General features: G+C 46.5%; 2 protein-coding genes across 5 annotated transcripts; one reads left to right on the forward strand and one right to left on the reverse strand.

The window, feature by feature from the left end:
* Positions 1 to 11,395: 11,395 nt before the first annotated feature.
* SPC25 (SPC25 component of NDC80 kinetochore complex) lies at positions 11,396 to 90,119 on the reverse strand. Of its 2 annotated transcripts, none has more exons than XM_086937710.1 (7): positions 89,995 to 90,119; positions 77,209 to 77,357; positions 77,058 to 77,123; positions 61,093 to 61,239; positions 50,427 to 50,531; positions 38,231 to 38,329; positions 11,396 to 11,776 (listed from the first exon to the last, which is right to left on the reverse strand). In XM_086937710.1, exons 2-7 carry the CDS (start codon positions 77,348 to 77,350, stop codon positions 11,649 to 11,651), a joined length of 687 nt encoding a protein of 228 aa, XP_086793836.1. In that variant the 5' UTR covers positions 77,351 to 77,357; positions 89,995 to 90,119; the 3' UTR covers positions 11,396 to 11,648. The 2 variants fall into 2 exon arrangements, with proteins under 2 accessions (XP_086793836.1, XP_086793837.1); XM_086937711.1 differs by having other exon boundaries at positions 89,991 to 90,074.
* Positions 90,120 to 90,149: 30 nt separating this feature from the next.
* Positions 90,150 to 98,086, forward strand: LOC147690110 (uncharacterized). Of its 3 annotated transcripts, XM_086937709.1 has the most exons (4): positions 90,150 to 90,255; positions 93,114 to 93,315; positions 93,807 to 94,303; positions 95,205 to 98,086. In XM_086937709.1, the coding sequence occupies exons 2-4, from the start codon at positions 93,126 to 93,128 to the stop codon at positions 95,259 to 95,261; spliced, it is 744 nt and encodes a 247-aa protein (XP_086793835.1). In that variant the 5' UTR covers positions 90,150 to 90,255; positions 93,114 to 93,125; the 3' UTR covers positions 95,262 to 98,086. The 3 variants fall into 3 exon arrangements, with proteins under 3 accessions (XP_086793835.1, XP_086793832.1, XP_086793834.1); XM_086937706.1 differs by lacking the exon at positions 95,205 to 98,086 and having other exon boundaries at positions 93,807 to 94,674; XM_086937708.1 differs by lacking the exon at positions 95,205 to 98,086 and having other exon boundaries at positions 90,158 to 90,255; positions 93,117 to 93,315; positions 93,807 to 94,674.
* Positions 98,087 to 144,179: the final 46,093 nt, after the last annotated feature.

Genomic DNA, 144,179 nt, shown 5'->3' on the forward strand with positions numbered 1-144,179 from the left:
AATTTAGCTATTTTCAAAAACATATCAATAAAAACAAGCACTGGCGTTGCCAATAGGTCTTGCAGTAGGAAAGTTGAAGCTATTACAATTGCAAATAACAATGCCTTTTATTTTTGTTTTCATTTTAAAAACATAAAGGGCTTTGTCATTTACAAAACCAATAGCTCCAACTTTCCTACTGCGAGACCTATTGTGCACTGCACAGTGTGGGTGAAAGTGGCACTGCGTGGGTGTGAGTGGCTTTGAGTGAGTGGCGTTGCGTGGGCGAGTGGCGTTGCATGTGTGATTGTTGTTGCGTGGGTGAGTGGCGTTGCGTGGGTGAGTGGTGTTGCGTGGGTGAGTGGAGTTGCGTGGGTGAGTGGCGTTGCGTGGGTGAGTTGCGTTGCGTGGGTGAGTGGCATTGCGTGGGTGAGTGTGGCGTTGCGTGTGTGAGAGTGGGCTTGCGTGGGTATGAGTGGCGTTGTGTGCCTGAAAGTGGTGCTGTGTGGGTAAAAGTGGCACTGGGTGGGTGTGAGTGGATTTGCGTGAGTGAGTGGCGTTGCGTGGGTGAGTGGCGTTGCGTGGGTGAGTGGCGTTGCGTGGGTGAGTGGCGTTGCGTGGGTGAGTGGCGTTGCGTGGGTGAGTGGCGTTGCGTGGGTGAGTGGCGTTGCGTGTGTGAGTGGCGTTGCATGTGTGAGTGGCGTTGCGTGTGTGAGTGGCGTTGCGTGGGTGAGTGGCCTTGCATGGGTGAGTGGCCTTGCATGGGTGAGTGGCCTTGCATGGGTGAGTGGCCTTGCATGGGTGAGTGGCCTTGCATGGGTGAGTGGCCTTGCATGGGTGAGTGGCCTTGCATGGGTGAGTGGCGTTGCATGGGTGAGTGGCGTTGCTTGGGTGAGTGGCGTTGCTTGGGTGAGTGGCGTTGCTTGGGTGAGTGGCGTTGCATGTGCGAGTGGCGTTGCATGTGCGAGTGGCGTTGCATGGGTGAGTGGCGTTGCATGGGTGAGTGGCGTTGCATGGGTGAGTGGCGTTGCATGGGTGAGTGGCGTTGCTTGGGTGAAAGTGGCACTGCGTGGATGTGAGTGGTTTTGCGTGAGTGAGTGGTGTTGCTTGGGTGAGTGGTGTTGCTTGGGTGAGTGGTGTTGCTTGGGTGAGTGGTGTTGCTTGGGTGAGTGGCGTTGCTTGGGTGAGTGGTGTTGCGTGTGTGTGGGGTTGCATGTGTGGGGGGGGTTGTGTGTGTTGGGGGGTGTGTGTGTGGGGAGTTGAATTATTATTTACCTTGCAACCGAGCTGCTTCTGTTCACAAGCTTGAAAGCAGCAGTTACATAACGAGAGCTGCAGCATGCCCATGGCTCGCCAGTGCATGTTGCAAATGAAACAAAGCATAATGTATTCGGATCGCATTACAAAGAAAGCACCATGTAAAATCCAGACCCTCTCTTGCCACAGTGTATTAAGGCGATCCAGAAAAGGTGGGGGTGATGGACAGAGTTTCTGAATTAAGCAGAATACTCCTACCCAGTCAACAGATCAGGGCTTGATCCATCACCGTTTTTTAGCTCACTGCACCATCCCAGCTCAGAACCTGGCTACATGCAAATTAGTCTGTCCCTGTCCCAGTGCATCATGGGAACAGGGAAAACCAAACTACCACGCCAATTCTTTCACTGGGAAGGAAACAAGCTTCCGGGGACCGGTTTCTGGCATTACAGCCGTCTTCGGCCCGGCTTGCTTGAATCCTGATGGTGCAATGAGCAAGGGACTCACATCTGAGTATACCCTTCCACGCTTATGGTGGACAAAACGATTCAGAAAAGGGGGTGGTGATGGACAGAGTTTCTGAATTAAGCAGAATACTCCTACCCAGTCAACAGATCAGGGCTTGATCCATCACCGTTTTTTAGCTCACTGCACCATCCCAGCTCAGAACCTGGCTACATGCAAATTAGTCTGTCCCTGTCCCAGTGCATCATGGGAACAGGGCAAACCAAACTACCAAGCCAATTCTTTCACTGGGAAGGAAACAAGCTTCCGGGGACCGGTTTCTGGCATTACAGCCGTCTTCGGCCCGGCTTGCTTGAATCCTGATGGTGCAATGAGCAAGGGACTCACATCTGAGTATACCCTTCCACGCTTATGGTGGACAAAACGATTCAGAAAAGGGGGTGGTGATGGACAGAGTTTCTGAATTAAGCAGAATACTCCTACCCAGTCAACAGATCAGGGCTTGATCCATCACCGTTTTTTAGCTCACTGCACCATCCCAGCTCAGAACCTGGCTACATGCAAATTAGTCTGTCCCTGTCCCAGTGCATCATGGGAACAGGGCAAACCAAACTACCAAGCCAATTCTTTCACTGGGAAGGAAACAAGCTTCCGGGGACCGGTTTCTGGCATTACAGCCGTCTTCGGCCCGGCTTGCTTGAATCCTGATGGTGCAATGAGCAAGGGACTCACATCTGAGTATACCCTTCCACGCTTATGGTGGACAAAACGATTCAGAAAAGGGGGTGGTGATGGACAGAGTTTCTGAATTAAGCAGAATACTCCTACCCAGTCAACAGATCAGGGCTTGATACATCACCGTTTTTTAGCTCACTGCACCATCCCAGCTCAGAACCTGGCTACATGCAAACTAGTCTGTCCCTGTCCCAGTGCATCATGGGAACAGGGCAAACCAAACTACCAAGCCAATTCTTTCACTGGGAAGGAAACAAGCTTCCGGGGACCGGTTTCTGGCATTACAGCCGTCTTCGGCCCGGCTTGCTTGAATCCTGATGGTGCAATGAGCAAGGGACTCACATCTGAGTATACCCTTCCACGCTTATGGTGGACAAAACGATTCAGAAAAGGGGGTGGTGATGGACAGAGTTTCTGAATTAAGCAGAATACTCCTACCCAGTCAACAGATCAGGGCTTGATCCATCACCGTTTTTTAGCTCACTGCACCATCCCAGCTCAGAACCTGGCTACATGCAAATTATTTCTGGTGAAGAATTGGCTTGGTAGTTTAGTCTGCCCTGTTCCCATGATGCACTGGGCCAGGGACAGACTGATTTGCATACAGCCAGGTTCTGAGCTGGGATGGTGCAGTGAGATAAATAACGGTGATGGATCAAGCCCTGATCTTTGGACTGGGTAAGAGTGGTCTGCTTAATTCAGACACTCTGTCCATCACCACCCCCTTTTCTGAATCGTTTTTGGCCACTATAGGTGTGGCAGGGTATACTCAGACATGAGTCCCTTTCTCACTGCACCATCAGGATTCAAGCAAGCCGGGCCGAAGAAGGCTGAAATGCCAGAAACCGGTCCCCGGTAGCTTGTCTCCCTTCTGGTGAAGAATTGGCTTGGTAGTTTAGTCTGCCCTGTTCCCATGATGCACTGGGCCAGGGACAGACTGATTTGCATATAGCCAGGTTCTGAGCTGGGATGGTGCAGTGAGATAAATAACGGTGATGGATCAAGCCCTGATCTTTGGACTGGGTAAGAGTGGTCTGCTTAATTCAGACACTCTGTATATCACCACCCCCTTTTCTGAACAGTGTATTAAGGCAGCACACAGAGAGGGAAAGGGGAATATTTTAAACTCCTCTGGGCTCATGGTAGAAAAAAAATGGGAATCAAAAGGCGCGTGTCCCATGACATACAAGCCATTTCGTGTGAAAATGCATCAGCTAAAAGGCAGGGCGCTGACAGAAACACGAACTTGCCAACAAACACGAGCCTGCCAACCAAATGTAAATATTCTGCGTGCAGTGGAGCGCGAAGAGCAGCACGAAGAGCAGCACGAGTCTCTAATGTAAAATAAATACGCTGTGAGTAGTGAAGCGTGAAGGAGACCTCGAGCCTTCAAACTGAAAGGGAAAATGCGCGAGGATCAAAAAGCGACGAATATCTCAGGCTGGAAACACATTATATGAAATGCTGCTGCTGCTAATTAAATATAAAAAGTGTTTAGGGAGTCACGGCTGCCGAGAGTAACAAGGCAGTGCGGGGAGGGGGGCTGCGCACCAACTGAAGTGCTCTGGTTGCACGGCCTGCGGCCGTGTGAAGTGATAAGCCTTTGAAGTATGTCACAGGGCCTGAGGGGAGAGCAGAGAGAAGAGAAAGCGACATGCTGTGACGGAGGTGTGAGAGGTCTGGCAGGGAACAGATGGGCTGGCCGTGAAGCAGGGGGCGGGGCAGCGCTGGGGAAGCCTGTGTGAGGGTGATTCAGGAGAAATGCTGCCGATGCGCGTGTGGCAGGGAACAGATGGCCTGGCCGTGAAGCAGGGGGCGGGGCAGCGCTGAGGAAGCCTCTGGGAGGGTGATTGATGGCTTTGATGTGGGGAGGGAGGAGAGCCTTTTGCGAGCCTTGTGCAGGAGAAATGCTGCCGATGCGCGTGCTTGTTTAATCACGTGATTCACGTGAACTTAAAGAAAACCGCGGCTGAAAGCCCGTGGTTTGACGAGGATTTTGCCGACATGAATTCTCGCTCCGCTCAATGCGCGCATTGATAGGTCGCGAGACCTAAAAATTGTCATTTACAAGACCAATAGCTCAAACTTTCCTAATGCGAGACCTATTGCATTGCAAATGCTTGTTTCATTTTAGTACCGCATGGACAAGAAGTGGAGATGTGTTTGGAGCCAAGACACCATAGATAGACATGTGTAGGTGTTTATCACTGACATCTGTCGGTTACAGTCACAGTATGTATTAAACCTGAACGTCCAATGGGGTAACACTGTCTGTACACTTCAAATAATTTCTGAGAGAAAATCTCGGTCAAGAGTGACAGGATTCAAGTAGCTCCAGATCCGCGTCAGAAGGCGCTAAAAGAAAGGAAATTACATCAGCAAATGGAGGTGGTGCTGATATAGTGATCCTGTTGTCACTTCTGATGCTGGACAAACCCGACACTGAGCCACACGATGCCACCTACCTGGGTGTGAAGGAATTGCTGGAAAGTTTCCAGATCCAGCCTGATGCCTGGGGAAAATTTCACATTTGAAATCTGCAGTCATTAGTCTCTATCCGACATGTTTGTACTCAACTTGTCATCTGAATCAGTTTAATTGCATCAAAAGAAGATGCCATGTCGATCGCACAGACTTTCCAACACTGGAAATCAAGTCCCAACTTTTACAGACTTGAATGATAAGAAAGAGTTGTGCTACCATAATCATTGTATGCGCTGAGAGAAAATAACTATAAGCCTCCCCAAGTTTGGAAATAGTTTCAATTAAATCTTTCATTAATGCAGCTTAAAGAAGCTGCTAAAGACATGGCTCTTTTCTCAACCCTGCTAAACTCCCTCACTTCTTACCTCAAGGTCAACTGTGTTCGTCTAGCGCCGGGACACCTCGTGAGGTAGCTGTTCGCGATTTACAAAATTCTGTATTATTATTATTATTATTATTATGTGTAAAGTAGTACTGATGTACATTATCAACCTTTTGCTGAGTTTGTTACCGACTAGTTTATAAAGAAAAAAAGATACTGCTACTGCTCATGTAGTGCTACTTTAATGTGCAGATCTTAAAAGGTGGCCAGGACGGTGCTGCAGGGACTAAAAACAAACGACCACCACAAACATATATATGCAAGTACAAATGGAAAATCACACACCTGCACCACCCAGTCATACTGCTACAAAGAAAACAGCATTGGTATAATGGGACACGCATACGCGGCAACAGACCTGAATCAAGTTTGGAACTCACGGTTTTTAAAGCCACAAAAGGCTTTAATTTAGTTCTCTCCCTCTATGAATTGTACCCACTTCAAAACAAGTCAATGAGCAAAAAGATACCTCCCCTGATTATTTTAAATTTCCCTCTTTCTGCTTTGCAAATGTTGGCATGCATGGATATGTGCTGTGAAAGTGACAAGAGTTCCATCGTTGCTGGGGGCCGAGCGTTCCTCCATACACTAAAAAATGAGGGCCTCATTTACAATCTTTTGACGTAGGGCAGCGCCGCAAGCCTTCCTGCTGCGCTGCCCTACATCAAAAGAAAAGAGCAGGAATGTGCAGTATTTATCAGATACTCCGTATTCCTGTCCTTTCCCCCTGCGCTGGCACACAAATGGCTGCCATGTGCCAACACAGGCACTCTCTTGGTATTGTGCAAGCGTGTCTGCATTTTAGGGGCAATTGTTTTTGTGGTGGAAGGGATACCGTCCTGCACAAAAGCAATCAATGGAGTAATAATGTTATTCATCCTCTTTTGGGCCACCATTTGGACGGCGTAGGCTTTTGGCGCATTCCCAGGTTTACGAAAAATCGGAAATCTGGTAATGTGTCAAATGCCATGGGTGTTACGTGGGAACACCCACAATAGCTCCCATGGCACACCTCCTTATCGCAGGGTGAGGTAAAACATTGACCTGGGAACAGAGCTACCAACATGACATCACAAGAATTCCACCAATAATTTATCTTGACAGACCAACAAACCCTAATTTCTTACAACAAGTCAATCAAGGTAAGGCATTGGATGAAATATCGAACTAGATAAAACATCAAGAGGATAGTTAAAAGGTCCTTAAAGTCGAAGAACTGAGGACCAACGCTCTGAATGACTAGATAAAGCTTGAGAAGCCACTCAGGGATTCAGGGATTTCCAATGAAGAAGTGGAGCCAATGGTGTTAGGTTGATACAGGATTATTGCTTGAAGCTGCTGGAACAGTGAAGAAAAAACTAGGGGGGGTTAATAAAACAGTGGTGGGATAATACTTGCCATCATGTCTTTATAAAATCTAGCCTTTCTTACACCAAGGCTAGGAATATCTTAATTTTATTACAAGACCGGAGGCCCCTGTTATGCCTGTCTAAAGCATTTAAATGACAGAGTTAAGTCAAATGAGATATAGGTTTGCAATAAAATGTCCTGAAAGTGTTAACATTTGGCTTATCTGCAGATTTAAGAACGTCGTTCCAACCCACTCCCACCAAGAAAGCCTTAGAGGCCATAGACCCCCCTGGCAGAGTGGGTGCTGAAGTAGTTAGTATTAGTAATAACTAAATACATAATCCATCTAAATTAAAGGTCTGAAGTTTGAGCGGAGAATGGTTTGTAAGGTTTCTGAAAAGAAATGAGCAATTGAGAGGCAGAGGACGTAATCAAATCTGTAATTCTTAGCACATAAGACTTTAAGCAATTTCCCACACACAACTTCGAATGAGAAGGGGGAAAAAGTGGTAATGAACTGACATCAAATTGGTCTTGGTGCGTCTGTGTATTTGAACAGTAACACCAAGAGAAGAACATTGGATCGAGGAGACATCAAGTGCTCTGACATTCGAAACACGCTTCAAACAAATCAAACACAAAAGCATGGTTAATTTTGTAGACAAATGTTTGCAAGAAAGAGCCATGTTATCCTTGCAAGAGATAAACATAGTCAACACAAGGTTAACATCCCATATGGTACTATAGTTGGGACTAGGTTTAGAAAATCATACTCCCCTAGGCAACAGACCAAAGGGTGTTCTCCTATAGGTTTCCCATTCATTCTGAAATGTTCGTCACAAATTGCTGATCAGTAAGCTTTTCCCTGCTCAGCCAATGAAGCTAGAAAATTGACCACCAGGGTTGCATTTAGCTGAAAGGGGAGCTGAACCCCACCCAAACACCAGCTATACCAGGCTGACATGTATAGTTTTGTTGTGCCAGGGCCCCAGGACTGATGGATAAAATGGACAGCTACTTCTGAAATTCCTGGGTTCTTCAGGAAGACCTGAAATCCTCCAAGTGATGAGGGATAGGGAAATATCTAAGATTAGGCTGTGACAGGTTTCCTGGGGGCTGAGGAGCAGGTCATGAAGGTGAGGAATTCTTACTGGATAGTCTGAAGATAGTTCTAGGAGAGTTGCATACCAAGGCTAAGCCTGTCAAAAGGGGGTAAAAATTACTAAAGGCTATTTTTTATCTGTAGGCCTGTGCTAGCACCCGAGAAATCATCACAGAAGAAGGGAACGCATAGGAAAGGCGTAGAGAAGTGTCCGAGGCCATGATTGAAGCTATGCATCCTGGCCAAGGCTAACCATCCGGCCTCCAGGAGGCAAGATGGGCATTGAGATGGGAAGCAAAAAGATCTGTCGACATTATGCTGACGATAGAAGAAAGTTGATTGAACATCGAAGGGTGAAGACGCCAGTCACTGGAATCCTGGAGGTGTCTGGAACACCAATATACTACAAGGTTTAAGTTGCCTGCAGGATACTTCGCCCTGAAAGAAAGATGTATTCAAAGGCAAATTTCCCAGAGACTTTTGGCTTGGACTGCTAGAGGTTTGGATTTTGTGCCCTCTAGGTGGTTTATATATCTGACCGCTGACAGATTGTCCATTATTAAAAGAATTGTACATTGTATCCTGTCTTTTGCAAAGGCCTGGATCGCAAAGGAACCTGCAAGCATCTCTAAACAATTGATGTTAATGTTCAACTCCTAAGAAGACAATATACCGCCAATCGAGAACTGACCACATCTTGTGCCCCAACCCGTCTGACTTGCAGAAGATTCTAAGACAAGATTTGGGGCAGCAGAGAAAAATGTTCTCCCATTCCAGGCATCTAAGTGGTTCAGCCATCATGGGAGTTCTTCTTTGGAAACCGGATCTAAAGTTATGGAATCTGAATCAGTGCTTAATTTGTAAAATAAGTGCTGGTGCTCCAAATGTTTCTTAAGAGGCCACCACCCACTGCCTCTGGCTCCACCATTGGCTCCAGTGATATGCACCCTATATTGTGGTCTAGATAATGATCGATGGAGCAACATTATAGGCTAGTAAATCAAAGACAAGAGAGGCTTTTGTGAAACACGTTTACACTTTGACCTTAATTCATGAAGCATGAGATTAGTGCAGGGGTGAGAGGCAGAATCCACATTATGCACAATGACCACAAGTTTCTGGAAAGCATTCTAGCAAGCACAAACTCAAATCTCAAAGACACATTGTACGTGCCAGGCACTCCATCAGTGAGTACACATAGCCAGCTTGAGCATCTTTCGCTCTGATAGGGAGTGCAGACTGCACCCAAAAGCGGCTCTGGGGCTGGGAAGAACGGCAAGCAGGTCTGAAGCGCCAGCACTAGTGAAGCCATAACAGGCTCTGCTGGTGCAGCTACCAAAGAATGTGAAGCAGCTTGATTCCAAAACCCTGAACATGTAGGGAAATGGATCCAGGGCAAAGGGCGAGCAGGTTAACACATCCATTTAAGGAGGGGCAGAACCTACCAATCAACAAAGAAACAGAATAGCAAGCGCAGATGCTTGCTATTCACTGCTTTATATAGCCGAATGTCCAAGATGGCCACAGTAACATGGAAAGCCTTCTGGAACATGTACATTTAATAATTATCGGGTCCTCCTCCCACAGGAGAAAAATTCCATAGCACTGGCCCTGTGAAATAGGTGTCGGTGCTCAGCACCGTAAACCACCGGCACAAATTAAGCACTGGTCTGACAATGCTAAATCCTTGTGGCAATGGCATATCTTTAATCTTTGCAAAGCCAGATAGTGAAGAAGACTGGGAAAAACCTTGAACAGAAGATGCTAGAAGACCCACTACGTTGAACCATACAGGAGCTCTCCCCCCCCTCCCAATACCCTCCCTGACCTATGGCCGCCCTGTATGACGGGTCTTGATGGTCGGCAAACACCCAGTCGTTCACAACCAGGAGTTGGGAGGTCCAATAATAATTTAAAACATCAGGGACCGCCAGTCCTCCATCGTATACCCCTTGCTGTAGTTTGGCCAATGGGGTCCTGGGGACTCCCCCTTTCCACAACATCTTACAGACATCCTGGTCAATTCCCCCAAATACAGTCAATGGAATCTGGTAGGGTGTATTTTGCATGATATAAATCTGTCTCGGCAGAATCCTCATCTTAAAAAGGGTTGCTCTACCCATTAGCATCAGTGGCAGGGAACTCCAGCATGTCCCATCTCCTCTATGCCTTTACAATTGTGGCTCAATGTTCTTCCTAAGGAATTCCATAGGGTCCAGAGCTACGTAAATCCCTAAAAACCAGAACCCCTCCCAGCACACCGGGGATAGACAATCCTGAGGCAGGTGGGGAGCTTCCCTGGACAGAGGGTACACCACGGGCTTGGACCAATTGATTGTATACTCGGAGTGGTCACCAAAAATACGAAACACCAGAAAAACCCTGACAATGGAAGAGTGAGCTTGTGCAATGTACAAGAGATCATCATCTGTGTAGGGGAGATCCGTTCCTCCCATCTCCCTGGTGTCTCTATACTCCAGATCAATGGGTCCTATCTAATTCATGTTGCCAGGGGTTCAATTGGCAGTGCGAACACCATGGGGGTCAACTGGCATCCCTGTTGCATGCCCTTTCGGAGTGAAAAGCTCCATGACACTGTGCCATTAAGCTTGACCCTGGCCTTGGGGGCTGATAAAGTAATCTAACCCACGCCCTAAATTTTGGGCCAAAGCTGAGCCTCTACAGCACCGTAAACATGCTTTCAAGAAAGACTCTTTTAAGAAAGTCTGATCAAACAAAAATCTTATACCAAATCAGCGATTAATAAATCTAAACTTTGAACCGCTATACAATTTGTAACCACGTTTATGAGATGTAAAATATGAAGCTACTATATTTCACATGAAACAAAGTTTGTATGACAAAAAGATAGGGCATTAGCTTCTTGAAAGATGGAACTGATAAGTGTAGAGTTTACCCGTTTGTACTATGATGTTGAATATTAAGTCACACTGCTCCATGCCATATGTTGAAGGCTAACCATATTGTCAGTATGGCTAAACTCTGTACAAATTTGTATGGAACAAAAAGGTCAAAACTAACTAACTCCTTTCCCCGCGCCAATCCAGTCGTGTTTTTTTTCTTTGTTTATGCAGTGAACATAAAAAGGAACAGGTGTGTATTGGAAGCCCTATAATTCTCTATGTGCTTTGAGGATAAGGTTCCATAAAAATAAAGAATTTAAAACTAGAAATGCAAAACTGTACTGCACTTGGACAGGGCCAAGACTTGTTTGCAAAAGGTTTTTTTTTTTATTGTGGCATAAGAGACAGAAATATGATGGAAAGGATTGTGGCACGGAGTAGTTACCAGTAGCTGTTATTTGAAGCATTCACCCAACAATTTTTGCCATTTCTTTTACTAGTGGCATTAGACTTTTGAAAGAACCACCCACTGCCCCCAAATATTTAAACTGAATTCCAAAAGGCAAACTTGTATTTTTTATAATTTGTGCAGGATGCACCAACAAGAATGACTTTCTGCAGGGTGGCCTTAATTTGAGCTCCTAGATACCGCTCATGTGTACTGGAGTATTGGATCCCATTTGAAGATTTTCTTTACTACAAAATTAAGTTACTTTTTTAAAATTATTTTTATTGAAGAAAAATGCTTGTACAATAAGAAATCACGGGCAAGCAAAGTATCAGAAAGAAAATTAAGTTTTGCAATTTATTCAGCCCATTCTCAGAATTACATGGTGACTAGTTTTCACATAAATTCAACATTACAAACATAAGTATACATGTACAAACGCTAAAAACAAAATAATAAAATGCAGAACAGTTAAAAATACAGCTGACAGAAAAATATATTTACAAAAGCAGCTTCATATATACAATATTTATATCGTCAATTTATGTCTGGCCTTTGTGATGCAGTCTGTTATCAATGTGCCTACTCCGTGCAAGCTACAGCAGTGAATGCTTTTCTGAAGTTGGCGAGCAAAGCAGAAAAGTTGTTGGTTTCTCTCACTTTCTGTTGAAATTCCGGCACAGATTCCAAAGGTGGGTCACTCTGAGACACTAGAAATAAACAGATTTGAATTATGGTTTAACTACTTCCGTTATTTTTTAAGCCTAAGCATATTTTTTTACGTTTACCGTCAAAGGTCCACAGCATCTTGAACATGATAAAGCCCAAATTTCATTCAATATCTCCTTTATTGCTCACATCTGCACTGTATAGTGTAAATTGGAGTGAATATATTGAGTAACTAAAAGACTGAAACTGCTTGTGATCAAATCGAGAATAGATAACATTTTTGAATAATTATCCATATCCTTATCGTTAGCATAAGGCCTCGCTTTCCTCCATTTTTTACCATTCTATTTGTAATGCCTTGTCTAGTAGGATAGAATCGTACCCTCCCAGCAGTTGCTCAGACTTCCTGAATAAAATCATTTATTTGGCTATCTTTTTTTCCAGATGCCATCTAATTTAGTGGTTCTTATCCATCTGACTTCTGTGGGACCTCCACTGAATCAGGACTGGTAGCATGGCGCTGCACTCAACAATTTCTATAATTTCACCTTAAAATCATACACAAAAATACTGACAAGTATACATACATTGATAAAATATGAACGTTCGCTTGTTCATGAACAAAAAACAAGCTAAAATCACATTTTTAATGGGTAGGTTGCAGCTTTTATAAATTTGGTTTATTTTTAAAAGTTGAAGAAATATGCTAGACTCCAGCTTACCACTTCGTTTTTTTAACTCTGAATACATACTCTCTTTTTGCCAACGCACACCAATGCTTTAACTGAGGACACACTAGATCGTATTTGCATTTTCTTATGCTGATCTAACGACTCATGCTAAGGATACCAACATAATGTTTACCTGCCAATGTCAAGTTACTTCACATTTATAGGATATTTTCAAATTATCTATCAGTTTTACATTTTTTTCATGTATACTTTAGTAAATCAGAAGGCCACCAGAGTAGACACCACAGGCCCAAGATTGAGAACTGGTGTTCTAATTTGCAGACCTGCATTAGCTCCTGCAGCTAGTCAATCGCCCACTTCATTTAGGTTTTTGCATTTTCGTTTAGAATCGGAGGAGTCTAATGTAGTCAGAGTGATATTAAAGTCCCCATCAAAGACAATCATTGGGCAAATGCTGCTTACGTTATCTTAATCTGTATTAATGGTTTTGAGTTAGACGTGGGGCCATAACTAGACACCAGTGTAAGCAGAATCTCATCAACAAGGGCATTTGCAGTAATTCATTTGCCTATAGTGTCAAACAAACTCTTATTTTACCAGCTGTATCCCCCCCATTATCTTTCTAAAGAAAATAACAGCTCCATGATGGGTTGCGGTTACACAACAATACAATAGGTATTTAATCCAACAGTATATCTTGATGTCCATTTAATTTTTCTCACCCTTGATTGCTGCATGTGTGCCTCTTGTAATATCATAATGTGCCATAAACACTGAAATAGAGCATCTTTTTCATACGTAGAATTCACGTGAATAAGTTAGCCGAATTCAAAATACATTTTAAACCCAGACATTGACAACTGTGTTTCTTGCTATCTCTTTGTACTTTTCACTCTTTTGTACCTACCCCAAATGGTTTTCCCCTGCCTTACATCCCTCTTCCAGGTGTTTCTTTGTACAACATGCCCATTGCTCCACTTCCTTTCAATCTGAAAGTATGATACTCTTTTCAGGCTTACTTTTCATGAGTCAGGCTTTAATACAGTGACTAATTTATGACAAGTATCCACTACAACTTAAGTTAATGGAATAACAATATTAATTCTGTGAAGTCTGAAAAATTGAATTAAACACAGTAATATTGCACTTACAGCAGTCTTTATCTTGTTTACTAAGCCAGAATAATACCTATATTTCTTCTTCAAAATGTGTGTTTTAATCCAGCTAGAAGTGAAAATTGTATTGGTTAATTCCATCAGTGCCTAAGACAACAGCTACCCGAAACTCACCCCAACCAAACCTGAACACAATTCTAGTTCCCACAAAAGAACAGTGATTCTCATATTAAACAATTAGCTTCATAGATCGGAAACTGATTTATAAAGCACAGGCTAAACTACAGCACTCTCTAATTTGGCCTTTGGCAATGCCTGGTTGACAATAATTCCCCATAAAAGCATCCTGCAAGAAGGTGCATGGCTTAACAAGTTATAAGATAAATCTGAGCACAATTACTTTGACCTAAAATGATCTTGCAAGCCCAAAAATAAGGCCGAATACATCACCCATCCACAAAGATTGCACATTCCCCTCAAATCTAACAGAGAACTGGCCGGCCAAATGCACTCACTTGGTTTCCTGTGTGTCTATTTAGATGGGGGTCCCTTCTTCCCATTGTCACTGTGCCAAAAGTATCAACTTGCGAGTGAAAGACATGGAAATGGGGAAGAAACTAATTGAGAAAGAGGGCTATACTATTAGCAACTGCAACATCATGGTTAAGCCACCCAGCATTCATAAATTTAGATTTTCTAGCCACCCTGATAATAAACTCCTCGTTTGACTCTTCAAAGTATGATGGGACATGGCAGCTTATTTAGTCTTTAGAGTATCCATGGCAGTTTTCACTCAGGGGGGAGACTTGGTTTAGAAGTATTCCAGCTCCTTTATTTCACAGACTCACACTGCTATTTTAGGGAGGTGGTTTCAGTCAAATGTATTTAATTTAGCTGCAATAAATAAGACGCCTACAAGCATTTTTCATTTAAATTATTCTTTATATAAATGTGTAAATAGGAGTTCTAGGATATTTCACTTTATGAATAACAGATGATTTAGCAGGAGGAGAATACTCAGCTAGTCTCCACTGCCAACCTCACCCCTTGACCCTACCACACAATACAATGCTACGGGGATCTGAACAGGGAAGCAGGAGGATCGCATGTGAATCAAAGAAACCAACACTGCAAAATTGTAGTTGCAGGTAACTTGTATCGTCTCATGCATGGACTCTTTCATAGATTCACATGCCTGAATCAAAGTAGCAATAATTGAGCAGCACACAGTGTACATTTGAGATTAATATAACAATTTAGAGATCAATAGTAAATGAGAAGAGGAATACTTTAATGGAAAAGATGACAAAACCACCTGACCAAAAGCTGGGTCTCTTGAAGAGCCTGCATTTAGACAATAGCGTCTTGTGAAAGTGTGGCAGCTCGCTCACGTTGTTGCTCTACAGAAGTCTGGCAGAGACACTTCGGCATAAAGAGCTGTTTTGACCTCAATATCTCTCTTGGAATGCGCTGGCATTCTGGAACATAATGGAAGACCAGTCATGAACTGGCAAAATGGATTAGCTGCGATTGTACACATTGTGATCCCTTATTCTGAAAGTGAACATTTGATTTGATAATGAATAGAGCGTGAACGAATGCTCGAAGGCGTCAAGGCACTGATGCTGTTAGTCCACTGTGGAAGGAGAAGAAATGCATAGTCCCAGACCTGGGGTGGCATTACATGCAAAAGAGCCAGGTCTTCAAAGCCTTATGAAAACGAAAGTGAGCTTTCGACTGTGTGTTTGCCCACAAGGAACCACGGAGTACGGCGGCGGCTTACTCAGGCACGCATGCTAGAGACACAAGAGACATTGCGGTGCTGCTGTGGAGCGAACTGAGGGTTAGCAGCCATTAGGGACGTGATCGAGCAGTGTCAATGTGGCGATGTTGGACAATGCGCGGGGAAGGTCGGGACGACAGTAACATCGGTCGTATCCCCCTGTGCGTGGTAGCAATATGCGACCGTGGGCTGCCATAGGAGGTGAACCAATATTGGCATAGCAACCAACGCGCATCCAGCGGGCTGCCCACGCCATCCAACAGGGTTCTGTATGTACGGCGAAAACTATGCTCGGTGGAAGTTAGCATAGAGCCTCTGCAAACAGGCAAAGCAATATTCTGGGAGACAGCCCCTACTTCTCCCCAGCCTCCTGCCTATCCTGCGGCCCTCTCTCAGGCTGTCGGGCATGCCTCCCGTCCGGCTGCCGCTTTGGGGGCCTCTGCCACTTCCGTTTTGCCCTGTGGTCCTGCAACATGCCGGATCTCCTGGATCACCAGCTGCCGTGTGTTGTGTGTAGCCCCCGATCGGCAACAATCGCCTGACTCCAATATGGCGTCCATTGTTGAAAACGGCCGACGGAGCCGATCCTGGATATCTGGGGGTGTACAGCACCATCGGGACAGAGGTGAGCAGCGGACCACGCGCTTCCAGGGACAAACCTAAAGGGATTTTCTCTCTCTGCAGCAAGGACATAATTAACACACGAGGGTAATCACCCAACCGTTGCTTTGGACTGCCTTTCTCCCCCCGGACTTGCAGCACTCTTCCTGGACTTTCAGACTTGGACCTCTGTGTTCCCCGCCATTTTCTCTCTATGACTCACTTCTTCTTCTACCTTTCTACTCCGCCTTTTTAGCGATCTCTCACCTCCCCCTCTCTGTCCTAGTGACCTCTCTATTGTCTCTCCTGATGCCTACTTGTGACTATCTGCTTCCCTCTCTGGTTTGTCTCACTTTCCTGCCCTTCTCTGTCCCTCCCTTGGTGATGTGACTTTAAAACCAGTCTTATACCCTCCCTATGTATATAGAGATAACTCTAATCACTAGTATATACAGTAGATGTGACTTTTAGAGTATATCCATGTGTATCCGTCATGACTTCAAACAAATTAGTTGTAAAGGGGCAGCTGAAATTCCAGGAGCCTAGTCCCGACAGCTCGACGACTTCGGAGGGCTGGAAGTGGTCCCCCGCTACACGGCGGAGGAGGGCACTGGACATCGAATGCTGTCTTATGTAAAGCGCTTTGATAACCTAATCGGTTCAAGATCCTGAAATGTGCAACGTAACTGATTCTATGTAAACTGCTGTGATAACATGTAACGGAACTGGTGTTATGTAAAGCGCTCTGATAACCTAATCGGTTCAAGTTCGCGCTATAGAAAACTCTAAAAATAAAAAATAAAATAAATAAATAAATAAAGGCAAGAGATGGAGTAAGGAAGAGAATTCTAGAGCTTGGTTGCAACCACAGCAGAGGCTCTCCCTCCCCATCTTACCCTTCAGAACTTGGGAATGACCAGTAGATTTTTCCCCACTGAACGCAACTGTCTAGATGGTATATATCGCTGGAACAGGTACTCAATTCCCTCAAAAGCTGTGTTGTGAAGCGCTTTGAGTACAATGCATAAGGCTTTGAAAATAATTAGTTTATTAACCGGTAACCAGTGCAATTTATGAGTTGCAGCAGAGGCTGAATGATATTTGGGAAGATCAAGAATGAGTCTTGTGCAGCATTCTGGACGAGCTGCAGCTTAGCTATAGTTAGCATATCTTATTAATGTTCAGGTAAAGCGCATTGTAGTGATAAAGCCTGGATATAGTCCATGCAGAGACCGCTTGTTTACACACAGGGAGAGAGAGAAAAAAGGAAAACCCTTCCTAAGAGTCTTAATCACCCAAAAACAGAATTAAATCATCCTGTTTGCCTGGAGATTGAAGGACAGGTTGCTGTCCACCAGAACACCAAGATTTGTTGTGGAATCAACAGGGTTGGGAAGTTGACCCAGTATTTCTGGCCACCAGGATTGGGTCCAGGTGGACAGTTGGCTACCAAACATCAAAATGTCAGTTTTATCACCATTGAGTTTGAGGTGTTTTTTTTACCATCCAGATATCCACAACCTGCATGGAGTTCTTAAAGTTGGTGGCTGATGCCTCTACGTGATGGAAATAATTATTTGTGTGTAAACAGCATAGGATAAAGCCTGTAACCTAAAAGATCTGCTCAATCTGGCCAATGGAGACACATTTAGCTTGAATAATGTGGGGCTCAAGGATGATCCCTGATGAACCCCATATGGAATAGCTATAGGTTCAGAATAGAACTGGCCCACCACCACCAACTCTGATCTATCTGTCAGGAGCTTCAGGGAAGAATCGGTAATCCCAATTTCCTGCAGACGGTCAACCATCCAGATGGGAGAGATGTCAAAGGCTGCGGAACGATCCAGCAGGATCAACAGGGCAGCCTGTCCATCATCCACCAGGAATGGATGTTATTCTCCGCAGACAACAGTGCAGTCTCAATCCCATGCTTGCTCCTGAATCTAAACTGGGAAACATCCAGCAGATGTTATTATTCCAAAAAGCCAATCAGCTGGGTATTCAGGTGTTTTTCCATGATCTTAGTGGGAACCGGCAACAGAGAAATGGACCAATAGTTTTTCGCGTCAGACGGGTTTAGGTTCAATTTTGAATAAAGCGGAGGCTTGACTATTGCGGTTTGCCAACTTTGAGGATAGCAGACGGCAGAAATAACCTTATTAAGAGTTTATGTGAGGTGAGAAATAATGATGTCCGCTCCCAGCTGCATCAATTTAGGAAAGCAGAGTTCAAGTGGGGAGTCGGAGTTCACACTTAAAAGATACTGCTCAGTCAGTATGTGGGCCAAGGGGGAAAAAGCAGACAGACAGGAGCCTGGGCTCTTGGACTGTGAAGGGTTTCAGGCAAATAGATGTGCACTTGAAGAGTTCAGACTGTCCAAAGTAGAGTAGATATCAGATTTTGGGGAGAAAGAAATTTGCCATACGATTACAGAAGGGCCTGAGAACTCTGTCCTAGAGAAAGCAATGGGTGCAGATAAACAATCAGTTTAAAAAGGTTTCTAGAGCAGCTGGCCAGTGCCATCTTATTACTGAAAATTGCCTGTATGACACACTCTGCCGTTCACCACAAGTCACCCAACTACCTCACTAACAAGCTGACTGTATCAGGAGGCTCAAGATCCAACAGAAGCCCAAAAAACCTCCTCCTGAAACCTCGTAGATTCCGGAAGGAAAAAACATACAAACGCTCCTTCTCAGGAATGGCACCTAGGATCTGGAATGCACTCCCGCCAGAAACTAGGCTTATCCCCTCCACTGTTCTCTTCAAGAAATAGGTAAAAGCCATCCTTATGGCTAAGTTTACCTGAACACTATTGTTACTGGAACATTGACATTACACGGCCCCTATATTATCGGCTACCTGAGTGTTTATCTGCGTTATACTCTTGTTTGATTGCCACTGGATCAAAGCCATTGCACGGACTCTATATTATTGGTTTCCAGTTTGATTACTAGGGTTTATACTATGACCTGATTGCTCTACCAACACCCGCTAGGGTGCTAAAATCTTATCCGATCGCCACTGGGGCAAAGACACTGCATGGCTCCTATTTTTTGTTTCCTGATTGATATTAGTGTGTATACTCTTATGCAATTGCTACCCTACCTTGCAACCCTCTCACTACCGAATATTATAATGTCTCAAAGAGTTTGTCTACCCCACCTCCTGTTTCTGTAAAGCGCTCTGATATCTGCAAGGATCTTGTTCGCGCTATATAAAACCTTAAAAATAAATAAAATAAATAAGATAGCTCTATAGCTAGCTCTTTCGAGCGGATGATAACTTTTACGCCATGCGCACTCTTTGATTATGCGTAAATTCCACAAAGAGTTTAACTGATTTTCAGAAAGACTTTGTATGGTCAATACAGAATTGTATAGAACATCTAATGAGTGCAGTGCTCTTCCGCATTTGCTGTCTGGTTCTGAAAAAGAGCTTTCAAAATAACAGGCTCACAGAGATTATAGTCGGAATGCAATTTTGCAATGAACTTTAGACTGGTGCCTAATAGTACACAGATTTTGAAGAATCCCAAAAGTGGTGGTTTGATTGTGAATTTCCCCGACTCCCCTAGCAGATGGGAGCACCAACAGTAGTTCAGTCTTCCACGAAACAAACCTGATGTCTGCTTTGTGTAGAGGGTCGGACATTTCTCTTTCTAATCTATTAAGATTGGTGTTTAACTCCCCTGAAGGTGCCTAAGTCTGACTGGTGGGGGACTCTGAACAGTCCTCTGAGAAATTGCTTCATGATTGTTGCTGAAAGGAGAGAGGATGTGCGACAGCCAGTAGGTTAACTTAGAATCGGAATAGTCAGGTGGCTGGGACGGCTGGTGGTGGCTGGGTTGACTGCCAATAATACATCATCTGTGCAGAGTGCTGTTGTAAGGAGTAATAAGACTGGAATCTGCCTTGCAATGACAGTTCTCTGCCCCTTACACCATGAAAGGATGCCTTAAAATGAGAGTCCTCTGCCCCTTGCACCATGAAACTCTTTAGGAGTGGGCTGTATGGGTGTCTAAATTGATCCGACTGTAGTGCTGCATCTCCAGGTTTGCCTAACAGGTGATCGCTGTCAAACTGCATGTTTTGGATAAAATGCTGCTTTATCAGCCAGATTTAGTCAATATACTGAATATTCTTTTGCAGCGGTATTGGAGGTAGATTTGGCTTTCACGGTAGTTAATTCTTTTACAGCTGTCATTTTCACCAGTCATTAGGACATTGGACACTATTGAGGGAACATTCCCTTATATGCAAATTGCTAAAAGGGATCAGTGTTAAACTTCTTTGATGGAATGTTTACCATTTATCAATACAAGAAAGATGAAGTCCGATACTCAAGCAATTTCCTACCCAAGTTTTGAAGGCAATCCTAAATTGTGTGTTAGGAATCTGGGCCCGGCTAACTTCAGTATTTTCGGGGATCTTAATTTACATCTTGATTCCATCCATGACAGCGAAATCGGCAGTTTTACTGCAGATCTGGCGGCTTTTCAACTGATCCAATTGGTAACAGGCGCTACTCATAGTGCAGGCCACTTATTGGATCCAATTTTCTCTAATATTCAATCTTCTAAGGTAGATACACCTGTACCTATGGGCTGGACCGACCATGCTTTGGTTGTCATGTCTGTTCCTCTAGCTGAGCCTTGTAACATCGATACCATTAAATCGGTCTTTAAACGCCCTTGGCGTAAGCTGAGGCTTGAGGAGTTTCATGACTTCCTTACCTGCCCTCCTCTGGGACTTCTGTCTGACTCAGATTCTGATTATGGTTCGTTCTGTGAGTGGATAAAATTTGGTCTTGACTCTTTGATTCCTGGTAATGGTTTAAGGGTCGCTCCTCTGCTTCAAGTCAGTGGTACAACGACTCCTTGACTGCTTTAAGGAAAACGTATAAGAAAGCTGAACGGAAATGGAGAAGGGACTATGACCCTAATGAAAAACTAGGCTATCTGGCCACCATTAAGTAGTATCTCAAAGCCATCTGTCAGGCTCGGGCTGCATATAATGCTAGTGAAATTAAGCTTAGCTCTAATCCAGCAAAATGTATCTTTAAGATTCTCAAAGACCTTAGATCTCACAAGACCATTGAATCCGTCATATCTACGGCACAACAATGCGATGATTTGGCACCTTACTTTGTAGAAAAAGTCCGTGCCATCTATCTATCCTTTCCTCCTGTCCCTTCTCATCCTATTTCTGCGCCCCCTGACTTTATACCACATCAGGTGCTGTCAGCTATTACTCTCATGTCTCCGGAGGAGCTCACCCGTTTGAGTGGGGCAATTAAATCAGGCTCCCCTGCTGACCCCTTGAGGCCTTTACAGTTCAGAGAATCTTTCTCCATTTTCAGGACCCACTTTGCCACATTATTAATACCTCCTTTTCCACCGGCACTGTACCTGCACTCTGGAAACAGGCTTGGGTCTCTCCCATTCTCAAGAAACCCACATTGGACCCGGCCAAACCGGAAAACCAGGCCTATTTCCCTGCTCCCTTGGATGGCTAAGGTGGCAGAGGTACACGTTAATAACGTGCTTACCCAATTTCTAAATTCCAATCATATCTTGGACAGCTCCCAAAATGGGTTTCAATCGAGGCATAGTACAGAAACCGCCCTCCTGGCCACCACTGAGCATCTGCGGTATATTCTTGACGCCGGTCAAAGTGCTGCACTTATTTTTGTAGACCATAGTGCAGCTTTTGACACGGTTTCGCATGATATCTTGCTACTACGGCTGGAGAAGGCAGTGGTGATAGAGTCTGCCCTGAAATGGTTCAGATCCTTTCGGTCCGAAAGATCATTCAGAGTATCCTCACCTCAGTTTCTCTCCCAGGCCCATTCTATTGATCAGAAGGGTTAGTCAGGGCTCAGCTTTGAGCCCGGCATTATTCAATCTATATGTCCAACCTTTGGCAGCGGTCGCCAGGCTATGAGACCTGGTGATGTTCTCATATGCCGACGACATGCAGCTGGTTGTTACTCTGGCCGAAGGAACCTCCCCTAATGCCTCCAGGTTTAGAGATGGGATGGTGGCTGTGGCTCAATGGATGGCTTCCAATTGTCTACAACTAAATGCCAACAAGACCAAGGTTTTGTTGGTAGGGAAGAACACCAACCTAAGGAGTCCGCAGTGGTGGCCCACTGTTCTAGGTTCACCCCCTACACCCAAGACGTTGGTAAAAAATCTTGGGGTGTTAATGGACTCATCCCTCAGTTTCTGAGATCAAAACACGTACCCGCAATTTTCCTGGTGTGGCCTGCTGCGGGGACTTAAACTCCTCTTGAAATTTTTCGATCCTACTACACATCAGCTAGTCATACAGGCCACGATCCTCTCTCGCCTTGATTATGCCAGGTCTCTTTTACTGGGGGCAACCAAGGCTGAGATCTGTTGGCTGCAGCGTGTTCAAAATGCTGCTGCCCGAGTCTTGGTAGACCGCCAACATTTTTGCTCAGCTGCCAACACCATTCGGATGCTGCATTGGATTCCCATTGAAAGACAGATTCAGTCCAAGGCCTGGTGCCTATCTTTTAAGATCCTGAAATTTGATAAACCCAACCTGTTGTGCAACTTGCTTACGGCATATGTTCCTACACGCAGGCTGCGATCTGCAGGGCAGCAGCGGGTCCCCGGGTCCCGGTCCGTGTCCCAGTGGGTCGCGGTCCCGGTCGTTAAGCGCAGTCGCGCGGGAGGCAGCTCCTTTCGCCTCTTGGCTGCGAGGCTCTGGAACTCTCTGCCGGAACAGATCCGGGGCATGGACTATTTACTTGCATTCAGGAAAGCTGTTAAAACCTTCCTTTTTCCTCCTGCTTAATTAGACATTTTTGCAAGCTTTTATGACTTGTATGTCTGTGTGTCTCTTCTCACTTCTTAGCTACAGCGCCGGGACGCCCCTTTGCTGGGGCAACTGTGAGCTATACAAGTTTTATTAACACAACATAACATAACAAAGCTGTGAAGAGAAGACTAACGTGTTTAAACTTGGAGTTAGATTCATTGCCAGCAGACACGCCAAACAACTTGGACTTTTAACGACCAAGTATTTGACCATGTTCCCCCTTGTTTGTTCCGATAGTACATGCTGGTTGTATTGTCTATTCGTAATAGAACTCTGTGCACAGCACGGGTAGGGGAGCTTTGAGGGAGAGATTGACTGCCTTGAGCTTGAGAATGTTATGTGGTAGTTGTTGTTGTTGTAGCGGTGACCACTGACACTAAATTGTCAGATCGTGCAGATGTGCTCCCCACCTCGTCAGAGGTATAAGTCATCCTGGTCTGAATAGGAAGTAATTGATGGAATGGGTCTCTTCTGAGTAGTCCGTCTATTGAGCCATCACTGAAACTACTATTTGGCTTGTTGATTCAAGCAGATTTTGTCTTCCAAGTCGCTGTGATATTGCGACCATTGGCCTTTAGAGCATTGTTGCAGTGTTCTTATGTAAAGACTGCCATTTATGCTGAGGCACAGTCAATAGGAAGGGATGATCCATATCCCCCTTGCTATTCGCGATAGCTATGGAGCCAGACTCTGCCTGGAGGGTAAGGCACTGGGAACTCCTTGGATGGTACATCCCACGTGGTATCCTTGTATGCAGAGGACCTACTTCTTTACATTTGTGACATCCTCTCAGATCTCTCCCAAATACACACTACGCTTCAGGCATTTGCACAGGCAGCCGGTTTCCAAGTCAACCGGGCTAAGTTATGTGTGTGCTAGCTACGTTGCAAGATAACTCCGCTCGAGGTGAAAATTGGGGGAACTTTATTGGACTGGGGCGAGGGGGGTGCGAGGCAGTTTGATATCTCAGAGTTCGTCTCTACCAATAACAAACCGTACAAATTTGAAGGTAACCTCGGAAGAGCCTTTTCTGTCCTAAAATTGTACATGCAGTTCTGGAAAAACCTTCCCTGCCGAAAATGATAGTTTTGCCCAGTCAGTGCGTGGGTCAAGGGGGAAAAAGCAGACAGATAGCCCTTCACAGTCCAGGAGCCAGGACTCCTAAGGGCTACATAGATGTCCACTTGAAGAGTTGACCTTAAATATGTGTGTACACGACCTGTGTGCACATCCCAGTGTTTGGGCACTCCCTCTGGTTCATCAAATATGAATAGACTCCATTAAGTTTTTCAAAATTTCTTTAATTTGAGTATGTTGTCTTTAGCCTTTCATTAGTGGATTGATTTCATCAACTTAAATGGCTTTATCGTGAATCATAGTCGCTCCAATGCATTTCGGGCCAGATGCCCTTTCTCAAGGAGCTCTGAAAACAAGAACGATCTGCGTTTGCATCAAATTACATAAAAATATATGACAATGTGCAATATGTGGGTCATAACAACACCCATTTCCCAGTGATAGTGATAGGAATTAATGAAAACACAAGCGGTGCATATGTAATAGGTGGGGTGAATATGGGTTGAAATACCGGGTTGCTTGGTAGTGCAGGTATATTGAAAAGGGCGCACCCTGGGATGGTGGGAGCGGGTCGTTTAACAAGTCAAAAGACGGGGGGTAAGAAAAGGAACAATGAGAAACGCTCACGTGTTTGTTCAGCTATCATTAGGTGCTGAAAAGAACAAGGTACGAAAAGTCAGCGTTTAAAGTAGCAGTAAACGCGGTAATTATTGACATTGAATAAATCGGCTGGCAAGGATTGATCTGCGCGCTTACCGAAAAAGGATTCAGAAATGGGACTGCCGAGGTCTCCGTGTCTGCTAGCTGCTAGGCAAAGCTGCCGAGCCGGTGGGTTTGTCAGTCACGGCGGGAACAATAAATAAACATAAACTAAGGACTCGCGCTGACAGCGTGTGGTAGTGTGGTAGTGAAAATCAACAAAGGACAAACCGTGGGTGAAATAAGTGGGCCATCTTGGAACAGGCATAGTGGGGACGGGGTGAAGGAGATCAAGGAGAGATGCAATGAATGAATTACAGAGACGTGACGTGAAAACACGAAAATAAAGGATAGTATAATGGAAGTGGTATTTATTGTTCCCGCCTGCAAAGTCACGCTCCCCTGAATCCCTTTTGGCCACTGACCTGAGGAGCTGGCATGAGAAATCCTGGATCACAGCAGGTGACATATTTGCAGATTGCCACCACCTTTCTTTCGATCAACTAATTCTGGACTGCACTCTTCCGAGTTGCAGTATCGAACACACCCGCAGCTACACAATATGTGCCATGCCCTCTGGTTCACACTGGACGAAGAACCCCAGACACTCCAGAATACAGACACTTTTACACATCGGGTCGGGACATCACCTGATAACACAGATACACAAAGCAGTAAGCGAGCACATGAGGATCTCACTGACAGCCCTACGGGGCAAAAGGAAAGATGGTATCGGATGGGCGCTTAATGACACTGAAGGGGACCAGGCCTTGGAATTTCCCAGAGTGTCTTGAAATGCTCAGTTTAAAAGCATACAAATTCACAATTTTAGACAGGACTTACCTGATGTCAGAACAACTCAACCACTCTTCCCTAATGCACACCTGAGCTGCCCCTGCTGCCACTCACCTTCTGCTGACCTGCAACATATGGAGTGGTCTTACCTTGCCCTGTGTGTATATTGGCATTCTGTACAGAACACATTAAAAGAGGTTACAGAGTTCACGGACATCATATGGGAGGCATGGGAAACGCCACGAGGTGAAACCACGCTGTGCCGGCATGGCTCTACTATTCGCTAAAGGTCCTCACCCTAAAGTGTTGAGCAGATAAATAGCCAACAGTAGTTGCTTGGCAAGAAGTGCTACTGAAATGGGTAAGGGACAAGAGTGAGGCCATGAGTTATGAAGAGGTTCAACACATTTGCAAAAGGCCAATTTCTATGGCCTTGGATGCAATCTTAGATAACTTCCTGAAACTCACTCGGAATGAGGATCTACCCCCATGAACCCTGGCACCCAAGCAGACACTACACATACCCCACCTACCATCTCTCCCGCTCTCACGACCCCCCCATCCTCTGGTAAGCCTGGCCTGCCTTTGCTAACTCTGCCCAACAGGAGTCCTCCCATACCAGGGTGCACCTCATTAGCTTCCCCTGCCACATCTCATCAGCACTTGGGGCAGCTGTAACCCTACCCTGTCAAATATTCAACCCCAATGCCAACCACTGCACATTTGAACCCTTGATCCAGTTCTACTCTATCAACCTTCATACATAATCCCCCCCAGGACGCTCACCCCCAGCCGAGTCCGCATCGCCATCCCTCCCTTCCTTAATTTGGGTGCACTCCCTCAGCTAGCCAGAATGAGTCATTACAGAGTACTTACCTGACACACCAACCATTCTCCTCCAAGATTGAACTGTCCTGATGGCTGCATAACTAAAATCCATTGCCTTGCAAATTTGTAATCATCAAGTAGCCGCATCACTGTGGCCCAGCACTGTTTTTTTTAATGCCAAGCATGACATGTGATACGCTCTTGGTTTGTATATGAAAATCCTAATAAAGGTTGTTAAAACAAAAAATGTAGAGACTAGCACTGGGCACTAAGAAAACAAAAGTGGCCACGCACCCTAGCCCTGCCTCACTATCAGTTTGCAGCATGCAACAAGCTGACATATTTTAGAGATTGTACACACACTTTTCTCTGAAGGAAAACACTTCCCTGATGGTGTTGAGGTGCTCCCAGATAGTGCAGAATTAGAACTATAATTGCTTTCTCTAGATTCACGTATATGTCTAGTCTGTCCAATAATGCAACAGTGAAGGAAAAGCCCTTTTACGCCAGAGATGCAGATATGCTTTTATTAACCAGGTGTCTAAGTGTGGGTGGATGAAGTATATGTTTTTCTTTGAGATGAACCAAAACCACTGCCATGTATTTTGAGGTGTCCATGGGGCAGACTTCAGGCAGAATGGAGAACCTTGTACTGATAATTAACTTTGCCCAAAAGGAATCTGAGAAATGTCCCGTGCTTTCCTGCATGTGGGACCTGGAAATAAGCATCCTGAAGCTCCAGAACAAATCCGGTCACTTTTGATGACCTATGGGGGGAACCGGATAAAGTACCAGCAGCCCTGTTTTTTTGCCTTTTGATGTAATTGTTGGCATGTCTTAGGTCTGTCTATATGGTCTAAAGTCAAATTTTGAGTCTTTCTTGCGTACCAAAAAACATCTGGAATGAATACCATTCCTCTTTGTAATGGAGGATCTGGTTCTCTTGCATGTTTTTTAGCAGTAATTTTACTTCCACTCACAGATGGTGTAACTGATTTGGTGTTGAGGGAGGTAAGGCCCTCTGCACCGTAGGTTGACTGGTGTCCCTGCGTCAGACTTGTCAGACAGAATACTCTTTTTTTGTTCAGCCCCAGAACTTTGAGAGTATCCGACAAATTTTTCATACTCTACATCTTTTCATCAGCATGCGTACCAAGGAGCACAAATTCTGAAAACTGAAGTTTTTTTATTTCCAATTCTGCATCCGGTTTCAATGACGAAAGGCAAAGCCATGATGCATAAGGTAGTGATATGCTGTGACAAAGTGCAGTCGCAGCTACATGAGCTGTGTCAATAGCTGCACTAATGACTTGTTTGGATAAAACCGGTCCTTCTTTTAAGACCTCTAGAAAGTATTGCCTCCTGTCTTTACGCAGAGGACCTGCAAAACGGAGCAAGGAATCCGAACGTATTTCTGAAGAGACTAGCAGATTACAGACTACTGCTGCTAAACCAGAGACCTTCATGTCCACCGCCTCCATGTTTTTGCTCTGCTTCTCAGGTGGTACCAATTTTTCTGTGGCCGATGGTGTAGTTTGCGGACAGCAGAGACTAAGAGTCAGGATTTGGTTCCTGTCGAAGAAATACAGATTTGTATTTCTTGAGGAGATATGATGTAGCAGTTTTTAAAGTGGCTAGTGTTATAAATTTCTCCTCTACAATTTCTGCGAAGTCTGGGACCAATGGCAGAGCAGGTTTCGGAGAAGCTCGATGTTGCAATGTCTCCATTATAACCGAGTCAATGGTGTGAGTAACCATTTTGTATATGGAGTTGTGATGCACTTCTGACCAGGACATAAATATCATTCACTGGAAATGAACGTCGTGGAGAGAATGGTGGCGAAATGGGTGTGTCGGATGTACCTAAAGTATGATAGCTGGATGTACTTTGAGAGGTGTAAGGTGTTCTTGTACATTTACATCGCTCAGGAGTACGCGCATGACACACAGGTGCAATAGGATAGGTCAATCATGAAACCGTTGATGGAGCAGAGTCCCTTGTAGTTAAATTAGTTCCAAGGTTGAAAAAAAAACAGTAGGCAATGAGAGGTTCTGAACCGGTGGTAGAACCAGTGGTTGCAGAGATTCTTGTAATGGATCCTCTGCTGGTATGACCAGTCTGGGTCCTGCTGCATAAATGGGCTCTTCGCCCACAGATGGCAGCATCAGAGTGGATGGAAGAGACCTTATGAAATGAGGCTAATGAGTGCATCAATATTGATCTTCGCCGTCAACCCCAGGTTTGACTCAAGAGAGAAAGACATACCCGTGGCGAGAGATGGGGACCTCTTAAGGTCAAAGCTGGTACAGTTGATTGCCATGACATCAAGTGATATTATGGAGTTGCCGCTGTTGAACGAGTCATCCACGTCATCTAGGAATGGTGCGATCAGGGTACCAAAGTGTATACAGAAGCTCGGTGTGTATTGGGATAGGGCAGGGTCTCTGAATGGTTTTAGGCTTATTAATAACCAAGAGCATGTTCCCTACAGTAATTTGCTTAATTTCCTTGACCGGGGATGTGGGTGATGAGTTAGGGAGGATACTTAATTAAAGCATTTGTATATCGCAGCCAGGTTTGACTGAGGCGGAGTATAATTCTCCAAAGTAAGCATGAAATGCATACAGCATTCCCTTATGTATTGTCTGGGTCACCCGGTCTCAATCTTTTATCTTTTCAATGTATTGCAGTACTCGTGTTGCCCGGACTTTGTATGCTACTAATATCCTGCCTGGTTACCTCTCTTATGGAATCGAACTCTGACTACATCCAGAATGTAATTTGCTTTGTGAAATTATGGGGCCCACACCTGGCCTCGAACAGAGGCCTGCTGCCTCCCAACTTCCTTGGAGGGAATCGCAGTATGCTTCTGTTCCTGGGGTATCTTGTATTGTAGTTCCTATATTGCCAATAGGCTCTGCGCATTGGAATAATACATCCCATAGATTTGACGTAGGACTACTAGGTCTCTATCGAATATATTAGACTTAATAGTGAGTGCCAGCTAGCTCAGAGGTCACTAGAAACTTTCTCGAACTTACAAGAAGGGATTAGTTTCTGACAACCACATAAACATGACAACTTTGTTTCTCCAAGAACAAAACTGATCTTCAGAGTTGTGGAAACAATAGATAAGTATTTCACTCAGTAAATCGTGCATGCTTCGTTTCACCAGAGGTGCAGAGAGACGGGCGTTTTCAATAAAAGTAATTATTGAACAGTCTTCTTTCTCATGCAAACGAAATGAACTGCTACAATCGTAATACTGGTTGCAAAGTATAATGAGTACAGTAAAAAGAGTATTATAAAATAATACTGTAAAAGCATTGTATGGCTCTGTTCTGACCGACTTTTTCGGCCCTCTTTGGAGGGAGAATGATGGAAGATGACTCCAGCCTATTACCCTTTTAGTACAGTGAATAGAACTATAAACAGGACTTATCTATAAGGCACAGTAGTGCATTTTCGTACCCTTTTCCTTAGATCAGGGCCTATAAACTTAAGTTAGGGGATAGATTCATTAGTATTAGTGATGATCCGTCCTTTTTCAAGAGTGTTAGTATACCTTCTATGGAGTTATGCTTATTTCGGGCCTTGTAGGCCTCAAACGGGAGAGACTCCATCTTGCTTTCTGCCCGGCAGCTTGAGAGGCTTTCTAGGTCAAGTGTAATGTTTTAGTTTCGAAGTGTTGTTCGCTTGGAGAGAACAGGCTCAGGCTGGCCCTTATCGAAAGACTGTATTTTTCTCCACTCCGAAGACACAACTTCAGGCCGGCCGGCTGGGAACGTGTCCTTGGTACGGGGAGGTACAAGAATTTGGTGGGCGGCAGGTTACTGGCCGTAACTTTCCATGAAGGGACAGGCTTCCATATTAGCGAAAGTGTTAGGCAGTGAGTCAGTCAGTCCGTAGGCGGCAGCTAGCCGTTAGCATCTATGCCATTAATTATTTCCAGGCAGACAGTCGCCATTTTGAAGTCTGAGAAAGATCATGAAACTGAGACGCTCTGAGAAAGACTGAAGGAGAAGGAGAAGTAGCGCAGAGCGATCAGAGACAGAGAGAGACAGCAGCTAATAACGAGAGAGGTTCCAGTGACTTGGAGGGAAGCAGAGGAGATCGAGCATAGCGGTGCAGACGTGTACTCGTGACTGCTAAGGTGTGATTCCGAGACGAGCCAAGACACAGACGAGAAGGGAACCTAGATGACTGCCGAACCCAGACTTCCCGTTAATAAGGTGACCTCTGCACTTTCCCCTATAGTGTGCACATTCTAACCTTTCACTTTTCTTTGCAGAATATATGCTATCGTATAGTATTGTGTTTATAATCATTGTAATAAAAATACCCCAGTTCTTAGTGAACAGGCATGTGCCTTGTATTCTTGTTCAATCAGGGTAACCTGGTCTTCTAGTCAGACATTGTTTGCATGAACGGATGCAAATCCCAATCAGGTAAGAAGTGACTGAACAATGAGGGAGAGAGGGAACGTTTGATGCCAAGAGCAGAAGGTACATATTTCAATTTGGAAAGCCGTACTAACTTCTATTATTGTAGTATCATCCCGAGTAGACAATGAGAGATTTATTCCACAGGTGTTCATAGGAAAGTGATCGCCGTTGGTACGCGGCGTTAATGAGAGCACCGGGGGGACACGGTGTGTAGATCCGCCGGATTGTGGATCGTGTTGTAAGTGAGTGAGAGCACCGGGGGGACACGGTGTGTAGGTCCGCCGGATTGTGGACCGGATGAGAGAGAGAGAGCACTGGGACTGCAGGCCCGTGTGTAGACACGCCGGATTGCGTGTCGAGTGAGCACTGAGGGAGATCAGTGTGTAAGGGTACATAATCAGACCTGCCCCAGGGTAGATTAGTCTGGGCCTAAGTGGCCGTGAGACTAGTTGGTATGAATAGGATATTGTAGAAAACCTATGCATGTTTATTGCTATTTTCCCCATCCTTAGGTATGAGATGTACATACATATATCTATACCCATTGTAAATATGTTCTAAGGAGGGAGGTGATTACGTTCCGACTGGGTTAGAGGGGCTCCTAGGAGCTGATTCCATCTGGTCCGAAAATCCGGTCGTTACAGGCTCCATAGGTAAATACATACATAAATAACAAAGGCTAAAAAGTACTCAACTGGTGCTTCTAAAATAGGCCTACCCCAAATGTACCTAACCTAAGTCTAGTACGAGGGAAGAAGTAAGTGAAGTGTAGCATAGGTTTAGTCTATTTTTGCAAAGAATCTAACCAAGAATTCACCCAGGGTCTAATCAGCTCCGTACCTTGGTTTTTAGAATGAAGGAGGTCTGGTATCTCTGTCTCGGGACTCGATATCCCAGCACCCCGCAAGGGGAGCTTGGAAACACTGGAGCTGGATTCTCCGCGAGAGAAAGGCAGCCTCTTTGTCAGTGCATCAGCTGTAGGGTCGGCTTCCTTCAGCACTTGCTGTAGCGAGCTGCGTCGGGCAAGTAGATAGTCAAACTGCTCCAAACCACTGTGTGTTTGCTAGGACAAGTGTAGGCATATTTATACCTTGAAGGTGACTAGTTTGACTTAAAGTCGGACATAACTACATCATCAAAGAACCCCAAGGGAATGGTAATTCTTTGAAAACGCCATGATTTCTAGGACAAATCAATATTCAAGTAAGGGGATGTCCCTGACTGCTGAAGCGGAGTTTTCAAAGAAATCGTTGTGGCTATTTGGAACTAGTGGAAGTAGCCATGCCTGTATTTGGATTGGATGGCTTATGTCTAAATATGGGCAGGATTTCTATGCCTATATAAGGGCAATGTGAATTGTACCTATATAAGGGCATGAATCGGTAAATTACGCTGGATTCTAAAATGCTTCACAACAATCTGTTCCCCCAGGAGAAGTGCCAGGACTGCCTCTCATCCACCGAAGATGGCTGGCTTCCTGTATGAATAACCATCTCAATACTGCTTTAAGAACGTCCCACACCACACCAGGCTGAGCTCACCCATATGGTTAAGCAATACATATTCTTTAATGGATTTTCATATTTCGTGTAGAACAATAGGTCACTTAAGAGAATCCTTCAGGCCCCAGGTGTCCCACTATTTAAGCACTCCTTCCAGGCAAGTACCAGTTGTATTAGCCTATGGCCTGACATGCCCCTGTTCCACCTCTCAACTTCCTGGTACCAGTATTTGGTAGAGTGAAACATAGGTGATACGTAAGCTGGTAGGCTGCTAAAAAGAGGGATAAGTCTATCTTAATTGTCTGAAACGCCTTGCATCTACTAGGCCCAGATGATTGAGAGTGGACTTACCAGAAACCAACATAGCTGGTGTCCCCACCTATTCATTGCTGTGATTTGTCCTGAGGAGGTGACCTGTCAGCTTTAAAGCGGACATCCCCAAAACATTTTGCCCTACTCTTCCATTTTTTTTGCTGATCTCTTTTTAGTTGGCCTTAGGACTCTGTGCTCTTTACCACTGCGAACCAGTGTGTGTCCCCTCTACAAAACATGGTAACATTGCCATATTTAATTTACTTGCAATTCTCTGGTAAAGTGGTACTACCTGTACACAGGGCTAGTACATTAAATGCTTCTAGTGGGCCTACATCATCGATTGTGCCACTAGACTTCTAAACATGTCTCAGGCCTGCCATTACATCCTGTGTGTATATGTAAAAAAAAGGACCCCTGACAATAATAGTCTTCTAGGACAGGGAAAAAACAATATGTGGGTATCTTCCTAGACAGTATACAGTGCGATAAACAATAGAAGAATGTGTAGATAATAGAAAATTTCAAACCAACAAAAACATGGTCACATTATCCGTATTTTAGAAGGACAGATAAGAGCCCACGGGAGCCGCCACCAGCATCGCTTGCACAGCAATCTGCTATCTTCAGACAACTATCCTTGTCTTCTAGAAGTATCGCTGCACCGTTTGAACATTTTTAACAAGTTCACGTGATATCCCTTACCACTGGCAGCTCCACAATACTATATTGAAAATCATCATCTTCTACATCCTGGCTATCCATTTGCCCATATAAATCTATCAAATGCTGCTCCCGTATTGAAGCCGTTCTACCTACACCGGCCAAGCAGCATATTAACTCATTCAGACTTAGACCATCATGATCGTACTCTCCAGCATATCATGCCTTGCTGATTAAGCATATAGGTCCTTGCAGACCCAGGAATATTGTGGCCTACATAAAAATCTCCTGACGAAGGCGTCCTCACACGCCGAAGCGCGAGTCGAAGAATGAGACACTAGCTCAGCCACAACTTTTTATTGGATTGATTGTATCTTTGTGTTTTTTAACTTATGATCATTTTTATGTATTATATGATTTGCACACTACTGTGATTAATAATCGGTTTTTATATGTATTTTTTTTATAAAGTATCTATCTCAATAATTATAATAAAAATATTTTCCTATACATGTTTTTATTTTGAAATTTTCTTTTATCTACACATTATTTTATTGTTTATCGCACTGTATACTGTCTAGGAAGATACCCACATATTACATCCTGTGAGTGCAGTTTAAACGCCATTTCGACCTGGCAAAATCAACCTTTTTTTTTTTGCAGGTATTAACCTTTCTTTATAATACTAAGTCACACCTAGGGTAGGCCCTAAATATCCCATAGGGCAGTTAGCAGTGTATTTAAAAAGAATGGATATTTGCTTTTAACTTTTACATGTCCTGGCAGTGACAAACTCTTAAACCTGTTTTTTACTTGTGCAAGGCCTGCATCTCCTATAAGATAACATTCTGTTACCTTATTAAATGTAATAAATGCACATCACAAAGGCGGTGTCACTCACAAAAGGGTTGACACTAGTCTTTTGTGTCTCCAGACAAGCTAGGGCAAGGGCAGGGAGGTAGGAAATTCCAAACTCCTCTGGGGATTGAAACCTCAAGATTCTTCTACTAGTTCAACGCTGGCAGCAACTATAAATATTGGAGCCTCGGACCCAAATCTTCAGATCTTCAGTACACCCCTGGACCTGTGGAAGACTCGGGACTGTTGTGCTGCTCTTATGTAAGAGGACTGCTACTCTGCTGCTTGAGTGAATTGGACTGGGCCTGCATCTTTAACCCAGGACAACCAGAGTGACTCCACAGACTAGTTGTCTGGCCTCCTGAGCAGAGCCTTAGGGACAAAAATGCTCCAACCACCTTGAACCACCGCACCTGGAACCCACCCCCAGTCCTTGACCATTAAAGCTCGGCCTGAAGAGGCTATAACAACCAAGCTGTGTACTTTTGGGCAGAACTGAGGCAGCATGCCGCATGGGAAATGCTGCTGTGTGACGCATCGAAATCGCTGCTGTGCGGTACATCTGCTCTCCAGTATAGCTGCTGTAGAACATATCCCTGGTGCTGCACCTCGCACCGCAGCCCATATGAACCATCGCTGCGCGAAGCAACCTCAATATGGGATCTTGCAATGCTCCTCAACCAGGATTTAAGGCATTTTGTTCAGCGCGCCAAACTTGGGTCTCTGTATCCAGCCCTCGCTCCATCGCGGCAAGCCTGACCGTGGGACTTTGGCCCGGTCTAGCGTGACCAGGTAACCAAAGTTGGTGATCTGGGCTACTCATCATTGTTTTTGACATACATTTGTTTTCTTAACTGCATAGCTCCTACTCTACAGATTGGATTTTTGGTCTCAAATAATTTATTATACTGTACTTAATTTTTCTAAATTCATATGGGATTTGGTTTCTTGTGATGTGTTTTCACTTAATTATTGTTTGAAGTGCTGCATAAATACTTTACACATTGCCTTTAAGTTAAACTTGACTGCTTTGGGCCTACCTACAAGAGGATTAGGCAAAAGTTTATTTGGTGTTTGCTTAGGACTTCACCCCGACAGGAATTGTAGTTGCTGTTTGAGCAGGGTTTCACTTCCCTCAACCAGTAACGCAATATGCTACACTAACCCTATAGAAATTAGAGGGGATTTTATACGCAGGTTAACTCTTGACTGGAGTAGTGATTAATGTATCCCATTCCGCATTTGGGGGATATATCGTGGTGACAGTAATTGGGGCGCTCTCCTACCAACTTACCATCTTCAACCACTGCCCAGATTTTACATTCTAGATCACTTCTTTGTAGTCATAAATTTATCACCAATCAGTATGGCCACCACAACCTTTTACATCGAGCAGATGCATGGTACTGAAAAGAGAAGAATTGAGAGCGGAGCCTAAACTGGCCTTTAATCAGGCTTGTCTCCTGTATGAGAAATACTGGATCCCAATCTACAGAGTTCCCTCAGTAGGCTCCAGCATTTTGTGGGTTTGTTCAGGCATCTTACATTGTACATGGGGATTGCCAGATGTGGTGGATTAGTCAGAGTGTAGATGATACAGGGGTTGGATAGATGGTGTCAGGTTGAGTGTGTGTTGTTGAACAATAGGTCTGGCTTTTAGTGTCAATTCTTGCCCTCCATCCCTCTTGCAACCCAAGAAAACTCCTTAAACTCAGAGTCGAAAACATGGAGCTGCAACTAGGTAGTATTAGCAGATGCTAATTCAGAGCACTGACCTTCCTTCCATTGTTTTTCCAAATGCACCGACCAGGGGTCAAAAAACAAGTGGAAACTCTAGGAGGTGTAAAGGGCTGGTTCATCCACCTGACACCCCTGGGCCTCTCACCCCCGCCCCCCATGCATGAAGCAAGCACTGGTGTTGAGAGTGAACAGAATTGGCTTGATGGGGCCAAATATACCCATCATTCTTTCTGAGTCTAGCTAGGGACTGGTGAGTCTGCTACACCTACCACCAAATACTGCCTCGTAGGAGTCTCGACTGTTCAGGCCTTCCCGGGCCAGTCACCCCATCTTGCTGTCACGCTAGGACCACTTTTCTATGCTTGGTTCCGCCGGTGACCACGGCTCTATATATTCTACATTCAAGCCCAGCAGAACGTATTGTCTCCAATGCAACTCTTGGCATTTGGATAACACAACTGTTGCCACATGGACCAGGCCCACACCACAGCGATCTTTAAGGCTTTCCTGGGGACAGCACCTGCCATCTCGCTTTCGTGACTGGGCCACTTAACTTCTTTTTTGTCATGTCCTGGCCAAGACTTCTTTTAAAAATGGTTTCTGTTCGGACCCCAGCACAAAGATGTCCTCTCGCCCCACTCCTGTGTCTTGTATGGTGTGACAGTCGTATGGGCCAGGGATTCTCTGTCCGGTTCAGAAGCCCTCGTCTAAATGATCGCAATCTTCAGCTCTTCACCATACTCCACAGGACTGGGTATTTATAAACTCTTGCAAAGAAGAAGTAGGAACTCAGCTAGAAACTGCACCATGAAGAACTGACAGGACCTCAATATCTGTGAATGGAATATACGGGAAGAGGTGGCTGGTTTGTGTTGCAGATCCATATAAGTCATGGGTGAGACAGTTGACAGTGAAATTATACTGAGATAACCAAAATGTAATTGTACATAAGGAAATGCAATATGAATACATGTAAGCTAACATGGTGCTTATCAGTTAATCTTTTGTTTTCTCTATGGAAGAAAAGGAATAAAAACAAAAAAGTAAACTAGGTATTTGGTTGAAAACTAATTCGAATGACTGACTGTACGGTGCAATAAGAAATCGACCCTAAGCAACAAATCGATGCTAAACTCATGTTTTCTCAAGTACATCACATGGTATGGGGACAGGGTTGAAACTGCGCCGATACTAACTTCTTGATAAGTACTATAAGCATAAAAACCTCACAAATTATTGAGGAGGGGGGGGGGGGGGTTAGATTAGCTTTTTAAAGACTTCATAAGGAAATTCAAGGGGGGTGGGGAGGAAGGTGGGGGGGGGGGGGGGGTCTTCCTACCTAAATGTAGGCTCCCTTAAAAACAAATGTATATATATACACATAAAGGGGTCTGACTATTTACCTGACCTTCGTAGTAGGAGTCGATTGATTCCACTGATACCTCTATAAAAACGCACCCATGCTCAAAATTGAACATAATGTAGTATACCACTGCGCCTGATGTTTTCAACTTTCACAATAAACCTAAGGTGGTCCATTTTACAAATATTATTAACATAAAAATGACACTATGCAAATAGGAAATCAACCTTTTGTCATTTTCCAAATTACAATCCATACATTCCTACACAACACCAACTTTTATAAATTCGTAAAACTACACCATAGTTTTTAGCAAATATAAAAATGTATTTCCTATGAAAATCTGGTCCTAACTAGAACTACCAATTTGCAACACACACGCACACACTCCCCCCCCACCCCCTTCACATCCTTCCAGAACAGCTGGATATTTTATATATGTACATTCCCATTTGAAAAAATTACAAAGACGGGCCTCAGTTTAAACATGAAGTGATTGAATGGGTGGAAGGAAACAGTGGCAACAAAAAAAACTAGGCTTTGGAGGGCTTCACATTTTGTGTCTATTGCAGCACCAACTCTTGCGATATAGATGCCTGAAAAGAACTGGACTTCGATAATGGATTATTTAGAGGTGAAGTTCACGGAACTCTCATGCTGTGCATATAGTGGTGGCCCTACACTGCAGGAAGATCAATACGATATTACGAAGGGAGAGACATCAAGGTGTTCAAAGACAGATGTATTCTGGGGAATAGACAGAGTCGGGGACATCTGAGAAAGAGCACAGGCATACTTGAGTAAGTTTGGTCTCGTCTAGTTAGAGGGTGATCGCTGTTGAGGTGGTAGTGGAGTGAGAAAAGAAATTCCCACTTGGACGTTGTTCAATATTATAGTTCTACTTGGTCAAAACGTATTAATCTATAATACGGTGATAAAACACAGATTGCCAGCACTCTACATATGGTGCTAATTTAGTGGGATCGAGTTGAACACATTCCGATTGTAGTCAGAGTCACCTTGTTTTTTCATTGAGTTGGGAGCCTAACACGCTTAACAATATATTTCTCAATTTTGCATTGTGGATTAGTAATGATTAGTGATACAAACTAAACTAGCCCATGGATCCAACTAGAAGGATTACATATTTTGCAATCCCTTTACGTACCTTCATAGTCTCCCTCTTCATTAATGTGCAAGAGAAATGTGTAAGGCTGGTCCAGATCTTTGGGATTGATGCATCTGAATACAAACTGCAATCTGTCACCTAAAAGCAAAGCAAGATAATTGTTTTCATATGCACTATGGTTTCCAGTTACCACAATTCAAATCCAATGTACCAAAGAGCATTCACTATATGCTAAAATAATTTGCATCAAGGTAAACATTTAATCACAAAATGTTGCTTTGGCGCATCTTGTATTAAATGGTTTGCCGAAAGGTAGGTTACTCACAGAAGCAAATGAAGGATTCAAATTATATAAATGAAATTTCTGTATGAATCCACCCACAGCTAAGATTCTTTTCAGAAATAACAGGCATGGTGGCAGTTCAAATGACTAAGCATACTATTATGCATTCAACTACTTTACGCAAAAAAAAATAGCCTGCTTTGATAGCAGTGTCATGGTGATTTAAATAGAATAAGAAAGCCCTTCCGTATTGATGCAGTTTATGAAATTGAACTGCATCCAAAGAATAAATGTTGAAGTAAGAACTTGACATTTGCACTGTCACATCAGAGATAGAGGTCACAAATGAACAAGTTACTTACCTTTGGTAATGCTCTTTCTGGTGGATACTCTACCTAACCGTAGATTCCTCACCTTAGAATATTACCTAGGCACCAGAGTGGATCCTGAGAAATTTGTAGCAATGCTCCTATATATCACTGGGTGTAGTTTATGGCTCCGAGTTGGTACCATATCGCCCCAGAAGTGATGCAGAAGAGCCGCATATAAGCGCCACCCCTGTGTGCTGACTTAGTTTGTACTCTCTTTCCGCGCACTTAGAAGCGAAATGTGAACACTTGTTTGTGACGGCGTGCCAAGTACTAAAGTGGGGATCTTTTTAGATGTTAAAATGAGGCCACTCAACAGAATGGAGAGGAAGGAATCCAAAGTTAGATCTAGAAAGTGTGTTCCCGTAAGTAATTAACTTGTTTTTCTGATGGATACTTTTAACTGCAGATTCTCCATCTTAGACTAAATACCAAACCAGTAGCTCCACAAGGTGAATGGTCTGTGGAGTAGACGCAGATCAAAAGGTCTTGCAGAACAAATCAGGTAAAATGTTCTTCTGGTCATCCAATCGGACCTGGCTGTCAAGACAGTAGTGCTTCGTGAACCTAAACACTGATGCCCACATCCCAGCCAGGTGGATATCAAGGACAGGCTTTCTCTTGTGCAACTGGAGTAATAGGGTCCTTGCTCCTGATGGAATGGGCCATCAGACCACTGGGTAGCTGCTTCTTTGTCAATGTAGAGGACTATCCACTTTAACAAGAGCCTCTTTGGACCAGACTTCCCTTTCTTTGCAAGGATAACCTTGAAAACAGTTGATCATAAACCGGACGATCCTTGGTAAATGCTTAATGCCCTTTTGTGGGGCAACCAATCAACATTCTACTTTTTCGGGTCTGAGATGGGGCATAGAACGCTGGTAGAGTGATGGACTACTGCCATAATCCTCAGCACCAGTTTGTCTGGAAAATGCATGGTATAGGACACCTACACTGACAGTGCCTGCAGGCCACTCACAAGGTTAAGTAATCCCAATGAGGAAGAGAGCCTTCAAGTTCAGGAGACTGTTAGTAGCTATACATAGGCTCAAAAGTAGTACACATGCAAAATGTCAAGATCAGGTTAAGGTTCAACTCTGGCATTCCAAATGGCTTGCGAGGGAACATGTGTCAAACCTTAAAAGCACCCAGCCACAACACAGTGTTATAATAATGTGTTTTCCCTTCCAGTCTCCTTTTTTTTTTAATATATGTTCAGTTGTTCACATGTATGCATCAAATATAGGTGCACGTTTATTAATGTGGTTAATCATTACAACTTGATAAGTCAGCTTGCTCGAATTTATTTGGGATTCACAGTATGGCTTTGATTGGTTCTTTCCTGAAATTGTTTTAAATAATGGATAATACTTCGTAGAAAATGTTTGCAAGGCTTCTTATACATTGCTTTCAATCAATAAGTACAGGCAGACTTCCTTAATCAACTTCCCTCACTAAGGGCTACGGTGGAAGGTGCATTCAGCCTTCACTCAGCTTTTCAACTACCTTGGAGAGTCAGCTATTGGGTCTTTTCTGACTATTGTTGCTATTGTTCAGAAAGTTGTTCAGGGGAAAACATCTAGGGCACCGGAAATAGGCTGTTTTTTTAGTGCCAAGAGAAGCATATTCACTATGCACAATATTATTTTATTTTTAGAATATTTACAATTTATACTGTCTGCAATAGGATAGGATTTGTATTTCAATAAATAAAAATTCCAGGTGTCCTAGTATTATAGAGTGAAATACCTATTTGTGATGAAAAAGTGTTTGGAGTTCCACTAGCTATCCCTCTGAAATTTCATGGAATTGATGGTTACCTAAAACGCACCTCACTCAAGTAATGTTCAGTGTATTGCATTCCATCGAGTCTTTCTGTCTAGAGTTGACATATTGGCTAACTCCTTAGTTTCAGGGAGTGTAGAAAAACCATTTCCGGGCCATGTTCTGGAAAGGAAATTTTGAAAACATTATCAGGAGATTTAAACAATTAAGTGTGGTACAGAAAACATAAAAAGGCTGAGAGGAACAACTGTGATCGGTCTGCCACCAATGCCGAACTTGAACCATCTCGAAGACCTGGATGTGTCGAAATGGCAGCCTTGATGCTTAGCTGATGGTAACTTCAGATTCCACTGGAGGGCTTGCATGTATAAATTGGCAAAGTTGAGCAGGAGTATGCAAGAAGCTGAGAGCCAGATAAGCGTCAGAGTCACCCTCACCTGGATCTAGAATCGAGCCTAAAACATTAGAATCAAAGCCCAAATGTACTGGATAGGTAGTGACCACTGCCATCACTTTTGTGAACACCTTAGGTGTGCTGGTGAGGCCAAAGTGGAAGAGGCCACTCTGAAAATGCTCATACCCCACCTTGAACCACAGGTAACACCCGTGGGACTGCAGAACAGGTATGTAAAAATAATTAACCTGCTAGTCCAAGGACACCGATCTCCCTGGTCCAGAGGTGGCAGACTCTACGACAAGGATACAATCTACTTTTTGAATAAATAAAAAAGAGGAAAGGAGCATTTATGAGGAACACCCAACCCTGAAAGCCAGAGAAAAACTGATAGATAGTAAAAGAGAAAGAGGGTCCTGTACGTTTCAACTGGGAACGCTCAATAAATCGGTTAGGTTTACTAACTTCAAAACCTAGTCATCTTGAGTTTAGTTTACAACCATACATATGAAACAAACAGAATGTGAAAAGGCCTTGGTTTAGTTTCTCCAATCACTTAAGGCTATGAAGAATAGTCTCCAAACTCCTGAGATGTGTAATCGACTCCTGTGAGGATGTCCAACTGGAAGTAGGAACAGCGTTGTGTACATGTATCCCTTACTTGTGAAGGTGCCCCACTTCTGCTACCAAGATGGACAAGTTACTTACCTTCGGTGGCAATCTCTCTGGTCGCTATTCTATCTAACTGCAGATTCCTCATCTTGTGAATATTCCCCAAGCATCAGAATGGAAACTTTAAAAGAAGTACTCCTGTGCATTGGTAGGTTGCATCGTGCGGTTGTGAACAGACATTGTTCAACTCTGCAAATGATGAGTGTAACTGCATATAAGAACTACCCATGCTCATGGACGTCAGTTGCTTACTAGGCTGTCTGCACTCTTGGATGCAGAGCCCATTAGCAGACTGGCATGACGTGTGCAGATCTCTAAAATTAGGACAGTTTTCAGTGTTAAAAAAAGAGTCAAGTTCACACAACAGGGAGGAGTGAAGGTCGGTGACTAATCTGATATAAGAAAGAGTACCAGAAAGATGGTTACAAAATGTAAGTAGCTTGTGATGGATATGGCGAACCACAAATTGCTCACCTTGTGAATGGATACAAAAGCAGCAACTCCCAATGCTGTTGGTCTGTGAACAGGTGCATACCAATATTTTTTGCAGGACCGAGCAGGCAAAATGCCCCTCCCTAAAAGATCTGACTGTAGCGACAGTAGTGCCTTGTGAACCATCACCCACGTAACCACTTGACAGATATCCAGGACAAGCACTGCGTGCCAAAGCAGTGGTAGCAGCTTTGGCCCTGGTGGAATTAGCAAACAAGCCTTCTGGGGGCAGCGTCTTCACCACTGCACAGCTGATCTTTATGCAGAGAACAATTCAACATGAGATGGTTAGCTTTTACAGCCCATCGTCCACTCAAAGTTCTTTGGTACAATCAATATAAAATCTTAGGGTCCTCATAAGGTCCAAATGATGGGGTCTCTCTTTCTCCTTAGAGGGATGAGGTGGAACTAAGAATGCCGGGCAGGCAACAGCCTGGCTGACCGGTAAAGAAATGACAACTTTCGAAAGAAAGGAAGCTCCGGTCTTCACCACCAACTTGTCTGGAAAGAAGTTTGTATAAGCAGGGGTACTGTTTGAGCGGAGGAGCATCACCACACTAAAAAACGCCCCAGGCCAGAGCTGAAAAACGAAAAAGAAAATAATGTTTTATTTATTAACATTTTATTTTTCAGCAACCTACCTGTCCCGAACGGAGTGTCAGGATGGAGTGGGGCCAGTGCTGCCAGGTGGCAGCAGAGAGCTGTGGGCTTAAGTTTAAAATGTGCATGTCCCTCCTTACGGGTCCACATGGGATACAGATATAGGGCCCATTGACTATGATGATTGGTCGAAGCACTCCAATCACCGCGAGGAGCTGCTATTCCCACCCGCCTCCATTACATACAATTTAAATACCTACACAGGGTGTACTAGACTTGACATAGATTATGGCGGGTTGGGTTGATGGCCTCTCCCCTGTCTCTTCACTGCCACATGGGTGAGGGCACTTTCCTGCACACAGTCTGGACTTGCCCCACCCTGTACAGATTTTGGCTGGGTTATACAATATTTATCAGACTTATTACACTGGGATATCCTATGATAACTCAAGCTCACACCTCTGCACTGTACAGATGAAATAGGGGGCAATATCTACATAAGACACCTATTATTTCTGGGCGTGACACTAGCCAAAAGGGACATCACACAACATTGGAAATCTGAAAATCCCCCTCGCCTATTGACTTGGAAGGGGGGCTTGGACTACGCTATGGAACTCGAACGGCCGGTGTTCACTGCCGGGGCTGTCCCCACAAACACCAAAGTCTGGAAGCCGGGGGGCGCATACAAAGATATTCCCTTCGAGGCACACACTACAGGGGATCCCTTATCACTGCCTGAAGCGGGTGCACATAGCTACTATTATCATCATTCAAGACTACTCTACACCTGCAATCGGGGCACATGTTACCATGAGACATAGGCACGAAAATATGCGCAGGTTCTTGCTTGGTACGATGCGGTTGTTGATGTTTTTGTTCAAAGTAGGTCATCCTTCGATACTGGATATGCAGTGGAATGCCACTTCTGTATTCTCACAAATGTAATTATTCGAATGTCCTTTATAGTACAGTAATCTTGTATTGATCTTCATAAAATATGGTTATAACAAGAAAAATATACATGTCCCTTTGGCCGGCTGTCTTGCGACTGTCAGCCAGACATGCACATATTAAACTTCTCTAAATTAACTGTCTTAGACAGTTGAGTTAGAGAAAGCGCCGGCCTCCGGTGCTCGAGAGCACAGAGTGAGGCCGCTCCCTCCAATCCTGGCGCTGCTCTCATGCTTGTGAGATCAGCACCAGGATTGATAAGGGGAGTTTGCTGGGTTCTGGGTTGCATGCTGGAGCCGGCCAGAAGTCCGAAGGAGGAGGACGTCACGTCGTGGAGGAAGGTAAGCCGGTTTTATTTTTTTTGTCACAACTCCCACCCCCCACTGAGTATAAGGTGGGTTGACTGAAAGAGCCTGCAGCTTGCTCACACGTCTAGCCTCTGTTATGGCAGCAAGAAAGAGTCAGAAGTCTCAAGAGATAACTGTAAAGGGGCTCAAAACCGGTGCACACCAAAAAAGTGAGGAGTAAGTTCAGGTCACAGTGGGGCATCACAAAGTGTTTTGGTAGAAATACATTTTGCAAACCTTTAAAAAATCCCATCACAACAAGTGATTTAAACAAAGATGGCTGATTCAGCCACTGAAAGAAAGCTGAACGTGCAGGAAAGTAGCGCTTTACAGTGACCAAAGCAAGTTCATGCTGGGCTAGTAAGAGAACAACAAAACTTCAGACAACTTAGGTTGTAATGGGACAATGTGTCTGGTGTACCACGAATCCACAAATTTCCAAACATCTGGCGCACACTGCTTTTGTGGAGTGATGCCTTGCTGCCACAATGTCATCAACAAACTTAGTTCAAAAGAAGTCAACTGCTGAAGCTCAATCCCCAAACATGGGAGGTGCTAACTGTGCAGACCCAGGTGTCGCACCCTGCCCCTGCAACAGAAGATCCTCCCAAAGTGGCAGCTTCAGAGGACAGATACTCGTGGCCAGGAGTTCAACGTACCACACTCTGCTAGCCCAATCCTGGACTAAGACTTGAGTTTGGTCTTTTGATGATATTCTGCAGACACTGGGGCAGGAGAGGCAGTGACGGGTAGGCATACAGGAGTCACTAGCACCACTCTAGATGGAAGGTGTCTCTGACAGAGCACCTTTGGAAACTCCAGCGCGCAAAAGTGCTGATATTGCACGTTCTCTGTGGTGGTGAAGAAATGGAGCCAAGGTTCGCCCCACTGCTGAAAGGCGCCCTGTGGCACTTCCAGATGGAACGGTTGTTTATGATCAGATAAATGCTGGTGACGGAGTTTGCATGCCCTGGCTTTTAAAGATCCCACTAGGTAGTTGACCACCAAGGCTAGTCAATTCCAGAGGTGCAAAACCTCCTGACACAGAGCCCAAGGCCATGACTCAGCTTGCTAGTTGCAGTACCATATGACGGTGGTGTTGTCTGTGAGCATCTATACCTGCCTTCCATTGATGGTGGCACGAGGGCCTTCAACGCTAAGTAAATCCCTCTCGACTCCAACAAGTTGCTGTGGTGTTGAATGTTCCGCACAGACCAGAGGCCTCAGAGAGGGAGAGGGGCCTGCCACGGACTATCACAGTCCAGTAGCCACCACCGCAGATCTTTTGCAGTCTCCTCCGAAATCTGGTTACAGTCAGACAGATTCTCCTGATTTTGTGCCCACTGGGATTTGAAATTCCACTGCAGGGTCTGCATGTGCCACCTGGTGTGTTTGGCCAACAGGATGTAGGAGCCCAACAACCCCAAGAGGTTCAGGGTTCTTAGCACAGAGATGTGCTGGACTCTGCTCTCCGACAGAAAGGTATGAAATCGTTCCATATCTAGGTTAGCTCCAATGAAGAGGAGAACTCGTGAGTAAGTCAGATGTGACTTCACCACATTGATGGTGAATCCCAACAATGTTAGGGGATTCGCAGTCAGTATGTGGTTGACGACCACACCTTCAACAGCCATTAGTTGAGACCGGGGTAGACAGGTACCTCCAAGGTTTGAAGGTGTGCTGCGAATACCAGCATTATCATCACTTTTGGGAATACCCAAGAGGCACTGGCAGGAGCAAAAGGGAGCACCGAGGACTGGAAGTGTTCCTGGCTTACTATAAACTTCAGTTAGTGTTTGTGGGCCTGCAGGACTGGGATATGAACATAGGCGATCTGTAGGTATAATGCCACCATTCATTCTCTTGGGTCAAGGGCAGACAGGGCCTGGGCCATCTTGAGCATCTTGAATTTTTTCTTCTGCAGGAAAGAGCTGAGAGGGCAAAGTTCCAAAACAGGATGAAGGTCTTCATCCTGCTTTGGCACAAAGAACTAGAGGGAGTGAAGTGGAGTTCCTACGTCCGAGGCCAGAACTTTCTATGGCCCCTTTGACAGACTGGTGGTCCTCCATCAGTAGCCTTGAAGGTGGTGGAAAGTGTGGCAGGGTGGAAAAAAAATAAGGGGGGGGGGGGTGTGGTTAGCCCTGATGGACAATTATGAGGACCCACTTTTCTGAAGTGATGGCCTGCCACCCCTTGAGAAATTACTGGATCCTTCTTCCGGCAGGGTGGCTGTGTGATGGCAAGGACACACTAGAGCGGCTTTGCAGTTATGGCTGCCGGAAGAAAACTGGGTCTGGGAAGTGGAATAAGATGGAACGTTGTGCCTGCGGTCTAGAATGTTGTTTCAGAGAATCACAGCACGGGCCTTGAACGTCCAAAAGGGCTTGCTGGACTGGTGGAGGAGTATGGCCGGGCCGAACACATGCATTTCCAGATCCACACGGACCCTAACTCCACCCTGAGAGGCACCCTCGTCTACCGTCCCCCCGGACCCCACCCCCAGTTCAGAGACTCCATCGCCGACTTTATCAGCACGCACGCCCTGACCTCCACCGACTACATCCTCCTCAGAGACCTGAACTTTTCCATTGAAGCAACAACAACTCCACAACCCTGATCGATAACCTCGCCAACCTTGGACTGAAGCAACTAGTCACAACGCCCACCCACTCCGCCGGCCACACTCTTGACCCAGTCTTCTCCTCAAGCCTGCACGTCTCCGTCAGCCACACCACCGAACTCCTCTGGACCGACCACCGCTGCATCCACTTCGCCTTCCAGAAACCCTCCACACACCACCGCACCCAACAGATCCCCCGCCGTTGCTGGAGCAAAATCACGAAGACCAACAACATGCAAACCTCGCTCGCAGACCACCCACTGAACCCTCCAACACCAATGACGCTGCCCACAGCCTCAGAAGCTGGACCGAGGACTGCGCCAAAAACAGCCGCGCCCCGCTGAAGAAACCCTCCCATTGAGACACCAGCAAGAGGGCTAGCTGGTTCACCCCAGAACTCCTAGCCTCCAAGCAAGCCTGCCGGAAACTAGAGAAGAAATGGCACAGTGAACAAACTCCGGACAGCCACGCAGCACACAAGGACGCCATCTGCAACCACCACCACCTCATCAGGGCGGCCAAGAGGACCTCCTTCAAAGACCGCCTCAACAACAACGCACACAATAGCACGGAGCTCTTCAACATTGTGAAGGAACTCTCCAACCCCAGCTCCAACACCGACATCCCGCCGTCGCAAACGTTGTGCGACTCCCTCGCCACCTTCTTCCACCGCAAGATAGCAGACATCCACTACAGCTTCAACACCCAGACAGTCCCAACAGACAGCAACACAACAGACCCTCTGCACACCATCGACCACGACCCCCTGCTAGCCCTGGCCAGCGTGAGCATCGATGACACCATCAAGACCATGCGCACAATCCACTCCGGCTCTACATCAGACCCATTCCCGCACCACGTCTTCAACAGAGCAAGCAGCTCCATCGCACCCCACCTGCACAACGTCATCAATCTCTCCCTCGAGACCTTCCCAGAGATCTGGAAACACGCCGAGATCAACGCCCTACTCAAAAAACCTAAGTCAGACCCAAGAGACCTCAAGAACTTCCGGTCCATCTCTCTGCTCCCCTTCCCGGCCAAGGGCTTCGACAGCTAACCCGATACCTCGAAGAAAACAGAATCCTGGACAGTCAGGGTTCCGCAGCAACCACAGCACCGAGACTGCCCTCATTGCCGCCACTGACGACATCAGGACCCTGCTAGACAACGGCGAGACCACAGTACTCATCCTTCTAGACCTCTCTGCTGCCTTCGACATTGTCTGCCACCGCACACGTCTCCACGCCGCAGGGATCCGAGACAAGGCTCTGGATTGGACCACCTCCTTCCTCTCCGGCAGAACCCAGAGCGTTTGCCTCCCCCCATTCCGTTCCAAAGCCCCCGAGATCATATGCGGCGTACCACAGGGATCCTCCTTCAGCCCAATGCTGTTCAACATTTATATGGCCCGCTTGCACACTTAGCCTCGGCTCCAACCCTTCAGCCTGTGATGACTCCTGGTGGCAGGCAGCACTGGGGGGAGCCCCGACACCCACCGACCACGCACACAATCTGGGAATCATCCTCGACTCAATGCTCAACGACCAAGCAAGTAAACGCCGCCTCCTCCTCCTCCTGCTTCAACACCCTCTGCATGCTCCGCAAGATCTACAGATGGATCCCGACAGATACAAGAAAGACAGTCACCCAAACCCTCTTCAGCAGCAGACTCGACTACGGAAACGTCCTCTACGCAGGAGACCCGACCAAGCTCATCAAACTACTACAACACATCCAAAACTCCTCGGCGCGACTGATCCGCGACATACCACGCCACGGCCACATCACCCCCACCTGAGAAACCTGCACTGGCTCCCCGTTAACAAGAGGATATCCTTCAAGCTCCTCACCCACACACACAAGGCACTCCACAAGACCGGCCTAGCCTACCTCAACAGAAGGTTCTCCTACTACATCCCCAACCGCCAGCTCCGCTCCGCCGACCTCTCACTCGCCACCGTCCCGCGCATCCGAAGAACAACCACCTTCTCCCATCTCGCCGCCAAGACATGGAACACCCTCCCACTGAGCCTACGACAGACCCAAGACCTGCTGACCTTCAGGAGGATACTCAAGACCTGGCTGTTCAATCAGTAGCACGCCCCCCCTGCCCCCACCAGCACCTTGAGACCCTTGCGGGTATGTCTGAAATGCCATGCAGAGAGGGCAAACATTTTGTGAAACCGCTGTAACTCTGTTTGAACAGTTTCAATGCAGAATACATTTTTTTGTCAAAAAGGCAAGAGTCGTCAAACGGTAAGGATGTCTGATATCACCCAAGATGCCTGTAGACCTCATCAAGGCATAGTATCAAAGGGCCACACCAGTACCCATTGCTCACCCTCAGTAGCCAGTCGTTCCTAATCTAGAATGAATGACAAATTTTGCAGAATAGCAAAGTCCTGAATAGACTAAGGAACGCTTCAAGGTCGTCCAACAGGCAGCAAAACCTGCACCACAGTAGTATCCCAAAAGGCATTAAAATAGCAGCCGACCAGATAGCTGGCATTCGGTGAGTTTTCCCACATGTTTCTATTTGTTTTGGTTCGCGATCAGACAGAGTAGTTGGGAAAGCAGTGGGATTAATTTTGCTGCTGGGCATTAGTTTCAGCAGGCTCTTTGACATTGGGTGTTGTGTAAGAAAAGCCGGTCCCCAGTGCCGGGCGATGGCAATGATCAACCCGTCTGTTAACAGGCAGACCAGAAATCAGTCTTTCCTATTCATGATGTTCATCTACCTCAACCCCAGACTTTGCCAACCTGGTTTCTGAGGAACTGGTATACATCTATTTCGGTCTACCTATAGGCATTTTGGAGATCTCTTATGTGGGCAGAACACACTGCACTATGTACCAGTAGCAGTGCTAAAGGCTCAGATTGTGCCACAGTTAGTTACTCTCTTGTGTCTTTTAGAGCTATGGAAAGGTTGAGATTTCATTTTTAAAAGGCATTAAATGGCATATGGTAATGGCCAAGTTGAGTTAATAAATTTTTCGGAGACACGTATATATAGATGCTATCTAGGCACACATGCTACTCCCAATATATGAACTAGAACAACTTCTTGGATAGGAGCCTCAAATCTGATGCTCATTTGGCCATGACCATTTGAAAAATATCTGTGGTTAGTCCAAGATGAATCTTCCCTACATAATAAAAATTTTAAATCTCCACATTAGCCTCGAGGAAAAGAAATTAATTTAGCTTGAAGTAGATCATATTTGCTGTAGGGGCTTTTGTACTGCCACTCCTTAGACATGCTTCTTACTACCAGCTCACCAACCCCTTCCCTTTGTGCATCTCTTGGGTGTGGGCTGAACTAAATGACTGCTGTATAGAGAAAGAGGACACTGGTGGAGGAAGCTGGCTGTCGCTCATGGACAATGGACTCGCCTTTATAACATTCAATATGCCGCGAAATACATTTTCCAGGCTCTGGGACTACCAGCCAAGACATCATAGGGGACTGGAGCAATGGCTATGAAGAGCTAGCCGCACAAGAATCACTTTGGTAAGTAATGTTCATTTTCAACTGTGTGCATGTTCATCTCGTCACCATTTAAAAAACACAATCTAAAACATCTGTCCTTCTCAAATTAACATTACGATAAGTGCTATGATAATCCTTGCTATGTGTTGCTGTTATGGTGTGTGTGATGAAATAATAAAATAAATAAATGTAAAAAAATAATAATAAAGTACATACAGAACCACACTTACCACACACTTTGCGGATTTCAAGCCCGAGACGCTCTTTGAAAATACTTGCAGATTTATGCAGCTCCTTTAAACGTTCCTTATTGGCCCTTTTGTTTGCTAATATGGCTGCAAGAAAAATAAATGAGTTAAAAAATCATAACTTCTAAATAAACAATTCCAGAATGCATCGATCAAATTGAGAGACCGGTAGCAAATTCCATAACAGAAATCTGAGATATGAGCAACACTGGGGAAGCTGAAAAAAACATACAGTTGTACTCTATTCCACACAAGTAAGATATCAAAGTATTTGGGATGGAGCATCCCTTAAAGAAAAATAATCTTAACCAAGTTTAACGCCTTCAATCCATTAGGGACATACAACTACAGCCCCAGTTTGTGTTTTGAGAGGTTTGAGCTAGGCTGCTCCAGCTGCTTTTTTAGGTCTCGCCTGTCGATGCGCATGCGCATCGAGCAAGCGAGACTATTGCGAGTTATCCACTCTTTATCCACACTGCAAGGAATCGTGGCGATTCCTTGCAGTGCCCGTGACTTTTAAGGTCAATGCGCATGCGCATTGAGCTTATGCGCATGCGCATTGACCTTAAAAGCGCGTGCGCGTGCACGTCCGTCTCCTAACAACACACACACACCCTCTCCCCCGCTCCGCCCCCTCCCGCCGTGTCGCATTTCTCTTTCTCCTCCCCCTCCCCTCTCTTCCTTCCGTCTAACGCCGTGTCGCACCTCTCCCCTCTCCGCCCCCTCCCCGCTCCGCCCCCTCCACTCCGTGTCGCATTTCTCCTCTCCCCTCTCCGCCCCCTCCCCTGCCCGCCGTCGCCGTGTCTCTGCTGCTTCCCCCTGTCCTGTCTCTCCTCCTCTCTCTCTCTATACCCTCCCCCTCCTCCCCACCAGTCCCTCTGGCCCTTCCCTCCTCCCCGGACCCCTCCTCCCCTGCCCCCTCCACCCTTTCTTGTTTAGTCTGGCGCTCGCCATTTATGCGCTTTTGTGGTCCACAAGTCTCTGGGTGTGACTTAGTGCTCATCGCTTTGTGCACTCAAGGCAGTTACACACTCTTTCTTCCAGGCCGCTGTGGATGCACCATGGGGACGCCCTTTTAGTGCCACGCAAGGTGTGAGTTCCAGTGCTGCTGCTTTAGGTGACAGCCTCTCACCCCCTAACTCTCTGTACGGCCTTGCGCTCTTTTCTGTGTGCCCCTCTGGCCGGGAGGTTCGGTGCCGTTTGTTGCCCTCGTCCTCTCGAGCCTCCTCTACGGGCCACTGCAAGCCACACCGCGCCAAGCACTTTTTTGGCGTTTTAGCACTCCATGAGCTTTTGTTAAATAAAAGGAGATCTGCTTTTAAAGCAAGACGTGTGTATGTAGGCGTGCGGCTTTACATTAGCCACATAAAGACAGCCATTCCACCCGTATATCTCATGTGCACTGGCTTTTCAGTCTGGGAAACACCGTGAGAAAACTAGGTATACCTTGGCAACAAACGTTGGCCGTGGAGCCTTTTGCCCGTAGCCCAAAGCGCCGCACCGCTTTCACTTTTGAACATCCACATGGGCGGGGTACCCTGAGGGTAGTATCAGGCGATGGTACGAGACAGCTCTTTCCGCTGTTTTATCTCTCCCTGCAATCATGTGATGAAAAAATGCCATCCGGTGGGCAGGCATGGCAGATGTTTCTACCGAGTGCAGGCATGACTACCAATCGAACAGATAACGGGCATTACTTTACTACCACCATACTGTTGGGTTCAAAACACATCTTGCAGGCGTACATTCTTACATATAATGTCACCAGATGCTTCAGCTCTCAACGTTTACGAAATTATAACGGTTCAGATCCAGTCATCCGTCCACCCGTGCATGCATGCTGTCATCCGTCCACCCGTGCATGCATGCTGTCATCCGCCCATCCGTGCATGCATGCATGCAGCTTTCCGTCCATCCGTGCATGCATGCATGCTGCCTTCCGTCCACCCGTGCATGCATGCTGTCTTCCGGCCTTCCGTCCACCCCTTCATGCATGCGGTCATCCACCCACCCTTGCAGCATGCTGTCAGCCGCCCATCCGTGCATGCATGCTGCCTTCCGTCCACTCGTGCATGCATGCTGGCATTCGTCCACCGACCGCTCTGGCACAGACAAGCCCTTTCCGTCTTTCTCTTGCCGTCTCTCACTGTGATTAACCTTTACAACAAAAAAAAGTACTCACAGGAACATATTGCCACTAGTTTGAGGACCGCAGAGAGAGAGTTTAGCATCGATACACATTTATCTGCAGGGAGGCATTATATCTTCAATCTAGTCTGCAGGAAGACTTTTTAGAGTGAGAACTTTTACATTCTGTCTAGCTCCACCCCTGGGCCTGGTGACAGCTCCCCACACAACCATCTGAAAGCTGCACAAACGAGTTTACTTGTGATCTCTCCCATTTCAAGCGAAAAATCATCTTCAATTTCAAATATAGCAGAATGCAGATGAATCATGCCTCCTCTCTGGCCACTATGCCGCATGTCATACAAGAAAGGTATAAGTGCATCCATTCCCTTGAACGTGGGATGATTCTACAGCACAAGCCTGTTGCCCAGGCATCAGGTCTGGAATCCAGCAGCCTTCTCCAGGACAGTCAATGATTAAACGGTCTCATGCGCCAGGGCACTCAGTGCTGGGGTGCTAACTGAAGCATCCAACAATGAAAGCTGTGCATATGGTAAGAACACACACAAACAAGTGCAAACCCACACAGATATGACCTCAAACACACACAGGCACATGCATACGTGCACGTGCACGCACAGATATGCACACACACAAACACACATCCACACATGCTCACACACAGATATGCACACACACACAAGCACACACACAAATACATGCACACAGATATGCACGCACATACATAGACATGTGCACACACAAGCACACATACATACATATGTGCGCGCGCACACATGTGCAGACACAAACAAATTCCTTATTGGCAATGACTTTTAAAAATTCTGATTCCACCAGAATCAGAGTCCTCCACAACACCCTGTTTTTTTGGCTGTCGGCTGTGAAAAGGAGACCAATATTGACCCCATTTTTATTATTCTGTATCCTCGGTTTAATTCTGGGGTGCTTTTTAGGTCTCACCCTCACTCTCACCCTCACTCTCACCCTCACCCTCAACCCCTCACTCACCCTCACCCTCAACCCCTCACTCACCCTCACCCTCAACCCCTCACTCACCCTCACCCTCAACCCCTCACTCACCCTCACCCTCAACCCCTCACTCACCCTCACCCTCAACCCCTCACTCACCCTCACCCTCAACCCCTCACTCACCCTCACCCTCAACCCCTCACTCTCACCCTCACTCTCACCCTCACTCTCACCCTCACTCTCACCCTCACCCTCACTCTCACCCTCACTCTCACCCTCACTCTCACCCTCACTCTCACCCTCACTCTCACCCTCACTCTCACCCTCACTCTCACCCTCACTCTCACCCTCACTCTCACCCTCACCCTCACTCTCACCCTCACCCTCACCCTCACTCTCACCCTCACTCTCACCCTCACTCTCACCCTCACTCTCACCCTCACTCTCACCCTCACTCTCACCCTCACTCTCACCCTCACTCTCACCCTCAACCCCTCACTCACCCTCAACCCCTCACTCACCCTCACTCTCACCCTCACTCTCACTCACCCTCACCCTCACTCTCACCCTCACTCTCACCCTCACTCTCACCCTCACTCTCACCCTCACTCTCACCCTCACTCTCACCCTCACTCTCACCCTCACTCTCACCCTCACTCTCACTCTCACTCTCACTCTCACTCTCACCCTCACTCTCACTCTCACTCTCACTCTCACTCTCACTCTCACCCTCACTCTCACCCTCACTCTCACCCTCACTCTCACCCTCACTCTCACCCTCACTCTCACCCTCACTCTCACCCTCACCCTCACCCTCACCCCCTCACTCTCACCCTCACCCTCAACCCCTCACTCACCCTCAACCCCTCACTCACCCTCACTCACCCTCACTCACCCTCACTCACCCTCACTCACCCTCACTCACCCTCACTCACCCTCACTCACCCTCACTCACCCTCACTCACCCTCACTCACCCTCACTCACCCTCAACCCCTCACCCTCACACAGTGCAATAGGTCTCGGAGCATTTGAGTTAGAGCTTTTAGAAATGTTTATGGCTTTTTTTTTTTAATTCTTTAGCATTGGCTACAGGAAACAAAAATGTTAAAGATTTACAAAAAAAACCATAAACAATTCTAAAAGCACTAACTCTAATGCTGCGAGACCTATTGCATTTCCAATGCTTGTTTGTACTGCGATAGGGAATAAACTCCTGAATAGAGTAGGTTAGAGGGACATTTCATGGCGCTGTTTTCTTCAACACCAGGACACTTTAAGGAGGAAGACATCAGTATATTTCCAGGATAAACTTAAGACATAAATGTAACATCACAACGACATCAGCAGCATTTCAGAGTGGCTTTATAGGGAATTCCATATTTCCCACCAAGATAATGAAGGAACAATGGAGGCTGTGCTTGACAAGGGGAGAGGCTGAAAGCTATCATCACTGCTTCCAGTCCTCACCCAAAACCTTCCTCCTTACTATTTATCTTTATAGGAGACAGACTTTATTCTCCATCATCCTTCTCCACAGGAAGACACAGCATAGCATTTCAGTATCTAACTATTCAAGAAGCGAGATCAAATCCTGCTGTCTCCTTACTTCAACCAGCTTATATATCATTACACTGGCCAAGCATCAGACTACTGCTCTGAAAAGTTCTGTTGGTACCTATAGGTATAGGAGTGGCCTAGAGCCAGAACTAATGTTCCTCTGAAACCTAAAAGGTCAGATATGATCATGCACCTCACCTTACTCCCCACATTCAGACCTAGACCACAGAAATTCTCACATAGCATCCTCACCCCACACAGACACAACCTCAAACACATTCCACTAACCATCGTGCACCATCAAACTACTGAACACACAATTCAACTTGTGTTCACTGCAAGCTCTACAGTACTTCGCAGTGTGGTGGTGAGGTTTTCCATGCATGGTTACCAAAGGCTACAGCATCCATCATGTTAACAACACAACTATAAGCTCTCCTGGACCTGCATCAGAGGTAAGCAAGTGAGACAACTCCTGTGAGCTCCACACATGATACTACTCACTCTCTTTAAGTCAGTCCGCCACATTCCATCTCATCTTCAGGCCTCTCTGGTAGCAAAAGACTTAAATGGCAAATTCGAAGATCTCATCTACACGACCTTCCTGGGTGACTTCAATCTCCTAGACAACACAAACTCAAAAAACAAGACACACCCGTCACAACCTCAGCAACACACTTCAAGTAGTACAACACATCAACTAACCAACACACTCCAAAGGACACATCCTTGATCCAGTCTTATCAACAGCACCTACAATACAAAGCAAACCACATGTACCTTGGGATGGTACCAACCACCTCGCCATTCCCATCATCTTGCTCATCGTCTAACTAACAAACAGAGGTCAACCCTAAGTTGAAACAGTAGACCCTTCACAGACTTCTCCATCAACTTCTTAAAGCATAAACTGATCTCTCGCACCGCCAACTCCACACTTCAAGTCAACATATCCCAACGCTCCAACTAAAATACAAGTCAAAACTTTGAGCACCATGGTACTCCACAGAAAGGAAAAAAAGGGAATGTAAACCAAACAACGATCACTTCACATTGTTAGGGGCAAGTCTTCTTGGCAACAGGTGCAGGGTCTTTTAAGTGCATAGGAATGGCCTACCCTCTCGAAAATCAAACCCAGATGCCAACTGGGCGTCTAGAGTAGCTGCAGAAAAATAATATCCATCAGGAAGAAAAGAACTGGGACCAGAAAAACGTTCAGGCTATCCAGGCCTAGCAGCAAGGCAAAAAACAATAAGAAAAGCAAGCAGGAACTGGAGAAGGCGGCGAATCCACTGAGTCCAGTGAGCGACCAGTCAAACAAGCACAATTGTGATGTAATAGACTCAAAACGGACTCCCGTTTTATAGTGACAAACAGGATATGACACCATTCAGGAAGGGGTTTGGCCATCTTAAGACTGGGAGATAAATTAATAAGAAATGCTCAAATCCATAGAAATAATATATTTGGAGTGAACCACTAAAGAATACCATTGTAATATTTGTAGCCGAAAGCATGATTAGAGTGCTTAAAAATGCTGTGGAATTAGATTCCTCCTTCATATGGTGTTCTAAAACCGACATGCAGTCGCCCTATAGTTCCTTGCGTGTGCTGACTAGGTTGCCACCGTGTCCTAGACTACAAGCTCGTCGAGGAACAGTAGGAAGTTTCAGAGAATGGAAGGCACATTGGATCCTACGACACACCATGGTGCATACGAGATAAGGGTAGAACCCTTACACATACTACTGAAGTCCCTCTGTATAACACACAGACAACGAATACTAATAAAAGCAGAATGGTCCTAAAGACAATCAAGCACAGCATCAAAATCCTGTCTGACCCTACTTTTCTATGGCCTAAAGACAAGTGTGGTCATTAACCTCTTCATCAGTGAAATATATTGTCAGCGAATTGGCAAACCTCTATCTCTTCTCTTACCATCCTGAAAAGGTCATCCTTCCAAACCCTATCACTTACAGAAATACTACACCCGTTCCAAGACACCTCCTATGAAGAAGTCTTAACTTTATTCATCAAAGCTCTCTCTGGCAGGCAGAGTGGCAGCCTAACAATTAAGCCATTCTTCTAACATCTCACTAGTGTGATTAAGCTTCGTTTTTCCAAAGGACACTTGGACACACCAGAAGCCAAAAGAGTGGTCAGCACCAGAACACTACAAAACAATCTGAAGGCTGAGGAATGGTGCAGTCTCAGAGTCCCACATCTGGAACAAGCATCACATCTTTCGCGCTGACCCTCCATACCATATACCTCAAGTAACTTGCCTCCTTCTCACACTCGTGTCCAGGGTATACCTGATCAAATAGTGATACATCAGCCTTAGGTATCCTATACATGTCGCCTCAGGGCAGTCACAAGTCTTCATTGAGCAGTACTGATTCACTCCCAATGCCTTGCCCCTGCCTGAGGACTAAAAGCAAAAAACACACACTTTAAAGTGTTATTCTCATTCCCTGGGTTGAATAAAGAATTTGGGTTGTTTAACACAATCTTTGGGTCCTTGTCTCACTATCTGCCACAATGTTTTTGAGTCTTTCTTAAGTGAGGCCTCGAGTCTAGACAATCCTGGATAGATTGTTCCAACGTTTCTATGGCCAATTTGATGGTCTCCCGATACGCTGCTCTAGATTCCCTGATTACAGCCCTATTAGCCGACTTTAGGGTAGTTACCAAGTTACTCCAGAGAACCACTCCTGGGATTTTGGGTTCTTGACAGCCTGTTTGAAATGATGTATTAAGTAATCTTTAAGGTTCAAAAATAGGTGTCTATGCCCCTTAAAGATGGAATCTGGGCAATCCCAGTTCTCAAGCATCTTCCCCATGTGGATAGCCACTGTATCATAGATCCGAGGGTTATGCCCTCAATGGAAGAAAATGTGTTCAATTTGACGTTCCTTTGATTATTGGCCACTGCTAAAGTATTCCCACCAGATATTGGGCCTCCACCAATGTATGAGACAGAAGGTTAAATACTGTTAATATCAAAAGGGCATGGTCGCTGTTGAGGTTATGCCGGACGCCCTTATCCACCATATTTCGCAAATGAGGAGATCCAAGATAACATTCTCCGGAGCTGGAATAGTTGCATCTATGAAATGTTGGGGAAGGTCTTAGATTTGAAACAGAACGACCATTACAAGCATATAATCCATGGGTAATAATAGCAAGAGCCGCCATTTGCAAGGCAGCCCTAGACAGATTGCTCTTGGGGGGAAAAATATTAGCTTGGGAATATTCCATGCTGCATCCTACTCTACACACAAGTCTTGTGCAATATAACTAGGCTCGAAAATTAAATTTAAATCCCCCACAATGATGACATTATGGGAGGCTTCATACAAGTATAATGCTGTGTCCAATAAGGCAATTCTCAATTCTTCCTGCCTACCTGAACTTCTATTGCAGGTGTTAATTAACAGATTGGTAATCATAGTAGATTGTGTCATGACAAGCCCCTGTCAATTTGAAGAAAGTGATAACTCTGCAATAAAACACTTAAGTGCAATGTTCACCCATGTCAATGAACCGCCTGCTACTCTCCCTGCAGACAAACTAATTGCAAGTATGAAATACCTTTTGTAAACATTCCTTTAAACATTTTTTCACTGCCATTTATCTTGAGAAACAAACCCCATGATGGTCGATAAGCTTCCCCTACTAAGTGTTCAAGTTTTGTCTTAATCCCTGCCACATTCCAATTTAGCAATATTGTTGACATTTGCCGATTAGAATAAGTTCCCAGGGGTACTAGTGTAGCAAAGGGGACAGCGAAATTAATAGATGGAATAAGACTAGGAGAAAGTCCTACAGGACTTGTGGAGTTTCTGGGAAGGGGGTATAGACCTTTCCAAGAAGACTACCAAAGTGGCTCCGACTGGTGAAACTCTAAATAACTCTAGGGCCAAATCACGCTTAGTGGAGTTAAGAATATTGGACACTCCTTCACTAGGTGCCAATCCCCTGTCACGTGTTCGCATTCGCAGCCAATATACATTGTGCGCAGTGCTGACGAGCTGCAGGGCCTGATCCCTAAAGCCAAATCTGGTCTCCTGGAACCTGGTGGTCTTTACTCGGGCACTAAGATACTTGAATACACTCTTGGAGGATGATGATGTGTCTAAAGTCTCCAAATTGTACAGGGAAGAGATTCAATATAGTGAAGAAGGTGGGCCAAGGAAGGAAGAACCAGAATAATTGCTGTTAGGAACCTCCATTCAGATAGTAGTACAATCACATCGTGGTTCCCCTTCCCAGGCAAGCACTCATTGAAAGAATCTGTTGTTTTGGTGTCTGAATCAAATGACCTATCTTACCCGAGCAAGAAACCATCCATCAGGTTCTCATTCCCTACTCTGGGCCAGGACACCGTTTTCCCTTATTTATCGCAGTTACCCAACCCAGGATTGCGAAAAGAAATATTAAGTGTTTGGTTGTTAGATGGGGCCCTTTTAATGATTTTGTCAATTGAGTTTTAGAATGTTTTATGGACAAATAAACTTGTTTTTCTACCTTTACCTAAAGCGCCAAATAATATCTGTGACCCAGTTGTTATATTCTAGTAAGGAAGGAACTAGTTTTGCTTTATTTATAACAGAGGGGTGATGGATTTGAACCCTTTGGTTTAGCCAGACCCTGAAGGAGTAAATCCCTGGGCAGTCAATCATTCTCATTCAGGCATGCAAGGAGTGTAAACTGACTGGCAGTAAAAATTTGTAACTGGGTTGGGATAGAGTCCTTACTATGAAAGTTATTCCTAGATGTGTACTGAAGATGGCGGTAGTACTAGCCAAAGGCTAAAAGCTTAATGCCACACTTCTGCTTATTAATTTGACAGGGTTTTTAAAAAACAACCTCAACTAGATTTGGATACCTATAGTTTTTTTCATGCAGTCACCCTCTAGGTTTTTCTCTAGCGGGCCCATCCAACGTGCCCTACAAACCATTAAAATGTTGTGGGCATTTGAAAAGGAATTGCCCAATTTAGAGAATAACCAATGCAAAACCTTGTTCCTAAGCTGTTGAAATGACTCTTCTGCATGCTGTGGGGTGGCGGGGGAATGAGACATTACTGCTACGTGAATCATTGACCAGCATGGGGGTTTGCAAACACTCTCCAATGGGGACAGAAGTGATTTTAAAGTGGCAGTGAGCAGTTTGCTCAGCAGTAGCTGTTCAACAACAGGGACGAACACTAGTAGCTTTGGATTTGGGTTCTCGTCAGAGAAAACTCTTAACTCCTGGCTCTGGTTTAGAGCAATAATGGTAGGAGGTGGATTTACCACGGTTTAATTTGTAGACTAAAGTCTTTCACTTGTATAATTAAGCCAGCGGGATATGAGGCAACCCAGAAGGTTAGAACAGAGGTTTAAGTGTCTTTCCTTACTTGAAAGAACCAGCAAAAAAGGAGCGCCTGATCTAAGAGCCTCTTGGTCCCCGATCGAAGTGCCTCTGTGCTCAGACGGTCGTGGATTGACCCCGGCAAGGCCTGCGTGCATCCTTCACAGACAGCTGGGTGTGAAATGCTCTTATATAGCGTGAGAGTCACTCCGCCCCTCCTCAGGGTGCTGGTAAGACTCGGACATCCAGTACCCAAAGAGTCCACAAAAGAAAAGAGTCCTGACATTCTTAATGCAAACCTCTTTACCTTAGTGTACAACTGCATATGTGAAAAGAAGTTCACGTGAGTATAGAGATTTTTCTTCTTTTTCCCAGATGGGAAACAGAACGCATTAACTAAACATTTACAATTACATGTTTAAATAAACAGTAGATTGATACCTTATTTTAAGATTAAGGATTGGAATCCCATATCAAATTCCTTATATTTGACAACTTTGTTGGCTGTTTTTGGTAGTCTACCTTTTTTCACCTGTAATTGCGTTAATCTGAGAGTGTAAACACTTCACATTTTAAGACACTGATTTGCTGCCAGTCATAGAAAGGCATTACCTTCCTTCTTGTCTCGAAAGTCTTCCTTCACATCCTGAATTTCTTTTCCCAGCCGCTCTCGATACTGCTCATCCTCCTTTAGTTTTGATATTGTGACCAATAAAGCAGCCTGCTTTTCTTCAATTCGTTTGTTCAGTAGAATGATCTCTGTGATAAAAGCACAAGTCATGCAAACTAAAAATGTAGCCAAAGAATTAAAAATTAAACACCAGGATCATACAATCCATGCAACCATGCAAAGCTGCTGGCTTTCCAACAGGTCTCTAACACTGTAGTAAGACTTGGGGGTGGGGGGTGGGGGGGGGGGGCATAGAGGGGGAGGGACGACTTCTGACACCAAACCTGCAGCACACTTTCCATGGGCACACTATCAGGGCCATTCCAGTGTTCCTTTGCCTCTACGCAAAGCCTGGGCCCCCAAACCAGAGAAATTGTGTGGGTGTAAGGAAGTGGGTATACTGGATGGGGGTTGGTGCCCTAGATGAACAATCTTATCTGGGTGGTGGTGTGTGTGTGGGGGGGGGGGGGGGGGATAAGGGGGTAGATGGGGCATTTAGCTCCAAAATAATTCCCATGCTGAAGATACTTTTTATTCTGAGGTTCAATAGAGCAGCTGATTAAATTAATTCAGGATGGCAACTCTGATGGTCTTAATGCTTGAAAAACATTCTTCATTGCATCTCAATTTATGGTCTGTCTGCATGGGAGGTCCACCCTCAGCCAGCATCGGCAACATTTAAAGCCTAGGCTACAGTCTAGATAAGGACCTTTCATTCTAATCCCATAGATTTACTCAGTGATATCATCCTGTTCGTTGCAGAAGGGGATACTAAAAAGTGTCCCCATGCCCAGCTCACATCATGTGTTAATACCTTAATTATATCTGGGGGAAAAGATGCCAACGCCTGTTATGTGGGCTTTCTGCTTCCACTAAGTGTCAACTAAACTCAATTTAGAACATGGCAATTTGGCTAATCCCTGGAACGTTTCATAGGGTCTCAAAGGCCGTTCGTAAACTCCACTAGATGGTAGTACCTGGCCCCTCTGTTTGGCATATAAGCATTACTATAGTTACTCATCCACCTCCCTTCAGAAATAAGTTCAGCCGAGAACTTCAGTCATCTTCATTGCCTCTGCTCCAAGTTCCTCGCTTCAAAAAGCCCACAAGGGCCAGTCTGACTTTCCTGTGATTAACTCCTCTGTTTGGAACAATTTCCCCCTGGCTCATTCACTGAGCCATGTGACCGACAGTTTCAGTTCTTAACAACATGATTTTCAAGTGTATGCATGCACTTCATAAATCTTACTGCCAGCTTCATGAAGAACACATTTTGCGATTCCTTCATAGCGAAATTTACCGATTCGCTATTAAGGAATAGCAAAATGCTATTCATCAAGAAATTACTGAAGAAATGGCGATTTCGAATTATTCCTCGATTGCGAATCTCAAATTGCGAGTCGCAATTAAGGAATATCTCCCCATTCATTCCTATGGGCCTAGAGGCCCATAGGATTGAATGGGAAGACAGTCGCAACTAGCTAAATCGCAAATAGCGATTTGCAAAATGAAATTGCGATTTCAAGGGTGCAGGGGTGTCCAAAGGACACCCTGTAGCACCCCATAAATGTGAATTTACACTGATGTTGTGCACACACATGTCCAAAGGACATGTGTGTGTGTGTAACATGCAACTTAGAAAAACGCTTTTAAATGCATTTTTCTAAGTTTTCACTATTTACCACGAGGTTTGACTTCGTGGTAAATAGCGGTCCTAAATTGCGAATTCGCAATTTTTAAATGTTTCATGAATAGCATTTAAGGAATCTCTAATAGAGATTCCTTAAATGCTAATCCTCGCAAATTTGCGAATTCTTTATTAGCGATTTTTGCATTTGGGATGATGAATCCCAAATGCAAAAATTGCACTCGCAAAGGGCCAGATTCTTAGAATCTGGCCCTTTTGCGAGCACATTTCGCTTGATGAATCTACCTGTTATTTCTTCGATTCACGGTTACCCATCACCATTTTTATAAAGACGCGGCATAGTACAATGTCAGAACCATGTACTTGCGGTCACTGACGTTATCCATCCACAGCGCCAGAACTGCTCCAAGAAGCATGCTGAATGAGGAAAGTGCAGTAAACACCAGCGTGCTAAGCCCAGGACTAGAGTAGAAGCAGTTAACTACAAGTGAGCTTATGAGGGGAAAGGGACTTATGAAGGCAATGGAGAAGCATAATTTACCTCTAAACAAGAGCATGACAAAGTTGGACTGTAGATGTAGCTGGAGGAGCAGCAAGAGAAGCAGATAAGAATGGATTACTTATAGTCATTGGTCTACAATCGTAGTGATCTTCACTCAAGTCAAACATTAGAACAATTCCCAACTGTGTAGGGACCAAGAACACTTTTTCCACAAATATTTCTAAAGAGGGTGTGAATTTAACATGTCCAATTTAAAAACGCATCCTGTAAATAATTTATATAGCAGTTTTTTCAAATTTACAGTGCTGTATTAACAAACGTTGATCCTAGACTTTTGCTAAAAAAAAGTACGCAAAATGATGGTAAAAGGAGCACCAATAGGCATCACATTCACCATGCAAGCAAAGGTTTCCTGTGCTTTTAAGAAGCCATGTTTTCAATCCCAGAATGCACTGTACTGGTAGTTATCTCTCAGTGCCAGTTCTTTTTGATGGATAAGAAGAGTAAGCTCAATAACCCATTGTCGAGAGGTTTTGATCCACATGGACGAGAAAAAAAGTCACGGAAATGGGAGGATTGTTTAGGACTTCAGTAGTCCAGGCCTTAATCCTCTCTAGAGTGGACTACTCCAACATTCTGTACCTAGGAGTGCCCAACTACCTAATCCAACGAATGCAAATGGTACAGAATATGGCAATCAGCCTTTTGTTTAAACTTCCCAAGCATGCCTCCATCTCTCATTACCGTAACCAACTGCACTGGCTATCGGTAAAAAAAAAACATTATGTATAAAGCGCTGGCAGTGGCACATGCCTCTTTCTATAAAAGACTGGTCCTAAATACTTGTGCAAAAGGATAGTAGAAACCTATCTTAATGTGTTTGTTTGCACGGTCTGCCTGGTTGCTAGTCATTCCCTACACCAAATGGAAGAAGTGGAGTAGCTCAGCCTGCTCTGTGCTGGTAGCCAAGTACTGGAACAATCTCCCTCTTCCTTTCAGATGTATCCCAAAAATTAATGTATTTCCCAAACAATTGAAAACACACCTATTCAAAGTGTAGGGTGGGTGCTACTCCCCTTTGGCATCTGCCCTAGTGCCAGGACACTATCGTAGTAGCTGCACGAAATTCAGCACATTCATTCATTGAATGAGAATCATTATGATCAGAACCAAGACTACAAATAACCTCTTCTGCATTGTGGGATCTTCATGGATAGTCATAAATGTAACAATACAGTAGCAAGCACATCCCACTAAGGTCTTTCTACATCAGAGGTTGAATAAGAGATTCACAGAAGCATACCAGGCTTAAGTAAACACATTTTTGCGAGTATCTTGAATTACTATAGTCAGCCCTCACGTCAGAATCAAGTAAAGTAATGTATTAACCTATGGACTGATTTACAGGACGCGGCCTTACAAATCTCAGCCAATGTGATTTTTTTAACACTGCTGGTGTCTTCCTTGACTTGCATGTAATATGCTTACATGAAGAGGTTTATTCACCAACTACAAAATATAAAAAACAATCAACTTGGAAATGGATTGTTTTGAAACAGTCAAATCTGTTTATTGAACTGTATTTAAGGGAATACCTAGTTTAGCTTTGTCTAAATAAAATCCTAAAACACCCCAAACACCTAAAGTGTGTCAGCAATCTGGTGAGGTAGACAGTTCATTTGAGAAGAAGTAAGTAGGGTTTGAAATCTTGAAAATACCTTGGAAACAAGAGAGGCGTAAGCAGCTGGAATCGAAGAAACTGGATAGGGCCCAACAGCTGAGGGAAGCTTTAATTCCCTGACCGTAACTAGATCAAGAAATGGCAACCAAGAAGGTTGTCTTCTAAGATCGAGGTTGCAATGAAGCCTCATTAAAGTTCTTCAACTGAGGGCACATTAATTTAGAGAGAAGTACATTTAAATTCCATGGAGGAGAAGGTGTTCTTACAGGAGGGTAGACTTAAAGCATTTGAGAAAGGCTTTTCCTAAGAATATGGCTGTTGTGAGAAAGTGGCTCTATGTACACTGGACTAGAATGAAGTACAGTGTGTATAGAGTCAACCAACCCCAGAGGTATAACAGAGGTTAAAGCCAGAACTGACCGTACTCTCCAAAGTGTAAGCTTGGTCGAGCAGTAAGGAAGTACCAGAGGACAGTGTAAAGCATCTGTTGTACACACTCAGTCAGCAAAAGGTTTCACACATTCAAGGACTGAACTCCAGGCCAATTGTTTTTATATTCACAGATATAGGCGTTTTATTTTTTAAACCAACAGTTATAAAAAAATACTTTTCTTGTTATGAGTTCTCTCATGCAATTACTTTGCAAAGGAGCAATAAAGTTTGTGCACACAATTAATACAGTATTGACAGTAAGCAACACAATCCTAAAACACACTATAGCATTGAGCTCAATAGGTTTTACACATGTAAGTACAGTTGAATTCTATATAGATGACTTTAGTAGTCCCAGGACTAGATCTTAGATTCAGTCCTGGGGTCTAAGCTGAAACCATATTAGCAAAAACGTTTTAGTTACTGTAGTGAATTTCGTCAATATAAAGTGGTTTTAAAAGTTTACACTTAGAAACTTTTCAATGGAAAATCTGACAATGTTATTCAATGGGAGAAAATTCAGGTTGCAGGTAAAGTACGATTGTGTTACTTTTGTAATCCAGTACTGGTCTCTTAGGGCCAGCACTGGGGTCTTAACTCAAAACAGGTAGGTAATTGAGTTTCAGTATTTTGTGTGATTTTTAAAGAATATTTCAAGTTTTCAAAAGTAGACAGAACAAGCATTTGCAATGCAATAGGTCTCGCCTTAGGAAAGTTGGAGCTATTGGTATGGTAAATGACAAATTTTTTATTTATGTGTTTTTTTTTAAATAACGTAATAATAGCTTTGTCATTTACAATGCCAATAGTTATAACTTTCACAAATGTGACACCTATAGCATTGGTAATGCAACATGTTTTGTATTTACGTGACTTACATGTGTTGATATTACAAATAAAAATGGCTTTTATTTCTTTTGAATAATTAATACTTAAAAGTGATTCCAATTTATAATGGCAATAGCTTAAACTTTTGTAAATAACCTTTGTGAACATTATGTTTAGTGTATTTTATTGTGACGAAAATCCAAGAACAGAAGTGAAATATTAACATCTTTTTGTGACATTTGTAATAAAGCTTGAAACATTGAGAGAACATATTTGAACCAGTGCTGCTGTGGTGGTGCTGAGTGATGCAGTGCTTGCGCTGAGTGATGCAGTGGTTGCGAGTGATTTGACAGCTGGTGGTGTGTGCCTGGCTGATGATGTGGTGGTGTCCCCGAGTGCTGTGGTGGTGTCCCGAGTGCAGTGGTGGTGTCCCCGAGTGCAGTGGTGGTGCCCCCAAGTAAAGTGGTGGTGCACCTGAGTGGTGTCCCAGAGTGATGTGGTGGTGTCCCAGAGTGATGTGTTGGTGGTGTCCCAGAGTGATGTGTTGGTGGTGTCCCAGAGTGATGTGTTGGTGGTGTCCCAGAGTGATGTGTTGGAGGTGTCCCAGAGTGATGTGTTGGAGGTGTCCCAGAGTGATGTGTTGGAGGTGTCCCAGAGTGATGTGTTGGAGGTGTCCCAGAGTGATGTGTTGGAGGTGTCCCGGAGTGATGTGTTGGCGGTGTCCCGGAGTGATGTGTTGGCGGTGTCCCGGAGTGATGTGTTGGTGGTGTCTCAGAGTGATGTGATGGCGGTGTCCCAGAGTGATGTGTTGGTGGTGCCCCAGAGTGATGTGTTGGTGGTGTCCCAGAGTGATGTGTTGGTGGTGTCCCAGCGTGATGTGGTGGTGCCCCTGAGTGCTGTGGTGGTGTCCCCGAGTGCAGTGGTGGTGTCCCCGAGTGCAGTGGTGGTGCCCCCAAGTAAAGTGGTGGTGCACCTGAGTGGTGTCCCAGAGTGATGTGGTAGTGTCCCAGAGTGATGTGTTGGTGGTGTCCCAGAGTGATGTGTTGGTGGTGTCCCAGAGTGATGTGTTGGTGGTGTCCCAGAGTGATGTGTTGGTGGTGTCCCAGAGTGATGTGTTGGAGGTGTCCCAGAGTGATGTGTTGGAGGTGTCCCAGAGTGATGTGTTGGAGGTGTCCCAGAGTGATGTGTTGGAGGTGTCCCAGAGTGATGTGTTGGAGGTGTCCCAGAGTGATGTGTTGGAGGTGTCCCAGAGTGATGTGTTGGAGGTGTCCCAGAGTGATGTGTTGGAGGTGTCCCAGAGTGATGTGTTGGAGGTGTCCCGGAGTGATGTGTTGGTGGTGTCCCGGAGTGATGTGTTGGTGGTGCCCCTGAGTGATGTGGTGGTGCCCCTGAGTGATGTGGTGGTGTCCCTGAGTGATGTGTTGGAGGTGTCCCAGAGTGATGTGTTGGTGGTGCCCCAGAGTGATATGTTGGTGGTGTCCCAGAGTGATGTGTTGGTGGTGTCCCAGCGTGATGTGGTGGTGCCCCTGAGTGATGTGGTGGTGCCCCTGAGTGATGTGGTGGTGCCCCCGAGTGATGTGGTAATGTCCCCGAGTGATGTGGTAATGTCCCTGAGTGATGTGGTAATGTCCCTGAGTGATGTGGTGGTGCCCCTGAGTGATGTGGTAATGTCCCTGAGTTATGTGGTAATGTCCCTGAGTGATGTGGTAATGTCCCTGAGTGATGTGGTAGTGTCCCTGAGTTATGTGGTAATGTCCCTGAGTGATGTGGCGGTGCCCCAGAGTGATGTGGCGGTGCCCCAGAGTGATGTGGCGGTGTCCCAGAGTGATGTGGCGGTGTCCCAGAGTGATGTGGCGGTGTCCCTGAGTGATGTGGTGGTGTCCCTGAGTGATGTGGTGGTGTCCCTGAGTGATGTGGTGGTGTCCCTGAGTGATGTGGTGGTGTCCCTGAGTGATGTGGTGGTGTCCCTGAGTGATGTGGTGGTGTCCCTGAGTGATGTGGTGGTGTCCCCGAGTGATGTGGTGGTGTCCCCGAGTGATGTGGTGGTGTCCCCGAGTGATGTGGTGGTGTCCCCGAGTGATGTGGTGGTGCCCCCAAGTGATGTGGTGGTGCCCCCAAGTGATGTGGTGGTGCCCCCGAGTGAAGTGAATATATATGAGTGTTTAATAGTCTGTGTATGTCAATGCATGCCACGGCCTGCTAGTGCGTGTATACCCGCACGTCAGAAGGGGACTATACACGGATGGCTAATTGTACAGCCCTGGGCGTGTGTGGATGGACAATCATCACAGTGAAGATGTTTGTATGCAATCTAGGTGAGTAAGTCACTGCCCCCTTTCCTGGCAGTGCTTCCTGCTGACGGACCACTGGTCCTACTCTTACCTTGCCCGGGCTCCGACTCTTTGCCACGGTACCGGCCCTCGTACCTGGAGTCCACCACCTACCTGGAAGCTTTTGGTCCGCAGGTTCTCCAGCATCTCCTCGAAGCTCTTTACCAGCCGACCGTCCAGCGTGGCCTTGAACTGGGCTTGCTCGGGCCTGCTGGCCTCCGCAGTCACAGGGCTGGCCTCCGCAGTCACGGGGCGGCCCTCCAGCATCCAGTTCCGGAAGCCGCCGTTGAGCACCGACACCCGAAGGCCCGGAACATCCACCAGGCCCGCGGGGCGTAGAAGGAGCCCAAATGGTCGCCGTCGTAGACCATCACATGCGTGCTGTTGCCCCCGCCCAGGCTGCCCACGTAGTCGCCGAACAGCTGCTCGCCGGGCAGCATCACCTCGTAGATGTATTAAAGGCATGACAAAGTGGTTTGCTGACAGAAGCTGAGTCACTATAGTTGACCAAGGCCAAATTAAGAAACCTGCTCACTACTTTGCCAAACTTGGAACACCTATACACACTTAATATGCAGCACTCCAGGCTGACCACCGCAGCCCAGGAGTTTCTTCAAGTTCCCGCCGGGCCGCCGCGCTGCCTGCGACGACCCGGAAGCGGTTGGGCAGCCGGAAGTCCCGCCCCCATCGCAGCGCGAGAGAGAAGCCACTGTTCGAGGAGCCCCGAGGGCTCCTGATCGAGTCCCGGTCCCGAGATGGGGGACCGGGTGAAGAGCGGCCGGGCGCATGGGGAAGGCGGAGCTCTCATGTGGTGAGAGAGCCCCGCAAAGCGCTACCGCCGCCCGAGAGGCAGAACCGCCGCTGAGCACCGCCAGAACAGGTGAGTGTGTTGAGGGAGAGGAGGGGTGAGTGGGGGTGGGGTGTGCGCGTGTGTCTGTTGTAGTGTGTCTGTGCGTGCGTGTGTCTGTCTGCACTTGTGTCTGTTTAAGGGGGGTGCGTGTGTGTGTGTATGCAGTGTGTGTATGTGCGCATGCGCGCGTGAGCCTTTCTTTAAGGGGGGGGTGCGTGTGTGTGTATGCAGTGTGTGTATGTGCGCATGCGTGCGGGAGCCTTTCTGTGCATGGGAATATCAGGCACGGCGACGTGCGTGCTCACGAGCTACAATCTCCGGCAGGAGAAGCTCGTGACAGTCTGCTGTCCACATTCCCCTGAAAGTGATTGCATAAGTTGTCTCGCCCTAAACGCAAAAGCTTCGCTTTTGCTTCGTCTAGGCGAGACCTAAAAACCGGCCCAGAGAGGGCACTGAGACACCGGCCCTTCAGCCGATGCCCAAATGCCCGCCTTGCCAATCCGCCCCTGCAAATAACAAATGCCTACCGCCCATGCCATTCTGATAGCCTGAGGCGTGGAATAGTCTGAATTGTCACAGTGTGATGGTTAATAGCTGTATTAGTACTGTCATTGACAGCGATGTCAGTGGGAAATGGGTGCTGCAAGCTGCAGTGGCCTCCTGACGGCCCCCCTGGCACGTATTTATTAATATATATATATTTATATTTTTACAAATTAAGCACTTGGGGCCATGTTTTCCCTGCTTGCATTAGGGCCCATGGTACCTTTGCCACAACACAGCCCAAGGAGACACATCTAAAGAGCCTTCTAGAATGCATATTGTTGGTGAATATTATTGATACAGGACTGCTTAACAAGAAATGTTATTTTATCTTCGTTCATTGCATTTCCCCTTTAAGAAGAGAGCAACCTCAAATATACTCTCCAGTAAAAGGATAATAAAGCGCTTATCTTTTTATGATTAAATCCGTATTCAAGATTTATATATACTACTTTTCCTTAAACTCACTTTCATGAACACGCGCGGTAATTTCTCGTCTTCTAAAAGCAGACCTCTACTTCCAGATTGCATAACATTTGCACAAACAGTGCAATCGGTTCCTTTGGTGCCCCCTAGTGGTCTCCATTGCAAGTGATCGTACACCACTCGAATCTAAAACGTTAGCCAGCTGGACGCGGCTTCTGAAAGAAATAGCTGACACGGTTGAAAAGCCTGCATACATTTCTCGCTTTCCTTCGGGATATTATTGTCTAGGATAATATATTCCAGGCTCGTGTGTTCATACCATTCTCTGTTGAACTAGAAGTGTAAATGATGCCTGTCGGAAACAGAATGAGTAGGCAAGCACCGGAGCCGGGGCCAAGAGTAAGTACTTTTTAAATTATTAAGTCTTCTTGTATGACTTTGCGAAATGGCGGGAGTAACGATACTTCTAGTTTCATCTTGAAATAAGACCAGTGCATTCCCATGGCAATTGTTTTACTACATAGTTTCTACTAACTCTAATATAAAATTATGCCATACCGTGTGGGGTTCTCCAGTGTCGGTCCTGGAGGGCCGGATCCATGCCAGATTTTTTACTTATCCACATTAAGATAAATGTAGCTATCTTAAAAATCTGGCATGGATCCGGCCCTCCAGGACCGACACTGGAGAACCCTATAAGGTATGGAATCATTTTATAGCGTACAGCACTCCTAACTGCATTTACCACATTGTGCCCTTCACTATTCGCACCACTTGTAAATGCGTCCATCAAAGAAGTTATTTTCTTCGTGGACCCTTCTTTTACTCTGCAATCAGTTTCTATGAATAAACAAGCCGTGAGCGTGCACTCTCCCGAACTTCCGGTCTCGGGATGTGCACGCTCACGGCAGTCGTGGGGCGGGACTTCCGTCTTTTGGAGAAGCCCACTCTCACAAAGTGGATGGCAGCAGAAGTCAGGAGAGGCGGTAAGTGGGGCTTGGCACCTGTGTGTCAGCGTGTGTGTATGCAGTGTGTGTGTGCGCGTGCGTGTATGCAGTGTGTGTGCGCGTGTGACTGGAGAGGCATGGCTGACCCTGGCAATCGGCTTCTGGAGATGTGCACGGCTCGGGGGCGGGGCATGCGCGTCCACGCTGTGAAATCGCCGCGTGTGCCCCTGCCAACGTCCCTTGAGAGCCGACTTAATCACAATAGGTCTCCAGCGAGACCTAAAAAATGTCATAGAAAATAAGACAATGGGTTCCTATGGAGAAAATACAGATTACTAGTAACCCTGCTAGGGATTACTTTTGCGGTTCAGTACTGGGCTGAAAGGTACAGTACTTGCTTCTCCCCTGATCACAGGTGAGTACTTTGGAATTCGGACTTTGGCTGATTTTATGTGAATATTTTTAGATTTCAAAACTTCACACTTAGAAAATTGTTGAGTCAAAAATGAGTCAATGTTATCCAATGGCAGGTAAGTAAATTACCGGTTTCCAGGTGAGTACTTGGTTGGTGAAGTTAAGGTTCTGGGCATAGACTCAGGGGTCCCCCAGGGTCAGGTAAGTAGTTGACTCTCAGCGGCACAGGGGCGGCCGGGTGCAGAGTTTGGTAGGCCCAATGATATCCAATGAGGGAAGGAAGGCCTTCGGTTGGTGGCTGCTGGCTAGCAGACCACGCAGCTGTGGGAGCGGGGCTCCTGGTCACTTGCTCAGGGCAAGGGGGGGGGGGGGGGAATAGGATAGGACATAGGGGTCACAGCCAGCGGCACTCGGGCGGCTGGGTGCAGGGTGCTTTTGAGCCGTCGGGCCCTCAATGTTATCCAATAGGAAAGGTCAAAAAGGAACAAAGGCTGCAGGCTCGGGGACGGAGACTCTCCAGGGACGACCAGCACTTCCAGAGGTAAGCACAGGTAGGTACCCCAAAGGGAGGCACAGGGGGCTGTAGGGCCCCGGGTGCAGGGGTGTTGGAAAAGCATACCCTAGGCTGGTCGCGGTTGGGGTGGCCCCTGGTTCTGAGTCTGCGGGCGTCGGCTAATTCGTCGAGGAGGGTCTTTGGGCACTAGACTTAGAGTCCCAGTCGCCGGGGGGACGTCCTCTTGGTCTTGGTTCGGTTGGGCCCGGCGGGTGCAGAGTGGGCTGGTCCGGAGCTTCCTGGTTGGCACCAGGTGGGTTGTTGTAGCAGAGCCTCTGCTGATGGGAGTCCCAGTCTTCAAGAGGGTCAAGGCAGGCAGGTCCTCCGGGTGTCCCAAGGTTGCTGTCCGCAGGAGTCGCCGGGATTAAGTAGGAGCAGGTTCCAGGATCGACAGGCCGGTAGGGCTGGGGCCAAGTCAGTTGTTGTCGTCCTGTTGTTAGCAGCTGCATGGCGGGTCTTCTTCTTCTTGATCTTCTTTTTGTATCGGGTTCTGAGTAAGGAAGGTTCAGGGAGCCCCTAAATACTGAATTTAGGGGCGTTACAGGTAGGGCAAGGACAGGGACCAATGGGTCCCTGCCCTGGGGTGAGTCCACCCCATAGCCTGCTCCTCTCCTGTGGGAGGGGGGCAGGAGCCTAGCTGTGATTGGGCAAGGCTCCCCATCTTCAAGATGGCCGGAGCCCGGGTTGTGCTTCACCTCGTCTCCCCCACCTGAGGGGTGGGGTTGTCACAGGCTGGCACACCCCCCTTCCTGACGTAGTTTTTCCCGCCAGTCTTCACGCCAGAGTCGGGGGCAGGACTGGTGGGGGGTGGTTGCTGGGTACGGCAAATGGTCTGGAGAAGCTCACAGAGGCGGCATGCCATTGAAGCTTCCCCCTGCCCATCCTGGGGGAGGAGACCTAGCACCTCGCCCAGGATGTACATTGTTGCAGGCCCAGGAGAGCGGGGACTCTCCTACCCAGGGGTCCAGCAACATGTCTGTTGTGTGGCAGCCTCTGCAGCCAGACGTGGTTTTTAAGATGCCCTCTGGTGCATTTTTCATTAAATCTCACACTGGCATTAAATAACAACAGTATGCACAAGCATATGACTTAATGATTTCAGTAACGGTTAGCCCAGGTAGCACTAGCAGGCCTATATAGAAGAAATGCAGGTTGTGTGTGAATTTCTCGTTTTTCATTGTTTTCCCCACCTTGCTCCTAGACCTGTAAAGTATTTCTAGACTGTACATTTTCCTTGTTAGATTGCTCGTTTGCACCACCAGGCCAGAAACAACCTTGTTGACTGAGAAACTGACTGGTCTGTCACGTTTTGCTCCTAGCCCATTGGCCCAAACAGTGCTGAAAGCCTCACGTGAAATCCTGCACTTGGTTTAACAGCAGAACCTCACGTCATCAAGCCCAAGAGGGATGATATAGGACAGGGTGTTGAACTCGGAGACTTTGTGGTAAGATGACACTTTTCCAAGATGGAGGATACTTTGGGCGCAGAAGGAAATAGTTTTCCTTGTCTTGTATCCAAGGATGCTCCGAAAGAAGTTAAAATTTGAACTGGCCAAAGTTGACTTTTGGAAGTGGATATGGAGGCCTAATCGATTAAGAAGAGACTGTAATTTGTAGAATCTTTTAGTTTTATTGTGTTGCTGGCTTTGAGAAGCCAATCGCCCCTTTTAGGATAAGACTAGATTGTTGGGTGACATAAGTGAACCACTGATGCCATGCGGAAGGTTAAAGAAGCAGACTTTTGACCAAATGGGAGAACAGTTTATTGGAGGAGCACGTTCCCCAATAGACAGAGGAATTTTCTATGCTTTTTTACAACCAAGATTTGAAATGACACATCACATATCCAGATCTCTGTTCACAGATGCACACAGATTTGCCATAATGCTCGCATTCAGAACTTTGCTCACCTGATCCATTTGTTGGCTAAAATAATGTCTAGTATCCATCTGTAAGCTTTCATCGACTTCTTTTTAAATCAAATAGCATTTTAAAAAGACTCCTTTCCCCTCGAGACAGGTGACCAGTTCTATAGTTTACTTCTAAACCAATACAGCTGTTTCCTTGTGCAATCAGCAAGTTGGTATGATTGAGTATACACCAGTGATATAGGTGGTAGTGGTTTATTCAAAATAGAGTGAATATCTTTACTGCATAATTGTTTTGACCCACTTATCACTTGTTACGCTTTGCCACTCTTAGCATTTGTAAAAGGCAACCTCCCCCGCCCCATCAGAGTGGTGTACATGGAGGGAGGCAGGAGGAAAGTTGAGGGGATGATGGACACCCTCAAAACAGTGCCTGGTATTAGATGGCATCCATTCAGAGGCATTGGATGGCTGCTGCAGACTGGAAGATCTTAGCTTTACTCCTCGCTCATATTGATGAGTACCTCTTTTGCAATTGATATTGCTACTGATGGGGCCATCAAGGGGATTGATGCCTCAGCTGCAGATAATGCTTGTGGACTTTATGGCAATATTGTGTCCTGTAACCCTTTTTTTTCTCCTGACGTTCCACATTTTTCAAAGTCTCCACTTCGTTTTATACGCATCTCTTCCTTTTTAGGATGAACAAAAACGAAAGACCTAGAGCAATAAAGACTGAATATCTTTTGCTGGCCATCTGGTTTTATAGATGTACTACTTTACGGTAAAGTGGGGTCTGTGTGGGTCAAGACACTTTTAAGTTACTTAACATTCAAGTTCAGACTACTTTTTTGATTTTTCATGCCCACAACCGGTATTTGCTAAAAACAGAAAAACTGAATGAATAAAATATTTAATAGAGCGCACGATGGCCAAGCGGCTTCCTGGCGCTAGGGACCTGATCATGAACTCGGCAGAGGGGAACCCAGGGGAGTTTAAGAGGGGAATGCCTGAAGAAAGAGGAAGGTTTTAAGGGCTTTGCGGAAGTGGGAGTAGATGGGAATGGAGCGAATAGAGAGAGGAAGGCTATTCCAGAACTGGGGGGCAAGGACTGAGAATCGAGTTCCCCCCGTTCTGGATTTGCGGAAGCGAGGGGTGTGAAGAAGAGAGAGAGAGGAAGAACGGAGAGTGCGAACAGGGGCATGAGAAGAGACGAGAGTGTTGATGAACAAGGTTGCAGATCGAGAGTGAGCCAGGAATGCTAGACAGGCCAGTTTGAAGAAGGATCTGAAACGAACAGGGAGCCAGTGAAGTGATTTAAGAGCCGGGGTGATATGAGAGGATTTAGGGAGAGAGAGGATGAGACGAGCAGCTTGGTTTTGAATGGCCTGTAGGCGGCGAGATTCGTAAGCAGGTATGCCCACATACAGGCCATTCCCATAGTCAAGGCGAGAGATGACGAGGGCCATGACTATGGATTTAAGGGCATCAGTGGAGAAGAAGCGGGAGATTTTCCGAATTAAGCGGAGGGAAAGAAAACAGGAGGACACAACAGAACTGATCTGACTGTGCATGGATAAGTCATGGCTGACTTTGATGCCGAGAGTGCGGACAGAGGAAGAGGGAACAGGGGGGGGGACCAAAAGAGAGGGGCCAATGTGCGGTGGTCCAGGGGTTAGAAGGGCCACCAGTGAGAACAAGTTCAGTTTTATCTGGATTGAGCTTCAGTTGGTTAGCGCACATCCAGTCAGAAATGAAAACTAAGGTGGAACAGAACTTGGGAAGGGAATCGGGGGTGGAAGAAAGATCGAAGACGAGCTGAAGGTCATCTGCGTAGTTATACACAGAGACCCCCAGCTCAAGAAGAGAAGTGATGAGGGGGTGAATATAAAGATTGAAAAGGAGAGGGGAAAGAGAAGAGCCTTGGGGAACACCACAAGTGACAGGACGGGGAGGAGCGGAAAAACCGGAGAGATGAACTGCCTGGGACCTATCCTGAAGGAAGGACGCCAGCCAGGAAAAGGCCACGCCCCGAATGCCCGCTGCGCTGACACGGTCGAGGAGGATGGCATGGTCAACCGTGTCAAACGCAGCGGATAAATCGAGAAGGACCAGAGCTTGGGGGAGATTGGAATCGGCCTTCCCCTTAAGCTCGTCCAAGACTGCGAGGACCACCATCTCCGTGGAGTGGCCCGGGCGGAATCCTGCCTGGTGGGATGCAAGGAGGCCGTTCTCCTCAATATAAGAGGAGAGGCAGGAAGTGACATGAGCCTCGAGGATCTTGCCGAGGTAGGGAAGGAGAGAGATGGGACGGAAATTGGAGGGAAGAGAGGGATCTAGACCAGTTTTCTTTAGAATCGGAAGGACTATGGCAGATTTGAAAGAGGAAGGGACGGATCCGAGAGCCAAGGAGGAGTTGAGGAGGGCAAGGGGAGGTCCAGAGCAATTGGTGAAGAGGGTTTTAAGAATGCGTGCTGGCGCGCAATCCATGGGGGAGCCAGACTTGATTTTGATCAGGAGTTTTAGAAATAGTTCAGTGGAAAGAGGAGGAAAGGAAGAAAAAGAGAAGGAAGGACAGATGGGAGGACAGGTGGGGCAAGACAAGGAAAAAATACCACCTCCTTCAAATCCTGGTGGATCACTGCCTAATATTTAAATGTCAAACGAAACAACATTGAAAGACAACGTTTTCTAACTAGATGGCTTTTGAACGGATAACATGTTGGAACACTTTGCTACCAGAAAAACTCAGTTTAATGAGTAAAATGCTTTTCAGTAAAAAAAAATAATAATGGAACTGGCAAGCAGGAGAGGTATAAAAGCTGTGTAAATAATATTCTGATTTACCCTCAAGTAGCAGAGTAAAACACATGGTTTATACATACCATTTTGAACTTCTTTCCTTTTTGTAATCATTTGAATTCCCTCTTTGTACTTTTTTGCCCAACAGTCTGTAACAAGAAACAGCAGTTGAGTAAGGAGTGAGGAAAAAATATACACATTATTTCAGTTGAGATGAAACAGTAAGCACTTTACCTGTGAGAGCCTTTGCGATCTCCTTGTGAGACTCCACTAGGAGATGAATGGACTCCTCACCACTGGGATTGACAAAGCGAAGCCTAAACTCCTCCATGCACCTGTAAAGGTTCTGCTCATCGTCTGAAAGTTTTTGGGACATTGTACCACTAAAAAACACAAAATTCCAAAGTCACATGCTAACCAAATAAACAAAAGCAGGGCTGCAAAATATTGTTCAGTAGAAGCTAAACTATGGTAAAATAATCTAATTAGCTTGCATTCATAATTGCTAAATACGTGAGGCAGAGAAAGTAAGCCTTTGCAATGCAAATCGGTCTCACCTTTGGGTTATTATAAGTATTTAGCCATGCAACACATTATCACACATTACTGCAACATAGCCTTGCTCGCATATTAGGAAATGTAAATTCTGGTAAATGTTCGGAAATTAATATTTTCGGAATGTTACAGTTGTAATGTTAGAGCAATGCTGATTTAAGGATTTTATATTAAGTGCATGCACCTAAACAGTTTCATTTAAACATTAGTATTGAAAGATATGCCATTGCATAAAAAAATAGATTGTGAACAAAATAAAGTAGGGTATATGTTGGTGTACTGCAGTACAAGAGCACGTGCCTGCCCATGCCCCTTCCACCTCAAAAGAAAAACCACTAGTAACAATCTACCCTTTAAATCTTTCCATCCAGTTACCATGATATTATTTATGTGGCTTAAGGATTTACAGGAGTGTGATGATTCAATGGCCTTGCCAGCTGCTCGAATTGACGCTATTTAGGAAATGCAAACTGGAAGTAAGTGCACAGGGGCCCCGACCATAAAGTTACTTTCTAAAAAATCTCCTGTATCTTTATAGCTACAGATTTAACCTGAAAAGTTAAGTTGCTTGTGAGTGTAATTAATGAGTTATGCAATATTTGGATTCAACATTCTCATGTGCAAGGCCGCGACTGCTCAACCAATGACCTTGTCGTCCCAACTTGGTCTCAAACCAAGTACTGGGTTCGCTGGTCGATAGGAACCCCTATAGACTCCTCTTTGATGCTTAGAGTGCCAACCTACCCATACCTTTGCATAGAATCTCAACTGCAACTGGCATAGGTGACCACTGCCCAGTGAGCTGTGCAGAGAGGCGAAGGATTGGATGGGCACTATTCTGAACACCTTTTTTGACCCACTGACCGGCCCAGAGAGCAACTCACACTGCCTTCAGTCACAACTCAATTCTGCCCCATTATAAACACCTGGAGGAGACTCAGTTCAAAGTATGTCTTACACAGCAGTAACACCACCCTGGAAAAAGCAAACACAGGGAATGCACGACTAAGTAAAACATGTGAAATAGAAGCAGAAAGGACATGGGTTACCTTAACTTTTTTCCACGTTCATTGTTTGCAAAAAAAAATCGTTTTTGCCTGTAGAGTCTAGGACATGAATACAGGGTCCGGAATGGACCCTTTTTAATGATCACCGGGTCTGAGACCCGGAGCGACCCAGCACTCTTAAAGCCCCGCTCAAGGGCTGCGTCAACTGCACAGTCCAGGCCCACATCCAAAGGCTGCCTGTGCAGTCTAGGAATGTACAGATGGCTGAACGGGGTTCTCTCCTTTGCAGACTCCTGGATGAGCCTGTGTGTAATGTTCCCACAGGGCAGGTGCGCTCCAAATTTGAAGCTTTCTTATTACAGAGTGACAGGAACATGGCCTCTACCACAGAGGCGGCGGCGCAGGCTCAGGGCGTCTGCTCAGCAGAACATGCCCAGCAGCTCTGTGGAGCAAGCAACCACAGCAGCACCCTGGAGGCAGGCGTTCGGTGCACACATTCCAAATGCGCCGCTTTCTTATTACAGAGTGACAGGTCCATGGTCTCTGCTCCAGAGTAGGCGCTGGCTCGGGGGGCATGCTCAGCAGAATAGGTCCAGCAGCTCTGTGGAGCAGGCGACAAGAGCAGCACCCTGGAGCAGGGGTTCGGTGCACACATTCCAAAGGCGCTGCTTTCTTATTACAGAGTGACAGGTCCATGACTGTTGCCCCAGAGGCGACGCTGGTTCTGGTAGCCTGTTCAGCAGAACAGGTTCAGCAGCTCTCTGGAGCATGCGACCACAGCACAGACAGCAGCACCCTGGAGGGAGATGAGCGGTGCACACATTTCAAAGGCGCCACTTTCTTATTACAGAGTGGCAGGTCCATGGCCTCTGCTCCAGAAGCGGCGCAGGCTCTGGGATCCTGCTCACCAGAACAGGTTCAGGAGCTCTCTGGAGCAGGAGAAACAGCAGCACCCTGGAGGCAGACGGGCGGTGCACACAGGAAGCGTCAGCAGGAGTCCATATCCCCGGGCACTTGAGAACTTACAATCAGAATTAAAAGTTTGAAAATTGAGCAGGACCCGAAACAGCTCAACAGCAGCCAATCAGATGCGACCCAGGGCCACATTCATCGAATGGGATACATTCCCATTTGAGAGAATACAGGAGTTGGGATTCTGAACACCACACCCTGTCTGTTTCCACAGACACTCGCCAGGTTACATCTGCAGGAGAATGTCTGTGGACGACAAGCAAGAATGCAGGAGGAAATCAGTACAGAAACACCCATTTCAGTGAGAATTCCCCACCTCACAGGAACACTGTAGTAGTGGTAATCCCTGATGCGGAATTACTGAAGAGGTATTCCCAGATTAATTTTACTGATTATTTCTTTTTACTGCAGTAATACCAAACCGAATTAAAAACAAAACACCTCATCTGCTGTATTTAAGAGGGCATGTTTGTGTGTGTGTGTGAACCTTTAAAAGTTCACTAATATACCCCTCTCACATGAACATTTTGGGAGCGACAACACCAGAGGTGGTCCAACCTGGCACTCAATAGGTGTGGCCATCACAGTATGGACAATTTACATTACACTGGGCAGCAAAATATCACGTCGACCACTGCAACAAAAAGGTCTTCACCAGATCCAGGTCACTTCTTGTTATGGTTTCAACCCCTGTGGTTTGGAACCATTTATTATAGAGAAAAAATAAATGGTGGGGGGAATAATGGGTGTAATCACCCTCTGGGAAATTACCATGGGTAGCACACTTTCCGTTATTTTGTTCACTGTACCATTACAGACCCCAACCATATGCAAACCAACCTTGGCTCCAACCCTGGAGGGGTGTTACCAGAGCCGCTTGCCCGCATTTCCTCTGAGGCAGGCATGTGATTGTAGTTGCTTGCAGGTTAGGACTGACCCATATACAGGTGCCACTCCCTGCATGGTACAGCAGAACAAGCAAAAGATGATAGAATGGAATGTCAGCAGACTAATTAGCGTGGCTTAATATTAAATCAAGCATTCGACCCAGTGGTCATCTTTGGCTTCTAAGTCAGCCCTATGTTACTTGAAAATGCCCAGTGGTCAGTACTGAGCCAATGTGTCACACAGACACACTGATGCCCTGCAAAAAGGTTGTAAGATACCCAGGGTTCGCAAGGCTGAACAGGCAGCCATCTTTGGGCGATAAACGGTTGGAGTCTCTCGGTTACAGAGCAGTGGAGCTGAAACCTATCAAGGCTAAAACGTATTCCATCCACGTCGCCAATGTAATAAAGTCCAATACAATCCACAAGTATGGCAAGCATTTATTACGGCAGCACAGCACAGCGACCTCCAACAAGCCATCACAGGATAAACAGGAGGGCCTTCTGCATTCCATGACTAAACATTATCATGGAATGCATAACGCAATCTAAAACACAACACAGGCAAGTACAAGAGGTTGTTATGGTAATTACTACATGTGCCTAGAGAAAATAGTAGTGGTTCAGATGGATTCAAGCATTTCTAACCAGCGCTTCAAGGCCAACCAAATGCGCTTCAAGCCCGACTGTGGCAAGAGTAAAACGCTGCAGTGAGTGACTTGCGGTGAGACACTGATTTGCAGTTCCCTGCTCCACACCACTGACACCCTAAAATCTGTCTTGGATGGGGCGTGGCTAGCAGCCGACGATGGCGGCAGCCTAGAAGGAGAGCTCCGTGATTGAAGCGGCTCCCAGTTAAATCCGCACATTTATCCGCTGACGAAAATTCCCAGGCGGGAAGGCAACGAAGCCCAGGACCAGGCGGCGACAGCTCGGAGTAGCGGGACCTCAATCCGAGGTCGGGAAATACAGTTATTGCCAGCGCCCCGAGCGGGCCTGTATGCAACATCCGGACCGGGGGGCACAGTGAGCGGCGTACTGGCAGGAAGTGGCCCGTGTCGGGCAGCGATCTACCGGAAATACCCGGCCACGGAGAGCGACAAGGTGAACAGAGACCGAGCCTTCCAGCCTCCGTCACCGGACTGCGGGGGGCCGATCTGCCTGACGGGAGGCCCGTCTGAGGTGAGGGGGACACGAACCCGGGCGCCCGGCGAGGACGGAGTCCGGCGCCCAGAGCGACGACGTAGGGACCTGGCACCGCCATCTTAAGCAGCGGCGGCCAGAGTGCAGAGTCTGGCGGCGAAGGAACCGCGCTGCCTTATTGACTGCACTGCGGCTCCCCCTCGCCGACCGAAGTGCCTGACAAGACGAAACGGACCCGAAGGCACCCCCGCCCGGACTGGGCCCAGAGACCAGCTGAGCATCTACGCAGGGCATTCGTCCTCACAGCGGTAAGACCTGTCTGAAGACAACTCGGGCCCCCCATCGCCATCAGGGGACCCAAGCACGTAGCTCCAGCGGCCACGAGTCAGGGGCGGCACACGCGGTGCCAGAGGGGGACAGAGGAACTCCTCCAGGGCGGCGACAATCGGTTGCTCGCCCCACGAATTAGTCCGGGACTCGACCGGCCACCGCACACCAGAGGCCCGTTCTTATCTGCAAACATCCTTGGCCGCAGGAACCGGTGCACCTCACAGGGGCCACTCTTACCCCCCTAAACACAGCCGTCTGAGGGAGATAGCCCGGCCCAGGCGACACCAAGATGACTGGAAAGGGGCCTAAAAACGGGGCGACACAATCGCGCCAGGACCGCTTTGCATATGACAAACCCGGCTCTCCCTCTCCCTCGCAGGACGCCAAAACACAAGCGAGCAAGACAGCCGAAGTGACCGGAGGCAAGAAAGCGACCATTGATGACGTCATGCGGGCCCTCACGCAAGTACAAGCCACGGTGGGGTCGATCTCGGCCGAGATCACACTTATAAGGGCGGACTTTCATAAAATGACAGAAAAGGTGAACAATATGGAGGTCGTGACCAAATCCTTGGTCGAAGACGTCTCGGAACTCCAGATTAGTATGGAACGCATCTCGAAGGAGAACAAAGAACTGCGCGACAAGCTCGATGACCAGGAAGGGCGCTCGAGGCGGAACAACATCCGTATAATAGGTGTGCCAGAATCGGAAGGCACGAGGGCAATGGACCTATATGTGGAGAGTTTAATCAAAGACACCCTGAAGCCCAAAGGACTCTCCGCCTTTTTCACAGTGGAAAGGGCGCACCGGGTGCCGGGGGGGACGCCACAAGACAGGAGCTAACCCCAGACCGATCATAGCGAGGCTCTTCAATTTCAGGGATCGGGACGCCATCCTACAAGCGGCAAGGAACTCGCCCTCCATTAAGATCCAGAATGCGACGCTGGCATTCTTTCCTGACTAAACGGCCGAGGTGGCACGGAAGAGACGAACCTTTTTTGAGGTCAAAAAAGAACTCAGAGCCAGAGAAATCCCATACTCAATGCTTTTCCCGGCCAAGCTTCGGGTCGTAGCAGACAACAAAACTTGGTTTTTTGACTCCCCAGAGGTGGCGCAGGATTGGCTGGAGGGATGGAGAGCGGCGGGCCCTCGTCGCTCCAATAGACAGAACAAACACCGCACAGCTGGCTCCCGACAGGGCTCACAAGCCAACGACGAAGATGCAGAGCTACATTCCCCTTTATCCGACCGTCATGAGGACAGTGCAGACGGGGATCAATAAGTCACTGCCATGGTCCAGCTGACCGGAAGGTGGTATGAGCAGGCAACGCCGCCTTGGACACTGGGCGGAGGGGCGTCCGCAGCTGAAGAAGGGGGCCGCTGACCACGGAGAAACCTTCACCCCAGCGAGCAAGTACTATGTTATGGGTTGGGATCAGGCACTCTGCTGAGTTGGGGGGGCGGGCAGTTCTGAGTCCATTGAGCAGGGGGGCAGGGAGGGGGGGGAGTTGGGGGTAGGAGGGGGTTTTGGTTTTTAGTTACTACACAGGGGCAGGGTAGCTACGATGGGGCACACGAGTATAGAATGGTATTGTCACAATGCAACACACAGGTTCACTACACAGACCTCCTGGTCGTCCACGAGCGCAAATTTACGGACCGTACACCCAAACAGGATGGGGGAGGACACTAATGTAGGGCAGACGTCCCCGCTACGCCTCATGTCCTGGAATGTAAGGGGCCTAGGTGACAAAATTAAACGTGGGCTGGTCCTGCAAAGTATAAAGAGGCTGAACCCCGCCCTGGTCCTACTACAAGAGACACACCTCACCGGCACAGCTACGAAGGCCCTAGACAGGAAGGGATACAGCATGGTGGTTCACTCTGGATTTACAAAGGGGTCCCGGGGCACCGGGATATTAATTCACCGCTCGTCCAGGTTCATAACCCAATCAACTGCAACAGACACACAGGGGCGCTTTGCAGCGATACATGGCCAGTGGGAGGGGAAACCGCTAAATGTGGTCTCGGTGTACATCCCGCCAGCACTACACACCATAGCTTTCCCGGAACTAGGAAAATTCCTGTTAGACCTCCCAGAGGGGGATCTTGTCGTGGGGGGTGATTTTAATGCAGTGGCACAAGACTCCCTAGACCGCCACCCGATGCGCACACGAACACCAGGGCCCTCCAAATTGCATGACTTCATGGAAGCGCAGGGTTTAGTGGATGTGTGGAGGCGGCTACACCCAGATGTCCGGCAATACACATACCACTCGGCAGTCCACGACAGCCTATCGCGGATAGACTATTTCCTGACGTTGGGGGGGGGGGGGGGGGGGGGGGGGGGGGTCTCCTCACTTTCACTGATTCCCAAATTAGACCAAGAGGGGTCTCTGACCACTCCCCGCTTACACTGACTCTGTCCAGTCAGGGAAAGACCCGCAGGCAAGTTTACCCTATCTACCCGGGTTACCTTAGAGAACCGGGCGTAGCCAAGGCCTTGAAGAAAAGTACACGGTCCTACCTTGCAGAGAACGTGGGATCGGTGGAGTCGCCTACAATACTGTGGGAGGCTTACAAGACAGTCCTCCGCGGGCAGGCGATTTCGGTGATCGCACAGCACAAGCACACACAACGTCAGGAGCTGACAGATCTAGAGGAACAACTTGATAAGGCAACACAGGAACACGAAGGGAACCAGACTGGAGACACCCAGCACGCGCTCCGACTGGCCCAGCAGCGTCACACCGACTTTCTGCGCCGCAGAGTGCGGGACAATATGTCCGCAACGGCGAGCAGGGTGTACGACATAGGCGATAAGGCAGGGAAGCTCCTGGCGTGGTTGGAGAGGGCGCGGGGAGGCCAGCGGGCGATATTGCAATTGAAGGACTCTAAGGGTGAGATACAAACCAGTCCGGCACACATAGTGGAACTCCTGGCAGACCATTTCCACTCCGTATACTCCCCTGACTATGAGGTCACACGGGAAATGGCAGAAAGCTCACTTGTGGGAGTGCCGACCCGCACTCTCTCCCCAGACCAACGGGACGAGCTCGATTCCGATCTGACGGAGGAAGAAATACAGATAGCCATAGCAGCAATACACCCCGGGAAAGCACTGGGCCCCAATGGTGTGCCAATAGAATGGTACAAACTCATGTCTGAGACACTGTCCGCGCCATTGCTCGATATGTTTCAGGAGTGTCGGGAACAGGGGCGACTGCCTCCTGATCAGCGCACGGCCACAATCGTCGCGATACCTAAGCCCGGCAAACCCCCTGAGGAGTGCGAATCTTACCGCCCGATCTCCCTCCTTAACGCTGAGAGTAAAATCCTGGCGAAACTGTTGGCCACCAGGCTACTGCCCCATCTGGCACACCTCATACACCCGGACCAATCGGGCTTTATGCCACACCGGAGTACGGCACTGAACTTGCGACGGCTACACGGGGTATTAGCCCGAGCCCCGCAGTTGGAGGAAGCGGCAGCGGTACTGTCACTAGATGCCAAAATGGCATTTGATATGGTGGAGTGGCGCTATCTCTTTGCGGTCCTGGAACTCATCGGTATTGGCCCAACGTTCATATCGTGGGTCAGACTACTATACACCGAACCCATGGCAAGAGTAACCGCAAACGGACACATATCAAGGGAGTTTTCGTTGGCAAGGGGCACAAGACAGGGGTGCCCACTCTCGCCACTACTGTTCGCCTTAGTGCTAGAACCCCTGGCCACGATTCTCAGAACCACCCAGCTGCTGAAAGGTATACAATGGGAAGGTGGGGGCGAAGATAGGGTATCCCTATATGCCGACGACATGCTCGTCTACCTCATGGACCTCACGAACAGTATCCCGGTCTTACTGGCACTATGTGAAAGCCACGGTACGGCTTCGGGCTATAAACTCAATTGGTCCAAGTCCGTTATCTATATGGTAAAGGGCGACCTTCCAGCCTTGCCTGAGGATTGCCAATTACTCGTAGAACACGTCGCCTTTAAATACCTAGGGATACGGATTACGAGGGAGCACTCGACCTTCCTTGACCTGAATCTTAAGCCCCAGCTGGACAAATTGAAGACTGACGTGCGCCTTTGGAAAAATCTCCCCTTAACACTGCTAGGTAGGGCGGCGCTCTTTAAGATGTTGGCGCTCCCTCGCTTCCTTTATGTTCTGGAAAACACGCCGGCAATGGTCCCCGTCTCGTTCTTCCGCCACGTGTCGGCGCAATTGTCCAGCCTTCTGTGGGGAGACAAACCGGCCCGGGTTGCACAGTTGAAACTAACCAGAGACTGGTATAGTGGGGGAATAGCCCTCCCCAACCTTGAACTATACTACTGGGCAGCTCACCTTAAGGTGATTAACCAGTGGATCCACGCAGCGCAGGACGACCCGGCGTTCAGGGCAGATAGACACCAACTGGGCATGTCCACCCTGCTGGCCCCACTCTATAACAAAGGGATGGTGAGAAAGTTGGAGGGGCCTACCAGACACACTGTAGCCATATGGCACAAAGCTCAGAGACGGTTGGCATGGGAGGGAGTGATCACCAGACTCACGCCACTATGGGACGCCAAGGCCCTCGGTAACCTGCGCAGTTCCAAAGGGTTCGATCAATGGGACAACATTGGGATCTCCACGGTGGGCGACCTATGGACCAGAGAGGGTGTGCTCTCCTTTACGACCCTAAGGGAGCAATACAGCCTTGCGGAGACCGAAACATACAGATACATACAAATCAGGCACGCACTCCTGTCGGTGTTGGAGACTGGTGTGACGCTTCCGGAGTCGGCTCCGTTAGAGGACCGATTGCTTACAGACTACATGGAGTCCGGTGCGACCTCCCTCACCTACCGCAAACTCATGAATAATCTGCCGGATCCCCTGGGGAAGCTAAAGGAGTACTGGGAGGACGAGATAAGGGACCTAGATGAAACAGACTGGAACGCAGCCCTGGCATCGCCCAGGGAGGCAGGTATTTCCACTCGATTCAGACTGGTCCAATTCAAAGTACTACACAGGGTCTACTACACCCGCGCGACACTGTATAAAATACACAGAGCAGAACACCCACATTGCTTGAGGAATTGCGGGGAGGAGGGTACGCTGTATCACACTATATGGACCTGTCCACATATACAGGACTACTGGAGGCGTGTCACACGCACGATCGGCCAGACCCTCCAGAACCCGTTCGCACCTGACCCTAGGGTTTGTCTCCTGAATGTGTGGGGCCCAACAGATCTATCACTACATGCGAAGAGGTGGGTGGTCATTGGTGTAATGCTGGCAAAGCGAGATATCGCGAAAAACTGGGGGGCACAGGAAACACCGACACTGGCGCAATGGTGCAGAAATATGGATGTGCTCATGGTGACTGAGCGGGCAGTATATCAACAGAGACATAATCCTCGAAAATGGAACGGGATTTGGTCACCCTGGAACACATATAGAGGAGACATTTGTGAGCCTCTGCCTGAAGAGGAGGATGGGGACAGCTCAGGGGATGACGAAGATCTAGATTGATAGGAGGGAGGGAGGAGTGGAATGCGGAGACAGGACATGTTACAGGGCCCTAGGAACCTACATGTAGATGAACATGCTGAAATGTATATCTGAACCAAGAACTGATAGTTGCATTTGGACACACCTATGTTGATATAGACCACTGTTATGAATCGTGGATTTTAACCCTTAAAGTAGCAAGTTGAAGTTGGGGGGGTAAAATATAAAAGTTGCTCTACTGATTATGAGCAGCTGAATGTTGACCCTGCTCTGAAGACCTATTGTCCGTTACTGTGTACCATGTGATAGCAACGACAAAAATAAAATAATAAAAAAAAAAAAATCTGTCTTGGATCAGGGCAAGGAGGCAGTACTGACTCCGTTAGACCGATCGGTGGCGTTCGATACTGTCTCTCATGACATCCTGGGAGACAGATTGGAACACAGCAGAGTAAAAAACAAGGCACTGGCCTGGATTACATCTTTGCTAGATAACATACATCAGATTGTAACACTGGGAAGTTACAAATCGGAAGAGAAATGGTTGTCATTGGGGGTTCCCCAGGACTCATCCCTGAGCCCCACCCTATTTAATCTGTACATGACACAACTTCTCTCTCGGATAGCTACTTTTGATGTTGAATCTATTGCATACGCTGATGACACTCAGCTGATCCTCACTCCTCAACATAAAACTCTACAGCGGTGGAAGAGAAGTTCCACCACAGTGATGAATTGGATGAAACTAAATCATCTTAAATGTAATAGCTCCAAAACAGAAATTATGCTGTCTGGAAAGTCCAATGAATTTAGACCCAACCAGTGGTGGCCCCCAGACTCTGATGCCCCACCCACAACATTAGATACAGTCAAAAATGTTGGAATAATAAGTGACCCACACTATCTTTTCACAAGCAAGCACTTGCCATCGCAGGCATGTGTTTCCAAACCATAAAAACTCTCGAAATGTTTTGGCCAGCTCCCGCTGCCTGCCAGGAACACGGTTGCAGTGGTCCTAATGTTATCTTGCTTGGACTACTGAAACAGCCTTAATGCAGGAACGAAAAAGGCGGTCGTGAAAAGATTGCAGGTGGTCCAGAATGCTGTGGCGAGATTGGTACTCAAACTCCCAGGGACTCTTCCTCAGCAGATGCACTCAAAGTGCTTCACTGGCTACCGGTTCACAAGAGGATTCTTTTTAAAATCTTGACCATTACTTAGAAAGACATAAGCAAACTGGACCAGAATATCTAGGATCCAAAATCAAGCCATACAACACCAAACGTACTCTGCGGTCTACATCAGAGAACCTGCTAACTGTCCCCAATTTCAAATTGAAAACTCTGGGTGGGAAGACTATGGCAGTACTAGGGACAAGAGCCTGGAACGCCCTACCCAGGTGAGGCACACACAAACTGGACCCACTCCCAGTAGGTGTCATTATTCGTGATGATTTAAGGATGACTTGAAAATTAGTATCTGCTGACTTCAGAAGGTGTCATTATTCCTGATGATCTGAGAATGACTCTCCGATAACTTTACAAGATGACATTGTTCCTGATGACTTTGGGGTGATTTGAAAATAAGCATCTGAATACTTCAAAGGTACTATTGTGTTTTCAATAAGATGTTTTTGCGGCTGGTGATACTAACAGGAATTGCTTGTCTATTTAAAGAGCACGTCCACCACTTTGGTTTCAGTTTTCCAGAAAAATGCAAACTGTTGGATAATTGCACAATAAATTGCAGATAAACGTCTGACCTCCTGCAGCTGGGAGCCCCAAAACTCAAACAGACCCTGAACCCCCAAATTAACCCTTGCACCCCAAAACCCAAACACACCCTGATCCCCAATATAAAATTAACCCTGGCACCCCAAAACCCAAACACACCCTGAACCCCCAAATTAACCCTTGCAACACCTAACCCTAAAATTAACCCTGGCACCCAAAACCCAAACACACCCTGAACCCCCAAACCCACCCTAAAATTAACCCTGGCACCCCAAAACCCAAACACACCCTGAACCCCCAAATTAGCCCTTGCACACCACACACAAACACACTGTAAACCCTAATATTAACCCTTGTACCCTAAAACCCAAACACACCCTAAAATTAACCCTCACACCCCAAACCCAAACATGCTCTAAACCCTTAAATTACACCTGGCCCCCCAAAACACAAACCCACCCTCAACCCTAAAATGACCATGTACGCCCTAAAATCCAAAAGCCCTACAAACCCCCAAACTGTTTATGAATGCGGAATGACGGGAGGCGCTGCTGTGATTGCAAATGATACTTTCTGTACCCCCAGGCTGCACTTCCTTCTTAGAGTATTCCTTCGCAGAGCCACTTTTGCGTCACTTTTAACATGGGGAAAGTGACGCAAAAGTGGTGCAAGGTTCTTGTAAATCTGCCTCATAGTTTAGTGGTATCTAGGTTTAGTTAGACTCATTAAACAACTGCGGACAGACCTTCTCATGGCCCGAGGAATAGGTCTTGCAAAGGAAAACAAGCTTTGTCGTCATGATGACTGCCGAATTTACACCATCTCAATACTAAAAAACATTTTTAAAAAGCACAGCTGCCTCGAACACAATGCCAAAATCACCTACTGTAAACCAACAGTCTGCCGGCTGGGACTCTAACCGCAGGTCCTCAATAGACAGCAGCTCTCTCAACTTTGCATATATCTGAACCCGCGGGATTCCTCTTGAAAAAACCTACGCACATCCGGGAGCGCCGGAAGTGACGTCATCTTTCTGCGGCAAGATCGAAGAACGCCGTGAGTGCAATGGAAAAGGGACAGATGGATTGGCATCGGTCTCTTTATTTTTCCAACTCCACTTCCTTCATCGATTCCAGCGTATACTCGGGTAAGTGCTGCAGCTGCTACCAGGGGGTAGATGTTAGTCCATCGGGGCAAGCTGCACGCTATATCTGCACGCGCCCATCCTGGGTCAGAGCCCCCATGCATAGTGCTGCCTTTCTTAAAAAAGAGCAGCATCGATCCTCCGCTCTCGGTCCCAGCTGCTCAATTTCCGTCCCAGACAAGCTTCCTCATTTTTCGGAAAGCACGAGTTTTCATTAAGGGGCCAAATTAAGACGCAGCTCCCTGCATGTGTGTGCTTCGTACGTGTTATAATGAATGCCTGTGTTGCAATGTGTGTGCATTATGTGTGTTTGATGTTTTGTCTGTATCAGCCTGCCTGCTTGTTTAATATGCACCTTTTGTGTTTGAGCATGTGTATTTTTGTGTATGTGTGACGTAGTGCGTGCCTGTGGAAGTTGTGGAAAATTGCAAAAAGCCTAAAAAATGTGTTTTACAGCAAGTTCTTCGCCGTAAGGAAAAATAAATCGCTGCCCGTGTATTGTAGGTCCCATGTTGCTTCCAAGTGCACCTGCGTGTATTCTAGATTCTCGACCAAATGGAACAGTTTTCGATCTACTGAAAAGTTGTCAATCAAAGAAGGCTAAACGCATTTATGTGAATACTGTATATTGTTGAGCATTACTTGTGTCCTTGCAACTTGTAGTGAGCTTTCATTACTAAATGAATGTGTGCTCTATTGTTGAATCCTGGTCAGTTCCCCCAAGTTGTGTAGTGTGCAGAGCAGCACATCTTCTAAAACACCGGCAGTTTTCATGGATGCGTTTCAAAGCATAAGGATAAATGCTTCAAATAACTTAGCCGTTGTAATGGTAATGCTGGTTCCTTATTTTGTTTGCTATTTGTGTAATTGAAAGGGCTGGTTGCCTGTGGCGATTGAGGTTTACCCCCTATTTAGGAAACGTAGTCAGACGCATTCCAACATCTTGCAATATCTACTTTCGCGAAACTGGCTATCATTCTGGTTACGTTCGTTCCATGTGCAGGCAATGTTTTTAACTCGTTTGTATATATTATTGAGACAGGGCCAATTACGTATTCCCTGTTTGCGCTAATTTACCTTGACCGCTAAGATCTCTGTAAAAATGAAGCCGGTCTTGTTACATCTGCCACTATAGATCCCAGCCATATATTATCCAGTTACAACCTGACCTACTGCTAAAGTATTGAGGCAGAGGGATCGAGCCCTAAGATAAATCGCATTAATATTTCCTATTAATTCCAGCCCATTGGGTTTCAATCATGGCCAAGCGGCACTTGGCCCCAGGAGCCTGCGTGTCCTGGTGGCGGTGTTTACACAGCAGCTGAGACGCAGTAAATCATCTACCTGCCTTAATGGAGGATTGTGTATTGGCTGGGGTCTCGACGCGAGCTGCGCAGGCAGCATTTCCAACCAAGCATCCTGGCCCAATGTTTTTCTCTCTCTCTTTCTCTCTCCTTTTCTCTCGCCTTCTCTCTCTCTCGCTTCTAGCATTCAACTGCCTCTGATCATGTGTTAAATATTTATACGGTGAAAGCACGCACAAGTTGCAGTAACGCGTGCCTTCCCCATTGATTGAGATCTTATAAGAGGTTTCCCCATGCCCTCTTCTCGTTTGAACTGCGGGTACTGCATGTGTCAACGAGGTATGGGATCCCTTTATGTTAAATTGCATCTCTTACCAAACTTCCAAACACCTCTGGCAAAACACTTATAAGGTCCCAGAGGGGAGACCTATTTGCTATGCCAATGCTTTTGCTTTATGTATTTGCCATTGTAATGTCTTTTTGTTTAATTTATAAAGCCATTACATATTGCACAATTAACGTACAATACTACTAGCAAAGCTAATACCTTTAGCTTAATAAAAGGTGAAACCTATTGCATTTTTAACACTTGTCCTTTCATGTTGGGGTGCCGGTGGGCAGAGAGTAGCAGGCATCTGACTCCCTATGCATCTGTGGGGATAGGTAACTTTCCCGTTACAAACCCAGTGTGAAAGTTCACTTATTGATAGTTCTTCTATTTCTCTCACAATGCCTCTACTTTGCTATTACTATTTTCCCTGAGCAGCAAGACCTAAGCATACACTCTGGCTCTCCAAAAATAAAGTTGATTATTAGGTAATTTCCTCAATGGCCTTCAGTGCATGCCCAAACACTTCTTTGTAGTCCAACATCTAGGCATATTAGATAGAAATTGCCCCAGGTCAGTGTACTTTTTGGGGTGCTTTTCTCCAATTAAATCTGTTAATCTGTTTGATATGCTTTGTATTTTACCTCCTGAAACTTAAACCACACACAAACTAATTCCTGGTTTTTATATCTGTACAAAAGGGGTTGGTGATGGACGGAGCTTCTGAATCAATCAGACACTCACACCCAGTCAAGAGATCTGGGTTTAATCCATCACCGTTCTTTAGCCCACTCTGGCACCCCAGTTCAGACATGGCTATATGCAAATCAGTCCGACCCTGTGCCTCATGGGAACAGCGCAGCTCGAACTGCCAAGCCATGTCTTCCCTGGACCGAAAACAAGCTTCCGAGGACCGGTTTCTGGCATTTCAGCCTTCTTCAGCCCGGCTTGCTTGAATCCAGTGGCAAAGTGAGCAAGGGACTCACGTCTGAGTATACCCTGCCACACTTTCCGGTCCAGAGAAGACATGGCTTGGCAGTTCGGGCTGGACTGTTCCCATGAGGCACAGGGTCAGACTGATTTGCATATAGCCATGTCTGAACTGGGGTGGCAGAGTGGGCTAAAGAACGGTGATGGATTAAACCCAGATCTTTTGACTGGGTGAGTGTTTGATTGATTCAGATGCTCCGTCCATCACCACCCCCTTTTGTACTGATTTTTATATCTAGCAGGACATAATCATGGTTTCATTCAACGTCCTGTTTTTCACTTGCGATCATTCTGTGTGTGTTCGAAAAGATTGTGACTTCCTGCTTTTGGACAATCCCGGGGAAGTTCTTTGTAAATGGCTGGTCGAAAATCTAGCTGAAGCTGGTCGGCCAATCACCGAAGAGAGAGATTTTAAAGCTATGATTCTGTTCCAATCATCTGGTAAGCACAATAAGTAAACCTTTATAATAAGTTAGCAACTGTAGGATAACGGTACAAATTACCAACCTGTTTCAGTAAAAACCTACATTTGTGATTAATTCATCCAATAATGGACAATGGACAGTTAAAATGAACATGCATGTCCCCACATATGCCTTGGATTGCTCTCCAGAGACAAATGTAACACTTATGAAAAGGACTGAAACGTTTAGCTTGTGGCACTACTATAAGGCAGCCATTTTTGGATAAACTATTTTATTTAGGCAACTTTTTTCAGGAGGTTCAAGTTCAGGCTTACAATGTGTACTGTCTATTAAGGAAAACTTTCTTACTTGGTTATGGATAGATTGTACATTTGTCCTTTATTATCAATACCTCTTTATTTAAATATTATGGCTAGAGCGTGAATATATATTGCAAGTGGTCAATGTGTTTTATCTGTTTTGAAGTTTATATGTAAATATATATTTTTTTCTCTTGCTTTTTTTTAGTGAAGAAACAGTGTCTAATGATTCAGGATATTTTTCAAGAGCTAATTGCAAGCTATTCTGCCACAACAGAGGGTCTAAAACAGGTGTTACTTCAAAGGGCACTGGAGGAAAAGCAGATGTTAATGGACTGTGGCAATCGGGGAAGCGCTGGTAGACTTAAGAGGGGGTTACGCGAACTACAAGAGGAAGAAATCGCAGAGAAAAGATGCAAGGACAAAAAAGCAAAGCAGAGTGGACTGGATTATATAAGAGTTGGTAACAAAGCTCATGCTGAAAGCACAACTTCTCAGCCTGGTGATGCAAGTTCGCGGATGAGTTTGCAGAAACTTGAAAACCTGGCCCTTTTAGCAGGGATGGCCAGTGTCCTTCATCAAAAATCCACAACTAAAAATGACGCATCAGACCGTGAAAATGAACTTGTCTTGGAGTCCCCGCTTAAATCCAAATATCAAGGACAAAAAAATGCCTCCCTTTCACCACGTCATCCAAGAGCATGGGTACTCATAGTACGGTCCGCGGGCCAGGGGTGGCCCGGCAAGCCTTCCCTGGCGGCCCGGCAAGCCTTCCTTGGCGGCCCGCTGACCTTGCAGACATCCTACCAATGTATTTTTTTTCTTTTAAAGATTGTCTGCTGCAGCGCGACTCTGAGAGTCTCTGCTGCTCTGTGGGGGCCAGGGTCGGGCGATTCTCACTTAGCCAGAGTGGAGCTGCAGGGGCCTAAGATGAGGTGGAATACAACAAAACCTCATTAGCATTCAAATGGTCTTTAACGACCTGTGAAGTGCTTGGGTGCGGCTGTGTGTGTCAGGCAGCTGTCTCACCCGGGGCTGACACACAGGCAGGGTGAGGTGACAGAGGGAGGTCGAGGGACATAGACAGAGGAAGGGATAGAAAGAGAGGGAGAGGGAAAGGGAGGGAGAGTGACACAGAGAAAGGGAGACAGAGGGAGGGCGGCAACAGAGGACGACGGAGGGAGTGAGGGCGACGGAGGGAGTGTGGGCGGGGAGGGAGTGAGAGAGAGACAGAGGGAGCGAGAGAGACAGAGGGAGCGAGAGAGACAGAGGGAGCGAGAGAGACAGAGGGAGCGAGAGAGAGAGAGGGAGTGAGAGAGAGGGAGTGAGAGAGAGAGAGGGAGTGAGGGAGGGAGCGAGGTAGCGAGGGATGGAGAGAAAAAGGGAGGGAGCGAGAGAGGGAGGGAAGGAGGGAGATAGATGTGTGTATGCCGGGTGTGGTGGCGCAGTCTAAGAAGGCATCCGCTGCAGGGACCTGTGATCAACCTCATGGTCATAGGTTTTTTGTTGATCTAGCCCCGCCCCCTCCCCCACTGACCCCGCCCCACCGGTGCGGCCCACTGAAACAAACCTCACTGTAAATTTGGCCCGAGAGAAAGTTTGTGAGTACCCATGTCCTAGAGTAATCAACACTCTTTCTGAAAATATAATGGGGCCATTCTGATGTAATCAATAGCTATCCTGAAACTGTCTTAGGATCATCCAGGAATAATCCACACTCATCCAGAAATTGTCATGGGATCATTCCATAGTAATCCTCTTCCATCCTGGAGCGGTTATAGGATCATCCTCGAATAATTGACAGTCACCCTTAAATTAGCTAGAACCCATCCTGGAGTAATTCTCATTCATCCTGAAGTTGTCAATTAGTATTCGTGGAGTTGTAAAAGGTAATCACTCCCTGCCAGTAGAAGTCATCAGAACACCATCCTACTGTAGTTTTTGTTATGAGTCTAGGTTTGTCATCACATTTACATTTTTCGTCCTACAGGCATACTTCAGGATGACTTCCCCACATAATTGCAGGAATAGCCTGACTGTAATCATCAGATGAGTCCAGAATGACTCCAGGTTGATCTTCCTTTTTGATATGGGCTTTCAGGAACCTCCTCAAAACATGGATCTTTGCTACCCCAAACCAACTAGCGCTATCTCTTATTTAAATGTTTCTCTCAGTCACCCTCTCTTCTGTGAAAATCGCCTTGGTGTCCTTTTTTCCCGTTAAGCGCCAAGATGCTCCTTGGAGTGATTGTTGCGCTATACAAAGGGGGGGTGGGTACGCATGCAGGTCCCACAAGCCCATGCTCAGCGACGGTTTGCCAAGTCCCAAGATGAGGCAGAGTGCAAGGGTGGTGTGACAGCGGGGTAAAGTCACCCACGCGAATGCCCTTGGGAGAAGAGGACACAATATGTATCCTTCTGCAGATCACTCTGTGCTGCGGGTTCTCCTATATCCGCTACACCAACCTGCCCTTGAAGGCCACGTACGCCTGCAAATACAATTCATACTCGCAACAAGGCTGAACTCTTTTCCACGGAGATATGGCCACCGTTCCATCAAAACACTCATTTAGACAAACATCCATTCTGACATCTTTGTCAGCAGGGCCATTGGAATGATGCAATTGTGCGGCCGCGGCGATTTTCACAAAATTACAGATTTGCCTGCATGCATCTCACGGTTGATAGCCTATTATCCCGTCCGCTACTCTACTCATCTCGCCATCACCCCAACTCCCTTCCTAATTATCCAACAACCCGGCTTCATAAGCTGTGCCTCTTCTCAACAACTCACCGTCCTCTTCATTCAGACTTCTCTCCTGCCATCGATCTTGGACCGATGTACTTGCTAGCAAAAAGAAAGCTTAACTATGCAGATTGAGGCAAAACAAACGAACATAGGGAGAGTCGACTGTTATTCTAACATACATTTGTGATCCCTGGACGGGGATCTATTGTATGTAGCCACTGACACTTTTTCCATTTACTACAAAAGTCTTGATAATGGCAGTGCATACTCAGTTTTCTTTTACCCTAACTTTCACCACTGGTTTTGTGATCGTGACAACATCACCCGTCAATTTTGAATCCACCTCCCTCTCTGCAAATCTCCCGTTTCAAAAGAAAATCCTGTTCGCGTGACTTATTCACCAACGCTACGTCCTAAACAAAGGGAAATAGGTCCAATTAAGCGGCCATTTTTTAGTCAGGCACTACTCATTTTAGGCATAACAAGAACGAATGTGAGTTTCTTTCGTATGAGGTGCAGGATGCATCTCTCGAACCCCTCGCAGATTCAGCAAACTGAAAACAGCGCTGTGCGCCCTCGAGCAGAGGGCTAAGAAAAGAAGCTGCAAGGGGTGGGAGGACTTGTGAGGCACATGGACAAAATAGTTCTAGTGCTCTCAGGCAAGTACAAGAGGTTGTTATGTTAACAATTAACACACGTGCCTAGAGAAACTACTTGGGGTTCAGATTGATTCAAGCATTTCTAACCAGTGCTCCAAGGCCTACCAAATGCGCTTCAAGGCACGACTGTGGCAAGAGTAAAACGCTGCAGTGAGTGACTGGCGGTGAGACACTGATTTGCAGTTCCCTTGGGGGGAGGAGGGGAGGCATGCAGATCTCACAAGCCCATGCATAGCTGCCAAGGTTTCAGATTGCTTATGTGTGACATTTTCATAATTTCAGTGTAATTATGAGTGACATTTCAACGACTGAGTGACACTTTCACACAAGTAAAATCAAGTAACGAAGATGTGGGAACCATATCAATATCAGAAGTTACACCCATTTGAGCAAGAAGAAATTCTAATTAATATCTTAAAACTGTTGCAAGGCACCAGAAATAGAAGGGCAGTAACCAGACACAGACTGCAGTCCTTAGTAACAGAGGGCAGGCAGGCACTACTGCAGCTGCTCAGAAATGCCAAACCTTTTGTGTGTTAAATGAAAAGGATGCCACCTTGGTTTGGGCCATACAAACATACCTTTGTGCTGGACATTTGAGCTCTCCCACATATGCTCCTGGTATGGCCCAAGACACTATGCCTGCAGAGGGGCCACCCCTACCTTAGTTACAGAGAGTCGAGAATCATGGCCGTACTATTTTGGGACCTACAGCTGTTTTGACCATGGCATGGCAAGGGACTAGAGACACTGAGGTGCGAAGGTTTAGTATTGCGGGCATGGGAACCATGAGCCTGCTGTGGACTCTGCGTGGCAGGTTCAGCCCGGGACCCACAGCGGCGCCCACTTCCTTAGTCCTGGGCTGTCCTCGATGAGTCTGCTGCTGTCCAGTAAGTGCTCCTCCTAACTCTCATGCAGGAAACCACGAGCAACCAGCCAAAGCAGACAGTCATTGAACCGGCCATAACGCCTCCGCATAATTCGGGCATCCTCAAAACCCTCACGCTGACTGTCGCTTTATACCCTCACTCCACAGTTGAACCACCAGGGTGTATTTAATGTGCAAAGTCATCTTTCTGGCATTCACAGTTCACAAGAAATCCACATGAAGATACCGTTACCTCTTTATTTCTTTGCGTTGTGTTCCTGTGCGACCGCTGCAATCGCCGATCACTGTTCAGTGACGTGAGGCTCGGTTGTAACTGAATTAGGTGCGGTGCGAGTCACATTAGATTTTTGACTGCACCCGGAAGCCCGGCCCGGTGCGAAAAGCAGAAGGACGCAGCGATGCACGCGCCATGATTAAATCGCCACCGCTTTCTCCCTTAACAAACTCCCCTCCTTCGGCAGCAGGACGTGACAGCACAGCTCCACCCCGCGGTGAAAGACGTTATAAAATAAATCAACTTAATCTGACCCGTTTGTCCCGCCCCGGCTGTGACAGTAGAAGCCTGACAATGAAGTCAAGCTATCTGAGAGCGGCGCCACAGGAAATTAATCAGATACAATGTAGCAGTGAGCCACCTGCCAGCAGCAGTCTTAGCTCAGCTACAGGCACCAAACCAGCAGGAGCAGCGCGCACTAGGCAAACACAGTGCACTGCCAGCTACCAGTAAACCACACCACAATATTAGTTTTAGGCAGTGCTCCATGAGGCTTAGACAGTATGCAAATTATGCGTGACAATGCATTTCTGTGCAGTGATGCGGAGCACCACACTGAAATGCGTTGGTCTCACTCCTGATGCGTGATACTTGGCAGGACTGCCCATGCTCAGCGACGCTTTACCAAGTCCCAAGATGAGGCAAAGTGCAAGGGTGGCATGACAGCAGGGTGAAGTCACCCACGTGAATGCCCTTGGGAGAAGAAGACACAAAATGTATCCTTCTGCAGATCACTCTGTGCTGCGGGTTCTCCTCCATCGGCTACACCAACCTGCTCTTGAAGGCCATGTGCGTCTGCAAATAAAACTCAGACTCACAACAAGGCTGAGCTCTTTACTATGGAGATATGGCCACCGTTCCACCAAAACACTCATTTAGACAAACATCCATTCTGACATCTTTGTCAGCAAGGCCCTTGGAATGATGCAATTGTGTGGCAGGGCCATTTTCACAAAATTACAGATTTGCATGCATGCATCTCACGATCGATAGCCTATTATCCTGCCTGCTCGCTACTCTACTGATCTCGCCATCTCCCCAACTCCCTTCCTAATTATCCAACAACCCGGCTTCATAAGCTGTGCCTCTTCTCAACAACGCACCGTCCTCTTCATTCAGACTTCTCTCCTGCCATCGATCTTGGACCGATGTACTTGCTAGCAGTAAGAAAGCTTAACCATGGAGATTGAGTCAAAACAAACTAACACAGGGAACTTTGACTGTTATTGTAACATGCATTTGTGATCCCTGGACGGGGGTCTATTGTACGTAGCTGCTGACATTAGAACACTTACTGTTTCCATTTACTACAAACATCTTGATAATGGCAGTGCATACTCACAATTTTCTTTTACCCTAGCTTTCACCACTGGTTTTGTGATTATAACTACATCGCCTGTCAATTTTGGACCCACCTCCCTCTCTCTGGGAAGGTATGCCCAGACGTGGGTCCCGTGCTCACTACGCCACTGGAGTCAAGCTATCCTGGCTGAAGACGGCTGATGATAGCCAGAAACCGGACCTAGGATGCTTGATTCCGGTCCAGGGAAGACATGACTTGGCAGTTCGGTCTGGACTGTTCCCATGAGGCACAGGGTCAAGACTGATTTGCATATGGTCATGTCTGAACTGGGGTGGTTTGGTGAGCAAAATAACGATGGATTAAACCCGATCTGTGACTGGGGGTGAATGTTTTGCCATTGTGCAAACGTTCCGTCCTTCATCTTGTGTCTTTTGCCATGTTATTACTAGTCATTATTTAGTGACTATTTCAACGATATGTAATCCCGAAACATGTAATGGTTCATTCGCGTGCTTGTCTGTTTATCGGTGGCACGCACACCACATGTGGCCAGAGGCGAGTTTGATCGTTGAAGAGCACAAGGTGGAGATATCAAATTTTACTGTATGTGGCCCATCACACCTTAAATTTTAAATGTCATCAAACGTTAAGGTTTTGGTATTTCAAACACTAGTGTATATTGCAACATTACAGTTTCACGCACATCTTAAACTTTTACAGTCATGAAATGTATTGTGAATGCGAATCAATATTCATGCCTATTGTATTGCTTGGCTATGATTATGCTATTTCACTCTTGTTTTAGCTCTTTGTACATTTCATACAGCTACTGTCTGTATTTTTATGCTTTGTTCAGTCAAATATGGTTGCACATTATCTTACATTGGCACATTACCATACATTTCTGTACTGTAAGTGGTTTTTTTTTAGACTATTCGGACCCCGAGGGCGCACTGCCTGAGTTAGTACGTTACAGTGTGTGGAAGATGCATGGAATTTCGTTGTGTAGTGCGTGTAGAGCAGACGGCAAACACCCTTAACCGTCCAAAAGTCAACAGACAAAGCAAAATAACAAGGCTATGCTCTCGCAACTACATGTGTGGTAACAAACAAGGTACAATGACCAAATGGAAAAGAGGCACAGAAGCAGATTCTTTGGTGTGTTTCTCCTTGTCACAGCAGGATGTTGGTTTTATTTGCTCCAGACTTGAGAAATGTTACATTCGCCGACACGTGTTTCGTCGTGTGCGGTTGAGTCAACACGACTCTTCAGGGCTGGTAATACAAAAATACCGTCAGTATGTAATCATTTTAGGTGACAAAACTGCATATGGTGACAGAGGTGCATCCAACATGCAGTAGTGACGTGCGTGTACATTCGCACAAGGTGAGTGTGATTGGTGATGACACTAGAATATCTGGGAGAGTGAATGGTCTATTGTGCTGGTGTACACGTGGTGTGTGGAACGTGAGATAGAGGACATGTGTATGGTCGTTGGTGGCTAGCACACAGAAGTCCTGTATTTCGAGGGTCCTTGAGGTGGTGGGGCATTGACGGGAAAGTGTGCAAAGTGTGACGTGGTAGTGTGGAAAAATTAGCGGTGCCTATAATAGGTAAAGAACTGTCCATGCGTTTGAATACTAGTTCTATGGAAAAAGTTCTATTACCTTTAACTCCACTTCCAATTGGTAGGTTTGGAGTAAGTCTGGGTGTTAAGATCTATGTTCTAGATAAATCGAGTGAGGAAAGAAAAAGAAAAAAAGTAACTCATAAGGAGGCTTCAAAAAAAGGGGAAATGTCATTAGACCTTGGAATTGCCGAGGTCGAGATAACTGGGCATAAAGTAGAAAATCTTTCTTACCACTATGTAACTAGTATGACTCGAAAAAATCAATACAATGGCAGCATTAAACCAGTGAGGTCATGCGTGTGCTGGGTATATCGTCTGTCTTTGTTCCTGTATCACTGGTAAACGATGAATCTCGAGTTATGCTCTATATCAAGATAAAAAATAAAATAGTCTAAAACCCCCCACTTACAGTACATATCTTCTTGTATCGGACTGGGTGCCTCCACGTTACTCACTTTACTAACAGTTCCTATATATTGATCTTACGTGTCCATCACACCATGGACAGGGATAAAGCAGCAGCAGATCTCTTTGAAAACCTGGCCAAAGGCATGCCCACACACCAGGCATCGGCCGCAGCAGGTCCTGCACGCATAGAGGGGTGGAGAGACAAATTCCTAAAATTAGAGAAGCTCAAAAAACAAGAGAATTCCCGATGGTGGGATGGGGCCACCCTTAAACACTATTTGAAACTTAAAATAGTACCCAGGGGTTTACGGTCCCACATCTTCCCGACCTATGATGATCTAGACCGTGATCTCATGGTCAAATGGGAGGACTCACTTAATCAGAACTCCATCACACTTATGGACATTCTTATCGAAAGTGCTGACCGTAAAACCGCTAAGCTACAGACAGAAATCTCTACTATAGAACAAGAGATCAAAGATCTGAATAAACCTGAGGCCACTGTAAAGAATTACACCCTACTGGATGAAATTCTGCTTAAATATCAAACAGAGATCAAGAATAGAAAGGCACGTCAAATCAAGAGGGATGAGGCAGACTATAAGAATGGTAGGGTCTACACCTTTGATCGCAAATATGATTCTCTAATTCCTAAACCGAAGGCTAGCTCTCAAACTGGGAGACCTACTACCGCCAACTCTGCTCACTCCAGCACCACCTCTCTGAGTTCCACTGGACTCAGTGATATTGAAAACGAAATCTTAGCCAACGCAGAACAAAATAATTCAACCTTTTTTTTAGAAGTGGAACGAGTGAGGAAGGGCAACAGAACCCAGCCACCAAAGGTCGTTGCAGACCCAAACCCCATAGGGGTTAACGCAGGAACAAGCGAGGAATATCGCAGGAAACTGAGATCAGGGACACAGAGGAACTAACCGCACGTGTTGACAATGTACAAGTCATCAATCTTTCTTCATTTCCATTAACACCTGAGATGATTTCCCTACTCAGCAAAGGCCTCAACTTTAATCCCTATGCCACGGGCGACTTATGCCAAACTAAAATTGACCTTTTCAAGTTCATACGCAACCTCAAACTTAAGAAACATTTTGCTGGATCACAACATACACAAAGACAGCCTAGTCTCACTCCGAATGTATTTGACGATGTACCTTTGACTATTAAAGATGTTCAAACCACACACCTGCTTCTTTCTTTAACAGACAGGGAAGACAGTCCACTAGAAATGGAAAAATTACTTGAGGAACTTGATGTGGAAACTGATTATAGCATGGCAAGTGGCCTCAAATGCAAATCAAAATGGACACCCACACTATCAGGTGGTAACACTATTGATAACTTTCACAGACACGTTCTTGAGGATCTTAACAGAACCAGTATCAAGAACCTAAACAATAAGTTTAAATATAAAGACAACTTGACCAGAGGTGAACGATCAGCACTTTCTACTCTTAGCGAGAACCCCAATATCATCATCAGGGAGGCTGACAAAGGGGGTAATGTGGTGGTCATGGATCTGATTGATTACAACAATGAGATCCTAGGCCAATTGAGCGACGACTCATGCTATGAGTTACTGAATCATAATCCTATGGGTCCATTAACACTACTACTCAATGGACAACTACTACACTGGAAACAATCGGGTCTTCTGGATGATAACGAATACCTATATCTCAAGGTATACAGACCCACGTATCCATGGCTGTATACCCTACCCAAAGTCCATAAAGATCTACCATTCCCACCTGGCAGACCTATAGTGTCGGGGATTGGGGGTCCCACTGAAAGAATCGCTGAATATGTGGACCTTTTCTTGGGACCTCTAGTCAAGAATCTCCCATCATATATACAAGACTCTAAACATATACTGAACATCATGGCAGACATAGATTGGCAGAAAGACACCATACTAGTAACCATGGATGTGGTGTCCCTTTATACCAGCATCAACTTAGACCTAGGAATTGCAGCTATCACCAAAATTCTAGCCAACAGACCGGCTTCACTATGGGCACATACCAACATGCTAATACACATGATGAAGATTATTCTGGAAAACAATTTCTTTATTTTTGATCGGAAATGGTACCGTCAGAAAAAAGGAGTAGCCATGGGCTCCAAATTTTCACCCTCTTTCGCTAATCTCTTCATGGGGGCGTTGGAGGCTGATCTTATTTGGGGCACCAAAGGGATGCAATATACTGACTCCATAGTCTTTTGGGGTCGCTATATCGATGACTGTTTTCTCTTGTGGTCAGGATCTGAGGAACTTCTTCTCTCCTTTTTCGAACACCTTAACACCAACACATGGGAAATCAGCTTCACCATGAGACACAGTCTGACCAGTATTGAATTCCTAGACCTAGAATTTTATGTAAAGAACAACCAGCTACATTCGAAACTGTTTAGGAAACCCACTTCCTGCAACTCCATACTCCATGCTTCCAGTTTCCATCCTGAACACCAGTTACGTTCCATCCCTTATGGAGAATTCCTAAGAGCGAAACGGAACTGTAGTGAAGCCAGTGAATTCGATAACTGTATTGCCAACATGAGAGATAGATTCCAGAAAAGAGGGTACTCAAAGACATCCCTCAAGAAAGCAGAATTGAAAACTAGAACCACACCAAGACCTGATTGTCTAAAAACACGTACAGAGATAGAATCCCCTGATCAAAATATCAGATTTATAACAGAATTCAATGCCTTGAACTACTTCACCAAAAAAAGTATAAATAGACACTGGAAACTCCTAAAAGATGACCCTACACTTAAGGAATTTATTCCAGACAGACCATCCATCACATATAGGAAGGGTTTCACTCTGAGAAACAAACTTTGCCCCACAGTTCCCCCCAATACCACAGCTCGGGACTGGCTATCCACACGTGGCCTTGGATTCCACAAATGTGGCTTCTGTTCCATGTGCATGTGGGGGAAACATGGCACCACAAATTTCAAAGGACATGATGGAACGGTCTATCAGATCAAACACAACATTACTTGCCTCAGCAAGTTTGTAGTGTATATAATTGAATGCCAATGTGGCAAGATATATGTAGGGAGTACCTGCAGGGCTCTTAAAGAGAGGATAGCGGAGCATATGAGAGCCATACAAAAGAGGGACCCTAGATACCCGGTAGCCCTCCATATTGCAGAATTTCAACCTCTGGAGGACGACATCAAGTACGTGTTTTTGGGATTGATTTGATTCCCCTCAACATTAGAGGGGGCAACCGAGAATTGACGCTCAGACGCAGAGAAGCCACATGGATCATGCGCTTACGAAGCGTAGAACATGGGCTGAACTACGACCCGGAGCTTCAATATTTCCTAGGTGATTAAAGTAACACTGGGGGGATCCATTGTGCACACATCTACTGATTTTCTTTGTATTGACAGTAAAACTTAAGCTTAAAAACAGAAAATGTAACAACGTGAAAGAGTTTTTTTCTTTTCATTCTTTGGAGCTAAATGTGATCAACGTCTGTTCTGTACCGCACTACTTAAATGCGTATAATGTACTGTTTGTTTGATCAAGACACTTCTATTATGTTTGTAAGCTGACATGCAAAAACTCATAAGCCGTGTACTTTGTTTATGCAATAACATTCCTAATGCACATTAACGAAAAATGAGATTGTGAGGAAATAATGGTGCACTCATATTCCTGGACCAATCACGTTATCAGGGACACCGTTCTCAACCCTTTTTCACTATAACAATTTCTGGCCAGACACTGTATTTTCGTGCATGTACACTGTCACACTCTCATATATCCCTAGATATCACCAACTAAGTTCCCACCTAATAGTAATGATGTAGGGAATACACTCCCCTGTGGCTCCTCAATCTACCCACGATGTGCAGGAATGGTAATTCAAAATTCCACTCTTTAACATTATTCATTCTTTTAGCCTACATTCACCATGTTGATCTACATATGCTCTTACGCATAATAACGACAGCAAATCTAACTAAGTTTAGACACATACTAGTCAAAAAGAGACACACAAGTGCCTTTTCATTGACATTTCCTCTCTTAACAATGGCGCCCGTGTAAATGTAGCGCATTGGAGGACATCATCGATGTCTACGAATTCTTTTATAATCCCTCCTCGCCCGGGGTCACGTGTTCGTACACGATTGTCGACCGCCGGGAACCACCAGAGGAGGGTTTGCCATCAGCGGGTGAGTGTCTTCGCTTCATCCGCCTACCTTGTATTGTATGCCCTTCTATCTAAGCAAACGTCTTGTGCCCAGAGCACTGGGGGCATGTCCGTATGGACTTTAATAGTAATCAGAATCACTTCTGTTTCTTAGCACACCGCCGTAGAGGAGACGCACCCGTTTCCCTCGTGGACACAACCGAAGCATCCCCTCCCGGCTTCCGCCTGATACGCAGACGTACTCAGGTATTTCCCTGTTTATTATTTATTATTTGACTGGGCAACCATACCGGACTAACCATAGCAACATGTAATACTTTGTACAAAAATCGAATTAGCGCATTGACGCTCGCGTGTATAATTCTTTTATCTTGATATAGAGCATAACTCGAGATTCATCGTTTACCAGTGATACAGGAACAAAGACAGACGATATACCCAGCACACGCATGACCTCACTGGTTTAATGCTGCCATTGTATTGATTTTTTCGAGTCATACTAGTTACATAGTGGTAAGAAAGATTTTCTACTTTATGCCCAGTTATCTCGACCTCTGCAATTCCAAGGTCTAATGACATTTCCCCTTTTTTTGAAGCCTCCTTATGAGTTTCTTTTTCTTTCCTCACTCGATTTATCTAGAACATAGATCTTAACACCCAGACTTACTCCAAACCTACCAATTGGAAGTGGAGTTAAAGGTAATAGAACTTTTTCCATAGAACTAGTATTCAAACGCATGGACAGTTCTTTACCTATTATAGGCACCGCTAATTTTTCCACACTACCACGTCACACTTTGCACACTTTCCCGTCAATGCCCCACCACCTCAAGGACCCTCGAAATACAGGACTTCTGTGTGCTAGCCACCAACGACCATACACATGTCCTCTATCTCACGTTCCACACACCACGTGTACACCAGCACAATAGACCATTCACTCTCCCAGATATTCTAGTGTCATCACCAATCACACTCACCTTGTGCGAATGTACACGCACGTCACTACTGCATGTTGGATGCACCTCTGTCACCATATGCAGTTTTGTCACCTAAAATGATTACATACTGACGGTATTTTTGTATTACCAGCCCTGAAGAGTCGTGTTGACTCAACCGCACACGACGAAACACGTGTCGGCGAATGTAACATTTCTCAAGTCGGGAGCAAATAAAACCAACATCCTGCTGTGACAAGGAGAAACACACCAAAGAATCTGCTTCTGTGCCTCTTTTCCATTTGGTCATTGTACCTTGTTTGTTACCACACATGTAGTTGCGAGAGCATAGCCTTGTTATTTTACCTTACATTTCTGACTTAAGGTACACACCTTCTTGGATCCTTTTGCATGTATTCACCATATACTTTATGCTTCCCTATATGGGGATAGCAATGGGCTTTAAAACCCATATTTCTCACATAGTACACTTGCCCACATGGGCTACTTTCTTCCCTACGCAGGGATGGGAATGGGTTCTAGTCCCATTTTTTCACATACATTTGCCTACACAGGCTATACACGGTCTTCACCCTTACATAGGGCACCGTTACATGGGTTACAGTCCCATTCACGCTCACATTGCTACCCTCACACATGGTGCGTATTATGGGTCACAGTCCCATTCACATATACATTGTCACCATCACACAGGGTGTCTTACGGGTTATAGTCCCATCTTTACAGCGCAGTACTGTTTCCCTCAACATGAGGGTTTACTTTACATGGTCTACTCTGTCATGGGCTTTTGTCCCATTTACAGTGTTCCTCACACTCCTGCCAAGGAGTAGAGGAGAGTCATGGGTCTTTGTCCCATTGGCTGATATTGTCTTTTTACATTATGTCTCATTGCTGTTTTTACAACGCAATTTCAGTCTCATTGATTTGTATTGTCATTTTTGAAATTTGGAGAGGATTAGTTGCTCTATTGTATTCTTTTCCTCTTCTCTGTTTTCACTTATGCCCATCTTTCCTCGTGATGTTATCATACTTTCATCCTTGGTTCTGGATCCACATTGCTTGTTGTCGTCCTTTGTCTCCAGCCTTCCCTCATTCGTACTTTCATTCCTTATCTTCCTTGTTCCGGAGGAGATCTGTTATGCCCTCTTCTTTGTGTCGGTGTGTAGGCTGGTGTCCGGTTTGCGTCATGCCTTATTCTTACCCACTGGCCAGGCAGGCAAGAAAAGAAGTATGTTTGGGGGTTGTCTTTGGCACATCTGTTCTCTCTGTCTCTTTCTTTCTATTTCGTTGTTGTTGAGGATGGGTTTCCATTTTCCTACTTACGCCTTACCTTTACCTCTTTGTCTTCTCCCATCATTTTCCTCGCTCTACTTTGCTTGCTCTTTTCCTTACAGCTTTCTCTCTCTTCGTTTTTCCTTCCTTGCTATCTGTCCATTGTTCACTCTTGTTATCTTTTATCTTATTTTGCATTTGTTCTTCTGTTGGAAGGAAAAGGGATATATGTAGTATCTTGCATTTATATTGTAAGGTATGTTACCACCCCTGCTCAGCCCAGTGCCTGTGCTCTGACTCATTAGAATGTTGGAGTCTGATGATGCCTCGGAATGTTGGGTGACTAAGAGCTGAAGTGACAGGCATGGGCTGAGCAGCAGGCAGGCTGCTCCTGATTTGGCTCTGATCTACCACATATGTACTTGCTGTTAACTACAATAAAGAATTCATGTGTTACATACTTCCTGCGTGGAGCTTCTTCACTACAGAAGGTTGATGAGGCAAATGTTGCTGGTACTGTGAAAGAGAGTGAAGATCAGAATATTCACAAGAAGCGCCCTTGTATGGGAATAGCGATGCCATTGGGAACTCATCTTTCTGATAAGACTAAAATAGAATTTGGAAGCACAAGTTTGTAGATGTTTTTAAATAACTACACAGGGGCATACAGGTTAAAGAGGGGTCCAAAGAGGAAGAGTGGGAGCTTGCATAACGCCCCAGGGTCCCCAAAAACATTGAAAATTGGACGTCGGCCTTCTTGATAGATGCAAGTGTATATTGCGAAAGACACCAAGACAGGGCGGCAGCCATGTTCAAATACATGGATATCATTCTCCGACATAAGATGTCTATGGAGGATATGGGTTGCTGGATTGTATATACTCTATGTCGTCGCTTAGAGAGGGAGGGAGGCTCGGGGGTCGGGGTGGGTGGCGGGGAAGGGTGATATGCTGCAGAAAGGGGGGGGGGAGAAAGGGAGGGCGGGAAGGGGGGCTTTCGACAGAGGCCTCTCAGTTGATGATGTTTGCAGGAGTTCAGGGGGGCGGGGGGGAGTTTGGGGTGAAAATGAAAAACGAGTTCATCATGCTGAAAGATGTGTAACCGACTAATAAAAAAGTTGCAGATTATCGGGAAGAGCGGAATGTTGACGCTCCCCCGAGTTGTTTTGTCTCCTGTACCCATGATCCGCTTGATGCAACAATAAAAACAAATTTAAAAAAAAAAAATACATGGATATCATTTGTAAGGCCCAAATGCACTTTGGTGGCTATGCGTGGCCCAGCTACGACAAAGAATTTAGGGCCAGGGTTAGCATATTTCATGACAAACCATGTAGTGACGTCAATGCTGAGCTATGGCTTCAATGGATAATGACACATACAGCAAGTGGTTTGCCAATTACATATTGTCCCTTTCAGCCTCACCCTGCCCAAATTGGGGCAGGTTGGTTTAAAAGAGGACAGTCTCCAGTATCGGGAGCATGTTGGAACTTTAACCAGGGTTTTTGTACCAGGCAGTTCTGTAGATTCAAGCACAACTGCTCGCAATGTGGGGGTAAACATGCTATCACCCAATGTTTCACTGTGCAAAGGTTCGGTGATCAAGGGATATTTCAAAGAAGCAGGGGTACAGCATTTCAGCCTATACCAATGGGCTCATATCCCAATTAGGCTGTTGGTTTTGGAACTATGGCTGAGAGATTACCCAGATGTTGAAGCTGCTTCTAAACTTTATTGGAATTTTAGAGATGGTTTCAAGATTGGATATCAAGGGCCAAGGCAAAATAGAAGGGCAGACAACCTCAAATCTTCTAAAGAGTCACCTCATATTGTCCAAAGGAAATTAGATGCTGAGTTACAAGCGGGCAGAATAACGGGCCCATTTTGACAGTGTCCTCTTGAGAACTTGATTGTGTCACCTTTGGGTTTAGTACCCAAGAAAGTGGCAGGGGAATTTCGATTGATCACCATCTATCCTGGCCAGAGGGTCAGTCCATTAATGATTTTATTTCCCCTACTGATACTAATGTGTCTTATGCTTCAGTGGATGACGCTTTGAAATTGGTTGGGGTTGAATTGCCAAAGAGTGATATTCAGTCAGCTTTTCGCTTATTGCCGATACATCTATCAGATTTTGAGCTTCTGGGCATTTTTTTTTAACAGGGCCTTCTATGTAGACAAAGTTCTTCCCATGGGTTGCTCTGTTTCTTGTGCTCTATTCGAGAAGTTTGTGAACAACCGGGGTTAGGTCCATAGACACGTGGTGGGGGCTAGACCCTATATTCAATCGCAATCAACAAACAGTGCCCACACCACAATTACTCAATACCTGTTTTCAAAGGGTAAGAAACCAATTTATTGTCACTTCCCTAGACAGCGTTACTTTGTGTCCATTATTTTATATCTTTTTCATATTTGCAAAAACTCATAACAGAAAAGAAGACAATAGATTCAAATATTTACAAGGCTAAATAGACTCTGTACATACATTAAAGACAAACATTATTTACACATTAGAAAACATTACAACATCAAGCATTACAAAAAAAGATAATTATATCACAAACAACAGTTATTACAATCAATTAATGAGAAAAACTAAGTTTGGGGGGGGGGGGGAAATAAGTAACTCAATGACTTATAGACGCTTGAATACTGGACCAGCCGGTCCTAGTATCCTAAAAATGGCAAATTATTTCTCCCAAACAACACTGCCAAGAAGTGACATGACAATATTACAGGTTCTGAAGGCCATTTAATCAGAGAAGATGGTGTTCATTTATCACAACTGGGTCAAGCTTATTATCTATTAGAAATGAGGGATTTGCTTGCTAATTTCTGGAACGGAAATTTATGGTGCAATAAAAGTGTTTAATGTTTATTTCCTTTCCAGCAAGCACTTGCGTGGGGCCAGGAAAACTCTGTGGCTTTCCTGGGTGGTGTTTTTGGGGGGGAGGGTGCGGGGGAAGGTCAGTAAGCAAAGGAGGGGAAGGAAAATGATGGGATTTTGCATTTACATGGGTGTATTCTGCAAGTTTTATTGGAACTATTTGAGGTATTCTTATGCTAAAATGTTTGGGGTTTTGGTGAAGTATATTTCAAAGGGGTTTGATGATGTCAATGATTGTTTATAAGTTTTGCCTAAAAGAGACAACATTTTTTACCTGTCTTAATAAAAGTGACCTTTTCTGCTAAAGTAGAATTAGTGGATTGTGATTATTGCGCGATGGGGACTCGGGGGGAGCATGGAGCGAGCCGGTATCTCTCTAGGGTTTTTCACGCAGTGGAGCAAGCCACGCTGCGTGATAGATGTAGATAGGTAGAAGGGGCGGGACTTAGGTAGGTTATATGTAGGAGTGCTTTTGGCGGGAGAATACTTCGGCGTTGAGCCTGGTAGTGTTCCTGTCTTCATTAAACACTTTTTTTAAAAAGAAAAAAAAAATCTTTCTATCACTATAAGACAGGTGAAGATTCCATAATTTTCTTGCAATTTAGGCGTTTTTGGGGGTATTGTATAGTCTGGAGCGGGCTTATCCATCCCTCGGGGGTGGGGCGGGGGGATGGTCAGTAAGAAAAGGAGGGGAAGGGAAAGGATGGGATTTTGCATTTACATGGGGTTTATTCTGCAAGTTTTGTTGGAGCTATTTGGGGTATTCTTATGCTAAAATGTTTGGGGTTTTGTTGAAATATAATTCAAAGGGGTTTGATGATGTCAATGATTGTTAATACGTTTTGCCTAAAGGAGACGAAAAATGTTACCTGTCTTAATAAAAGTGGCCTTTTCTGCTATAATAAAGTTAGTGAGTTGTGATTATTGCACATAGCTTTTGTTCAAAATCTAACCAGTTTTCACATAACCAGTAGGTACTTGCTGTCTGTGTCAAAATATACAAATGTGAAATGGATCATAAAATGTAATTTTCATTACCCTAGAGCAATTACCGGAAAATCGTCTAATACTTCTCAAAGAGTGACTATCTCACGCTTTGGTTTAAAAGCGCGTGAAACAATGTCTAAATTACATCCCTTTAAAAATGACCATCTATTCTCTACATACACTGGCAGTTCTTAAACTCTGCCTAAAGTTTCTGCTCCGATGTTGTTCTTTTAACGGATGTCATTTGTCTGTAAAGTTTAGCGCTCCTGGGCCAGATAACAACAAATCCCACGTTTGAACAGATTCTGGAAGGCATCAGTGATGTTAACGTGTACGGTTACCTTGGATTGGAGCGTTGTGGGCACCTCAGCCATTCACAGTGTGTAGCACAGAAGTTCGTAGTGCTGATTGGCTGTTTAGCGCACACATGCCTATGCTCTAACGTCCTATGTTGTAATGAAACGAGGCTCCAGTTCCAGGTAAGCTTAAGGTAGTATTTATTCAAGTAGATGGTCCCAGATAAAAGGTACAGTTAGAACCCCAGCAGGAGCAGCCTTCCTGCTGCTCAGCCCATTCTCTCAACTGCCAGCCCCACTCATCCAAGTTCCAGGCTCCTCTTTTGCCCTCTGAAGGCATTGTAAAGTGTGCTGTACTATAAGGACAATTGTTGCCTATATACCCTGTTGGGTAACAAATCCTGATCTTTTGTACAAGAGCATGATGACCTCTTATACAAGTAAATGATGGACCCCGTGTTTCCATCGCAGTGTGTCGCAGTACAGCATAAAATCATTTTAGTGTGGCTGAGAAGTCATCAAAGCATAAACATGTGTTCCAAGAGAGAACTGGGTGCAATATGGAAAAAATATAATGTTTCGTCAGGATTTGCCGTTGGATTAAACTCCATTTAGAGGAAATCAAAATCATTGACCAGTTTTTGACCTTATGCTATGTGCAGATCCTTCACTGCTCTACATTGCCAACATATGACCTTTCACTTTCAATACCATGTACTATGTTTTATTGGGATGTTCTATTGCGGCTGTGCCTGTTGTCTTTAAATTGATTGGTGGATTTTTATTTTGCATCTGTCGTGAAGAACTCGCCACCCAAACCTGCAATGCAGTTAAAGCGCCGATCACACAACAGGTACTAGTTGTAAGCAAATAACTAGAATACTGTTTGAATACACTGGACCTCCTCTGCATTGTAGTTTCTTAATCCACCTTGTGTTTTCTTAATCCATTGCTTGTTTGACACACTTTTTGCTTGTGCACATGATCACAGTTTATTTTGCCGCCACCATTAGCTTGCTTTTTACGATTCAGATTAAATGCTTTCTGTATACTTCGACATTCAAGGCCTGTTTTCACATTTTTTGACTATTTATTACAAAACAAGCATATTAATAGTTTTATGGCATTCATTTTGACTTTCTCTTGCATTTATGGGTGGTGCCATTATGCTGACAGAAGCTGCTTTGTGATGAAACCCCACTTTTCCAGTGTATCAGAGGTGCATCGAGTCCCAATTCAGAATGCCATTATGCTGACAGAAGCTGCTTTGTGATGAAACCCCACTTTTCCAGTGTATCAGAGGTGCATCGAGTCCCAATTCAGAATGGAAGTTCATCTATGAAAGTCTAAAATAGCTCATCGTGGTCCACCGATATTTACCTTGAAAGAGTCCTGTTGGAGGACTCTGTGGCAGATGAAATGCACCTTGCTGCACTTTACAACAAAAAAAAAAGAATAATTAAATAAGGTGGGTGATCCCTTAGGGATGCCGGTGTCTCAAAGGGTGGAGCATCTGTCAGGATAAATTCTAAGAGTAATTTTTTTAATCTAGATTTTGTAACATGCAGGCGGCTTTGGTGAAATTTAAAAATGTTCAGAAGAGCATTCAAATTATGAACAAATGCTATGAAGAGTTGTGGATTTAAAATTATTGTATGAGTACGGTTGTATGATATGGAACGATGGATCGGTTGGTCATACAGCAAGGGAAGAACACAGATTCTATGAAAGGGAAGAATATCTCCTTTTTGTTGATGGTCTCCATTAGAGGGGGGTGACAGAAAGCAGGATTTTGATTATTTAGCTGGCTAGTTCATAGTGCTAGATCAATATCCGTTTTATATGAGCTTTCGAGCACTAAGGTTGCTATTGCAAAGGCTCTTATTCATGGTTTATTGTACCAAGTCCTGAATGTTATGCTTTTTTTAAAACATTTTTTATTATTGTTCCGGTAACTTCAGCAAGAAAACCTGACAAGTTCAACCATAAACATACACCAAATAATAACAATTCGCTGGGAGGTACAGATGCAGATTCACAATACAATGTAAAAACCTGAATGTTAATGTAATATAACAACACACACACACGAGCCTAAGGAGGTTTAAAGACCTGTAGGGGCGAAATCCCCCCAAAAAACAAAGTCACAGAACACACTGAGGCCACCTGGGTCTATGTGGAGAGTTAAGAAATGTAAAGGTGTAGGATATCCCCTTTTCTGCCATTACTGTAGGATATCCCTTTTTGTGGACGATTCCCATCATCCACCCGTAGGTGGCATGCTTCATCATAGGGAAACCTCCTCACATCGTAAGCCTAGTTGCAATGAGGGCTACAGCCCCCTCTCTGAGAGAGGAGCTCAGGGATGTTTTCAGTGTTTCTGCTAGAAGTTTCCTAAAACCAATGATGTAGACAGAGTGTGGTGAGAAGAGACTAAGAAGTGGTATGTGAGCTAAAACTAACTCTATAGTAGGCCAGAGAATTTTATTAGGGCCTCCATAGGTCAAGGCTAACAAACCAGTACTATGAAAGGAGGGATTCAACGTGTCATAGATAAGTTAGTGAACAAGGCCGTGCATAACGGTCGGAACGTGTGGATGATTTTATTAATTGAATAAAGCCAGATGAACAAACTCACGGAGCGCCGGTCCCACTTCTCTGAACGAATAGGGCGCGATTATCGATAATGTATGTATAAATATATATATATTATATATTTTACATAAATAATTACATATATATATATATATATTTACATACACACATACATATATATATATATATATATATATACATATTTATATACATATATATATAATACATACACATATATATTACCTGAGTGAGCAAGCGGCTGTGGCTGCGAAACGCGTCTTGGCATAAGGGAACAATAAAAGATTCTTGAAGCACTTACTCCAGGTCCGTGTCCAGATTGTGGCAGGCGGAGCTTACTAGTGAGGCAGCACAAGTCAAACTTTGGAATTGATGCATATATATTACTTATCAACCTCTAAACCCTACTCACCCTAAACCCTACATTTAGCCTTGCCACCCGAATAACCCTACCCACCCTAAACACACCCTTGCTACCAAAATACCCTTACTCACCCTAAACACTTAAAAATACCTTGCAACCCAAATACTCTTACCCACCAATACCCTACAAAATATTGATATTGATATTTTATATGTTTGTTAAGCGCTCAAATGCCCTCAGTCCTTGGTGCTGGCGCCCGTAAAAAGATCTATTAGGCAGAAATTATGATATTAAAAATCTGCTTTTGTGAGAAGAGCCATATTTTTTGCTGTTTCCAAAACTGTAGGAGGTTAGATGCTGCGTTGATATTTAAAGGTAGTGTGTTCCATAAATTAATGGTGACATCCGAGTAAATTCTCACCCCAGGCGCTCTCTTAATTTTAGGACGTGCCATGCATTTTTGCCGCTGGAACGAAGGGATCTGCAATGCCTATACCAACAGAAAACTTTCCTCAAATAGTAAGGGTCTGTGTCATGAAGCACTTTGTACGCCAAACACAGTGCTTTAAAAGTCACTCTTTTTCGCACAGGCAACCAATGCAGCTGCTAGATTGCGTGGGAAACCAATGAGTGTTTGGGAATTTTCATCAGCAGTTGGGCAGCAACATTTTGAAGTGTCTTTTTTGGATGCTCAAATGTTTTTTGTAGGTCAAAGGGAATGAACTGAAATATCTCTATTCATGTTCTTAGAAGGTAGAAACATGCAGAGGTAATTTGATTAATCTGTTCTGAAAGCGTGACCCTTGTGTTGTCCCCCTAGAAGTCTACAGCCCAAGTTTTTTAACAGGCAAATCCTTGACTTCTATATAAGTTTTTTTGCAAGCAGACTACGTCTGCGTGCAATGCTTGCAAGCCTAGATACACCCTTTGCCTTTTTTGGCATCATTTAGCCCACAAATCTTTACAGTGGCTATTCGAAGTTTCCCAGCACCTATCATCTGTGCAGCCATACTTTAGTTTGCCTACCTCGAGCCATATGCCACATGTAACAAACCTACTCGTTGAGCTGCCAAGAATACCCTATACCCCTAAACCAAAACCAAGTGCAATTGAATTGTGTGGTCCCCTCCATCCACCCTCCCAGCGCCACCCCCTGCTCAAAATGAGCAATCTGGCATAGCCTGAACAATGTGTCCCTAGCTCACTGCCCCCACCACCTCACTCTCCAACACAGTAAAGTAAAAACCTCCTTATCCCGTTTGCCCTTCACCAATGCCCCTTTCAGGTAATACATTTAAGAATCGCCCCTTAAAGGTCATTTCGCTTTGCTGTTGCTGCTCCCCTGTTCCAGCTCTGACAAATATTCCTGAGCTTCTATCTCCGATGTGAAGCTGCAAATGTGTCCTCTATAAATGGTCTTTAGCCTGGCTGGGTTAATAAGATAGGCCTCTGCCCCAATTTTTTAAAAGGGATCAATTAACTGCAGAAGACTCCATCTCTGCTCCACAGGAGCTTGTGCAAAATCCGGTTTGGCAAAAAATAACACCCCTTCAAATGGTTTTTGGGCATTCGGACGTGCCTTATCATAAAGGTATTGCCTCAGCAGGAAATTGCCAAAGGTGACTAGCATTGCCCTAGGTCTTTCAGTTTCGCTCTGTGGGTGCTTTCTCGCCGTTAGTGGGAACCGATTACCATGTTGGACTTCTGAGTCCCAGTACCATTTATCTTCGTCCAGGAAGCCTCCTTTCAGCAGTTATCGCCCTCCACCCCTTCTGATATCCCCAGAAGACGTAAGTTATTCCGCCATTGACGGTTTTCCTGGTCCTCCATTTTGAGTATGACATCCGCCAAGGCCGCGCCCTGTGATAGGTTTTGTGCTTGCAAGGTTTCCACTTCTGCCTCAAGAGATTCTGTTTGGCCTTCTACTATTGTTAGGGGATCTGCAAATTCTCTGCATGCTTTATTCAACTTTCGCATGCCCCCCCCGCAATTTCTTGGAGGCGATCCTTGCCGTCGGCTTTCACTCCGGTTTTCTTCCTGCATTTGTTTAAGAGATAAGAAAATGATGGTAAGTGACATTCTTGTCTTGCTCCACAATCTCGACATGCTCTTTCTCACTGAGACCTGGTTTAATGACTCCTCTCACACTTCATTTGATCGTTTGTTACCTACTGACTACTCTATTCTCAGAAACGACAGACCAGGCAAGATCGGGGGACGTGTTGCGATTATCTTCAGAAACACCCTCCAAATCAAAGCCTCTCCCACTACCCTCTTTCGCACCTTTTGAATGCCTCTCCCTAGAATTCCAAGTTCATCATGGCACACCCTTCAGGTTCCATACCATCTACCACCCGCCTGGAAATTGCTTTTCCTTCATGGAGGAATTCATTGATTTCATTAGTGACCAATATTCACAGAACGACAAGCAGATCTTCCTAGGTGATTTCAATCTCCACTGGGGTTCTTCGGAAGACTCGGCTGCCAACAAGCTTGCAACCTTTCTTTCCGCTAACGATCTTGCACAAAACACTGCTCGGAAATTACACATGCCAACGACTCAATTCTGGACCTTGTGATTTCCAAATCAGACCAGATTACCACTGCTTCACCCATCCATGTTGACTGGTCTGACCATTTCCTTGTGTTTTCACCTCTCTCACATTTTAACTCTCGGCCAACCCAAAAGAGCCTCTATGTGGTTCTGCAACACAAAAATCATTGATCTTGAGACTCTATGTGATTCTGCTATGCAGTCTCTTCCTAGTCTGGACCCCAATACGGATGTCAACGGTCTCACTCCCCTTTGCCTCTCAATCCTCGCAGTCGAAATCGACAAGGTTGCTCCACTCCAAAGCAAAAGGAAAAGACCCACCCCATCAGCTCCTTGGTTCAACAAAGCTCTCTATGACGAAAGGAAAAACCTTAGAATCTTAGAGTTGCACTGGAGACAATCTCCATCCACCCCCAACCTCTCTTTTACGTTCAGCAAGATCCATATACCATGAAGACTTCTTCCAGGAAAAAACATCACATTTCAGATCCCTCCTCAATTCAGCTAAAAACAGACCCAAAAAACTTTTCGACCTCATCAAAAACCCAAATTGTTCTCCCCAAACCATCAAGCCTGAGGATGCATCAAAAAAAGCAACTGAGTTCGCAATATTCTTCGATCAAAAGGTAAAATCTCTGGTCACCCACCCCACCCCCATCGAGGAGCGAAAATCCTTTATCACTTGGCAGAACTTTGCTGCCATATCAGAGGTTGATCTCAAATGCATCCGCGAAACCAAACCCTCCAACCATTCCTCGCCATTGATTTCTATACTAACACTCTCTGCTACTGGACCAGGCAAGTCAATCTCTTCCTCAGTCAAGGATCCCTGCCAAATAGTCTCTTGTCTCCACTGGTGGTTGGTCAAGGCGTCCCTCAAGGTTCTATCCTTGCTCCCACTCTGTTCAATCTCTATCTGGAACCATTAGGGAACCTTATAAGCAAATCTGGAATCCTCTACCATCTCTATGCGGATGACACCCAAATCTACCTCAAGGTGTCTTCCCCTCATGATCTCTCACTACTCGGCCCTACTCTCAACACTATTCACAACTGGATGCTAGTTCACCAACTCATTCTCAATCCCTCCAAATCGGAATTCCTCCTCATAACTAGCTCTCTCTCTCTCCGCCTCCTGTTCAAGCCTGGATGGATCAATCAAATCTACTCAGCAGTAAACCCATCATTGTGTACTGCGCTAAATCCTTAGGTGTCATACTTGACAAAAGACTCAACCTAATCTCACACATCAACTTCATGGCCAAGAGCGCACGTTATCAATTGCGACTTTTATGGGGGGATTCGTCGGTTCTTCCCGGAGAATGACCTAAAAACCTTGGTCCAATCGCTAGTTCTCTCTAGACTTGACTATTGTAATTCTCTTCTGACTGGCCTTCCCAAATCTCACCTCTCCCCCCTCAAATCCGTCCTCCATTCAGCAGCTCGTTTCATTTCAGAGTCCAAACGAAGTGACCACATCACTCCTATCCTGTCTTCTCTCCGATGGCTTCCCATCGAGGCTAGAGCTATCTACAAAACAGCGTGCATCACCAACAAAGCTTTGCACTCTTCCTCCCCTCGCTATCTCGCTAATAAACTCAAACTGTCTGGAGGCTCAAGATCTTCCCGGAATGCGGAAAAGTTCCTTCTTGAATCCCCCGCCTTCAAAAGAGAAAAACTGTTGGCACAATCGTTCTCTGGTAATGCGATGAGCACCTGGAACTCACTTCCTCCTTCGCTCTGTGCCATCACCTCCATCCAGATCTTCGAAGAGGCCCTCAAATCTCTTTTATTCCAAAGACACTTTCAGAACTAATTCCCTCCATCTCAGACCCTGCCAGGAAGTTCTTTAGTCATTGTAAATTTGTCACATATGTGTATATTTTTGCTTATACATCCTGTGCTTGCTGTGTTTGGAATTGTGTTCCTTTTGCCTGCGTTGTTTTGATTTAATGGCCTACTGTTGTTCGCCAGGAAGTTCTTTAATCATTGTAAAATTTGTCATATTTATTCTTACTTTTGCTTGTACAGTCTGTTCATGTTATTTTTGTTTGTTCTATTCCTGCAACAGTTCTCTCGTGTAACGTAACTGGTTCTATTGTACAGTGCTCTGACACCTTCGGGTAAAGTCTGTGCTTTAGAAAAATCCATTAAATAAATTGTCGCTTAATCCCGGCTCTTCAAATGATAGATGGGCATTGGAGTAGTCCCATTTGAGCTATTGTTTACTGCTCCCTATAGCGCTCTCTTTTTTTCCTCTGCTTAGTTTTCTTCTTTGAAGTCTTGTTCCTTTGTGTCATCTGCGGGTCGTCCAACGAGGTGCTACTGTTAGAGTCCAAAATAACTTCACCGTTTGAAGATGAGCTCTCTTGATTAGCGGAGTCCGATACATCCATTAATGAGAAAAACTCCCCCTCACCCCCCCCCCCCACCCCCACCCCCCCCGGCCATTCGCGGGATAGAATTACCATCTACCCATAGCTCAGTTTCCCTGGCCCCAGCGGTGTAGCTGTCTTGGGTTTCACTACTCTTGTAGTGTTTTTCTCTTCCTCCCCTTGGGCTGCACCTAGTCCAGCTGGGTTATTGCAGCTTCCAGACTCAGGTTTGGTGTTATTCTCTGAACATTTCCTGTGACCATTTCTAGGGGATGATTTCCATTGTCTTCAACAGTATTCTAACTGCCGTGTCCATTGAATACACCTTTGGGGGTTTTGTGGTTTGAATTCTCCCCTTGTTTAAGGATAACTTTGCCTAATTCACTAGAGAGCTCACCATCTTTCATTACCTCTCCAGCCATGGTGGGGCGCAAGCCAATAAACAATTGTTGGCTGTAAAGACCCACCTTCCTGCAGTCCGTTATCTGGTGGTGGCTTCACTAACTGCTTTTTGCTCACTTCAGGCTCCCGTTTAGATCTGCTGCAGCACTCTAGTTGCTTGGAGTCCGTGGTTTCCTCAGGAGCTTACTCCGCCAGTTGTAGCTGATCCGGCAGTGCACGCTTCACAGCTTTCCCTCCGCACCCCGTCATGACAAGCAGTTATACTAAGCAAACGTCATCTTTGCCCCATGATGTTTCAGTTTCTAGCCGCTTGTATTCTGATAGGAGTTGTTTATATTTGGATTTTTTTGGTCTCACAATATTTGTCCCTCCATACTCTTTCTTGGCATCTACACTCTTATTTAAAAAGTCTCAATTTTGTTAAAAACCAGCGGGAAATGGGCTTGCTTATACAATTTTTTTTGGGGGGGGGGGGGGGGGGACAGTTAAGGCAACTGCAGCATTAATCCAGCCCTTATAATATGATGCTGGTGTGTACAGATCTGGATATACCAAAGGCTGAGTGTTTACCAGGGTCTCAAGAAAATTAGTGGAAACAATCTTTTTTCAGGCTTTGATTTTGAGACACTGCTGTGAACTCGTGCCTGGATAAACTTATTTTAGGGTTCTAGAGTAAACACAATAGCTTTGTGATCTGATCACGTCAATTGTAACAGAGATTTCATCTTTAGAATCTATCATTTTTATTACATGGCATATGATCAAAGACACAGCTCAACTGTCTACATCCACCTGCCGGCAGAGCGCATTCACATATCCAACACACAGCGTACAGGTCGACAACCCAGAGGGCGACCCTGCGTGGAAAATTTCAGATCATGGCTTTCAGGGCAGGCAACTGCAAAGATACCACTTTTAAAGGAAAATAAAAGAACATAGAAACAGATAAACGCCCACCCCCTTCCCCCCAAAAAATCCTCTCCTCTCACACAGCACTACCGTCCGCTGGCACAGCCCCCAGGGGACCAGGGCAGTGTAGTTTGGAATGCGTCATCAATGTCATCAAGGACTGCTGCCCAATACCGCTCCAATTTCGGGCAATGCCACAGCAAGTGCACCAGAGTGCCAGGCAAGCCACACCCCCGCCAGCAGAGGCCTGACTTTGTGCCATCCCAAGATTTGATGCACGCTGGTGTATAATACCAGTAGGTGACTACTTTATATGTAGAATCCGCCCCGCAGTATTAGAGGCCGTGTGGTGAGCGCAATAGAAAATGTGCTCTCATTCTTTGGGTGTCAACGCCCGGCCCAGCTCAGTCTCCCATCGTACCTGTGCCTTCGTAAGCTGCGTTGAGAGGCATTTAAGAATCCTCACATACAGTTCAGATATGAGCCTACGGTCATCCTTTTTGCAAACCAGCCATTTCTCAAAAGCAGTTAAGGGGCGAGACATTAGGGTGAAGTTGCCGGGCTGCGTTACCCAATGCGCTAACTGCGAATGCTGGAAAGCATCCAACTCTGGCAAGTTAAAGTACACCGTGCGTAGTTGGGTGAAGGGGATTAAGCCATCGAGATGAAAGAGGGAACCCACTCTCTTACACCCTTCCTCTCGCCAGCGATGAAAGACAGGGGATGCACATCCCAGTGGAAACTCAGGATTATCGACTATGTGGGTCATAGGGGAGGGAAACCTGGTCCAGCCCCTGTGGAGCGCTAACTGGTCCCAGGCCTTGAGAGTCGGTAAGGTTACGGGCGACTAGTAGAGCCCCCACGCTCTGTTTGCGCGGCAGCCACAATTCCCGCCAAATATTGCAGCCAGCCACTGTCTGATCCATAAAGTTCCAGTGCTTGCTGGACAAGGGCCTGTTCCACTCCGTGATATACCGAAGGCAAGTCGCTTGATAGTAAGCAGTCAAAAGGGGGAAGCCCATCCCACCCACCACTTTCGGTGCCGTAATAAGCGTCTGCGCAAGCCTTGGCCACTTGTTGCTCCACAAGAATTTATTAATGAGTCCCTGCAGCTTCTGGAGGACACCCGGCGGAGGACTCAATGGGAGCATCTGGAACAGATAGAGGATGGGTGGCAGTACAGTCATCTTCACCGCTTCCAACCTCCCATACCAGCCCAATCGGAGAGCGCTTTAGTAGTTTGATCCACTAAGATTTTATAGTTAAGGGAGACCGTTCTAGCAATAGAGGGAGTCAATCGGATTCCCAAATATGGAATGTCAGCATGTACCCATTGGAAAGCAAAATCCTGATGATGATCCCAGTCTTCGGCTTAACCACATCCGTGCGGTGCAGATTTACCGCCGGTGCTGGGCCCTGACGAAAACGGCCGTGGTCATGACGGAACGGTTCCGTCATGAGCACAGCTCGACTGATGCTCATGACGGAACCGTTCCGTCATGAGCATCGAAGGGGTTCAGGAATGGAAATGTTCAAAATTTGCAACTTCGAGAAATTCACCTTAAACCCTGCCACCCTCCCTAATTCATGCAGTTCTGCCGCAAGGCACCGTAAAGTAGTGCAAGGCTGAGTCAGCGAGAGAATAACATTGTCCGCATAAAGGCTGATTTTGTGGGTGTCGGCTCCAAATTTATTTCCCGTTATGTCCGGGTTAGACCGAATACATTGGGCAAAAGGCTCCATGTAAAGCACAAAGAGTAACTGAGACATGGGGCACCCCTGCCTCGTTCCTCAGGTAATGGGGAAAAGAGTAGATCTACACCCATTCACCCTCACCGCCGCCTTAGGAGCCGCGTAGAGACATTGCACCCAGCAAACAAAATTATCCCCGACGCCAAAGGCCCTTAAGACCTTGAAGAGATAGCCCCAGTCTACCCGATCAAAGGCCTTTTCTGCGTCGATGGAGAGGAGAAAGGCCTGAGTTCGAGAACGGTGCACCAGATCAAGAAGGTGGAGTATTTGTTTAGTATTGTCCCCTCCCTGCCTCGTTGGGATGAAGCCAGATTGGTCGGGGTCAATGATGTCATCCATCAATTGCTAAGTCGCGCCGCTAAAATGCTCGCGAAAAGCTTTGTGTCGATATTTAGAAGAGAAATCGGCCAATAGGAACCACACTCTTTCGGGTCCTTCCCAGGTTTAAGGATGACCATGATTGCCACCTCTGACATAGAGGGAGTCACCTCCCCGAGTCAAGAAAGGAGTTGAAGAGACGCGTTAAAAGAGGAGCCAGCTCCGCACACTAAGTTTTAAAAAACAGCGCAGAAAAAACGTCCGGGCCCGGTGATTTGGCGAGCTTTAGACGCGCTATCGCTGAGATGACCTCCTCTATGCGTATGGCAGCGTCCAAAGCATCTACTGACGCCTGAACCAGCAGCTTAATATTACAGTAGTCGAGGTACTCAACCTTCTTGCCTGAGCTGGACGCCTCCCCACTATACAGGCACTGATAGAAAAGGCGGAAAGTATCTACTATAAGGGCATCCGTGGAGTGTTCAAACGCCTATGGGTTGCTAATAAGATTGGACCGCTGCGAGTTGCGCCCGCGATCTATGGGGCAACATCTGACCCCCTTTGTCCCCACTAAGATAGAATTTATGCCACCAGCGCAAGAGGGCATGCTCTGCTCTATCTAAATCCAGGTGCTTTAGCATGCGCCGCTTCATTTCCAGCTCCCTCCAAACTCACGGGGCCCCTGTCCGCTTGTGCACTGCCTCCAAAGCTCCCACCTCCCCTTCTAATTCCCCACGCTTAGCCTTACGCAGTCGAGCCAAAGACGCCGCTACCGCTATGAACTCGCCACTAATTTCAGGGCTTCCCACACCGCCGCCAGAGGTGTATCCCCCAGATCATTTTCTGCAAGGTAGTTAGTGATTGTTTCCCATATCTGGGCCACAACCGATTCCGAATGTAGCTAAAAAGTGGTCTAAGCAGGCATAGGTTTTATGGGCTGCAGAATAATAGGTGTAATCGCGCTCAGTAGGGTGCTGAACACACCACACGTCAACCACAGCCTACCCCCCTGTGACACTGCACCGACTGATACGAACGCTGCTCAGACTTGTCCTAATCGGCATCCATCACCACATTTAGGTCTCCACCCACCAGGACAGAGGCGTCCGTAGACGCCAGAACCTCAGAGAGGGCCACCCGCAGAAAGGATTCTTGTCGCTCATTCGGGGCATATAAGGACCCCAGGGTAAGCTGCGCTTCCCCCCCGCTGGACCCTGACCGCCAGGAACCTCACCTTAATATCAGCCACCTGGGAAAGCACCTTGCAATGTGCGCGCGCGCTAAAAAGAATTGCCACGCCATGTTTCTTAGCCGGGTCTGCTGGCCAAAGTTGCTAGGGGAAGCGCTTGTCTCTCATCCGCTTAACATCTTTAGAAAGAAGGTGAGTCTCCTGCAGCAGGCACACATCCCTCCCCGCATTCTCCAGGAGTGAGAGAATGGCTGTGCGCTTAACAGGGCTATTCAATCCCCTAACATTCAGACTCACAATCTTCAGCTCCCTACCCATAGTGCCGCTGGAGTGAGTAGGGGCCAACCAGTCGTCCTAAGTCAGAGGCATGAAAGGAGACTTACTGCTGTGGCCAACAACCATACAATAGCCCTTACCAGCTGAAGACTGATGCGGAGCCCCAAAAATAACCCCAAAACCCCAACAAAAACCCTTTCCCACTATCTAAGTGCAACATAACATAATGAGAAAAGAAAAGTACAAGTCCTGATCAAGGACAACAGTCTGTCAAGAGCATCAAACGAGAAGGAGAACAAGGCACCATTCAAGAAACGTATCGCACCTGATACAGGTAACTCCACAATACAACAGTCGGGGGATGGTATCACTTTTAAACAGAACATTTCCCACCTCCGGCGCCGAGGAACGGCCCACCTGATGCCAATTGAAGCCTTCTCACGGGACATCATTGTTGTCAGTCACCTGCACCACGGATATAACAGCCGCCTCTTTCCATCTTGCTAGCAGACAAATCCGGCCTCGAGTGTTGGGGAGATCTTTCGACCCTCTGCCATTCAGTAGAGCTTCTGTGTCACCTCAGGGAGGACTCCCCGGCCGAGGGGAGGGCCGCTCCAGACCCATCGTAGGCAACGGACAGAGAGTGGATCTAATGGAGCTTACTCTGGAGCTTAAAGATAAGACTAAATGGGTGACCCCACGAGTAGGGGATTACCTTCTCTCATAGTTGGTTAGGAATGGGCTTGAATTCTTTGAGCTTGACCAGAGTGGAAGCCGCTAGGTCCTGAAATAGTGCCGGCTGATGGCCCCGAAATTGCACAGGCTGTGGGTTGCGGGCCTTACCAAGGATTCGTTCCTTGAGCTGACACCCCTTGGCAAGCCGATGCAGTGTACCAGGCCTTCTCCCTCCTCCAGTATTTGCCGGAAGAGCTCGCCCACATACTCACGAAGATCATCTCCCTCCCCCTTCCACGGCACTGCTCGGATCCTTATGTTACGCTGGGATCGATTCTCTAAATCCTGAGCGTGGGCTTGGAGGTCCAGGTTCTGCTCCGTTAGACGAATGACATCCTGTTGGAGTTGATGGAGATCATCTTCCCGACCCAAATCGTCGTCCTCTAAAGTTGCCACCCGCTCTCCAATGGCATCCATGTCGTCCCGCACTTCTCGCAGGTCGGAGGAGAGTTGAGAGCGGATCTCCAAAATGTCCTCTTTAATAGCCGAGAACAACTCCCAGCATGAAAGCTTTGATCGCCGGGGCCTCGTTATCCTCAGATGCCGTCGATTTGGCGTCCGTCTGAGAAGAGGCTGGGCCCACCGTTCTCTGCAGTAGGTCCTTCAAATGTTTATCCTTCCGGTTCCTGGAAGAAGACATGATGGCGAAGTCGCAGACGTATCCCCAAGGAGCGCCGGCCCGCGTGAAGATGGAGGTGTCGATGAGCCCAGGCTGGACGTATTTTGAACAACCAGGGGTCAGTATGTACAAGGCACCCCCACCTCCCTCTCCCCCAAGGCTCTCTCCACCAGCGCCTCACCACATGTTCGGCCCCAGAAGCTAAACTCGGGAGGGGCAGCACTCACAGTACCCAGGGAGTCCGAGACCCAGTCAAGCAGAAGTCCAGAGCAGCACTCCTTCCCCGCACCTACAGCAACCAGATGTAAAACTCAGGCAACTATCCAGTGCATCTGCTCCCTGAGGTCGTCCCTGCACAAAACAGGAGTGGGCCCTGGCCCCGCGGAACAATGTTCTTAGAGCCACCAGCAAAAACCATACAGCACACCACCGCAGGAGTCTCTTCTGGTGCAGGACCCACTCTCGCTCTCAGTCTCCGCTGAACAGGGGTGGGCAGAGGCTGCCCCTAACTACAGCCACAGCCGCAATCGAGCACAACGCTAGCCCCTGCCGCCTGTCTCTGCAGCGCACCACCTCTCCTTGCTCCACCAACCGCCCGCCGGCGGCCTGCTCTACCTCTCTGGGGAAGGAGGAGCAGCCAAGCACCAGTCCGCTAGGCCCCAACCGGGCCAGCACCCAGAAGCAGCCCCCGACAGCCAAAGCAGGGAACACTCCTCTGGGCCGGCATGGAGGGCCTCTTCCCGCCGATGCGCAGGCCGACAACAGGCCCGGCCCCCTTCGCAGAGCAGTTCACAGCGCTCCCGCAAAGAGGTAGCAAAACCAATCTAGCAGATAGGCAGTGGGGGTACGAACCCTTACAGTCTCACCGGCAGCCTCTCTGCCACTGGCCCCTCAAAACAGCTCTACAGGCTCAGGGATCCCTGCCCGCAGTCAGCTGCCACTTCGGCCCACGCTGCGCGGGGTCCCCCTCCTCCCTTGTGGCACCAACACATAGCATCCGTCGATGCACGGACCGAGGCCCTCTGCCCAAGGTTCGCTGTCCCCCTCACCTCGGCATCCTGTGCTGGGCCGCTCCGCTCTGCTCCTGCCACCACTCTGCCTTTGTGTACAGCAGCCCTACTCCGCTACGGGCCCGGTGAGCCACCGTCAGCCAGGAAGGCCCGCCCGTACCACTCTCGCCAGGAGGAGGCTAGTAGCGGCACACACCACCAGGTCGCGGTCGCTCTTCACAACGGCAGTCTCGGGCGGACACTCACGCGGACCTCACAAGATGGCAGCCGGGGGCGGGCCCGCTATTCTCGTGGTTCTGGCCGCTCCGCTGTTCAGGCCCGCAGCCCGAATGCCCCGGGCAGTCGCTGATCCCGGGCAATCGCTGGCCTTCCCCCGCCACCTCCTGAATGCTGCAAGGCCAGGAGCCCTGTCAGCAGCCCCTCAGCAGCCGTCCCGCCGGGCTGCAGCAAGGTCAGGGCCGGACGAGTCAGATCTCTGCCAGGCAACGCAACCAAACGCCAAAATACACCCCCCACTGGGATGGGGGGGGTGGTCACCAAAGGCGTCCACGCTCGCTGTCCAGCGCAGATGGGCACCGGGAGGCCAGATATACAACGCTAATGACAGCCGGCGCCGGAGGGACAGAGAAACACGTCCTACTCTGCCGTCATATTGGCCACGCCCCCGATTTCATCTTAAACCCTTTTAGCTGGAGAAAATGCCATCTAAAGTATGGCCAGCTGAGTGTGTAGCTTGATTGACCAATTGCACAAAATCAAAAGAGTTTAGATTATCTAACAATTGCTCTGTATCAGTATTTTTATGATCTTCACGATTAAAATTAAAATCCCCCAAAATTATAAAATTAGGATTCTGCATACAGGACTCAATATATACGTTAAATGTTAATAGAAACTTTTTGGGCCTGGTGGTCGGTAAATAAAAATGAAACACTTCCCTATTGTTAATTTTACATTTACAAATAAATCAACTTGGGAGACTTCCTCCACCATCATTTTTATGTGGTATCGATAGATAATAGCAACCCTCCACCCCTCGTTTGTCCTTGCGATCTACCCTAAAGAAAGTATACCCCCTTGGGTACAGCAACCACTAGTTCTGGGTTGCAGGTCTGGTCTGCCCAGGTTTCGGTTAAGAACATTATGCCAGGGGAGTAGTTCTCCAGTTAGTTGCTAAACTCATAGAAATGCTTGACAAGGAAACGAGCATTTAAAAAAATGCTTAGCAGTTCCTCTCCACATTCTAAGACCGTGACTGGTGTAGTTTTAAGGTATTGGCTTGGCTTTTTCAGCAGTAATCTTTCAGAACAGCCTCTTTCTAGCTGTCCCATTCTTTAAAGCCTTTCAGTTCTTTCTTCTCCAGTCTATCCCTTGGCGCCGGGAAACCCATTGCGGGTAGCTGTGCGCCTTATAAGTTCAAATAAATAAATAAATAAATGTAGTTTTGTGGGAGGAATTTTTAGGTACCATAGAAGGGAATCTTAAATCTGCATTACAATGAACGGGGTTTACATTCTACAGCATGGCTATCTTAATTAAAATGCAACATATTACAGAGAGTGCTTTGCCCTCAGCTTGAAACTTCATACATTGCTCCCTTGTATTTGATTTTCCGGGGAATGTACAGAGGTGCTGGTCCCTGGCAAGGACAGGCTCATGTAGGCATAGCTTTAGCGCACTTTTGGCATGCCGTCTGTGCGTCCGCGCTCCCATCTGGCCTAAATAGGCGTAACCCAAAAGAAAGTACACTACTAGACCGGCAGCCCCCTGGATGGCGGTGCGGTATGTGCCAAAACAAACCAGGAAGTGATGGTTAACCCCTTGCCTGCTTATGAAGGAACCACGCAGTCATGAGCCACGGGCGGCCTGTGCGCATGACGGCTTGGTTCCGTCATGCTGCGGCCGCCCCGCCCACGCGGCATTAAATCCCCGACTGTGTGGGCGAATTAATGAGCCGGCGGGCCGTGATGGAACCACGCCGTCATGAGCACACGCTACCCGTAGCTCATGGCGGCGTGGTTCCGTCACGAGCGCCAAAGTGTCACTCCCGCCCCCATGCGCTGCGGCAAAATTCACGTCGCGGCCAAGGGGTTAAAAGAACAAGCCCCCACCACGCAAACAGCATGCTGCGATGGATCGGGGGACTTTAAAATAGCACCAAAACAAGTAGAAATCCCCCAAGAGATTCCTCAAAACAGATTAAAACAAGCATTTGCAATGCAATAGGTCTCGTATTAGGAAAGTTTGAGCTATTGGTTTTGTAAATGACAATTTTTTTATTTATGTGTTGTTTTTGAAAATAGATAAATTAATAGCTTTGTCATTTACAATGTCAATAGATATAACTTTAGCAAATGTGACACCTATAGCATTTGTAATGCAACATGTCTTGTATTTACGTGACTGATGATATTACAAATAACAATGGCTTTTAATTTTTTGAAATAATTAATACTTAAATAAAAGTGATTGTAATTTATAATGGCAATAGCTTAAACTTTTGTAAATAACTTTTGTGAAGATTATGTTCAGTGACGAAAATCCAAGAACAGAAGTGAAATATTAACATCTTTTTGCGACATTTGTAATAAAGCTTGAAACATTGAGAGAACATATTTGAACCAGTGATGCTGTGGTTGCGCTGAGTGATGCTGTGGTTGTGCTGAGTGATGCTGTGGTTGTGCTGAGTGATCCTGTGGTTGTGCTGAGTGATCCTGTGGTTGTGCTGAGTGATCCTGTGGTTGTGCTGAGTGATCCTGTGGTTGTGCTGAGTGATGCTGTGGTGTGGTTGCGCTGAGTGATGCTGTGGTTGCGCTGAGTGATGCTGTGGTTGCGCTGAGTGATGCTGTGGTTGCGCTGAGTGATGCTGTGGTTGCGCTGAGTGGTGCTGTGGTTGTGCTGAGTGGTGCTGTGGTTGCGCTGAGTGGTGCTGTGGTTGCGCTGAGTGGTGCTGTGGTTGAGCTGTGTGGTGCTGTGGTTGAGCTGTGTGGTGCTGTGGTTGAGCTGTGTGGTGCTGTGGTTGAGCTGTGTGGTTGACCTGAGTGGTGGTGCTGTGGTGGTGCTGAGGGATGCTGTGGTGGTGCTGAGGGATGCTGTGGTGGTGCTGAGGGATGCTGTGGTGGTGCTGAGGGATGCTGTGGTGGTGCTGAGGGATGCTGTGGTGGTGCTGAGGGATGCTGTGGTGGTGCTGAGGGATGCTGTGGTGGTGCTGAGGGATGCTGTGGTGATGCTGAGGGATGCTGTGGTGATGCTGAGGGATGCTGTGGTGGCGCTGAGGGATGCTGTGGTGGTGCTGAGTTGTGGTGCTGCTGAGTGATAATGAGTGATAATGTGGTGGTGCTAAGTGATAATGAGTGATAATGTGGTGGTGCTGAGTGATAATGGGGTGGTGCTGTGGTGGTGCGGAGTGGTGGTGTGTTGGTGCTGAGTTGTGCTGTGGTGGTGCTGAGTTGTGCTGTGGTGGTGCTGAGTGATGCTGGGGTAGCGCTGAGTAGTGCTGGGGTAGCGCTGAGTAGTGCTGAGTAGTGCTGTGGTGGTTCATGGTGGTGCTGTTATGTTATGTTAATTAAAATTTGTAAAGCGTGCATACGCCCATGGGCTTCTTGGCGCTGAGGAGAGATAAAAAACATAATGCCAGCAAGAGTCACTATTTCAAGTAGGCTGTGCTGGTGCTGAGTGGTGGTGGTGGTGCTGTGTGATGATGTGGTGGTGCTGAGTGATAATGTGGTGGTGCTGAGTGATAATGTGGTGGTGCTGAGTGATAATGTGGTGGTGCTTAGTGATAATGTGGTGGTGCTGAGTGATAATGTGGTGGTGCTGAGTGATAATGTGGTGGTGCTGAGTGATAATGGGATGTGGTGGTGCTGAGTGATAATGGGGTGGTGCTGAGTGATAATGGGGTGGTGCTGAGTGATAATGGGGTGGTGCTGAGTGATAATGGGGTGGTGCTGTGGTGGTGCAGAGTGGTGGTGTGTTGGTGCTGGGGTGGTCCTGTGGTGGTGCTGTGGTGGTGCTGCTGCTGCTGAGTGATAATGTGGCGGTGCTGAGTGATGCTGTGGTGGTGCTGAGTGATGCTGTGGTGGTGCTGAGTGATGCTGTGGTGGTACTGAGTGATGCTGTGGCGGTGCTGAGTGATGCTGTGGCGGTGCTGAGTGATGCTGTGGCGGTGCTGAGTGATGCTGTGGCGGTGCTGAGTGATGCTGTGGCGGTGCTGAGTGATGCTGTGGCAGTGCTGAGTGATACTGTGGCGGTGCTGAGTGATACTGTGGCGGTGCTGAGTGATGCTGTGGCGGTGCTGAGTGATAATGAGTGATAATGTGGTGGTGCTGAGTGATAATGGGGTGGTGTTGTGGAGGTGTGTTGGTGCTGAGTTGTGCTGAGTGATGCTGGGGTAGCGCTGAGTAGTTCTGTGGTGGTTCGTGGTGGTGCTGTGCTGGTGCTGAGTGGTGCTGTGCTGGTGCTGAGTGGTGCTGTGCTGGTGCTGAGTGATAATGTGGTGATGCTGCGTGATAATGTGGTGGTGCTGCGTGATAATGTGGTGGTGCTGCGTGATAATGTGGTGGTGCTGCGTGATAATGTGGTGGTGCTGCGTGATAATGTGGTGGTGCTGCGTGATAATGTGGTGGTGCTGAGTGATAATGGGGTGGTGCTGTGGTGGTGCAGAGTGGTGGTGTGTGTAGGAGAGTAGGGTCTGCAATCCTATGATCACCCAGATTTTTTGCTTTTGTTTCACTGGTTTACGACTTTCTCTGGCTGTGGGCCTGCTAATCAGACCCACAGCCTAGCTGTTCTCTCACTAAATTGACACGTGTACCTTAGGTGCATTATCCAATTGGTACTGGGCCACCTTATCAGACCCTGTAAACTCAGGGCATAGGTGTACCCAGGGGCTGAAGCATGTATTATGCCACCCCTGGATGGCCATCTAAATCTGACACAACTGGCTGCACGACAGCTGGGGCAAGGTGGTGTAATCACCCTTTGCTTTAGATATAGTATACCTGTATCTAACCCTAAAAATGGACACACAGATTCCTATCAGTCACTCCTATGGCAGGCCTTGACAATCCTGAAGGCAGAGTGCTTGGAATCATGTGAGATGGTGCCCTGGCATGAGCTGAGCCCATTTGCAGCTTGCGAAACCAAGTTCTAATAGCTGTTCCATGATAACGCATACCATATACTCTTAAGTGCATTATAATCCTCGCGGTTAAATGCTATCTTTGGTATCGCTTTATCAAAACATGTTGAGTAAGGTGTCATATGAATTTGAATACTAACCCCTGCCAATTCTGGCGACGGGGTTAGCATTCCACCCTTCTAGAGGGACACGACATGTATGTAACTGTGAACCCCGGTTAAAGTTAACTCAAGCCTCAGCATCACAAAATGGATGCTGCCACCACAGACACGAGTCTGACCCCCTGCAGCTGGGAGTCCTTCCAGCGAGGGGAGCTTGGACAAAGGGTTTCCTGTCAGGGGCGGCGCTAGCACCATCCCAGACAGGGTTTTGTGCATCCTGGGTAGGCAGGGCTTTACAGGAAGGTGACTGCAAGTGGCACCCCGGTGCTCACTACGCATCTGCCGGCTAGAACCAGTTCCAGGGGCACACCAGCCCCTGAGCTGGGGAAAGTCCGGCATGGGAGAGGGGTGTAACCGTAGGTGCGACGAGACCTCGAGGGACCGGCCATCATCAGAACTGCACGACTTCTATCCAGCACGACCGCCGAGGGATCCTCTGGTGAGTGCTTTGGGGTCCGAGAAGCCCTGACCCTGAGCAGCTCCAGCACCGAAGTTCAGCCTCCCAGCATCCACGAGACCTGCGTGGGGCCCTTCTGCTTTTTGCAGCTCACCGCGTTGTCTGGCTACTAGCCCGCTGGCTTGTGGCCTTCCCGACGACGCCCGACAACATCACCACTGCTGGTCTGGTTGTTCCAGACTGGCCCTTGCTCCCTTCCAAAAGAGGAGCACCCCGGACCCTCCTGGTCCACTTCAGATGCCATTTTGAGTCCACCGCGTGGGCTTGAATTTGCCAAGACTTGTTGCCCCAATCCTGGGTCCAGCGACGTCGACAGCATCAACCATCGTGGGACAGCTCGCACCTCCATCCTGGTTGCCGACAACGCCTCCTGGTCCGTGAGACTGCAGAGCCCAGCGTCGCCCACTCACCTGGTCGAGGTGACTACCATCCGGTGCCCTCCTGGTGCCATCTGATCACTGGCTAGTGGTCACGAACTTGGTCCCCTCTGCTTTCAGGTGTCATCCATCTTCGATCCAGGCTTGGATCACTTCGAACAATCTTCACTGGTCGCCTGCCAGCAACTCTTTCTTCAGGCTCCTGGTTCGTCAACGAGGATTCCCGACGTCTTTGCAGACCTATGCAGCCGCAGCCCCTGGGCTAGGTAACTTCGGCATTTCGGTGCCCCAGCATAGCCTCACTATCCAAGGGTCCAGATCCACTGTCGTTTTCGGTTTACCTTATCGGGTTCGCCCGAGAACACTAACTTTGCTTTTACTAGCTCCCATAGACTTTGTCCCGCATCCCGGGTGAGAGTGCACACTCTGCACCCGAGTCCCCTAGGCCTCCTACTAGTAATCTGAAGGTTCAGTGACGTAGTCCTAGCGATTTCAAAGCCTATTAGTCCAGTACTTACCTGCTAGTAATTTCGCATTCCACTTCCATAGTATATGGTTTTCCGTGCCCCTCGGCCATTTGTGTAAATTGTGCAACTTAAAGTATTTTCGTAAGAGTTTTGTTGTGTGCTTAGTACCCTGTCCTCATAAAGAGTACAGGGCTGTTGTGATTTAAATAAATACACTGTTTATTTTCATAACACTTGTGTGGTGTCCTTTCACTTGGTGTTCAAGGGGTATATGTGATGGTATAACAGCTGGCTTAACACGCCCTCTAGAGTTTAGCCCGAAGACTGCTCGTATCCACGTAACTAGGATAGCTGGTCTATAAGGTTGACTTACAACCAATCACCATAAGGGTTGTTTGGACTGATACATAGTGATCACTAGAATAGTGAACACTGAATATCAGGCCAACTTCTCACAGTGTGTTGGTGCTGAGTGATGCTGGGGTAGCGCTGAGTGATGCTGGGGTAGCGCTGAGTGATGCTGGGGTAGCGCTGAGTGATGCTGGGGGTAGCGCTGAGTGATGCTGGGGTAGCGCTGAGTGGTGCTGGAGTGGTGCGGTGGTGGTGCTGAGTGATGATGTGGTGGTGCTGAGTGATGATGTGGTGGTGCTGAGTGATGATGTGGTGGTGCTGAGTGATGATGTGGTGGTGGTGGTGGTGCTGAGTGATGATGTGGTGGTGCTGAGTGATAATGTGGTGGTGCTGAGTGATAATGTGGTGGTGCTGAGTGATAATGTGGTGGTGCTGAGTGATAATGTGGTGGTTCTGATTGTCAATGTGGTGGTGCTGAGTGATAATGTGGTGGTGCTGAGTGATGCTGTGGTGGTGCTGAGTGATGCTGTGGTGGTGCTGAGTGATGCTGTGGTGGTGCTGAGTGATGCTGTGGTGGTGGTGCTGAGTGATGCTGTGGTGGTGCTGCTGAGTGATGCTGTGGTGGTGCTGAGTGATGCTGTGGTGGTGCTGAGTAATGCTGTGGTGGTGCTGAGTGATGCTGTGGTGGTGCTGAGTGATGCTGTGGTGATGCTGAGTGATGCTGTGGTGATGCTGAGTTATAATGTGGTGGTGATGTGGTGGTGCAGAGTGATGCTGTGGTGGTGCAGAGTGATAATGTGGTGGTGCTGAGTGATAATGTGGTGGTGCTGAGTGATAATGTGGTGGTGCTGAGTGATAATGTGGTGGTGCTGAGTGATAATGTGGTGGTGCTGAGTGATAATGTGGTGGTGCTGAGTGATAATGTGGTGGTGCTGAGTGATAATGTGGTGGTGCTGAGTTATAATGTGGTGGTGCTGAGTAATGCTGGGGTAGCGCTGAGGGATGATGTGGTGATGCCGAGTGTTGCTGTGGTGGCGCTGAGTGTTGCTGGGGTGGCGCTGAGTGATGCTGGGGTGGCGCTGAGTGATGCTGGGGTGGCGCTGAGTGATGCTGGGGTGGCGCTGAGTGATGCTGGGGTGGCGCTGAGTGATGCTGGGGTGGCGCTGAGTGATGCTGGGGTGGCGCTGAGTGATGCTGTGGTGGCGCGGAGTGATGCTGTGGTGGCGCGGAGTGATGCTGGGGTGGCGCTGAGTGATGCTGGGGTGGCACTGAGTGATGCTGTGGTGGCGCTGAGTGATGCTGGGGTGGCGCTGAGTGAATCTGGGGTGGCGCTGAGTGAATCTGGGGTGGCGCTGAGTGAATCTGGGGTGGCGCTGAGTGAATCTGGGGTGGCGCTGAGTGATGCTGGGGTGGCGCTGAGTGATGCTGGGGTGGCGCTGAGTGATGCTGGGGTGGCACTGAGTGATGCTGTGGTGGCGCTGAGTGATGCTGGGGTGGCGCTGAGTGAATCTGGGGTGGCGCTGAGTGAATCTGGGGTGGCGCTGAGTGAATCTGGGGTGGCGCTGAGTGAATCTGGGGTGGCGCTGAGTGATGCTGGGGTTGCGCTGAGTGATGCTGGGGTTGCGCTGAGTGATTCTGGGGTTGCGCTGAGTGATGCAGGGGGTGCGCTGAGTGCTGCTGGGGTTGAAAGGGAAAAACAAGTCTAACCGAGCCAGAAAAACAAGGGAAAACAAGTCTAACAGGACAGTATGGCACAAAACACGAGTCTGACAGGGGCAGAAGGGCACAAAAAATGAGCAGGATGTACAGGAAACGCAGAAATATACAGTAAAGTGACGAGGAAGGGGAGGGCCCCCAGAGAAGGACAGGGTAGAAGAGGCGCATGAAAGCAGACTCTGATCGCCGAAGGGAAAAGTAATTTGCATCTCTCTCAGATTACTGCTGCCGAGGCAGCCTAAGCTCCCAGAGTGAAAAGTGGGTCAATGGAGATTGTGAGGAATGCAATCCAATGGACGGGGGTGCATGCGGGAGAGTGAAGGGGGCCGGTCGAGAGACGGAGTCAGACAGAGGTGGAGAGAGGCAGGGACACAATAACAGATACGGACGTCCAAAAAGGGTGAAAAAAGTACAAGCTGCGGCCAAGAATTAAAGCCTCGCTCCTAGTGGTACTGTAAAATCGAGATCCGACTGACTGCGTAAAAAACGAGAAATATAATGTGGTACTATCGAATGTTTTCATCCATTATAAGGTGCAAAACTCGAAATTTGCTTTATAAGTCAATTATAATTTTAGGCTCAAGGACTGGAAGGTGAACAGGGCTCAAAGAAGCAGAGTATATTGGGGGAAAAGTAAAGACGCTGCCTGGGATTGGTATCAGGAGGGAGGAAGGGGGATAAAAGAACCCTAGGGCGAGAACAGCGTGACCGAAGGGAGCTCGAGCACTGGGCTCACGGTGGAGATTATCAGATAAGGGTCTCCTTTTTCACTTATTAGACTAACTTCCCAACACTTCTTTTGTACTGTCCCTTAGCCAACATTACCGTTATGAAGTAACTGCAGAAAAGGATAGAATACTTTACAAAAGTTTCTTAATAAAAAAAAGCAAAATGAATAAGATAGAAAACAGGAGGAAAGGAGAGCGCGCAAGAAAGTATTCATGCGAGTTACAGGGACATCCGTGGGCAGTGAATAATTAGGGGAGCAGCAGCCTTTGATGTGCCGGCCAAGCAGCGCTGGGAGGGGGGCTGGGCACGAAAGAGTCACGGCCTGGCGGCCGTGAAGTGTGAAGCAGTGGGCGGGGAAGCAGACCCCTTGAAGCTCTCGGAGGCAGAAGCAAATGGTAAGGGGAGGAGAAATGCTCTGGAAGGCTTGGGCAAGCTCGTGCACGAGGATGTGCACTTCTACAAATCCGCTGGTTTCAGCGACGGCTCGTGGAGGGAGTTACGGTGGGGCAGGAGGGCGGGGAGGGGGAGGGGCAGGGCGGAGGTTGCTAAAAACCGGCATATGGATAATTGCAGGTAAGTAAACAATTTAATTAATAAAACGAATTTCGTAGCTCGCACTGCATTGCATTTTGCGATGCAAGGCGCACTACGAAATTCGTAGTGCGCCTTGCGGTTTTGGGTTTTGGGTTTTTGCCACCCAAAACCCTAAAAATAGCCTTGCCACCCAAATACCCTTACCCACCCTAAGCCCTAAAAACGCCCTTGCCCTAATACACATATATATATCTATATATATATCTATATATATATATATATATATATATATATATATATATATATATTACCTACTGGCGGTCGCCAGTAGGTGTAAATATAGTTAGGATTTTTTCTCTATGGGATTTTTGAAAATTCTATGTCTAATAACTTTGGCGTTTGTGGACGGAATTGGCTGAAATTTTCAGGACAATTGAACATTTTGTTTCTGAGCAGCCCCTGACAATTTGGGGGGGTTTCATCAAGGTGGGGCCGAGAAAAAAGGGGGGTCCCAAAACGTGTTTTTCCCATGTTAATTTCCATAGGGCGGTTGGCCTCACTTTTAGCTCGAACTGCTGAATGGATTTGCACGAAACATGGCAAAATTGTAGGGACTGTTAGCCCGATGTGCCTTTGCTAGGTCTCAATATATGTGCTCCAGTGGATTTTGAGTAATTTAGGTTCAAAAAAAGATATATATCTGGGCGGAGCCTAACCACACATCTGATCTGATTGGCTGTCAGCACTTCATCCAAGAAGTGTTGGCAGCCATCTTGGGACCAATATACATGATAGCACCTCATTAAAAAGCATTGTAGTTAATAGAGGGTTTTAGGACTTTAGTTACATTATAAATCATTTGTTGATGATATATATATATATATACATACATATATATATATATATACATATTACCTACTGGCGATAGCCAGTAGGTATATATAGTTAGGATTTTTTTCCTATGGGACTTTTGAAAATTCTATGTCTAATAACTTTGGCGTTTGTGGACGGAATCGGCTGAAATTTTCAGGAAAATGGCACATTTTGTTTCTGAGCAGCTCCTGAAAATTTGGGGGGGGTTCGTCAAGGGGGGGCCGAGAAAAAAGGGGGGTCCCAAAACGCGTTTTTCCCATGTTAATTTCCATAGGGCGGTTGGACTCACTTTTAGCCCGAACGGCTGAATGGATTTCCACGAAACTTGGCAAAATTGTAGGGACTGTTAGCCCGATGTGCCTTTGCTAGGTCTCAATATATGTGCTTCAGTGGATTTTGAGAAATTAACGTTTAAATCAAGATATATATCTGTAACAGCGCTCCGGGCAGCTATCCGGTTAGCGAACCTTTCGCGTATCGGAACTTTGCAAAGCGAAGCTGATTGGCTCTCCGGTGTCTGTCAACATTCTAAACAGTCCGGTGCGGCCGCCATCTTGTCTCTCGGTAGGATCGAGAGACAAGAGGAGGCCAAAACAAAGGGGGAAATGAAGGAAAGGGGGCAAGGTAGACCCCTCCTGACCCCCTAGGATTGATGAGGGGGATATTATAGAGCCACGCCGGGCCCAAAAAAAAAAAAAAAAAAAAATCCGATTTTTTCGCCGTAGAGACGCGTCTTGGTTCGCGAACCGGGCAGCTAACCGGGCAGCTAACCGGGAAGCTAACCGGCAGTGTAACCCAAAAAAAAAAAAAAAAATCAGATTTTTTCGCCGTAGAGACGCGTCTTGGTACGCGAACCGGGCAGCTAACCGGGCAGCTAACCGGGAAGCTAACCGGCAGTGTAACGGGAGTCTGAGGAGTAGCTGATTGGCTGTCAATATTGTAAACAGTCCGGAGCGGCCGCCATCTTGTCTCTCGGTAGGATCGAGAGACAAGAGGAGGCCAAAACAAAGGGGGAAATGAAGGAAACAGGGCAAGGTAGACCCCTTCTGACCCCCTAGGATTTATGAGGGGGATATTATAAAGCCACGTGGGGCCAAAAAAAAACAAACAAAAAAATCCGATTTTTTCGCCGTAGAGACGCGTCTTGGTACGCGAACTGGGCAGGTAACCGGGCAGCTACCGGGAAGCTAATCGGCAGTGTAACGGGAGTCTGAGGAGAAGCTGATTGGCTGTTATCATTGTAAACAGTCTGGTAGCCGCCATCTTGTCTCTCTGTGGGATCGAGAGACAAGAGGTGGAAAAAAAAAAGGTGTAAATGAATGAAAGGGGTAAGGCAGACCCCTCCTGAACCCCTAGGATTGATGAGGGGGCTATTAAAGTTCCCTGGGGGGTGAAAAAAAAAATGCGATTTTTCGCGGTAAAGGTGCTTCCTGGTACGTTAACCGGGCAGCTAACCGGCAGCGTTACGGGAGTCCGACATATTGTGTTTTTTGAACGTTTGTGATATGTGCACGTGTGGATTTTGTCTAATTAAGGTTAAAAAAATATATATATCTTTAAGCGTGTTTTGGCGCGCTTACGTTTTGGGTTTGGTTTGCGCTGCAGAGACGATACGTCACGGTTATGCGATGCATCATGAGGCGTCTCACGGGCTACGTGATACGTCACTTAATAAAGAATATATTTTACAGCTATAGATATTAGCTTTTAAAAAACCAATGAAATTCACAGAAAAAACCATAGGTTATAGACCATATATAGTTAGGAATTTGCATTTACAAAACCTTGAAAATTCACTGAAAAAACCATAGGTTATAGACCATATATAGTTAGGGATTAGCATTTAAAAAACCTTATTTTATTTGCACAAAACCATTGAAATTCCATATATAGTTAGTTGCACTAACTATATATCGCGGACCCGCAATCCACTGCTAATGATGTCACATATTACATCATTCATGACATGGTCAGTGACATCACTGATGACATCACTGATGACATCTCAAATGACATCACTGATGACATCACTGATGACATCTCAAATGACATCACTGATGACATCGCTGACATCTCATTTGACATTACTGATTACATCACTGATGATATCATTTATGTGATAATATATCTTCAGACTCTAATATAACCTTAGATACACTCAGTGTAAACAGGCACTCACAGACTGTCACACATCCATGGAGTTACTCACACACCTAGTCAGTCATGCAAAGAATCAATCACACCTCCATTTCCTCAACTATACAGTTATACACACCTTACTTATTCAAACATATACTAACACATATTTACTCTCTTATACAATCCTTGATACAAGTTCACAATGATTCATACAGCCACTCTCACATTCACTGGCTCTTATGTTCAGTTATTTATATATGTCAACTCTCACATGGAGTGTGTTTTACATATGTACTTACTTTGACATGTAGAACTGAGATATCCATTCACTCACCAATATACTCATGCACACAGTCAACTGTCCATACAGCTGTTTCTACATGCACTTTTGAAGCCATACACCTAGGGAATCAACTGCTCACACATCTATGCACAGAGTTATACACCTCCCAGCCACCCACACACATACTCAGTCTCCCATACAAATACTTGGGCAACCATTCAATAACCCATATAGTTACTGATATAGCTACTGATTTAAACATGCAGCAGTTTACAGAAGAACATAAATAATGATTGCCAAATTAAGACACTTTAATCATTAACCCATGCACTCAGTGAGACACATTTAATCATTCTCTCATACAGTCAGTCATGCACCTACTAAATCCTTCATCCAGACACTTATACATCCACTCATTCTTCAATATGTAAGACATATTTTAACTTTACAGAAACATACAGTCACTGGGTGTTGTCATCAGTGATGTCATCAGTGATGTCATTTGAGATGTCATCAGTGATGTCATCAGTGATGTCACTGACCATGTCATGAATGATGTAATATGTGACATCATTAGCAGTGGATTGCGGGTCCGCGATATATAGTTAGTGCAACTAACTATATATGGAATTTCAATGGTTTTGTGCAAATAAAATAAGGTTTTTTAAATGCTAATCCCTAACTATATATGGTCTATAACCTATGGTTTTTTCAGTGAATATATATATATATAACATTACACTTACCTGCAAATTAATTACATATTCGTTGTGAAGGCTTGTGTGGCAAAGGCATATGCGCAGCTGTGGGATGCTGCCATCCCTGGGCCGACATTTCTGAGGGCCGCCCTGTGTTGGGTGCGGCGAAGTTGTAGTGCACTCATATGTGTGGCTGCCATTGTATATGCCTATAAATTAGTGCATCTTACTTATGCCTGAGAAAGCAGTCTCACCTGTATGCCGTCCTGCAACTGACACTCAGCATTGCCTTCGGGAGTGCCGAGGCCGCGGCAGGAGGAGAGCTGCTATAACCCGGACAACGGAGAGGTGCTTTGATGCGCCACCTGGTGGCTGTTTTAGTTTGCTACATTCCCCATAAGTGCTCGTTGATGAATGAATGTCTAGAACATGGGTACTCCTAGTACGGCCCGCGGGTCGGTGGCGGCCCGGCAAGCCTTCCTTGGTGGCCCGCGACCTTGCAAACATCGTACTCATGTATTATTATTATTTTTTTTTTAAAAGAGTTTCTGCTGCAGCGTGACTCAGAGAGTCTCTGCTGCTCTGTGGGGGCCGGGTGATTCTCGCATAGCCAGAGTGGAACTGCAGGGGCCCAAGATGAGGTGAAATACAACAAAGCCTCATTAGCATGCAAATGGCCTTTAATGACCTGTGAAGTGCTTGGGTGCGGCTGTGTGTGTGCGCCTGGAAGCTGTCTCGGCCCAGGCTGACACACAGGCAGGGTGAGATGCTAGAGGGTGACATAGGGAGGTACTGAGAGGGAGAGAGGGAGGGAGGGAGAGAGGGAGTGAGGGAGGGAGGTGGAGAGCGAGGGAGAGGGAGAGCGAGGGAGAGAGGGAGGGAGACGGGGAGTGAGAGAGGGAGGGAGACGGGGAGAGTGGAGTGAGAGAGGGGGGAGTGAGTGAGTGAGAGAGGGGGAGTGAGTGAGTGAGAGAGGGAGTGAGGGAGGGGGTGAGAGACAGACAGACAGAGGGAAGGAGACAGAGACAGACAGACAGAGGGAGGGAGACAGAGGGAGGGATGGAGAGAGGGAGTGAGGGAGAGGGAGCGAGAGGGAGAGGGAGCGAGAGAGGGAGTGAGAGGCAGGGAGAGAGGCGCGGAGAGAGGGAGGGAGAGCGGGAGTGAGAGGGAGAGAGAGGGCGGGAGAGACAGAGGGAGTGAGGGAGAGAGAGAGAGGAGTGAGAAAGAGTGAGAGGGAGTGAGAGGGAGGGAGTGAGGGAGAGAGAGAGGGAGTGAGGGAGAGAGAGATGGAGTGAGGGAGAGAGAGGGAGGGGGAGAGGGAGCGAAACAGGGAGCGAGGGAGAGAGAGAGAGGGAATGAGGAAGGGAGAGAGTGAGGGAGGGAGTGAGTGAGTGAGGGAGTGAGGGAGGGAGTGAGAGAGACAGACAGACAGAGGGAGCGAGGGAGGGTGGAAGCGAGGGAGGGAGAGGGAGGGAGCGAGAGGGAGCAAGGGAGCGAGAGGGAGCAAGGGAGGGAGAGAGAGAGAGAGCAAGGGAGGGAGAGAGAGAGAGAGGGAGGGAGTGAGTGAGTGAGGGAGAGAGATGTGTGTATGCCGGGTCTGTTGGCTCAGTGGACGAAGGCATCCGCTGCAGGGACCTGTGACCAACCTCATGGTCATAGTTTTTTTTGTTGATCTAGCCCACACCCTCCCCCACTGACCCCGCCCCCACTGGTGCGGCCCTTGGACAAAAACCACACTGTAAATTAGACCCCCGAGAGAAAGTTTGTGAGTACCCATGGTCTAGAACAATACTTCAACTCATGTGGTGAGATACTTTGTTACCTGCGAGAGACACATGAGCCCCGACTGTCAACGTTTGTGCATATTTAAATCTGCTGGTGAATTCTGAAAATGATTTGGCATTGGTTTTACTTTTCAAAATTCCAGACCGAGGCCTGGGTCGAGAGCCCAACAAGCTGGGTGGCTGATACACTCCTTGTTGCAGAACTTAAGACTGTTTTCTGTTAGTGGCACGTCACCGGCAGTCCCCGAAATACAGACCAGTGAGAAAGAAGAAAGGTAACATTAGCATTCAACAGCGGGTCAAAGAGTTGACTACAGACAGTTCAGCCCTGAAATCTGGGTTTATACGACGTTCATTTCAGTCACGAGGGCACAGAGTGAGTCAATTGTGATGCCTCTAGAGGATAAAGCTGTAACGTTCAAGTCTTGAAAGTCTTCTTTACATAATAATCATACATTCGAACCCGGTTTGAAAACGTTGGCTCCGAGTATGTCACTATAGTTTTCAGATAATAAGACAAATAAATACGAAGAGTCTGTATCTACTGCGAGTGCTAAAAATGTAGTGCACACGATGGTAGAAATGCCTATGCCTATGGTTATTGAAAACACTGATACACATTTTGGGGAGAAGTAAGTATAGGCTGATAGAGTCGCTTTCTGATGCGCGGGAGTCTGGGAAAGCATGTCTCACCGAAGGATATAATGGATATAAGGTCAACAAGGAAATAGAAGCATCTGAATATGAAGAAATGAGTAAAGTGAATGGAACTTGCTCGGTTACCAGTAATACCAACAGCCTTGAGAGAGTCCGAGCTCTTGAGTGTTTATTTTAAAATCATGTTGAAGTGAAAGTCGACACGGTAGAAACTTTAAACTTAAGAGCTATGTCAGAGAATCAGTTCTAAGCAGGAAAAGAAGTAGAAGTAAAATATGAGTCTTTCAAACTGTTGGTGAAACCGCTTTATGTAGATCTGACAAAACCGTTTATATATCAAGGACTGGGCACTGAAATAAAGTTTGAGTAAACGCTTGAAAAACCATGAAGATTTTGAAGAAGCCCAACCAGCAAAAGTTCACAATGATGTGGAAAATCAAAAGGAGAATAAAAAAGAGGAGGATTTGAAAATGAACAAAGCAAGAAAACCAAGGTTGTCGCTGGAAAAGCTGTAGCATGAGCCAAGTACCTACATGTGTCCACCCTGCACTGGTTTCCGGAAGCTTTGCATACATGTTCCCGTGGTGGCA

Source organism: Lissotriton vulgaris, chromosome 9 (genome assembly GCF_964263255.1).
Source record: "Lissotriton vulgaris chromosome 9, aLisVul1.2, whole genome shotgun sequence".
In the NCBI taxonomy this organism is placed as follows: Eukaryota; Metazoa; Chordata; class Amphibia; order Caudata; family Salamandridae; genus Lissotriton; species Lissotriton vulgaris.

What these genes read in the sequence shown, in the direction of transcription:
- SPC25 (XM_086937710.1), bottom strand. Translation starts at nt 77,350, where the DNA reads ATGTCCCAAAAACTTTCAGACGATGAGCAGAACCTTTACAGGTGCATG. An exon ending in GATCGCAAAGGCTCTCACAG is followed by an intron (nt 77,124 to 77,208) that starts GTAAAGTGCTTA and finishes TTCTTGTTACAG; the next exon opens with ACTGTTGGGCAAAAAAGTAC. An exon ending in AAGGAAAGAAGTTCAAAATG is followed by an intron (nt 61,240 to 77,057) that starts GTATGTATAAAC and finishes CTTTTATCACAG; the next exon opens with AGATCATTCTACTGAACAAA.
- LOC147690110 (XM_086937706.1), top strand. Translation starts at nt 93,126, where the DNA reads ATGGTTTCATTCAACGTCCTGTTTTTCACTTGCGATCATTCTGTGTGT. An exon ending in GATTCTGTTCCAATCATCTG is followed by an intron (nt 93,316 to 93,806) that starts GTAAGCACAATA and finishes GCTTTTTTTTAG; the next exon opens with TGAAGAAACAGTGTCTAATG.